Genomic DNA, 143,559 nt, shown 5'->3' on the forward strand with positions numbered 1-143,559 from the left:
GTTCAACAAAGAAAAGGTCTGCAAACCTACATTGTTGAAAATAACATTTATACAACTGTTTGCAGGGTTTTGTTACATTCAAAGGGACCTGATAAAACCCAAAGTTTGGGGCTGTGAACTCCTATTACTGACTTTTCCCTTATGATGTTCAACGCTGGTAATGGTGTTAAGTGCACAAACAAAAAGGTGTTGGGGGAGAAAAAAAAGAAGAACCTTTGATAGTCATGGAACAGATTAGTCAGAAGTGCTGCCTGAGTATGATTTATAAGCAAAGTATCTCAATCATGAGGGGTTCATTATCTGATAATGAACGATAAATCGATACCGTGAGCTGCAGCCTGATAAGGTTTGTTTCACACACACCTACAGAGCAGCCATACCAGCAGGCCTCACATGCAACAGAACTTTGTCCTCTGAATCAGTTTTCCCCTGAACTTCTCAGCATCCTTTATAGTAGGATAGTTAGGCGCTGAAATGGAAAAAAATTTTAACCAAAACCCAACCCTGAACTAAACACCATTTCCTTATTTGGGGTTTTTCTGAAACTTTAGCCCATAAAGGAGAGTTAGAAGGTGGGTTGTTTGAATTCTCAATCTCTTTCCATCACTGCTTACACAATTCATCAGTCTCTTCTCACATTATTTCCTCCTAAACCAGTCACAGCCATCCAGAGGTAATCATGTACAGTCTTGAGGCTGTTCCCTCTTGTCCTGTCCCTTGTTCCCTGGGAGCAGAGCCTGACATCCCCTGGCTGCCCCCTCCTGTCAGGGAGTTGCGCACACCCACAAGGTCCCTCCTGAGCCCCTTTTCGTCCAGGCTGAGCCCCCCAGCTCCCTCAGCTGCCTCTTCACAAGCTGTAATCTGGGTTGAGTTTAATTTATTGCATGATCCACCTTCACCTTGTGCCTTTTGGGTTCTCCAGGTGGAGCCTTGCCTTCTTTTCTCCCAGGAAATGAATCTGGATTAATATGCAGACCTTACAGAAGGCCTAAATACCAGGGGCTGTGTATCAAACATCCATATGTCTCGGAAGGGGGGAGTGGCGTTTTAGCCTTGAATTTTCAGGGATTTTGGCAGAACATGGAGATATCTGAGGGTCTAGACTCTCTTGCAGCACCTGCAGGGAAGGATAGTGGGATTTTTGTGGGGGATTTCTCTGCGCATCACATCGAGCTTGACAGCCTGGAGCTTCAGGGACTCTGTGGGGGAGGCAAAGGGACGTGAGCTCATGTCATTCCCCATCCTGACGTGCTCCTGGGTGCACACAGACTCCCCCCTGCCAACTGCCAAGCCTGGGTGATGTCACTGAGGGATGTTCTGGTGGCAGCACAGTTACCAGCTCCAGCTACGCACAGAGCAAACGTGGTGACAACTGCAGATGCCACCTCTTCTTGTGGGTGTGACAGCATCACTGTCACTGCGTGTGGAGGCAAAGGCAGACTGAAAACAGCAAAGTGGGCTGCAAAGCAGAATCCAGCAAAGCAGAATCCAGCCCCTCCTGCCACAGAACAGGCAGCTCAGCCCAGGACTCCAGCTGCCTCATAATGCACATTTGAAAGAATTTGAGCTGACAATAAAATGCACTTCCCAAAGGCTGAGCTGCAGCACAGAGGCTTCAGGCTAAACTGAGGGAGTCCCATGAGTAAATGTCCAGTTTAGGTTTCAATTCTTAGCCTCTGCTGTGTCACAGTGTCACTGTCATATTTTCTGAAAAATCCCTTTGCCAGGATTTCTTCTCCTGGGAAGCTGAGAAGCCTCAGAGAAGAATGAAAACAATAATTATCTGATTGCTTCTCCTGTGTTTGGCTGCTTTGGAATGTGGTCTGGAGATTGTTTATCCAACAGGTGGTTGTTTCATTGGTTTCATGTGAATTGTTTTGACTTAATGACCAATCAGGGTCAGGCTGTGTCGGGACTCTGGAAGCAGTCACAAGTTTTCAGTATCATTCTTTTGTAACCTTCTGTCTGTATCCTTTCTTTATTCTTTAATATAGTTTTAGTATATTTTTTAGTATATATTTTTTAATATTATACCATAAACTAATAAATTAGCCTTCTAAGAACATGGAGTCAGATTCTCAATTCCTCTTTCATCCCGGGGACCCCGAAAATGCCACATCACAGCAGAGCTTGTTTTTGTGGCAAGGTGCAAAAGCAGCACCCAGCAGGCATGATCAGAGCTAGGGCTGAAACACAGACACCTGCTGCCATAAAGGAATGTCTGTGCCATGGTTGTCCCACACCGCACAGGAAAAAAAAAAAAGTCATTTAAACTTTTAAACTCACAGGCTGAAATTTATTTATCTGTTTGGTTAGTCCTTCCCTGCTGTGCTCTCTTCTGCCATACAGACACGGCCTGTCTTGGTTCAGGTCTAGTAGAGCTCCTGATTCTTACCCTGGCTGAGAAAGTCTGGGGTTTGGTATCACTATAACCTATAAACTATAAGGGTTTGAGAGCCCTTAGCAAAGAAGGGCATCAATTCCAGGAGGCAGCTGGAAGAACAAAAATAGAAGGACTTGCCTGAGCCCATCAGCAGGCCAGGGGCAGGGGCCAGAAGGTGCTCAGCACTTCTGTCCCTCAGCACAGCCCCCTTTTCTGGGGATGGGCTGGGACAGAGCCCATTTCATTCACCATGGATTTGTGCTGGGAGCAGTGTGGGTGACAGCTCTCAGCAACACAGGGGTGGTTTAGCTGTGGCTGAGCACTGATTGCACAGCATCCTCTCTGCTTCTCACCCCCCAGCAGCCAGGAGGCTGCACAGGAGCTGCGAGGGGACACAGCTGGGACTGCTGAGCCCAGCTGACCAAAGGGATTTCCCACATGGCATCATGATCAGCATTTAAAGCTGGGGGAAGAGGGCACAGGGGGGATGTTTTGAGTGTTTCCCAAGTCACGGGTGTGTGTGATGGAGCCCTGCTCTCCTGGAGATGGCTGAGCACCTGCTGCCCATGGGGAGCTGAGAGTTAAATCCTTCTTGTGGCTTTGCCTTGTGTGTGCAGCTTTTGCTTTATCTATTAGAGTGTTATCTCAGCCCAAAAGCTTTCTCACTTTTACTCTTATTGTTTTTGTCCCCATCCCCCAGGTGTGAGGGATAGAGTGTTTCTGAGCTGCTGATGGGTTAACCATGGCAGCAGGCCAGGCTGATTGCTGATACCTCATGCATTTGTGGGTTGTTGCTTCAAAAACTGTAAAACCTGAGTCCAGATGCATCAGTTCCCTTCTTTCCATGTATTCCAGAGCTCTTTCTGGAAATACATACCCATGTAGAGTTAGAAATTCTTTAGCCATTAATGCATTTATTTCATGTCAAAGTGCTTTTGGGTAAAAAAATAATTCTGTCTGCTTGTGAAATTGGAGGCAAAGCAGGACCATCTATAAATTCTGTAGATTGAATGGACAAATGGTGCTTATAAATACACACAGCTTACAATTCTTCCAGAAGGTATTGGAATTAATACCCAGTGGAAGGAATGAAGAACATAGAGCACTCCCTTCCACAAAACTTCCAGTGCTCTCTAGCCTAATTTCTTTACAAGTATGTGACACCTTTAATTTTTTGCCCAGGAGGCAGAAATACAACAATGAATGAATTTTTCTTGATAGTTTCAAGATTCAAAAACTCTTATTACACTGGCCTCAGGACAGATTAGTATAACAGTGCAGATGATACAGCCCCTAAATTATGATGTTTGCATTGGAGGAGGGGGTTCAACTTAAGAGAATTTTGATGTATAAGAATCCAGCTTGAGCAACAAAGAGTGAGCAGTAAGATCATTTATTGCTTGGATGGAATTATGGAATTAGTCCAGCCTGTAATATTTGCTACCAGTGAACTGCAGCAGTGGAACTGGAGTAGGAGGCCAAGTGTGAAGCAGGGTGCCAACAGGAGTGCCCAGTGTTGTGTGGATCTTGAATGTGGAAAAATAAGGAAGTAGAAAGAAGAACAAGAAATCCTTTTCAGTTCTAAGTTTCTCACCACTGAGAGGTTTCAGTAAAGAATCCCAGGATGGGTCAGCTGCTCCCACCTCCCTGCTCCAGCAGGGCCATCCTAGGGCACAGGATTGTGTCCAGACTGGAATATCCCCAGTGAGGAGACTCCACACCTTCTCTGGACAATTTGTTCAGTCCTCAGTCACTGCCCAGGACAGAAGTTCTGCCTCCTGCCCAGGTGGAACCTCCTGGCCTCAGTCCCTGCCCGTTCCTCTGGTGCCATTGCTGGGCCCTGGAGCAGAGCCTGGGCCCTGCTCGGAGCCCTCCCTGCACACAGGGACACCCAGGGCTGAGGGCCCCTCTCAGCTGGGGCTCCTCTCCGGGCTGGACAGCCCCAGCTCCCTCAGCCTTTCCCTGCCACAGATGCTCCAGGCCCTGAATCATCTCTGCAGCCTCCACTGGCCCCAATCCAGGAGCTCTCAGTGCAGTTACAATAATGGACAAACTGGAACAATTGACATCACTAACACTGTACACAATTTATCCTGCTGTGCTGAGAAATTGATGCTGGCTCTTGATTTCTCTTCTGTTAAAAATTGTTCTTATATAAACATCCAGCTAGTATTGCTCATAAACTGAACATCAGAGCTAATTAACTGTTTGGAAACTGGATGTCTAAGTTCTCTGAGGGTTGGGATTTTATCATCTGAGCGGATCTTCCCTAGGACACTTCAAAGAAATACAGATTAGCAAGAGAAGTTTAAAAGCCTTTCACGACAAATCTTTGTACTTTTTTCCTTGCTGTTCCTGATGCTTTTGACAAAATCCCCAAAAGCTGTTGAAAACAGCTTAGGGAACAGTAAGTTACTGTCTTACAGTGTTGATTTCAGTTATTCCTGAATATTCCTTAGATGTTCCTGCAAACAAACCAAGGTGATACAAACAAAAAGCAAAATCAAACAACACACACAGATGCACAGAGAGAAAATTCCCCAAAACCTATAAAAGCCACCAAAATCTAAATATTCCTTAGATGTTGTTCCTGCAAATGAACCGAGGTGAAACTAACCAACCAAACAAAAAGCAAAACCAAACAATGCACAGACGCACACAGAGAAAATTCCCCAAAACCTATAAAAACCATCAAAACCTATAAAACCCCCAAAACCAATAAAAACCACCAAAACCGAAATATTCCTTAGATGTTGTTCCTGCAAATGAACCAAAGTGAAACAAACCAACCAAACAAAAAGCAAAACTAAACAACAACACACGGACACACAGAGAGAAAATCCCCCAAAACCTATAAAGCCACCACCACACCCAAGATGGTCTCTAGGTGTGATTCTGAGTGTGCTGAAGAAGGGAGCTGCAGGTGGCCACTGTGCTTTGAACTGAAGCCAGGCAGTAGCAGGCCTAGGAAAGAAACTGCGCAGTGTAAATTACACAGACAAGTGAACTCTTTCTCTGTCCCTTTTCTCTTCCTCTGCCCTCCTCTGACAAACTCCAGACCCTTCTACCAGGTAGTTCCAACACTGCACTTCAATCTCACAGAGCTCAAAACCAATGCACACACACTCCTTCCTGCAGGGAGAATAGATTTGAGTCCCTCAGGCCCCTTTTACTGGATTGATGGATTTAATTTCATTTATCTTACATTAAAATCAGCTGTCTTAACTTCTGGTTTTTTTTCCAATGCTGGGAATTGCTTCTTACTTTACCAAAAGAAGATGGTGTGCATAGGTCTCATTAAATAGCTGGAAAGGACATTTAAATACATATATTGATCCTTAGTTCCGCTTTGTCCCTGCCCACTTGAGGAACTTTGGGTACATCTGAGGAGCTCAATGCCATTATTAATGGAGACTTGTGAGGCTTGGAGCTACAGAAGCAGCTCTGTAGAAACCTTACAGTTTGCAGCATTTCTGTTGCACTTCAAAAGTACAAGCCTGGGCTTTTTGTAACAGCAAGGATTTGTTAACTTTGAAACTCACAGGCAGGGTCTCTTCCACAAAAGTGAAGTGGGCATTCTAGCAAGCCCTTGGTGATCTTTTAAGTGCTTTGTCTGGAATATTTCTTTCTGGAAACTGAGAGTTCAGTGGAAAGTTTGGGGTTTTTTCCCTTCTGAAATGGTTACAGCGATTTCTGTCTGCTGTCAGATTCAGCAAGGTTCAACCAGATTTTTTGGGGGGTCAGGATTACATCCTGGCTTTACCTTTAATGTGTCAACAGAGTGTCTAATGGTGATAAATCAAGGGAGTGCAGTCCAGGAAGGGTCAGCCCTGGAGTGGGGGAGCAGTGTGGGCTGAAGGAGAAGCAGAGAGGAGCTGTTGTGGACGGAGCCCTTTGCCCCATCCCCCTGTGCCTCTGGGTGCTGGGTGAGGAGGGAACTGAAGCCAGGAATAAAGCAGTGAGATTGAGGGAAGAAGGAGCAGGAACAAGGTGCTGCTTAAATCTTTTTGTCTGCATTTCTCACTTTCCAAATCTATTTTAATTCGTAAAAGTAACTCACTTTCTCTAAGTCAAGTCTGTTTTGTGCATTATGGTAATTGATAAGTCATTTATCTGCTTTTATCATGACCCATGACCTTTTTCCTCTTATTTTCTCCCATCTTGTTGAAGAGCAGGAATGAGAGGGAGGTTGGATGGATGTCTGACTGCCAACTAAGGTCAATCCAACACAACCATCTTACCAGACTATATTACTTTACAATTTCCTTTTTTTTTTTTCTTAAATATATTTGCTAAGCTATGTAAAGTTCTAGTAAAACAAAGGCAATGGATCCTGTGGTTATCTCAAGAAGCTCTTAAAAATATTAGCAAGAGACCACCCATCGGAATATTGACCGAAATCAACTCCCAAGTGAATTATCCTCCTGAACAGTAACAAACCAGTTTTAAAAGTCAGGCACCTGCTAAATGAGCTGCTCAATTATTTTAGTCTTTTGTTTCACTTGCACTAAATCCCCTTTACATTCTCAAATTAGTTTTTGAAAGTTTGGAGTAGAATTGAAAATATTTTCATGCAACGATACATGAAGATGGCAGAAAGCCCACTCAGGGAAAGGAAAACCAGTCTCTTAGCCTGACAAGAGTAATACCCCTCTCATCTCCACGAAAGTTAAACTCAAAGCTATTCACAGGTGGGCAGCAGAAATTGATACCAACATTGCAAGGATGAAGGTCAGAGACAGTGCCAAGCCCTGAAAATCCAGAGCACTGCCTCAACAGAAGGATGAGGGTCCCCAAGGGGAGCAATCCAGGAAAACACAGACATGTTTGCATTTAAACACGATGTTCCTCTGGAATTTTCTGAGTAGATGTGTACCTGCAGATGATGTGCAGTGTTTTTAGAGACCACAAACCTTGTTCCCCTTCTGCACATTCAGAGAACTGGCTTCGTTTTTCATCCTCTTCTTGTTACTCAAACACGCTTCACGCTTCAGATTTTATTTCACCAGAAAGAAAACTTCAAAGCCACTCACACACACATATAAAATGTTTTATCACTTCCTTTTCTTTTGTGAAGTCCAGCACATGCTATAACTGAATAAACAAAGAGCAATTCTGAGAAATGTAAATCCTGTCTTGGCAACGTGGTGTTGTGAATGCAAGGCAAAAACATTGGGATTTTTCCTTTATTTCAGAAGGATACTCATATTCCTTTTACTGAGATGATAGATCCAGGAATATCATCCAGGAATGTCATGGCAGAGATAAGCAGCCAGGCAAGGACAGCAAGAAGCCAGCCTACAAAAAGGCAGATGCTGAAAGGAAGCAAAATGAGAGAACTCTAATTTTTATCAGGCTGGCAACCTGGTGGGGTTCCACAGGGCTCCATCCTTGGCCCTGCTCTCTTCCACATCTTTGTAAATTACCTGAACACAGGACTGGAAGGGGTACTAAGTAAGTTTGCAGATGATCCTAAACTGGCAACAGTTAGCACAATATGTAAATGCATTGTTCCTTTTAACATCCTATTTTGTTCTTCTAGCTAGGAAGCATCCAGTTCCTAAATGCTACAATATTCTGTTGGGTCAGTGATGTTGCCTATAAAATATAAAAATGCTATGAAAATCCTGAGCCGAGAAAATCCTGAACCACAAGAACTCAGAGTTTCTGGTCACACAACTGGTGAAGACTTTTTGCAATGTTTGGGCTTTATGTCTGAGAAATCTCTTTATTTGCCTGAAAGCAATCATGGTTTTGGCAGGTCTCAGTGGTTCATTATCACTCAGATATGTTGATAAAATCAACCTGTTTAAGTCTGATGTAGTAACATTCATTTTCGTGAACGTCCTTACAGTGCAACATGTAATAAAACCCCACTTCTCAAAATTCCCCTTCAAAACATGTTTCATGTAAATGAAGACCAAAATTCCTGTAAGTGGCTTTGGCACCATCTAAATAAGCAGGAAGCTGCCTAGAGGTTTTATGACACAGATCAAAGGACACTAAAGGAGCTTTAATAGAAGGTAGATGCTCTCACACAGTCAGAACAAAAATAAGAAGTAAATTTTGCAAGGCTTTCACTTTACTAGTGCCCATGGGAGCTCTTATCAGGCAACTGATGTTCACAAGTTCAAAACCATTCTTTTCTGGCAGCAATGTGGTCACAAAGCTGGCACCCTCTTTTTCCATCCTGTATTCTGGCTTTGGATTTCTTCTGCAACTTCCATCTTAACTTTGCCTTCTGCAGAGCAGCCTGGAGCAGTGTGTTGTGTTGAAGAACCATGGAATGGTTTGTGTTGGGAGGGACCTTCAAGATCACCTTGTTCCACCCCTCTGCCATGGGCAGGGACACCTTTCACTATCCCAGGTTGCTCAGAGCCCCATCCAGCCTGGCCTTGGACACTGCCAGGGATGGGGCAGCCACAGCTGCTCTGGGCACCCTGTGCCAGGGCCTCAGCACCCTCACAGGGAACAATTTCTTCCTCATATCCAATCTAAACCAATTGCCTTTCAGTTTAAAGCCATTCTCCCTTGTCCTGTCACTAACTTTCCCTCTCCAGCTTTCTTACAGCTTTCTTACAGACTTTCTTCAGGCACTGGAAGGTGTCCAGCTCTGAGGTCTCCACACTTTCTCTTCTCCAGGCTGACAGCCCCAGTTGTCTCAGCCTGTCCTTGAAGGAGAGATGCTCCAGTCTTCAGAGCATCTCTGTGACCTCCTCCAGACCCATCCCAGCAGGTCTCTGTCCTCTGCAGATCCCCAGAGCTGCACACAGGCTCATTCCTAACCCCCTCCTTCTAAAGCTTTCTTACTGGTAAATAGGTTCCCATTCTGCCACCTCTTATTTGTGGATGATTTTTAGAAAAAAAATGCAAATAGAGTGTGAGGAAGCCCTTGGATAACCTGATTTGAGCTACCAGGACATAGTAATGTAGTTTCAGCAACCTTTAATCCTCTGAGCAATATGAAAATGGTTGCTGCAGGAAGTGGTGGTAATTTCTACACATGGGCAGCTTCTCTTCTCTCCTTGCCAGGGCTGAGGTGAGCCCTGCCTGTCTCATCCATGGCCTTCCAGACGTACCAAGGCTGGATGGATCCACTGGTACCAAGTCAGAGGTGAAGCCTTGAGCTGAAAGTGTCTCTAGTCTTGACAGATACCCACCTCTTCTCTGTACTCACACTTTCCATTTGCAGCACCTTCTGTGCCAGTCAGCACAAGTTCTTTAACTTGCCATTTATGTCCAGCTGGTGCTCTGCTCTTTGCAGGAGGAATCCTTCCAAATGGGATAGGAAGTTGGAATGTGAGACCTCAGGCACAGTTCTCACAGGTATTTGTTCCTGCACTAAATGTTACATGTCCCCCCCACCCCAGAGGATTGTCAGGGCATCCTCCAGGATCACCCTCAGGGGTGTTGGGGTTAACAAGGGAAGGAAGGAAGGTGTCTGTGGGTGCAAATAGCCCTGACACAGGGGAAAAAGATGCTGCTGCTTTTGTCAGAGCCCTGCGCCACCAGCCACATCAGTGAGTCCTGCCATGGGGCAGCCCAGCAGCCTGGCTGCTGTGGTGTACCCATGAGACAGCTTCTGCTTCACCAGCTCCCCTTCCTTCCCCTCTGAGAATGAGAGCGGCTGGGAGTCCTGGAGAGGGTCAGGAGGGCTCTGAGGGTCGCCCTTTGGGATTTGAGAACATCAAAACCTCAGAGGCTGTGGGCAGCATTGATGGACACTGCAGTTTCTGCACCCTAAAGCCTCTGGACAAAATAGATCCCTCTAACCAAGCTTTTAGAGAGGTTTAGTGCCAGCAGGAACAGAATTATGTCAACTAACCTCTGAATAGAAATAATTGGCAACTAAAGACTTAATTTGAATGGCCGTGGGCTTTGAGATTGCTATCTTTGAAAAGCGTGCTCTATTCTTTAGGTTTACCTTGCATGGCTGGAAAATAGCTGAAATGGGGTGTTTGCAAGAAAAGGATCTGTTTGATGAGTTCTTATGTAACTTATAAGAAAAATGACAATTCTGCTAGACTTGAAGGAATCATGCATGGCCAGGCACTTAGACCTTCCCATCTCCCTTTAGAAACGTTTCAATCAGTTGTTGAAATGTTTGATATTTAACATGGGAATATTAATACTGATATTTAACACTGCTGCTGTATTATCAGTCCCTCTTGCATAATTCCCTCCCTTGCAGCTTTCTGTGCACAGTATTCTGTGTCCTCAGCACCTGAACAGGAATTTCAAGCAGAAGAACAGTGTTTGCAAACATCACTGATGGCCAAACAGCAGCTTGTGCTGCCTGAAAGCTGCTGAGCTCAAGTGAAACCTTTCTGGTAACAATAACAATGAAAAATGCCAGCATGGGGGGTGTCTTTGGTAACAGAAAATAGCTCAGTTTGGCCCAGACAAACACAACCCAAAATCTGTAGTTGTACTTAAGTGCAGTTTACTCAAGACAGTTTTTGACTGTCTTTTTTCTCTCAGAATCCTAGAGGGAACATCCAAGGTGCACCAGCTAAAAGCCCCAGACTGCCTTACAACTTCTCCTCTCTCAAAGAGCCTCTTCCCAGGAAACAGGGAGGGAGCTTTCCACACTGTAAGTTTGAGACTGCATTTCCTCTGTTTGCATCAAAATTAATTATTTACATAAGTCATAAACCACCTGCACAGCTCCTGAAATGCAAAGCATGAGCTCTGATTTCAGCTGCACCAGAGGAAAGCAGGGATAACTTCAGGGCAGTTGACTGTGGAAATTCCTGGGTGTGAAGTTGGCATCAGTGGGACCTTCAGGACTTTTTGAGCACGTCCACCTCCAGTGTATCTTATCACTAGTGGAACACCCAGCACCCTCATCTGAGTGCTTTCCTGTGAGTTATAGGAGCCAGTCAGGCTTTAATCAATTGAAACAGAAAAACTCTGGAAAAAATATGTGACTTCATTCACTGTAGAATTACAATTTATACATCTTTTCATTCCTTACTATGCAAATAATGCTAGCTCAAAATCATGCAATTATGCAATCAAAAATTGACTTATAAATGGCAGTTTATATCAGCTGTGCAAAGAATAGACCAGAATTCAGTAGTTTAGCTTTTTAAGCCCATATTCAAACTAGCACAGATTGAATAACAATAAAAACAAACTGCTGTCATGTTTCCTGCAAGCATATCATGTTTCCTGCAGTATTAGAACTTCCAAAATTTCATTAACCTATTTTTACAGGAAGTATGCCTGAAGTATCAATGCTTCCAGTGGGATTTCACAACCATTCAGAGTTTATCTTATTGCATCATAAAATCTTTAAGATCAAGGGTTTTTGGACATTGTGCATAAAATACTGCATTACTTTTTGGCAGAAGGCAGATGATTATTAATTTCAACCAGTATCACATCCTTGTTGTCAGTGTCCTTTATGATATACATTGTAGATTGATCTGCTCACACTCAGGAAGATCTTCAAATATTTGAAATAAGGTTATCAGAGGAAATTTTGAAGGTACAGCACCCAGTACTCTTGAATTTGAAGGTTTTTTTTCTATACCCCTTCTAGGAAAATATATAAAGGAAAAGGTTGTTAATTATCAGATGGGAAACCTCCCCCTCCTGAAAATACAGGATTTATTATCCAAGTATACTAAGTTTGCATCCGCAACTCCTAAAAGTTGCTTACAAGCGGAAAAAATTAAAAAGGGGTGAGGAAAGAAAATACTTTTTCAATACTATTCTCAGTGGCTTTTATTCTGCTTGTTCAGCTTTAGTCAGCTCCTCAGTTTATACTCAAAAGCTGTAAACTTAAACAGTTGCCTATATCCATGGAGATTTCTATCCATAAATGTGCTTGTTTTGGATATGAATGATATGAATTTATCCTCCATAGTGAAGAGTTCAAAACCATGAAGTAAAGAAAGGTTTTCCCTTTCCTACTCTGCCCAGTGCAGGAATAACAACATGCTATTATCTATTTCAGGAGGGAAAATGCTGGGTTTTTCAGGCTAAGCCAGAGGATTTCCTTTAACTACAGCAGAGCTTTAGGTGCTGGGACAGAGCAGATTTATCTGCAGAACTCCAGGAATCAAACAGGTCAGCGTTGTGTAACTCACATTTCTGAAAAAAGGCTAGATAAGCACTTCAAATTTCCATCAGTTTAAACGGAATAGAAATTCTGATACATTTTATGGGGAAGTAGAGACATCTAGTGACTATTTGGGGTGATTCAAATGCAAAGGATTAATGTAGGAGGGGAAAAAAAACCTTCTAAATTCTTGAGTATCCTTCTAACAATAGGTACATCTTTATATATAAAAAAAATTAGTCATAAGGCATTAGTCTGGCATCATTACTGGCACTGAGGACAGTTTAGTGCCAAAGTACAAACACAGTTACTAACTCATGTGTTACTTTGTTAAAGAATCTTCCTCAGAACAACTTGGCCACAATCTCAAGCAAAAAATGTCTTTTCCGACTGAACCATCACCTGCATGCCAAGGGAAGGGGAAGATGCTGGAATTAGAAGGGGAAGGATGTTGGAATTAGAAGAGGAAGGATGTTAGAACTGGAAGTGGGCTGGAATTAGATGGTCTTTAAGGGCTCTTCCAACTCAAATCATCCTGGGATTGATTCCATGATGCCTTGGACAGAAAAGCCTCAACCCTGTAACCTTCTGCTCACCCACCTAGATGCCTAAATCTCAGCTGTTAACAAACTTCTGCTTTCCAGCTGGTACCTCCACAGTCCACCCACTTCCTCCTGAAAGGTCAGTCAGGTACTGCATATTTTCTCATTTTATTTCAGCAGCCAAAGAGCCCATTTTCCCAGAGTATGGGAGAGTATCGCTTTCTCTCTCTGCTGTACTCCTCTCCATGACAGAAAGGGACATTGTGGTTCTGCCCCTCTCTGCTGAGCCCCCCTGCAGGGCTGCATCCAGCCCTGGGCCCAGCACAGCAAGGACAGGGAGCTGCTGGAGCCAGGCCAGAGCAGGGACACCAAGGGGAGCAGAGAATGGAGCAGCTCTGCTGGGAGGAAAGGCTGAGGGAATTGGGATTGTTCAGCCTGGAGAAGAGAAGGCTTTGGGGTGACCTCACTGTGGCCTTGCAGTGCCTGAAGGGAGCCCACAGGAAAGATGGAGAGAGACTCTGGACAAGGGCCTGGAGTGACAGGACAAGGGGCAATGGCTCCAAAGTGACAAGAATGGGTTAGATTGGATATGAGGAAGAAATTCTCCCTGTGTGGGTGCTGAGGCCCTGGCACAGGGTGCCAGAGAAGCTGTGGCTGTCCCACTCCTCAAGGCCAGGCTGGATGGGATTTGGAGCAGCTTGGTCTGGTGGAAGGTGTCCCTGCCCAAGAGGGGTTGGGACTACAGCATTTTTAAAGTCTATTCTAATCCAAACCATTCCATAATTAATGCAAAACCTTTTACTTCCCAGGATTGTGAAGGCGCATTCCCAAAACATCTCAGTGATACAAGGTGAAAATGCCAAAGTGTTCATCCTTCTTCTATGGCTGGTCCCCAGAGGGAAAAATATTCCACTCCTTGACTTACCACCATGATAACTCCAAAGAACCCCATTTTCTGCCTTTATTGAGAAAATTTGAAAATCAACATGCAAAGGAAGCACAGGTCAGACTCAGCCCTGGTTTAATTCTGAGCTCAGTAGTGCCCCAGGGATATGAGGATTAGCAGATGGTATAGAGCTGGCTGAAGAGCAGAAGTTCCTCTCTGAGAAGAATTCAAAGTTTGGCTATCATTCTAAGTTACCAAAACCCCCAAAAAATTTAGAAAAAAACCCCAAAATTTAGAAATTTCTATGGGGAGGAAAATCCAACTAAAAAAGGAAGTGGGCCTTATAGAAATATTTTTACACCCAACTTTTAGAAATAATTTTATTCTGCATGAAATATATTTTTTTAAAAATCAGAAAAACATAATTTTAAAAATATTTAGGGTTTTTTTCAGCAATATCAGATATTCTTTCTGTTCCTCCCCATATCATTGCTTTCTCATTTCAACGCTGAACTATGGAAGTTTAGGAGGAAGTGATCTGATAATCACAAAGCAAAGCAATCTAATAATCACAAAATGAACAATCTAATGATCATTAACTGAGTTTTCTGTTGAAACAAATTTTAATGTCCAGTTGGTTTGAGGAGAATATGAACACACTCAGCATGTTGCCAGCTCAGGTTCTAAATTAAAATTATGTGTGGACTGAAAGTCAGAGTTTATGAGAAAATTGGTCAAAATCTGTTTTTAATAGAACATACAAGAGAAGGGAGTAAGAATTAAGAATTGTTTATCGAAAGCTACAAGGTGAGAATTTATATTTGGAAAAAACAGATTGTGATTTCCTTCCGTTTGCAGACCTCTAAGCAGTTATTTTGACCCAATGTGGTATGATGGGAGGAGATCAGAAATGGGGCTGTGTTTTCCTCAGCGAGTCCATTTTGATGGCAGACCTGAGAGCTGAAAGCAACTTTTCAAAATGGCAAGTGAGGTGCTCTACGCCGTGGTGTCACCCAAGGAAAGAGTGAATTTTGTTTCAGAAGCTTCAGACACAGGTAAAAAATATTCATCTTAACATTACTTATTTTTCTTTGCTCACTGATGCATTCTTAAAACTTTCAGTCCTTCTTAAATCATTCACAAGCAGCTGAAGTCATGTGGAAATCCTTTAAAACCTATTAATACCCAATTCTGTTTATTACATACATCTATTGGCATGGCAAATTCATGTCTATTGATAGAATGAATGCTGAATTCTAGCAAAAGTGAAGATTGACCTTCAAAATCCCATTCTGGCTTTCAGTAAGATGGCTGAAACAGGATCTTAAACACATTAATGTTCAGACATTGAAGAGCTTTAGACAGATTATTGAAATTCATTGACAACTGAAGTTCACTGGATGGACTCCTCTTTCCTCCTCTTTCCTGGATAATGCAATCCACTTACATTTTGTATTTTAATTTTATTCAGTTTCTTAGTCACCAGAAATATTTTTAAATTCTAAAGTGATAGGTCTGTTTCTATTTTCTTGTTTCCTTCTCTTTCTTTTTTCTTTCTTTCTCTCTTTCTCTGTCTCTGTCCCCCTTTCTTTCTCTTCTAAAAGTTCTGTGTTGAGAAAAATACAAGTGAAGATTTAATAGAACTTTGTAGAATTTTGAAAACTGTTAGTACTTCAATTTGGGCATAACCTACTGACGCCTTCAACTATAAAACTGCATTGCTTAAAAAATTATTTTCAAAAAATAATGTGTAAAATATTGCCATTAATTGGTTTAGGTAGGAAATAATTCACAGTTTTAAAACAAAAGTATCAAGTCTTACTTTTTCAATTCTGATAAAAAAAATAGCTCTTTTCTTGTTGTAAGAAAATTGAGCATGGAAAATTTATTTTAAATTATAATATTCAGAGGTTCCAATAGGAAAGAAAAATATGTCCTGAGTATACCAGTAAAGCATTATTTATTCTTAAAAATTAAATATGTGTACTCACTCATTGGAACAGAGTACAAAAATAACCTGTACAGGTATGAAATCCTTGTCTTTCATTGTTAACTCAGCTTGTCCCTTAAATTACATGACCAGTTCTCTGCAGAAGAGCTCCACTGCCGGTGCAATCCTTGGGACTCCAGTGTAAAACTGTCCCCATAGGATTTATTGGAGATGCCCCCTCATGCCGAGCACAACTCACTGTGAAAGTGTCTCACACTTGGAGAGTGTAAAAGTCTGTTCCATGACTTTTTATTTTTTCCTCACCTGTCCCCTAAATTTCCAGTTATATGTTATAGTTTTAAGTGCTTTCACACAGCTTTTAATTCACTTTAGTGAATCATGCTTAAAAATTGCTGTATAAATTCTGAGGGCCCCCTCAGCCAAGGTCATACTTCTGAAATTTGCCAGAATAAGGTGCTTGGAAATTCAGAACCTAAAAAATTCTAATGGCCAATTAAGAGGCTAATTAAGTAACCAAAATTTCACATAAAATGCTTTTCCTATGTTTTAGAGAAGGCCAGCATGGTGTTTAGCCTGTCACAACATTTTTTAAAAAATATTTTTAATTGGAATATCTATATTCTTGTCACTTCTGGGCAGCTTGCATCCCTATTGGAGTCCCAATAAATGCTTTACTTAAATAGCATCCTAAAGTAAGCACTTCCACAGGCTGATTGTAATATCTTGCACGAAGAAATACTTGAAATCAATTTTGAACTTGGCACCTATTAACAGCACCAGTGTGTCCTAGTGAGATATAGCAGAAAAAAAACACCTATCTGTACAATTAATATTTTTTAAGTTCTTATAGACATAAAATCATATCTATACATTCTTGCAGTCTTCAATTTCTTTGTGTGTTCCATTGTTTTCGAACTTGAGAGCACAAGTGCAGGAAACCAAGCCCTCATCTTCTGCCAGATGCTGGTAAATTGTTCTGACCACTCTGCTGTTGCCTGTGAAAGATGCTTAGTTCTGAAAATGGATTGGGTTCAATATTTTTTGTAAATCTAAGGTTGATCTCAGCAGCTCTGGCACCTTTAGGAGGTTGCTTTTCTTCAGGCAAGAAAAAAAAAATCTTATTTCATACACTATCAGTGAGCAAATTTTTTGAAAGTAGCTCTTGGGGAATGAGGCAAAACATGCAAAGCAGGCAACCCTGGAGGTTGTGGTGCACTGCAGCTGGTATAAAAATACAGCTCCTTCCTTCCTTCCTTCCTCCCTTCCTTCTGCTGCCACACCTACCAAAAACTGCTGGGGTCAGTGACACCTCCCACACCTTTGGGGAAGCCCACCCTGACAACACTTCTTATGCTCTCTGTTGGTTGCAAAAGTCTTGTAACACAGGATGAAGTACTTTTCATAATGCTTGTGACCATGAGTGTCATAGCCCACTTGTGGTTTATTAAGAAGTAAATAGGAAAAAAAAAATTTAGCCAAAGAAAGTTGCCAGTGATTAACTTCTGCTTAAAGACTGACAGAATATATAAATGTGTGTGTAAGATATGGAATGACAAGGAAAAAACAGAATTCATAATAGAGTAGCTCAGTGTATGGTAACTGAGGGTCACCTAGAAAGATTTGTAAAATTGTCTAAAATTTAATAAATTAATATTATTTATGTATTTATTTATTTACTTGGAATACTGCACTGAAGAACCATTGTTGCAGGAACTCTTCTTGTACCTTTGGCCCTTTTTGTCCCTCCAGGTGATGCAGTCACATATGCTGAGGTGAATATGAAATGGACATCTGACAGCCCTGACAGCACACCCAAAATTACACGTTCAGGTATGGCAACACCTCAGGACACTTCATGTTTTCTCATTATATTTCAGCAGCCAAGCATCATATTTTTCCAGAGTGTGGGAGGGAGTTGCTTTTTCTCTTTTCTACAGGTGATTTCCATCCATCTTCCCTGCTTCGCACTCCTGAAGGATGCTCAGAACACACTTAAAATTCATTTTGCAGTAGAGGCACTTGAAAACTCTTCTGTTCATTTTAGCAACAATTTCCATGTACTGCTTTTCCCTTCTGAATGAATTCTGGGTGAATGAACAGGCCAGCAACAGTATTTAAAGAAAAACTGAACTACTTTTAAAAAGTAATAGCTAAAAAGCAAAAATTCTGGACAGCTTTTTGACAATTCCAGAAAAAATCTGTCTGTCTTAAGTTAAAATTTTAAGGTAGTTAAACTATTTCAAACTGTGTAAGCAGCCCTGAAAGAAAATTTTGTTCTGCAAAGTGAAACAATATATTGGATATGAGTTTTGACTCTTGTGTATGAGGTGAAAATGAAGAAGAGAATATTGCATTCATGTGATGCATACGAGCAATTAATATATGGATTAAAAAACGTTAGCTGTGGGAAATAATAGTGCAAACAAACATTTCCACTGGGGTTTAATCTGGTCTCACAACAAGGAAAATGAAACTGAAAGCTTCAGATGTGTTTTCTGAATAAAAGTCGAAGTCAGGCAGACAAGGGAGTGGGCCAGGTGGAGACCCTGTTACAAAGACAAAACTAATTTACTGGCTTCACTGAAATGCTCAGTGGATCCAGGCTTGGAATACAGTATGGAAAGTGCTGTCAGAAATGCAATTTTGATAGAGGGCCATTGACCTGTCTGCTTTTTGCTCCTTTTTATATCCCAGTCCTCAATCCCTCCCTTCCTTTCTCTGATTCTGGCTACACTGTCCAGGTTTTTAGAATTTTCTTCAAGGAGTATCAAAATCCATATATGCTCTACATATGGATAAATGCTACTAGGAGAGCTCTGTCCCTTCACATTTTTACCTAGAACCTCTTTAAAACCACAGAAGCTGAATGTTCCGATTCTTGTTTGGATTGGGGAGCAGTTTAAATGGGGATCAAATGAACACTGTGATCCTAGCCAGGATTAAAGTTGGAGGAGAAAATGATGGAGGCAGGAATTTAGAGACCAATTAAACAAGTGTGTCTTTGTTGTGTTTTAAAATTATGGTAATCTGGGAAGAATCTCTAGAATTTCAAATTATCTATAATTTTTTTTTTTTTTAATGGGACCTTCAAGCCTTCCTTGTGGGTCTTTAATTGTGCAACCTCAGACAATTACCACAGGACAGCACAACGACTACAAGCCATTTTCCAAGGAAAAGGCAGGGCATGTTCCAGACTGGGAAGGACTGGCAGTGCTGTGTGTGCACGTGGCAAACCTCTGGCACAGCAGTGCTGGCAAAGCTGTGCTCTGCCACTAAAGGCAAGAGGTTGTATTTTTAGGTTTCTTCTCAGCAGCTGTGATGATAAAATCTAGGACTGGTCAAGAAAAGGTTTCTTGTGATCCTAGGAGTGTGATTTTAATACTTACACACAGGTTTGTATGCATATAAACATATATATAGTATATATATATAGTATAGATATATAGTATATATATACATATAGTACATATATAAGTATAGATATACATAGTGTATATACATAGTATATATATACATACATATATTTATATAGTATATATAGTGTATATATAACATATATATAATAAAAATATATAATATATAATATATCATATACAATATATCATATATCATATATAAGATGACATAAGATATAAGTTATAAGACATTGTATATATATTGCATATTGCATATTGCATATTGCATATAATATATAATATATAATATATAATATATAATATATAATATATAATATATAATATATAATATATAATATATAATATATTATGTATTATATATGTATTATATATGTATTCTATATATATATATATGTACACACACACACACAAGTTCTGGATCTATAGCAGGAGGGACAATGATTTTTCATGCTCCATAACTCAGAACAAAAGTTTCCTTGCTTCTGCCCGCGGTGACACCCCTGTCCCTTGTCCCTTTGGCAGTGCCCTGCTCGGAGAACTCCCTCTGGTTCTACCTTGTCTTCGCCCTGCTCTTCTGCTCGGTGGTTCTGCTCATCACGGTCATCCTGCTGGTGGTGAAATGCTACAGCCGCTGACCCTGCTGCCACAGAGGGTAAGTCCTTCCCAGCCCTGCTGGATTTCCTCGGCATTGAGCACAGGAGGCGCAAGGAAGCTCCCAAACCACAGACTGGTGTTTTTAGGCAGCCACGGTAACACAGCAGGCTGAGGTGCAGTGAGGTTCTCTAATTCTAGCAGCTTTTGTCTCTTTCATTTCCAGATAAGTCAGCACGGGAAGGTTCTGATTCTTCTATGGAACAGGACACAGTGGCTGTTTTATTTGACATTATTTTGGCTGAAGAGACAAAATGAAGACGTGTCATCAGTCTGATCACTCTCCAGTTATGTCATCCCAGATCTCTGTAAAACTTCTAATCTCTCCATATGTGGACAAGCATATATTAATTTTATTTGGAATTTTCTTAATCCTGTAATACCAACAACCATCCAGCTATATCAGTGCATGTATCAAGACATGGGCTCAAGCTCCTGCATCAAAAGGTGGATTTGGGCCTTATTTAGACAACAAAAATGACCAGGTGGACACATACTTTTAATTCACATCTGACTTGATTCTGCACTGATGTGCAACACAGAAAAGCTTTTGGATTGCATGCAACTGCAAAAACTCACAGACAAAACAGGGAATGTGAAACGTTGCAATGAGCTTTTTTTATAAAGCCTGGGCTTGGACTTGATTTTTCTTCTTCTGACAGCCTTTAGTTGGATTTGTATGAAAAGGATATTGAATGTTCAAGAAACTGAATGTTGTTAGTAGAGAAGTCTCAGTTTCACCTTCTCATTGGCTTGAATTAAATTGTTCTGTTCCAGTTGTCCAGAAGAGCATCTCACAATATATTGTTTCTGTCTTGGGGCAGTAATTGATTTTTGTATTTGTTTGGGTCTGGTTTTTCCCCACATGCCATAGCTTCAGTTAAAACTGAGTCCTCCACTGGAACTGAGGTACTGAAGTTCAAATAAAGGGGGATTAGATATTAGTTTGTAATTAAGATCTTATTGTCTGTTTTTATATTATTTCTGGATCTTATCCATTTTAACTTCTTTGTGGCAGGCTGCAGAGGATTTGCAGACTCTGACTAGGAGGAGTCTATATAGCAAATATTTCTGGAATATTTCTTGTATCTAATCTTACCTGTACTTTAGCTGTTGCTGCAGTTGGAAATGTACCCTATCTTATCTTAATAATACATAAATGCACAGAAGTCAATAAAGGGATTCAGTAAAGAACTTTTTCTGGTGTTTGTTTGTTTGGTTGGTTTGGTTTTCTCCAGTCTTCTGTTAGTCAGACTGGAGGAAAAACAACATTTGGTATTTGTATGAGTGTCAGTTTTTGTGGGGTAGCCCATTTATAGCACAGCTATTTTATGGATCTCGCTACTTACCTTTTTTTTTTTTCAGACTTACCCTTGCCCTCCCCTCTTCAAGATAAAAATGTAGCACATAAAACCCAAAAAGCCAGAAATTAGACCCAAGACACAGGCAAAATCAGGAGAGTGGACGTTTGGTAATATTAGAATATTAGAAATACTAGATGGGTGGTAGAAGATAGTGCAAGGTGAGGGTAACACAAGGAAATCAGTGAGGTGCCAAAACCAAATATACCAATATTACTTTTAATAATCTTTTATTTTTTAATAGTTGAATACAACTCTGTCTTAGAGGAAGGTTACATGACTGGTATTTCCAGGGAGGTCCATTTCTTTTCCTTTTCTGCTTGCAAATGTTGTCAGCCAACAGCCTCACAAGTACCCTGGGTCACACACCCCTCAGATTTCAGTGTGTGATGACCTGTAGAGAGAAGGAGGATCATTTAATTGATTTTATTATAATTTCTTGGATATTGGCTTTGTAGCCTTTGTGAAGTATAAGAAGAGACAGGAAAAACAGTTTTTATTGTTTCTGGCCTTTTCACCATCCTAAAAATATTAAAAGTTTCATGTCAGGCCTCCTAGTTTAGTCAAAAGAATTTCTTGGAGGCCTGAGAGGGGCTGATTCCCAATCCCACATTCCGTGATGTGGGATCTGGACATGCTGGGTAAATGGGCTGAGACCAAAGGGATGAGGTTCAACAAGGCCAAGTGCTGGTCCTGCCCCTGGGTCCCAGCAACCCCCAGCAGCTCCAGGCTGGGGAAGAGGGGCTGGGAAGAGCCCAGCAGGAAAGGGCCTGGGCCTGCTGGCCCACAGTGCGTGCCCAGGTGGGCGAGAAGGCCAATGGCTGCTGGGCTGGGCCAGCAATGGTGTGGCCAGCAGGAGCAGGGCAGTGACTGTGCCCCTGCCACATGTGGGCACTGGGGAGGCCTCACCCCAAGGGCTGTGTCCAGTTCTGGGCCTGGCACTGCAGGATGGACACTGAGGGGCCGGAGTGTGTCCAGAGGGGGGAACGGAGCTGGGCAAGGGGCTGGAGCACAAGTCTGATGAGGAGCGGCTGAGGGAGCTGGGGGTGTTTAACCTGGAGGAAAAGGAGGCTCAGGGGAGCTCTATTGCTCTCCACACCTCCGTGACAGGAGGGTGCAGCCAGCTGGGGGCCAGGCTCTGCTCCCAGGGAACAAGGGACAGGATGAGGGCACACAGTGTTAGGCTGTGCCAGGGAAGGTTTAGTTTAGACATAAGGTGGATTTATTTCATGGAAAGGGTGATTAGATATCGGAACACGCTGCCCAGGGAGGCGGCGGGGTCCCCGTCCCCGGAGCTGTAGGAAAGCTGCACGTGGCGCTCAGTGCCGCGGTGCGGCTGACGCGGCGGCCAGCGTTCAAAGGCTGGGCTCGCTCATCTCCGAATCTCTTCCAGGCCAAAAGCTGCCGTGTCCCTGCGCAGGGTGCAGCCGCTGCGTACGGGTTTCACACCGCGGCCAGCACCGCCTCGCACCGCGCACCCCCGGACCGCCTCGCTCCGCTCCCGTCTCCGCGGCAACCGGGCGGGCCGGGCGGGGCCGCACCGCCCTCGGCGCCAGGCGTGGGGCCGGCCGGGCCGCGGCGGGCGGAGCGTCCCGGGAGCGGCGGCGCGGGCAGCCCCGGCAGCCCCGGCCCTTCTCCCTCGCAGCTCCCCCGGCGGCCCTGCCGGCTTTCCCGGCGCCATGTGCGAGCCCAGCAAGCAGGACATCGCCGCCATCTTCAAGCGGCTCCGCTCCGTGCCCACCAACAAGGTAAGGGCCGGGCCGGGCCGGCGGGCAGCGCTCCGCCGCGGTGACACGTCGCACAGCCGGCGGGGCGGGGGAGGCGCGGGGCCCGCAGCCGGGCACGTCCGGCCCGGGACAGCAGGGAAAGGCCCGGTGGGTCCTCGGGATGGCTGTCCCGGGAGCGGGGGAGCTCTGCCCTGCCTGCCCCTCGTCCCTCCGGCCGGCATCCCGCATCCCGAGGGGATGAGCCCTTGGGGAGGGAGGCGCGGCGCCCACCGGGTGCCTCAGGTCCGCTGCGAGGGTCAGCTCCGCTGAGCATAAAAGCGAGCTCCCGACCACCTGCAACGTAGTGTTGAGTGTGTGTTTATTTTATTTTATTTCCCTGTTTTTATTATCCAGCGAAGTGGCACAGCCACCTGTACAGTGATAAAAGTTTGTTGTTTTTGGATCCCGTTGGGCTTGTCCCGTGCCCGGGTGGGTTTCCGTGGTGTGAAGGTGTTCCTGCAGTGGCCCTTGGGCTGGGAAAGGTGACGCGGCACAAGTGCCTTCGGCTGCTCTGTGCCGCTTGTTTGTGTTGGCTTTGCGATGTAGGCTGAGAACATATGTGAAATATACACCCACCAGGAAACTTGGGATTAGCGTGATGAAGGAGCACGTTGGGTTTGTTTTCTGGGAATAGGAATCCGGATGTCAGTCTCTGGTCCGAAACTGACTTCCACTCTTTGAACACAATTCATTAAGACTGTGCAGGTCTGGTTTCTCAAAGCAGAGCTCAGAGGTGAGCACTCAGTTTCTAACAAAAGTATTCTCAAAACTTGCCTTTGCAAGGGAGTAAAAAGTTTATCAAGGAAAGGTCCTAGTCCCAACAACGATGGTCAGAGATCTCTTACAAGCTCCTGAAATTCACTGGCACTCTGCCTGAAAATTGAGTAGTTTAGAGCTATTGTGGTGCTTTTTTTTGTATTGGGATCACAGGAGAACTAGAGAGTACTGCCTGGAGCAGCTCCCCTGTGCTGGACTCCTTGTTTCTGTGTAAGCAGGTGGATGTGGCACCTGTGGTTGCTCAGGTGTATCTGTCTCCCCATGTCAGATGTCACACAGACATTCAGTGTTGACATAGCAATAGTGGCACATAGCAATAATGCACAATGCGTGCTGCCACTCACCGTGGGCCAGTGGCACAGAAGTGGCCCAGGCACAGAGAACTCGACAACAATGCAGTGGTGCCCGGTCTGGGTGACCTAAGAAGGCAGAGAGGGAGAGTGAAAAACAGCAGCTTAGATCTCACAACTCTACCACTCTTGCCTGACTGTTTTTCTGAAGTAAAAGTTGTTTCTTCCATCAGTTTCTCATCTCATGTTTGTTTCCTTTCTGTTTCCTTTAGTTTCCTCTTCTTAAGCAGTCTATCTGCCCCTTTTATTTGCAAATCGTTTTTGGGGGGGAGGAAAGACATGGGAAAGTGGAAATATTGAAAAGGGTTCTGGATTAAAAGCTTAGTAATTTGCCTTAGCTGTGCAGTTTATGGATAGAGTTTGAGAAGAACTGGCTGGTCTAGGCAGGCATGTGCATTTACACTGTTCTGGGTGCTCTGCAGTAGTTCTTAGTGCATGTGAGCTTAGGAAAATAATTCTCATTTAAATAAATGTACAGTTTAATATGTGGGTTAGAGTGTGTTGAAAGTGATGTTTTAATAATTGTCTTAAAATTAACATCTGTAATTTGATGTTAGTTCCCTTTATGATGAGCTTTTGAGTTCTTGGTGTCTTTGGGTGTTGCATAATGTAGAGCTGCCTGATGACAGCAGGCTGTTGATCAGCTGCCTGATGACTTAACAAACATGTTACAGTTACTAACTAGGATGTATTTTGTACCCATAAATATGTTCATAGTCCTTAAGCTACTTGATATTGTTGAGTGTTTGAGTTGTACAGCTCAACCCCTTTGAAGACTTGCACACTCAGGCTGTGCTGAAATTCTCTTTGATTCTGTCAGACCTTTTAGATCTGTTCCTCTGAAAATGTTTTTTCGATTCTTTCTTTCATCCTGCCTCTGCTTGGACTCCCAGTGTGTGTGCATTGCTGGTGGTTTATCAGTAGCTGAGTTTTGTTATTACAGTGTTATTTGGGTGTGGTTTGTGTTTGTGTTGGGTTTTGCTCCAGCATGGACGCTACTATCTTGTGTCCCTTAAGTAATTTTGAGGTGATGGTGCTTCCAAGACAGGCAGTCCCCTTGCCTTCCCGTGGCCAGCCCTGCAGCTCCCTCCCTTAGGGTGGCATTCCCGGCCGGGTGGCGGTGCTGTGAGTTGGCGCTACCTTTGCTCTGGGTCCAGGTGCCCGTGCAGAGCTGCTTCCCAGCGGGATCAGTAGTGCTGATGCAAGAGAAGGAGGAACGCATATCTGGGGACAGTGGCTGGTGACTAAGGGGAGCTGCCTGGGTGCAGATGCCCTTGGCTGAGGCACTGCCTGCTGAGTTCCAGCTGGGTTGGTGCTCCGGCAGCTGCATCCACAGCCCGGGAATGGCAAGGTGTGGATCTGCCCCGGGAATGGAGGTTCAAAATGTAGAGGCTGAAAGTCTCTGTGTACCACTGACCTCAGGGATAAGTGCTCTTCCTGAACCTATTCACCTCTTCTGCTTGTGCCAAAAATAGCATTTCTGTCAGCTATTTATTACTGCATTTCCATAGCCAAGGTCAATATTTTATTTATTTCTTTGGTAATGCGGGTGCTTTGCGCAAGGTGGATGATTTGTGATTTATTGACTGCTTGCTGTGGATTCTACCCAAATCTCTGTTTGCTCTTGTGCAAACATCTCAGTTAAGTCTTTGGCTGGTTTTTCTCCTAAGTGACTCTTACTGAATCTACACTGTGAAGTGTTTCAACATAAAGCAAACAAAAAGCATGCAAGTGTATTTTGAAAGCACTAGATTATTTAAGCATATCCTTCACATTTATTTTCAATCAATATTTTAATATTTTAATTGCACCTAAATCTGTACAGAAAATACAATTTGTCTTTAAAATGGAAACAATTTCTTACAGTGGCTCTGAAATTGATTTTAATTTCTTCTCCCTGATTCTTCTTGAAATTTATCTGTGAGAAGCGCTTTAAAAATTGAGAAAACTAAGCAAATTAGTCTAAATGTTAGTGGTACATGCATCTATTTCTGCTGCATAGCATTGATGGAAATAGCAGTTCCTCCTTTGCTTTCAGAAGAAAATGGGATGTTCCTGTTTGTATCTCAGTCCTGAAAGGTGCATTTTTATGCCTGGGAATAATCTCCACAGGTGTCTGCTAGGGACTCCTGTGAGAGTGAAGATACTGAGCTGTGGCAGCCAACTCCAAGGTGATGCAATTGACTTTGAGATGTTGAAATTACAAAGTGCTCATAATTGGAAGGAAGGAAAGGGAAAGGAGAAGGATCTTCAGGTATGTTTATAACTGAACTTTTAAAAAACATGGGTGTTTTTTTAACCACCCACTCCAGATTCTTGTTTCCCATTTGTACTCCAGGGAATTTCCACAAGACTTCCAGCTGTAAGTCAGCTTTGCTCTCCTGTATCAGAAGTGAGACCAGGGTTGCTCTCTTGGATTTGGTTTCAAGCAGAATCTTCTCCTTTTTTGTTGACCCATCCTCCTTTGGCCTTGCAAGAAAAAGCCTGAAAATAGTCAATTTAAAATGAAAATGAATCTCATGTTTTTTAAGGAGCTGCTTCACCGAATTTGAGAAAAAAATAACAAGTTCTGGCTACTTAGGCTGTGTGTTTTCTTAGAATGTGGCCTACATGAAGTGTTACTCATTCTTTTTCCCCCACCCCTTCTGTGCCGTTCTTCCACCTGAGCTTGTTTCAGGAACTCCCTCTAACCCCTCCTGTTGTCCCCCATTCTGTGTTGCTCTCATTTCTGCTGTATGCCAGTGAATGCCCCATTTCCACATGCAGGAGTGGGATATGCAAATAACACCAATAAGTGTTAGTGCCTGTTGAGAGGGAGAGGCAGGACTGGCACCTGCAGGAGCTGTGGTCTCCATGATCTCTGTGTGTTACCGGTCATTACCTGACTGCAGCTCACCCGTAGAGTGTGCAGGTATTGGAAGGGTTAATGCTGGGTCTGCTGGTGAGCTGTGCTTGTGCCTGATAAATTTGGACTGCCCAAGCTAAATAGACCCACATTAAACAGAGGAGTTTAGCCTCAAACTGCTTTGGGCATGTAGTTGAAATTGATTTGGATGGATGATGGGTGACATGACTTGAGCCCAGACTCAGGGTTTGTTTGACTATGTGTGTACAAGAAAATAGAGACAAAAATCTCTGTCCAGGTTTACAGAGGGAGTTTCTGGCAAGAAGACTTCTTTATTTTATTTTTATTTTGTTGTTCAGCTTGGCAAGGAGGTGCTGGAAGCTCTGTGGCCTGTTTATGATGTTCCATATGGTCCCACCTGTCTTGAAATAAACTTTATTTTTTATATCTGCATATAGCTAGAACTTCCATTGCTATCCGAGGATGCATTCAGTTTATAGGAGGACGTTAAAGGATAAAGTTGCAAATTGGAATGCTGTCAATTTGCGTGTAAAAGCTTGTCTCTGTGGAGTTGTTTCTTATTAGGTGCCCCTGGGTGGATGCTTTTATTGTAAAAATACTTCTCTGCAATCTTTGCAGATACCTCTGAAAAAGCATTGATCAGATAAAGTCCTGTCATACAGGAATAGATGTGTGCACATGGAATTAACTCAGAGTAGCTGTTTCTGTGTAAAGTTATTGTATTCCTTGCATTTGATAATTGATTTGTATCAGATATTTTTTTCTGGTTCTTGCTTTCCTTGGTCAAAGAAGCACAAAACTCAGACTAGCTGAAAAAGGCCTTGAAAGTCATGGTCTGCTGACCTGCAAAGTGTATGAGACACACACAGACACAGCTCTTGCTGTTTTGGCTGAGTGTTAGAGGTCCATCATGGTGGAAATTCCTGGGTGCCCATGCAGTAATTGTGGACCTGGTTGCTTTTTAACCAGCGTGGCACAGACAGTGGAAGGGCTGATGTGGCAATTGGTGTGTGATGAATCATGCGAATATCTGCAGAGGCTGTCTGGGTAAGCTGTGCTCAGAGGCCTTCTTCACACAGCTGGATTGCCATGGCTTGCCCTGAAGGTCAAGGTTTCAATATAGGAAAGTAGATAATGAGGGCATTAGTCCTGCTGATTACCTTCTGAGGACTCAAAAGTGCCACATGAGGAGAGGCTGCCTTCGGGGAAATATTTCTTAACCACTTTCCTGTTCCAGCAGTGCTGGAAGTGCTGTGTTAAACGTCTGTTTGAACTAGGCTGATGTGGGTTCTCTGACCTGGTTTCTCAACCTGTGTACAGTGGTTATTTTTGGAAATGGGGAGGCTGTAGTTGTGTGGGCAGATTGTGTAACTCCTCTTTAGATGTCTAAAATTAGGATACATGGAGTTGTCATGTCAACAAATGCTGTAAGAATGAGTTAACAAAGTTGGATCGCTGCAGGGGTGTTACATTGACCTGTAATACAACTCTAAGGCCTGGTTATGCTCAAGTCCTGTTACTGATGTTTGTTTCCTTGCTTTCAGGTGTGTTTTGACTGTGGAGCAAAGAACCCCAGCTGGGCAAGCATCACCTATGGAGTGTTCCTCTGCATCGATTGCTCAGGCACCCACCGGTCCCTTGGCGTTCACTTGAGTTTCATTCGGTAAGTATTGCTGAGTTTGGACAGCAAAATTCATCTTTTAATGGTCTTGTTTGTTCACACACCTGCTCAGAGAGGAAAACCCATTCTTCCTTCAGCTTCTGATTGTGTTGGCTTTGCTGTATCTGATAGCTTTTTGGTAATAGTGTTCACTTTGCCAGCTTTGCTTCCTGAAGCAGCTCATTGTGGTGGCACCTGAGTTCTACCCTTCCAAGCCAAACTATTCTGTGGTATTGTACATACACACACAACTATTCTGGTACTTGGGTAGTGCTCAGGCAGGCAGCTGGTGCAGTAAATCTGCACCCTGAGCTGGTTCTGTTCCAGTGAGTGTCCCAGCCGCTGACTCAGGGCCTTTTGGGGTCTGATAAATAACTACAGATTACAAAAAAAAGGTAGGAAGAGAAACACTTGGCAAAAAGCCAGAAACAAAGTGATTTTAAATGGCTTTGGTGGTGACACTAAGACAATTTCTTTATATGTAGGTCAACAGAACTGGATTCCAATTGGTCCTGGTTCCAGCTGAGATGCATGCAGGTTGGAGGAAATGCAAATGCTGTACGTACTTCCAACTGTTTGCTTTGCACATCGAAGCTTGGTAGACTTGGAAAATGTTGTCTGTCCTTACTGTCTCTCTTCCTAGGATTACTTTTATTTTTCCAGTCCTTTTTCTTTAATACAGCATTCCCCCTGCCCCACCTCCCCATCTCTAAAGAATTCGTCTTGATGGTTATTTCCTCCTTCATGCTTGCACCTTCACCATTTTGGTATGGTCTGAAAGTGTTTTTTGGTTTTTTTCTTGTAAGTCAGTGTTGAAAATTACTGGAAAGGCCAGATCAGGTTCCTTGTCAGTACACATCTAATTTAGACAGCTGCTCAAAGATGGCTTGTAAAGCAAGCTTATGGCCCCTTCCTGTGACCATCATTCCTTCCATGGCTCATGAAAAACCATGCCAAAACCCATAGAACTGCCAAAAGTCACCCTGGAGTAAAGATCTGACTTACCTGAGTTAGCACTGCAGATAAGATGTGCTGCATTGTTGGAGGGGGACTAGCAGTGTCATGGTTTGGGCCAATTCACATTGGCTGTTACTTTCAACCTGATTTTTTATGTACTTACACAGCATGTTTGTAAATTGAAGTTCTGTTGACAGATGTCTTGTTCTCAGTCTCCCTTTTTGTTTTTTGTAAGCTCATTGGCAATCTTTTCCCACCTTTTCCACAATTAACTGAGAGTTCTTCCTTAAGTTGGCCCACTCAGTGGGGGAACATGCAACTTCCAAAAGCAATTTCTGCTGAATGCTTATACCTTATATTTTTTCATTTGTGCTTGGTCCTTAATGTTGTTTTTTTAAGAAGCTTCACCCAATCTTGTTTTTCATAGTGTTTTCATTGACAGATTTAACCATTTTAAGTCTTTAGGGTTTTTCCAAATTTTTTTCCTATTTACATACAAAAATGCTGAGTTCAGGGTCATTGTTACTTATCTTCCATTTCTGTATTTTCCAGTCAGATATTTTTCTTTGAATTTTGCATGCAGCAAGTCACTATCTCAGGCTTACAGATCTGAGCGGTTACATGGTGTCTTCTCCCTCTTTTTCTTCTGCCTGTCCTTGCTGAGTTATTCCTTTCCATGTTAGTACTGCTGTTATATAAATGTCCTCATCCAGTTTCTGTTATGTCATTAGTACAAAAAAATCACAGCTTTGACTAATGAGAAGAGGGGGATTTCATGTTAAGAATAATCATCATATTCTTAATCATGTTAAGAATAGTTCCTTTTTGAGCCAAATGCTTAAAAGCCTTGATTAAATGATATCAATTCTTCTGTGTAAAGGGTTTGAGGCAGTTGGAAAGAAGAGATGGCAAAGTCTGAAAAAGTCTTCTGTTAGCCTGTTAGGAGAAGAATAACAATAAACCATAATTGTTTAATTTTGTGAGGTTTTGTCTTTCTTCTTGGATGTCACTGTTTCCTATCATACATTGTACCAAGAGGTGCAGTATACCTTCAGTAACTCCCCAGATACCCTAAATTCTCAATGGTCAATTCTTTGGATTGCTTCAGCAGATTAATACTTGAAACTTGAAAAAACAGATTGGTAAATTGTCTGGACATTTGAAGTAAAATTATCACTTTTCTTTTAATGGCACTAAAAAACCATTCCCTTTTGGTTCCAGTTAAATACCAAATTCTAGTTTTACTAACTATTGGCTAGAAGCCTTGCTAGATTAATATCAATCATTTTTGTTCTGTAATTGCCTGATGATGCTGAATCCTGGATAACAGCAGTCCTGAGCTTCCTGCTGTGCTTCAGATACCTGGAAAATCCAGGGTACTTAGTTTCTTGTGCTTTCAGATCAAATCTCTATGGTAAATGGAATTAGGGTTTCTAGGAAGTTCCTCTGAGTACCAAGTTAATAGGGGTATATATTTGCATGCAGAAATGCACAGTCTTCATTTATTAACTTTATACAAATACACAAGCCTATAAACGTATCTGGGCACATAGATATGTGCATAGACCTCTTTCATTTGAATGAAGACCATTTTTGTATGCTCATTTTGATACTATTGAGCATGCACTGATCTCCCCTGACAGAGATGAATCCAAGCAGTGCCTTTTAGAGCATTAGGAATGTCCTCTGGAGCACAGCTACTGGCAATTAATTTTACCTCTTCCTTCCTCTTAATTGCCTAATTTCAGAACAAGGACTTTTTATGTGTAATGGAAGCTTGCATTTTTATATGCTCTTAAAGCATCACACTGATGTACTGGGTTTTTGGTTTGTTTGGTTTTTTTTTTGGTTTTGTTTTGTTTTGTTTTATTTATATGAAAGAAGTCACCAGAGTGGAGTTTCCTTTGTACTTTGCAGAATACTTAGACTCCATAATTTAAAAGATTAGATTTAGGCAGAGGAGCAGAGTAGTTTGCTGCATTGCAATATATTTTTGTGTGAAATGTCATTAGCTTTTAAGCCTGTTCCTCACAGCATTTTCTGTGCTCTGCTTCCCAGTCTGCTTTTTTCCACCAACATGGGTGCACAACCAATGACACCAATGCCAAGTACAACAGTCGTGCTGCTCAGCTGTACAAGGAGAAGATCAAATCTCTTGCAACACAGGCCACCAGAAAGCATGGCACTGATGTGAGTAGTGTGTGTCCTGAGGCTTGGAGATTCCTGAAAAACTTCACCTCCTTTCCCTCTAAAAGTCACTTTAGATTTCTAATCAGTAATACAAAAGATTATCAGTCTTCAGATAATGTGGCCATTTTTCCATGAACCATGTAGTGGTTTTATTTTTGCTTATCTGAAATTGAATGTTTAGAGGAATGCAGCATGAAAAATTGTAATGGAATTAACTACAGACTGTGTGTGATTTAAGTGGGGTATGTTTTGATCAGGTAAATAATGTATTTTTTTGTTTTTTCCCTACAAAAATAATATTTGGGAAATTAGCAAGTTGTGTAGAACTTGCTGTTCTCCATCAGAAACCCTGAGGCAGTTCATGCAAGCTGTCAAAACATTGTTAGGTTGCTGACAGGAGTTAAGCAAAGCGTCCAGAATTGATTTCTGAAGTGTTAGATAAGTTTGACAACAGTTCTCTTCTTCATACACAAAAAACATGTTTTGATTTTTTAATTCAGGTTGTTGAAGTTTGTGACTGGTTCATTTAAAGTTGATCAGATGAGTGGAAATCAAATGCAAGAAGGCTTGATTTTTTTTCTCTTATCTGTGCATCAAACAGCATGAAATTTAATAGATAACTATGATTTTAATTATTCATAGTATGGACAATAGACTTCACATCGCAAAGTTCAGAGAATATTTCTTTTGACTTAGTAAGCAGCTTAAGATGTAAAATGTGTTCAAGAAGTGCAATATACTGTGTGTATCTAAGTTTATGGCAAGTTCCCCAAATGACTCTTTGAGGAACTGTTTATCTTGCTTCAATTACAGGTTCCATCCAATAGTTTGATATTAAATATTTGAAAAAATCACTAAATATTTAGTAAATATTTTTAGCTGTGCACTGCAAACTAAAGTGATTATGTGCTATTTAAATTACTGAAGTAAATGATTCAGATTATTGCATTTAGTACCAACTATTGCCTCCCCTGTCACATGTTAAAAAATTCCTTTTCTGACTTAGTGATGGACCTGATTGCTGAATGGTGAGGTGAGCTTGTTGTACCTTCACTGTCCTTTCTGACAGAGCTCATTATTCCTGCATGGAGTAGGAAGAGCTGTGAGAAAAGATTTGCCTGTGGGTGATCTTGAGGTGCAGGTCACAGGTTGGAGTCCTGTCCTGCAGTCCTGTGGCACTCTGGGGACCCCAGCCCTGAGATCTGCCTTTGGCTGATCCACCAGGAGCACATGAAATATGTATGAATTCAATTAAAAAAGGAATGTCATCTATTGAACACCAGATAAATTTGTAAGGAAAAAATATGGACAAGAAAAAAAATCAATAATTTTTAACCTGAAAACAAAACAGAGTTGTTTTAAGATTAATGCATTAAAAAAAAATACATTAGTGCAATTAACCTGTAAAATTCTGGCCCTTAATTTCAGCTGTGGACAGATGGGTGTGGAGCACCACCAGCATCACCTCTGAACAAAGAGGAGGAGGATTTTTTTGCATCCCATGTTTCTACCAAGGTACAAATTACCTCTCAAATTCTTGTTTGCTTTCTAAACACTTTGATTGTCTGTGAGCTCTATGGTGAAGATTAAACCCTGAAAGAAAACTTTGGAGAGAAAAGATAGGTCAGGGAGTTAATATTTAACTGCTTTTCCTTCTGTGAGTCTCAGAATTCTTCCTGGATGTGAACCACTTCCTAAGATGATCATTTTAAATGACCCAAATAGTAGCTAAATGTGGAATGAAAGTCTATTTTATTGTAGACACAACAATTCCACTTGGAGCCAGGATTTCTTGCTCGGAAGTGCTCTGATATAAATGTACTGTGTGGTACCTTGGGTTTTAAATCAGTAAAGTGTAACAGTTCTTACAGCATTTGTTGGGAGCTGGTCACAAACCTGCCTTTTGAGGGGGATGTGTGTGAAGGGAGTGGGAGGATGCACCAGGAATGTTGCTCACAATCAAAAATGTGTAAAAAACAGGAAGTGCAAGAGCTTCTAGTGGGGAGAAGGTGTGGTGATTATATGTAAATAAATCATCCAACAGAATTTAAATAAATCTAAAGCACGGTTAAAATGCATTTTACTGGTTTTGATGGTGAATCAAAACCAGTAAACAGAATTCCTGAGAGGAAAAATAAAAGTGCTCAGGAGTAGGTTGAAACCATCTTGTTTTTAGTAAAAGGTAGGCATTTCTTGTAATTTTAATAGCTGCCCTTATGAGTACAGGTTTTAATCCTAAAAGCTGTAATCATAAGAATTCAATAATTATAAACCAGTGATGCTTAGGCAGTCTTTAGCTAAGTGCTCATTTATTTGGTGCATTCTGTTTTCTGTGCACTTTTGATTCTGTCTGTTTTTTACCAAGGCAAAGGATACAGAGTGGATGTTACCAGAACCAGTTTCTCTCCAGCAGAAAACTTCAGAAAACATTCCAGAATCCTCTGAAGGTACGACTGATTCTTTATTAACAATAACTTGCATTTTTCTGATATTCTCTTAGTTTAGTCTCTTTTTACCTTGCTTTGATAGTTAAATAACCTAACCATGCTTAATAACACAAGAATTTGGGGTGCCTGCTGCCCTTTTAGTGACTGGGAAAGCTGTGATGGAAATACCACATTATGGTGTCTCTACCAGGCACTACCCTGAGTACAGGAAGATGTGTTTTGGTACTTCATGCATTTTAAAGAGCCTTCTGATATTCTTACCCTTGTTATTCCTTATCTTTTAGGATCAGAACATGGACCAAGTGTTGATGGCCTTAGCACATCCCCACAGCCTGCATTAGGTAATGAGTGCAAGCAGCAGAGGAGAGCAGCAAGTGTAGGGAGCCCAAATATCCCTTTGGAAAGAGAATGTCTGCCTAGGAAGAGCTGTGGAAATAGATTTTGCTCCCTTTTCAGAAATCTGAACATAAAAACTTGGACTGTTAAAATCCTGTGTCGATAATGCAATACCTTCAGTGACCAGGCTTTTATACTTAACACTGAGCAGTTTGTCATGCTGTGAGTAAGGAAAAAAAGCTGATGGAGATAGAATAGAATAAAATACCTCTGTGATTTGTCACTGTGAGGCTTGTCCTGCAGGACCAGGCTTCTGAACAAAGTGTTCATTCTCAGCAGCACAGAGTAAGGGCTGTCTGGACCTGTTTCAGTTCTTTAGGCAGGTATGATCTTCATCACTGTTTTTATTTGGGTTTGATTATTTTAGAGCTGGAGACTACAAAAAACTTTACTGGATGCACTTCATGCTTTTCTCATTTGTATCTTTAACATGTTCTCCTAAGACAAGTGCTTTTCTTGGTTGGTTTGGACATCACAGGTTCTGTCTAAAGGGAGCAATCTCTGTTCTGTGTATGCCCCTTTCCATGCAAATTTCAGCTCAGAGTGTTTTTTCTGTGTCTACAGGCATCCAGTAGGATGCTGTAGGAGCAGTTGATAATATAGGAGCTGTTTATCATGCTTGTGATGTTTTAGTGATGCAGGTATGTTCTATGTGTGTCACCGGTGGGTTTGAACACAGCCAATGCCTTTCTAGACAGGAAAAAACTCATCTTGGGAGTGATATGAGGTCAGGTGGACCTCAGGTCTAATTCAGAAGAGCAAGTCCTGCTTTCCTGTTCTGTTAACTAGCAGGAGCTTGCAACAGACAACTGAGCTGTAATTTCATTCCTTTTGCATATTTCCAAGAGATTCCAATCAAAGGTAGCTCCTCACATTTTCTTGGAGATATCCACAGCTCTGTTACATAGCTCAGTTTAGTATCTCAGCCCCTCAGTGTAGAAAGACATGAAAATAAATGGCAAAAACTATTTTGAGGTTGATGTTACAGAAATTTTCTTCTGCAGTTCTGGAATTAATAAAAGTTGTATGTTAACTAATGTAATCCTTGCAGAGAACACCACCTTCATAAAAAAGAAGCCAAATCAAGCTAAGAAGGGGGTAAGTGTATGTAAACAATGAATATTTTTAACTGTGTTATAGGTCATTTATTTTAAGATAGTTTAAAGATATTTACAGACTTGCTTCTGCATGGAGTCTTAGCACTTTATTAGCATCTGGTCTCTGTAGAAAGGCAGGAAGAGAGTTTAGTGTCTCTGAATGATGGGTCAAGGCACAGGAAAACTGAGGAAGGCAGCTCAAGTTTTGAATGTGTGGCTGTTGCAGCTGAAGAAGCATCCCTAAAAGTCACCCTAATGCCACCCCAGTCATGGGCTGTCAGGGTAACAGCTTCTTACAGGGACTCACTCACTCCTTTTAAGTCTGGGCCACTGTAGGACAGCAGATTTTGAAGGTTTATTGGAGCAGATAATTTAGATTAAATCCCATGATTTTGTACTCCCACCAGAAGACCCTAATAGCCAAGAGGAACTTTTTATTCTGAGTGGTTTGTGCAGATCTGTTCCCTTCCAGTGAGAACAACAGAACTGAGTTGAACAGTGCAGGTACAGTTTGGGATCTGTGTGTGCATGGCCTGGAGCTTTTACATGAAGGCGTTAAAGCAATAAAAGCTGAAGCATTGTGAATTTTACTGTTGCTGCTGTATTGCAGGTGAGGAATTAAACACAGAGGAGACTGAGAGCAGCAGTTTGAGGGCTGTGCCACTATTTGAGTCAGCACCCTTGTATCCATATCTGCAGTATTGTTTTATAAATAATGGTTCCATTGCAACTAAATTTATTATATTATTCCTCTACAACAAAAGAAACCAAAGTTGTTCTATGTGTTATGTTTGTTTGAGCCTGCCAATATCTGAACAATTAAAACATGAATACTTCAATTTTTCTGTGAGACTTCACTGCAAAGCTAACTAAATCTGTAACAACAATTAGCAGAAACAGAATTTTGAAGTCCAGAATATGGAAAGAAGTATTTTCTATGCTCCAAATTGTCCTTGCTGTCTTCAAGGACTGCTCCCACACAGAATGTAGTGTTTGCTGTTGCTTTCACATCTGGCTGTTGAGTCAGCTTAGGTGGTTCTCTCAGTTATAATTTTGGGGGTTTTGGTTTTTTCTTTTTCTGTAATTCCAGCTTGGTGCCAAAAAAGGTGGTTTGGGAGCCCAGAAAGTGAGCAGCCAAAGCTTCAATGAGATCGAAAAACAAGCACAAGCTGTAGATAAAATGAAGGAACAAGATCTTCACAGTAGTAAGAAGACTGAGAAGGAAGAGCCACTGTAAGTATGAATTAATTATAAAATGGTAAACCATAAAGCCTAATTTAATGAGCTAATTGACAGCATTTTAAATACTACCATAAATTAGCATATGCAAATAACACTTCAGTTCTTCAAAGAAATTCCCAAACAGACATGGTTAAGATGAGCCAAGCAGTAATTCCCCCAATGCTTTTTTTTTGGCTATTAAATATATGTTTATACACTTGATTACTGTAGAAAATTAATTATTAAGAAGACTCTTGGCTCTTGAATTTTTTTCATCTCATGATGGTTACCTGGTTTATTTTGGTTTGGTGTAGTGAGCTCAATGCTATTGAAAGCAGTCTTTCTAAGAGCATAGGGAATATTCAGCTTGTACTTGCTGTACTAAGAGCAGAGGAAGTTTAAGTATGTCTCAAATTGCTTGATGAAGTTGTCAACTGATTTCTACTGGAACTGCCTTCACTTTCACCAAAACCCTTTGAATAATTCTGTCTGAAGTCTTGAATCTGTTGGTGCACCTTAATTAATAAATACTCAGCCCTAAAGCTCAGAGGGTGCTGTTCCTGATTCCTCTGCTAAGTGCTTTTGGTTTTTAATATTTCATTGGTTGTCATCAAAAATATAATACTAAATCATTGGTCAGTTTGCACTTTTACTGTTACAGAGCTTAACAGCCTGTCAGGTGCTAGAGAATCCATCCTATAACCTTATAAGAAGTTTTCTGAATTATTACATAATTACAGGATCACTTTTTGCTCATGATACCAAGGTCTTTGGTCTGTAATCTCCTCCCCATTCCTTTTGCTTATTTTTCTGTTGTCCTTGCAGAAATGAATGTTTTGGTTGCATTAAAAATGCCAATCCCAAGGGGATCATTTGAAGTGTTTTAACCACAACATCATGGTTCTTGGTGTTTGCCAAAAACTACCAGGGGAGAGACTCTGAAGTAACAACTAAATAATAAAAAAAATGATTGTTCATGTATTATTGTTCTTTATCAATATTGTCTTTGACTGTATAATTTAGTTTGGAAGAAAGTCTCAAGCAGTGTCTTGAGTTTTGTGTCAGAAATGTATAAATCTAAAGATCCAGCCAACTTTTATTAAAAGTTCTGCAACCTTTCTGCTGCAGCTGAAACCCTCTAAAAATGCTTGTAAACATGAGGGATGCACATGCACTGAGTTTATGGATCCAGCCCCAGTGCAGGCAAGAGAATTGTGTTTCCTTGAGATTATCAATTAGGTGGCAGCAGATACCAAAATGAAAGGAAGGTGAACTCTGCTAAAGTTGCATTTGCTTCCAACTAATTTGTGTAACGTTTTTAATTTTAAAAGCTTGAGTACTAAGCTTTACTAAATTAATTTAATTTGACTTTATGTGGCAAGGAGTGGAAGTGATTCTTTTGTAGTTTAGTATTTGGAAGGAGGAACAGTTCTGAGACTTAAATGTGATTTTAAATTCTTGCAGAATTTCCTTATCTTCTGCTGTGCGCTGACAAGAATAGATAGCTGAAATTACATCTAAAAACTTGATCAGTATTCCCATTTGTTTTAATCAACAGCAAATAAGATTTTGATGTTCATAAAATAGATTTCTTGAGAAGGGCTGCTAATCTTCCTGCATGAAGTGCTGGGTAGATGTTATCAGTTACTCCTCTCTGCTTTGCAGCATTTCTACCAGCAGCATCCAAAATCTCATTTGCCTTTCTTCTGAAAGTTCATTTGTACTTTATGCCAGTTGAGACTTATGAATTAAAATATGCTCATTAAAATCAATAAAAATTGTGTCCCTTTTGACCTGACAAAATAAATTTAAGCAGTATTTCTGCAATTCTGTAATCAAGATGAAAAACCTTAGTCTCTGCTGCACTGCTGTGACTGGAAAATATTAAGATGGTTTGGAGGTAGGGATGGGAGACTTAGCTGACCCCAGATGTGCCTTAAGGGAAGACATCAGAAAATACAGCACTGAAATAAATATTGTTATGTCTACTATAAATATTGTTAATGTCTACTAATATTCCTGGGCTGATTCAGTGTAGCATTGAACATTTCTCTGATAACTGTGTTTTTTTCCAGTGTATCATCTTTAAGGTTGGCCTACAGAGATCTTGATATTAAAGCCAAAGAAGAAACCTTAAACCTCTCTGGTAAGAAGAAAACAGAACTGGAGAGGCTTGGCATGGGATTGGGCAGCAGTAGGAGGTATGTGAAGTTCTGGAAACTGTATTTGAAGTACTCTGTGGTTTTATGCACTTATTCCTCATTTTACTCAGGAAATTAAGAAATGGACTAGAGCATGTTATGGAAACTTGAGCAATATCAGCAAAAAAATCTTCTCTTTGTCAAGGGGAAACTTCTGATAGATTTAAGTTCTAACCTGCCAGACAGAGGTCAACCTAGATTGTGTTTTCCAGCTGCCAGAATGGGCTTTGTGTTCAGAGAAGTCCTGTCCCTGCTTGAGAGAACTACGATTTTCCAAGGCTTTCCTTTATTTTAATTCCTCTTTCTTTAAACGTCTGTTTAGCTTGGGCTTCTTAGCAAGCTTCAGAAACTAGATTTGGGCTTTGATTTCCTTTTTTTCTTTAAGGGTATGAGTTTTGTCATCTCTTGACATGCTTGTTTTCTTCCTGTCCCCAGTGGCATTTCTCACTCAGTGGCCTCAGAGATGCAAACAATCGAGCAGGAAACACCTACAATTGCAAAGCCAAAGAAGAAGTACATGGATGATGTGGAAGACTCTTACTTCTCTTCTAGCTCGAGGTATTCTGTAAGCTTTTGATTCTGGATGGGCCCAGAAGTGTGTGCAGGTTCCATAAAAATATGCACAGTGGTTTTGAAAGCTGGGATGGAGACAGATTGAAGGGGACATCTGAATCAGAAGAGTGGTGGGAAGGTTGGCTTTGCCTCAGTGACAGGTGGATTTGTGAAGGAGGGGAGGTAGCTTTGTTGGAAAAGTGTCTGAACTATTTGTTTGTAGATTTATCTTGTCCAGAGTCTGGTCTCTGCTTGCATGGACAGTTGCCATTTGCTGTATTCCAAATCCAGCGAATTTTTTGTCAGGATGACTTGTGTTCATTCCTTTTTTCTTTCTTTCTTGTGCTGTTGTCTTGAAATTAAATAAGCTCTGAAGTCTGGTATTAGATGTTGCATCATTCTCTGCATGCCAGATGCACAAACCTCAGTCTTCTTGAGGTATTGTGCTGGGTGTGTTGTGTGGATGTCTGCAGTCCTATTTCAGAGACTTTTATGTATCTGAACATAAAATGTGAGCAAAAAACAATTGAAACATTTGTTATCAGAGGATGAATGCAATGCACACTATAAAATACTTCTCTTGGGAGAAGGAAAATAATTAAATCTTACAGGCACTAATTGCAATGAACCAGCTGTTTCTGGACTGAGAGATGTAAACAGGTGTTGCTTTCATAAACTGCCTTTATTGGATCCATGCCACAGCAACGTGAGAAATTGTACCTAATTGCTTGTAGACAGGCAACAAAAGCACAAAGGCTTTTGTGTCACTGTTTTGTAGTGCAATCACTGCAACAGAAATACAAATGTGGGTCCAAGGAAAGTGGCAGCAGTCTTGTAAAATAAAGCATAGCATTTCAGTGCTTGCCTGAAAAGAACTGTTACTGCTCTGAAATTATTCATCAGCTACCAGCAGGCAAAGGATGAATTATGGAGGAGCTTTTAATGTGTTGTGGTTCAGTGATTAGAGCATAGATTGTAACCTGGCTGTTCCCTGCTCTTGTTGTTCTGGTTTGAGCTGGGAGGATCTAATTGGAGTTGGTACACAAGTTCATTCTTTTAAAGAAAGAACAGTCAGATTTGGACTTCTTAAGGGTATTATTATCCTTTATTTCAAGCTGTGACTTTGAAATAGAGGCAAAGTAGCTTTGGCATCATCTTAGTATATGCCCAAAAGCAAAATAATCATACTGGATATTAAGGTGTTGATAAATCAATTAAGCAAGCTAAAGGTCTCAAGGTTTAGACATAAAATTGAAGCCTCTGAAAATCCTGTATTTTGATGTTTTCTTTTGCTGTGGTTAATAAAATCTTTACTAACATCACAATGTAATATTTTAAAATTTTGTGTTAAATGCAGTTTTTCTTTCTCTCCCCCACCTGAAATACTGAAGAAGTATTTTGCAAAGCTGCAAAAATCTAAGAGGAAAGGCTAGAGAAAATAAACACTTTTACCCAAATCAGCTCATGCAGCCCCTGCCCAGTGCCATGGTTTTGTTGGCCATTGTGAGATTGGAAAGCTTCAAATCCATAAAAACACTTTGATTGTTTGTTACTATGGAATTTATAAAATTGCTGTGGTTTCTTTTTGTCTGTCAGGAGAGAGGCTCCTGCTTTTTGTAGAAGTTCATTCCAAATCTGTCCCTCGTATTTTCCATGCTCAGTGCTGAGACTTTGCTGCTGCAGGTGTCACATTTCTCATGAACTGCAAAAACAAGTGGCCTGACCATTCATAGTGCAAACATGGAGAATTTTTTTAAGAGTATTTTTCACAAGATGCAGGTGCAGACTTTAATATCTTATCTCGTTCTACTGAATGGTTCCATTCTCCTATCCCCCTGTGGTTTTGATCATTTTTCTTCCCATCCTGGTCATAGCCAAAATTCAGGTAAATTTCTTCAAGCACAAAATCTTAATCTTTGGCATTTTAATAGGTTTTGGTGGTTTCTTTTTTTTTTTTTTTCCAAATATTTTCTACATATGCTGAGGTATGTGTTGGTAATCAAAAGGGGAAAAGATCAACTCATGTACCAGAATTTACAAACAGGCTTCATTTTTTTTCCTTTTCTTTATTTTGTGTTTTCCCCATAGTTTTGATGTGCAAGAGAAGATTGCCGTATTAAATTCAGACTCCCTTTCAAGAAATATCTTTTTAGCATTTAATTTTAATCAAATGTGTGGTAGAACTCAGAAGTTCTTAATATTAGAACTAAAAAAAAAAAAAAAACAGAACCAGAAATAAAGGCTTTCCTGCCTGTTCTGAGCCATTGGATTCAACTGTCCAAAGCTTCTAAAGCAGTATTGTGAAATCCAAATTACTCACTGACAACTGTAATTTTGGTAAAAACTTACTTGCTAGTGAACACTTACAGCAGTCATTATCTAACAACAAATAAATATATTCCCACTTTTCAATAATTAGAAAGTTCTGACTTTTCAAAAGGTTTTTCTTTCTTTTGTTCTAGGTACTCTGATTCTTCAGATCTGAGGAGCAGCACTTTCTCTAAATGGGATGACAATTCAGATGCTTTTTGGAAGAAAGAAAATAATAGTAAAGACATTGATATATTGTTAACTTCAAAAAGCACAGGATTTTCAGACAGGTACACCAAGAAAACCAAACTGATTTTTGTCCAGAAAGCCCAAGTTTTAATGTGATTTGAGTCCTGGTCATAGTAGTGGGATTTTCTTCAGTCTGTAGAAGGAGAATTAGGCCAGAACTTCCATCAGCAGTCAAGGGATCTCCTGACTGAATTTCTTTTGTAAGCTGAATTTCTTCCTTACATTTTAAGCACTGTCTGTTGTGCTCAGAGTCCAATGCATGTAGTGGAGGTAATTCCCAAACACTTTCAGGAAAAGAGGAAATAGACAAAAGATGTGGGGAGAAACTCAAATATTTGCACTGTTCTGAGCACATACCTGCTTTGTTTATTGTGTGATAAATCAAAGGAAGCCTTGTTAACAAATGAATGAAAATTTGGAGTGCTCAGTTCTGAGGATGAAGGTACTAGAGACACAAGCAACAGGTCTGGTTGTGATGATAAAAAATATATTTTCTCTATGACTGCTGAATTTCTATCTTTGTAACCAAGTAGAAGATGTAAGAATGGGGGGAGCATGTGCTTGTTTGGTGTTTTCTGCCTCTCTTCTTTTTAGTTTAAATCATATTTTTCATTTTCTTGTACAATTTGAGCACTTGAGTGCTTCTTGTTTGATTCCTTTCATTCTCATGTGGATGAGGTGTCTGTCCCTGATGCAGTTTGTTTCCTTCCAGGCCTGCATCCCGGCGTAAGCCTGAACATGAACCTTCTGCAAACACAGATGAGGCACAGAAAAAATTTGGCAATGTCAAAGCCATTTCATCAGACATGTACTTTGGAAGGCAAGATCAGGCTGATGTAAGTAGGAAACAGTGATAAGTGTTTTTAAATGTAAAAATATTCTTTGACTATAAAAATGGAATTCTTGTGAGTAAGAGAGAAGGCAATAAATAGTTAAAATTTGTAGAATTTGTGAGCTTACAGAATTATGTCCCCTTGATTATTTATTTTAGAAATGTAGAAATTTCAGATTGTTTATAATTTAATTTTAAGGAATTGCAGTTGCATGCAGGACTGTACCTCCATCATTCTTCTTTCATGCTAGAAGTGGTAGACTATGATTTAGCACTCCTGATTTTTGATAGAATCAGTCTTAATTTGTTCTGGATACCCAAACTGATGCCAACAAACCACTGCTGAAACATCTTCCTGTGTGGATTTGTTACATGAAAACATTAATGTTGTAAAAGTAACCAGGTAAAGAAATTGTTCAGTGAATTGCATGGAGTAGAATCAGCCTAGGAAAAAGAAATTAGTATTGTGCTGCATTTTGGAGGCGAGATACAGATTTTGAATGAAAAACTAACAGTGTAAGTACTAATGAAAAATATAATTACTGTTTGCAGGGAACTTGGAAAAAGTTGAGTTAAAAGTGTCATGTGGTTGGAAGGGTCAGCAGGATGTTAACTGCAGTGCTTTCCCCTTGGTTTCACATTTTTTAGTTGTTTTTAATGGCTGCAGAGATTTCCAGCTGTTGTAGGGTAACTAACAGCTGGTGGGAGCTTTGGGGTTGCAATGATAAATGTCACTCTTGGGTAACTCAGAAATGAGATGGTGGCAAACTCGGTGTAAGTGATGTGAAAACTGAAAGGGGCACAACTTCAGTTCTAAATGTCTGGAGTCTCTCAGATTGCCTGATGTGACCTCAAAAGGTGACATCAAGGTGGTAAAATCCTTTTTGTTCTCAATTCTTTTCCAGTATGAAGCAAGGGCTCGGCTAGAAAGGCTTTCTGGAAGCACATCCATAAGTTCAGCTGATTTGTTTGAAGACCAGAGGAAACAATCAGCAGGTACAAATCAAACAGAGTGAGAATGTGGGGAATGCAGGCCCTGACTCTGCTCCTCATCACACTCATCTCTGTGTTCTGCAAGCAGAATGCTAACAGCTCAAACAGGCATGGCAGGTGTAGTCAGTGTTTGAAAATTAACCCCTTAAACTCCAAATTTTTTATTTTTGATTCTGTAAGTTCAGTATTTTATACTGGGGACTGTGTTGCAAATAACAGACTGTTTTGTAGGTAACATCTATCAAAGGAAAACTGTAATATTTTCCAGTGAGCTAACACCTAAATGGACTCTCAGGTAGTTTTTTTGATCAGTTACCATAAGTAGCTCATTAGCTGTCATAATACTGGATCTAGGAAAAATCATTAAATAAATGTTAGTGGACTTGAAATTCCCATGTAATCTGTTGCATGGCATATCCATTCAGTGGGATATTTGCTTCTACCTCTGGCCTTGCAAAATTATTAAAGAAGATCTTCACTTGTTTGTTTCAAAGATTTGTTGGAGCATCTCACATGGGGGAGTGTAGTTCATCAAATCAGAAAGGGAGAAAGATTAGATTGAGTGAAAAGAAGCCCCTTAGGATATTGAAAATGTCTCATGTTTTCTTTCCAACACTTCTTGGATTGTGCAATAATGTGCAATGGAAAAGGTGGCACATAATGCTGGAACATTTTATAGGCTTAATCAGTTGAGTTTCATTCCTTAACTTTTGAAGAAATTGGAAAAAGAAGAGTTACTGAAGAACTTGGGATCTGTGAGTAATTATTCAAACAGCCTGGAAAAACAAACAGTGTGCAGCATCTGATTTTACTTTGGAAAAGTAAGAGGGAAAAACCCAAAAACATGTGACTGTTAAGTTTTGATCCCCTGAAAGCAAATTTGAATACACTGACTAGCAGAGAACACACACACACTGAGGAAACAGAATTTTATATTAACGATATAGTTAATATATTTCTATAATCTATTATTTAAATATGCTATATAATATATTTATTTTAGGTATTACATAACTGTATGGTTATTTATAATTCCTGATACTGGTTGCTTAAGTAAAACTGGGTTTTAGGAATTTGTAATGTAAAAAAAAAAGTTAATGAGGGAAGAAGATATCAAGCAGAACTCACAGTAAGTTGCTTTAGCCACTTGAAAGAGCATTTGCAACACGGTGTTGTAAATTCACACCATGTCAAGTACTGAAACTTCCTTTCCTGCATGTCTCTGCTACACCCCTCACCCCAAAAACTGAGGGGTGGCCCTTCTTGGAGACATGCTACTGCACTGACAGTTTGTCCGGTGTGGAATGAATGCCCAGACTATCATTAGTTCCATAAAATAAACAGGACACTGTTTATTTTATGGAACTATAAAGTAATCAGGCCACTGTCAATAAAAACACCACTGTAGTTCTGGAGACCTTGCCAGTCCTTTGCTCTGAGGTTGTTTTGATGAGCACTGATGAGGTGTCAATGGGGGCTCCTTGCTTTTGTACAGAATGCTGTAGGGAAGTTTTTAACCAAGGAGGGGGCTGCAAGAAAAAGCCTTTTTGCATTGTTTCAGAGCTGATGCTGATGTCAGCCAAGTGGCTGACTTGGAAGTGCTGATTTGGAAGGAAACCACAAGAAAAGGAGATGCTTTCCTGCCTTGTTTACATGAACTTTACTGAGCCAGCAAATGATGAGGGAATTCTTGTGGCTGGGAGATGTTTAGAGCTTCTCAGGTTATTTATATCTGCAGATTTTATTTCTATGACTGATTTAAGGCAACAAAAATGCCTTAACCATTTGATGAGTGGAAGAGATCATAAGGAAGTCCAGATTACAGCTCAGAAATAGGGCTGTCTGAAGGAACTCTTGAAGATAATCTGTAAAGAGCATCTATAATACCTATAAACCCATGCTGGGTGGAAGGATTGGAGTGCAAAGTTCTCTTAATGTGACAAGACATCTGTGCTACAAACCATCCTCTTATCTTAGGTAAAACAGGTTATCTCCAGGATTGTCTGTCTCAGCCTGCTGAGGAGGCAGGTGCCTTTAACTTGCCAGGATAGAGGAGCTACAGGTTCCCTCTTCCTTCTCTCTCTTCCTCTTCCACCCCTGTTTGGAAGATTAAAAGGAGTCTCCATTTGGAGAATGGTCTGGTTTGGGATGGTTACTCCCTGGAGCCCCATTTATTCCCAAGATTTTTGGGGTGACCTCACTGTGCCGTTCAAGTACCTGAAGGGAGCCCACAGGAAAGATGGAGAGAGACTCTTGACAAGGGCCTGGAGTGACAGGACAAGGGGCAATGGATTTAAACACACAGAGGGGAGGCTTAGATTGGATATTGGGATAAAATTGTTCCCTGTGAAGGTAGGGAGGCCCTGGCACTGAGAAGCTGTAGCCGTCCCTGGATCCCTGGCAGTGTCCAAGGCCAGGTTGGATGGGGCTTGGAACAAGCTGGGATAGTGGCAGGTGTCCCTGCCCATGGGAGGGGGTTGGAATGAGATGATCTTTGAGGTTCTTCCCAGCCCTGGCCTTTCTGGGCTGACTCTGTGATCACAGTTCTGTGATTCTGGTTTACTTGGATTTGTGCCTGTGACAGTATCCCATATTTGACATTAAACCATGCCAGTAATTATTTTCGCCAGTGAGTGGGTGACAGTAACTGTTAGCATGTTAATGCTTAGCATGCAGTTAGAGTAGTTAATTATCTTTGATTTCTGTTACCTTTAGACCTGCACTTCCCGTAATAACAGCTGAGCTAATTCTGTCCAAATTTTAAGGAAGGCTGGATTGCCAGCATTGCTCTGGAGTTATGAAACCTAATTTATTTACATTTACTGTAATTTCTATGGATTTTTCCAAGCCTCAAATGTAGTAAGGCAAAATGTTTGTGTTTAAACAGCATGGAAATCACCCCTCTGCATGCACACAAATAGGGCTCATCACTTCAGCCACCTCTGAAGTGCATTCCTCTTTAAATTGCAAGGGGATAACAGCTGCTGAGGATACAAAACAACATTGTCACAGACTGGAAGTACACAATAAGTCATCTACTATCCAAACATGAATTGCTTTCCTGGGAATGCAGAGTGCAGAGGATGGCACTCTTGAGTGGAATTATGAAAACCTGAAAACAATCCAAGGGAAGTGCATTTAAGACATTGAGATCTCTGCCTAGTGCTCCTGGTCATACATTGTACTTCAGGGAGAAAAAAAAAAGGTTGATTTTAATATTTTAAAATCCTGTTTTCTGTGTGTGTCTCCTTTTAGGAAGCTACAATATTAGCAATGTCTTGTCTTCAGCTCCTGATATAACTCAGTTTAAACAAGGAGTGAAATCTGTGGCTGGAAAACTTTCTGTCCTTGCTAATGGAGTCATGACATCTATACAGGTGAGTAAAAATACCACAATCTGTTAACCATCAGTTGAAGCCTTTCTGTAGGGATTTAGTACCATGGATCCTGCCTCTGAATTACCTTTAGGGAGAGCAGAATGCATTTGGTTTTGAGCTCTGTAGAGCTCTCAAAGTAGACAATAAATCTTTATCATTTAGAAAATAGATCTCTATCTGCTAGCTCACCTTCATTAGGATATCTTTTTCCTTACAATTAAAAAATCCCATCATGAAAGTTATTTGTTGTCACTCTATTTTAAACTCCTCACAGTTCCTAACTCAGAATGGAATAGTTTGGGTGGAAGGGATCTGCAGTGGTCATACAGCCCATCTTGTGTTGGCTCTTTAGCTGACCTCTGATCCATGTTTTTGGATGAAATAAGCCATCCTGGCCTCAGTGTCCAGCATGTTTTGTGTGCTCCAGTCACTTGGTAATTCCTGTATGGGGTCATTGGGAGCTCTCAGATGTTTGAAAATCAGGCTGATTATCCTGGAATTCAACCCTAAACTCCAGTTCTTGGAAGCACTGGTCAATTTTCTGAAAGTCTTGAAGAATTCAGCTGGTATTTATTGCACAAATGGAAGTAAAACTGATTTCTCTGCATGGAAAACCCACTCATAGCTGGTTTGTGTTTGTTTTTGCTTTTCTAGGACCGATACGGTTCCTAACTGAAGCTAAAGAGATTCCTCTTCAGGCACACAAGTAATCACTCTGCTGATTCAAATGAAGGTTGCCTTAAGACTGATGATGTTTTTACCTGTTTGTTAGTGCAGATTTCTGACTCAGCCTCTTAGTGCTGTCTCACCTTAACAGAGCAGAAATCTTGCAGCAACTTGTTACATTGCATATACATTTTCTTTTTTCTTCCTTTCCAGTCTTTATTTCTTAATGGCCTTATTGTTAGATAAGCTGGGAGCTTTATTTCATTACTGGCTCTGTCTGTGAGGCAGGAAGGAGAAAGGAGGTGGTGGTGTTCAGTAGACTGTAGCAAAATATTCATTTAATTTAAACCTGTGTTTCCAGGAAGCAAAAGCTCTTGAAGTCATAAATTGATGTGCATTAAAATGGTGGGGAATTAGTGGTTTAATACAGTATTCCAGCTAGAAGGTTCTGTGTTTAGATGTGAAATGTGGAGAAGTCAAAATGTGTAATGCTGAATAGTGGATTTCACCTTGTTGTGGGAACAGTCTATTTATTCCTAGTTTTGAAAGTTACAAAAAAATCGCAATATAGAATCCTTAAGTGCTTTTAAAAATTCTGTATTGTGTAAAAATTGAAAAAAAAAACTTGAAATATACTAAGGGCCTAATAGAGTAGTTAATTAAATACTTGTTAAAAATGTTTAGCACAATCTTAGATTTTTGATAAATTATCAATTATTGAATAAGGAAATAGGGGGCTGTGTTTTAGACAGTCTAGAATTTATTGCTGATGACATCCTGCATAAAAATGATTATGACCTTAAAGAAGAAACTTTTCAACCAAGAATGAATTCACGTTAATTCTGTTCTGTAATTTTCTTAATTCAAATTTGTAAACTGCTGATATCTAATAAAAACAATTGATATAAACTCAGTTTTGCATTCAGTTTCTATGTGTGGCCATCAGTATCCAGCTTTCTAAACATTCTCATCTGTATTTTGTCTATAACAGTGGTCTGGTAAAATCAGCCTTTAGTTTCAGGTAGTCAAACTTGCTTTCTTATTAAATTGCTGTAGTGATTTAGAAATCTAAACACTTAAGATAGGGCGAAAAATAAACTATGGAACTGATCACAGTTAACAGTGTAGCTGGTTTTAGGATTTAATTTCTACCTGCTTCTTATCTAATTCCCACTTCTGATAACCTGTTTCTGTGGTTGTTGAGTTTAGATTTATTGATTAAATTTATTCATCAAAAAATTGCTTTTATTTTCTAGGAGAGTTCAAAGATGAGCATTTGTTCTGCCTAATGGTACAGCATTGCAATAAAATATTTGCTTCCCTATGTCCTTTCCCACCCTACAGGGATGATTTTGGTAATGTAAAAAATAAAGTGTAGTGCTCAGGGCATGCTCTGCTTTTCCCTAATTACAGGCAGCAGTTTCCTAATTAGAGGTAGCAGTTTTTGGCTTTCAAAGCATTCTTCATTTGACTGTACACATAAATTTATTACAAATAATCGGTGATTAAGATCAACTTTTTGGGGTTGTGATACACAAACACCATCCAAACCTGCAGAAGAGATGCTTCTCCAGTGTCTGGGCTGCATATTCAGACATCTGAGGATGGATGCAGATACTCCAATTAGGGCAGGGAAGGGTTAAGAGGTGTAGTTCTGTCCCCTCCCCTGGTTCCTCATTTGTAACAATTTGTGACATGAGCTACACTGCAGTAAGTGTGTCCTGGTTTGATGCATTGTTGCAAACCAGTCCTAGATGGAAAAATACTATATAAATATATATATATATATATATGTGTGTGTGTGTGTATGTATGTATATGTGTATATATATATGTATATGTAAATGCTTTTGTGACAAGCTTCTAAGGGAGACTGGGCATTGGTCACCAATTGTGTTTTGTTGCAGTTCTTTCCTTAATTCCCTCTTTCAACCAATCAATTTTTTTCTATAAAACATGTCTAGGTGGTTTAGCCACAATGAAAAAAGAATTTATTTTGCTTGAACAAAGATAAAATGTTTGCATTTTAGAACTTGTTTCAATGTTTTGACTAGAAAAGGATTTAAGACTTGAAATGTAACTTTATTGAAAGCTTTTGATAATAAAGTTTTGAAGGAAAGCATGCAGTAGTATCTAAGAGTATGCTAAGACTCTGGTAGCAAGAAGCAGCTGATACACAGAATCAATGAACATGCAGCCAGCTCTTTCCACTTTTTCCATGGCTTCATTGCTGGCAAACTCCTTGACCATATGGTAGAGTGTGGAGTGAAATTCAGACTCCTCTTGCACCTCTTCTGAAAAAGCTTCACTGGTTTCAGTGAGCTTGAGGTGTTGCACTTTCTCACCATCGAACATCAAAAGAGACCAGTGGCTGCCTTTGGCAGAACCTGCTGTCAGATGTTCACTCACCTGTTGCAGGAAGAAATGCACTGAGGTGAAGCCTGTGCCACTGTCAGAGCACAAATTCCAATATTTTTGTGTCCCATGCATTTAACCTGAGTGAGACAGCCACTGCAGCTCTCACAGTGGGTGTGCTGCCTTTCCCCAGCCACACCTGGGGGTGTTTGTCTGACTGGCAGAAGTTTTAACCATGTGTTTTAGTTACAGGTGGAGACAAACCAGCAGGGAGGTTGCTCACTGCCTCCCCTGCAGCAGGGAGCAAAAGAAACCCTACAGGCAGGAACCAAGTCCCAGCTGTTCTTTACAAAGCTGGCAGAGCAGACAGCTGATTCTCAAGGGGCCTCTGGAGAGCAGGAAGCTCTGTCACCCCAGCTCTGGCCAAAGCCTCCCTTGGTGACTCCTCAGTTCCATGTTCCTTAGCAAGCATCTTTGCTGCTGAGGTTTGTGTCCCTGAGAGCTCTCAGGGCAGGCTGTGACACTGAACTGGGGCAGGGGCTGAAGCCACCAGGGTGAGGTGATTGTTTCTAACTGGGGATGGGCTCAGTGCTGGCCTGCCCTGGAACTTTGGGACTCCACAAACCTTGAACACAACTTGCTCTGGCCCTGCTTCTCCATTCCACTTGCTGTGAGCAAAAGCAAAAGCAGCTGCCAGCAGAGCCATCTGTTCATAGGCCCTCACTTCTGCCAGGGGACCCTGCAGGGACAACACAAACCAGACAAACACAGCTCTGTCCTCTCCCTGTGCTCCAGCAGGGCCAGAGCCTGCTTCACTCAGCCCTGCCTCAGCTGGCAGCACAGCAGCTCCCAGGGCAGCAAAGGCTGACCTGAGTGAAAACCAGGGAAAAGCCACCAGGAGCCTCTGGCACTCACCTTCCTGGGCACAGGGACATACTTGGGAGAGTGCTCTGCTGGGAAAATGTTCACTCCAGCTCTTTTCAAAGCTGCTCTGAGGGCAACAGGACTCATCCATTTCCCTGTGATGTGGGAAAGCACCTCCTTCTCTTCCACCACTACTGAAGACAACATACACTGATTATCCTGTTGTACAAACCAGTGAAAGCAACTTACTGGTCATGGAAGCTCCTTTCTGGGTTAGGCTTTAAATATTGATATTTTTGCTATGCTGGGTATTGCCCACATCATCTGCTACTCTGGGCTGTGACCTTTCATTTACAGATCCTGAAGAAAGCCAGCCTTGTGCAGGAATCAGAAGTGACCCTGGTGTACTGATTTATACACCAATGAACAGATGGATAATCATGAGTACCTTGAACTTTGGGAAGAAACAAGGAGCATGAGGTTGCTAGAACTCCCTGTGTTTCTCTTGGTAGAGCAGGAGGACAGAGGAACTTTTCAGCTCTCTAACAGGGGGAACAGGCTTGAATGCAGCAAGGCAAAACCAGCAGCAAAGCACTGACTGAAACTTTCCAGAGCAAATGCACATTTCTGCTATGTGAAATGTGCTATTTCTCATAGTAAATAACTGAAATTAAATAACCAGTGCAGTGCTTGGAAAGGAAGAGAGTTTCAAATTGCTCTTGTAGAAGCATCCCAAATTCTTAATCAGGGACACTGTAATAATTATGGGGGGATTTATCTGCAAATGTTTGATTAAAAAATTATTGACAGTACCTTAATTTGTATCTGAATGGTTGCAAAGGCTGCAGTGACTGTGAAGAGTCCTTCATCCACACCAGTAGGGTGCAATTCCCAGGCCTGATAGGGCAGGTTCAGGTGAGCATCCTGGAGAAGGGCTACTGTAGAAAAGCCACCCATGCTGAAGGTGATCCTCTTTTCTTCTGCTTCATAGGTTATCTTGCTGATGCCATCAGTTCTCCACCATTGGCCTGGACAAAGAGGATGGAAAGATGTACATGGAAGGCTTCTGGCAGTAATGCTGAAGTAAACAAAACCAAAAAAGTAATTGATTTGGGGATTTTTTGTGGTTTTTGGGGTTTTTTTGGTTAAAATTGCCATCCCCGAACTATTTCTGGGCTCCAAACTGGCCCTTATCTTTACAGCTGAATTGAAACAGCAGTCCAACTCAGGTATAAATTCCACTACTCAAATTTGAAATAAATTTATGTCTTCAGTTCAGACCTGCAGGATCCCATCGGGCTAGCACAGGCACTTCAAAATAAATCACGTTATCAGGGAGCCTCAGGGTGATCTGTACTGCTTCCTGTGTGCCATCTTCAGCCTTTCCTGGGGAATATGGATACTCCTCCAGTCCAACATCCAGCAGCTTTGGCAAGAGAGGAAAAGGACAGATAAGGGGTTTATCAGAAAACTTCTTTGAGTTCATCTAACACTGCAAAGCTTTCTAACACCCATTTCAAGTGGTTTGCTAACCCTTGCAGGTGTCCAAGCCCAGCTTTGGAGGCAGTGGAAGAGCAGCCTTAGGAGGCCCCGGCCCCTCCTGAGCTGCTGCAGGCGCCCTCAGGGCAGGGCCAGCGGGCGCGGCCATTCCTGACAGAGCCCCAGGCACCGGGAGCAGGGCAGGCAAAGGCAGCTGCGATTCCACTGTCCCACAGGGCCAGAGGGAAGGGGAGGCCACAGGGGCTGGGAATGAACATCTGGGCCTCTTCCCCTGCCCTCTGGGTTTGGCCTTTTGGGAATTGTGCTTGTTAAAGGTTTCCAGCTCCACAGTTCCCTCTGTGGGGTAGGGCGGTGCTAGAGGAAACTATTGGAATATGAATCCCAATATTACCAATTAGATTGTGCCTGGGCCAGTCTGACCCTCGCTGCTGAGCCAAAGGCGGCATCTGTGGTGCATCACCCCAGAGACACCTTTAGCTTGCTGGTGGTTTCAGCTGGGCACTAAACAAGTCCAGGCTTGTTAGGGACTCCGTTTACCTCAGGAAGAAGGCTTCAGGCGAAGGTAAAGAGAAAAAAAGGAGGGATTCTGCCGGAGGGTTATATGCAGTGGTTTATTCCATGGTTACAGATGTCTGAATCTTGGAAAGACCTCCAACAGAATGCTGACCGCATGGCCGGACTCACCTTTTAAGCTCAGGGGCAGGGGGAGGGGAGGGGACACGTGAGCCACCAACCAGGTGGGGGGGGCAGGGTCTCAAGGGACGAGGGACACCTAGACAGGCCAATGACCTCTGGGCCTGAGGGGCATCCTTTGAACTCGACCAACCACACGATGCCTTGTTGGAATGTTAAGCCTGATTGACAGGACTCACTCAGCAAGGGGCGAGGGGGGGGGGAGGGGAAGAGGGTATTGGTACACCTGGGGAAGGGACCTGAAAGTGAGAAACACACCGCAACAGAAACCAGAACCCAGTGCCCACAGTGCTCAGGCAGCCTGCAGGGCCTGGAGCTGAACCAGCAGTGGGGTTGGGTACCACTGTGCTCCCACCTTTCACGTGTGAAAAACTGATGATTTGCAAACCTTGCCTGGTCAGTTTGCTGTCAGGAACTCGTGTGCAGTGCATGTGACAGCAGCGACAAACCCCAGGGGCTGCTCCCTGCCCTCCCTCACCTCCACCATGATCCAGTCCCCGACGTCCTGGGCCTGGGGCGGCAGCCGCAGGACAGAGATGTGGAACACGCCCCCCACGGGCACCAGCTGCTCCAAATCCACGACTCGCGGCGCCTCTTCTCCGCCTCCCGGCTCCTCCTGCAGCGGGGCCTCCTCCTCTGGAAGTGCAGCAGACAGCGGGAGCTCAGCGGGGCTCAGGCCCGCCGGCATCGCCCTGTGCCGGGAGCGCTTCCCTGGGCAGCGTTCCGGCCCCATCTGCTGGCGCTCCTCGGCATCCCTGGAACCGGGACAGCAGCAGCGGGGCGAGGAAAAGCACTCGGGACTGGGGCTGAGCTTTGGGATTTGCAGTTCCAAGTGCTTTCTGTGGGAATAAGGTTTTACTGACAGAATGAGTCCATCGTTACCCACAGAAGAATTTCACAAGCACAGTAATACAGTAGATTCTAGGCAGGTTTAGTAAGATTGTATTGATATGAAAAGAAATGAAGCAAATAAAGAGATATATAAAAATACAAGAAGTCATGTGCTGAAGGTGAAAGACATGGTAATTAGGAAGAGCAAGAGGATTTAACATGAAACACAATTTTCAGATAACAAAAATAATTCCTTTTTTTTTCCAAAGCATAATTACATATACAGAACAAATGTATGAACTTACGGTTTAATTAGTTGGAAAATGTTAGTAAAAGGCAGAAACACTGTGGAAAAAATGGCCATAAATATTTTCTTTAAAAAAGCAAACCAGCTCATATAAAACATCACTTGGAGGAGAGGAGTTATTTTTGACAGGAATCAAGAAAAAGGTGTTCAATACTGTAAAAACAGCTACTCTAATTGTTATGAAATTTGCTCTGAGAGAATAAGACCATATCAAAAAATGAGAATGCTCTCTATAAATTGTCTTCAAGCTTAAAAAAAAAAAGTGAAGATGGTGTTAATTTAATGTCAGATTTAGTTACATTCTGCAGAGGTTCTACTCTACTGTATCACACACCACCATAATGTGCTTTTAGAGTTATTCTGAACAACAAACTTACTAAGTAGCAAAAAACATTTTAGTGCATTTTACAGTGGTAGCTTACACTTTAGCTTGCTTTTTAAAATAATATTACAAAGATACATAAGTATCTTCTAAAGAAACTATTTATTGTCCCAAGGTAATTTATCTCCTTAACAGAGGCACAATAAGGGTAAATCCAGAGAAACTGTCACTTCTGTCTTCTCTGTTGTTGCATTTCTGGTGTTTAACCCTCATTTACCTGACTCCTTGTTTCCAACTTGAGGTAACTGAGCACCCTCTCACTGCTCTTCTCAAACGTGATTGAAAGAGTTTGCAAACCATGAGCATGCCAGAAAAAGCAGTTTTTTCCTTCTTTCTTTATTAAAACATATAAAAAAGCTGGAAAACACTCAGGTATAATTGTGCACATCTGTGCACATCCACGTCATCTAATACTGTGGTAGGGGTTTTCAAAGCCTGACAGAAATAAAATACAAATTTCTCCACATGAGGCCCAAGTCCTTTATATTCTTTTGAAAACCTTGCTTTTAGGGTCTAGTCTGACAACTGGTTCTCTGGACTGTGCTCAGTCCAAAGTGTTGTGGGGTGGGGTTTGTTTTTTTACCAGAAGAAAAAGGCTGTAAAGTGGAGCTAAATTATGTTAATGGCTGTTTGCAGTTGTTTTATTTAAGTCAGTACCACAAGAAAACACATTCTTATTAAACCAAAGGACAACACCACAACACTGAAGAAATTTGTAACTTTTGTGACAGACAGTTTTAGTTCCTAGAATTAGGCCCTCTCACTTTAAGCACCATTCAGGTAATACTCAGTACCATCCCACACTACACCAATGCCTACCATGATATGCATTGGAATCATTATTTTCTGAGGAAGTAAATCTCCCCAGAGCCTGGCAGATTCATAAAGATTGTGTGTCTCACCCATAAACATATGCATAATAATACACATATCTATCTAAACATGATAAACATGTACATAAGCTTAAATAATAAAGGAATAAAAATATGTATGGGGACAAACTCCATTTTCCTATCTGTCCTGTTATCTCCAGACATGATTTAACAATCATTAATAGAAATGTCAACAAACCCCAAGTGTTATCAAAACATCCCTATATTTATAAACTTTGCTCCATTCACATGGAGATATTTCAGAGTTTCCATGGATCATGGAATGGCCTGGGTTGGAAGGGACCTTTTCAGTCCAGTTCCAGCCCCCTGGGCACCTTCACCTACCCCAGGTTGTTCCAAGCCCCATCCATCCTCTCTTGGACACTTCCAGGGATGGGGCAGCCCCAGCTTCTCTGGGCACCCTGTGCCAGGGCCTCCCCACACTCACAAGGAACAATTTTTAACGCATAAAATACTGAGCCTAAGTACTTTTGTAGTGCTACACATAAAAAGTAACCAAATACCTTGTGATGGCTCCTCCAAATTTTCTGAATTCTTCTCAGTTTCCTCCTGTGTCTCCTTTATATCATCTTTGTTATTGCTGGTCTCCTTCAGTGAGGCAGAACTCTTCTAGACAAAAAGCAAGAGACATTTTTCCATTAGTCAGAGACAAACACAATGAAGAAGAAGGTATCACCTCCTCCAAGGAGGCCCAAGGAGAAGGGACACACAAACATTTGTACCAATCTTGCTACAGGGTCAAGGTTTTAAGAGAAATAATTTCTATTTAGCTATCAAAATATTTTGATTAAAGGTACTCTCTGATTTGGAACTGGATTTAGAGATAGAGACAAAGTGATTACTTCATTTCCACAGCAAATTCCATCTTGAGCTCCCTGAGTACCAAACAAGCACCCAACACTTTTTCAGCAGAGCGTGCACTCAAAACTTGTGCTTTTTGCTGATTTTACAGTCAGCAGAGTGGCACACAGTAAAATGCATGTGGAGGCTGAATCCAAACCAACACTGAAACTGTGCCAGAGCCCCATCTGCAGCTCTGGCCTGTGCCTGAGCCATGGTATCTATTCCCTTTCACACTGTATTTCACTGTGTTTACACACAGCAATGTGGGGGAGCTCAAGGTACATCCCCTGGGTTTCCAGACAAATGTCCAGAGCAGACAGGGATTCATCCATGCCACAGCAAGCTCCTCTGGAGGCACAGCACCTTCTGTGCCTGCCACACATCTCCTCAAACAGGACAGGAGGAGAGAGGACAGAAGCTGAGAGAAGTGGAGCCTTCAGAGGGAAGAGGAAAATCCACAAAATGGATTGAGAGAAAGAGCACCAAGACCTGGGAAAGAAAAAGAGAGGGAATAAAATGAAGCAGCTTAAAGAAAATATGAGAAATGCAGGTGAAAAGTGCCAAAAGATAAGATTTGTCATATAAAAAAAGAAAAAAGGAACCAAGAGAAGCAGGGTTTCAAGCACTGATTCATTACAAAGGTGTTGGGGACTGAAAAGGAGAAAAGCCATGATCATGGACAGAGGTTCAATCCCTGTTTGATCCCTGTATGGATCCCAGAATTTATTCACTTAAGAGTTGGACTCAAGGATCCTTGTGTGTCCCCTTCCACTCATATTATCCCATGAAATTGCTCCAAACATAGTAAGAAGGACTAAAACTTGATGTTTTGTCAGCTATTTCTGCATCATTTTAGGTAGAGAACACAGGGCATTTATCTGAAAGTCACAGATAAATACACAGGGTAAAAACCCCAAATGCAGTACAGACAGCACAAAACCAAGCAACCTCCATCACACCTAGAGCCAACATATTCCATGGAAGAGAGCTGAGGAAGAGGACAGCCAGAAATCATATTTGAAAAGGCTCTAACAGCAAAGGGTGAACACACAGACATGGAACAGCCAGGCCCCTACACAACCAATACCTGCTGAACCCTGAATCTTAGTCTGCATGCTGCAAATTTCCCTAAAATTGGATTCCTGATGAGATTTTGTGGGACTGTCAGTTTTGCAGAAGCAGAATCCATTAATCTGTATATATGCCAGAGATTTACAGAAATATCTTGCAATGGCACTTCACGCTCAATCCTTCTCTTTAACCAAATGCCAACTGCACACCCAAACTTCCCATCTTTGCATTCCCTTGAGAAGATCTCAGACACTGATGACACAAGCTGCCTTTTCCTATGAAACATTTAAGGATTTGGCTGTCCTGCACAGGACACTGTGACTGAGCCTGAAGTTTACAAGAGCAGTGCAGGGTATCCTTTGAGGAGGTTTTTACCCACCTTTCTGCCCTTAGAACCCGTTTTCTCTGCAGCAGGCACGCTGGGTTCTTCCGTGCCTTCCTCCTCCTCCTCCTCTCCTGATCCTTGCCCAGTGTCCTGCGGCTGCTCAGCTGTCTCCAGGGTGGCGGGGCCCTCCTGCCTCGGCAGCCCCTGGCACTGCACCCACAGGGGGGACACGTGGTCGTAGCGGGTGTAGAGCACGCGAACGGCCACGCTGCTCAGAGCCAGGGACATGGGCAGCTCAAAGGCGTGCCCCGCCTCTGAACACGTGTCCTGTCCTGCACGCAGGACACAGCCTGGGCCGGTGTACATGGCACACTGCATGGGCTCACACATGTCACACCTGCTGGGACTCCTCACAATGTCACACCTCTGCATCGGGACTCCTCACAGTGTCACACCTCTGCTGGGACTCCTCACAATGTCACACCTCTGCTGGGACTCCTCACAGTGTCACACCTCTGCTGGGATTCCCTACAATGTCACATCCCTGCTGGGACTCCTCACAGTGTCACATCTCTGCTGGGACTCCTCACAGTGTCACATCTCTGCTGGGACTCCCTACAATGTCACACCTCTGCTGGACCCTCACATGTCCCATCTCTGCTGGGACTCCTGACAATGTCACATCTCTGCTGGGATTCCCTACAATGTCACATCTCTGCTGGGACTCCTCACAATGTCCCATCTCTGCTGGGATTTGCTGCAGTGCCACCCCACAGCATTTCCCTGTGAGACCCTGCAGCAAAGCCACAGCTGCACCAAGGGGATCAGAAGTTTCAAAACTAAGTCTTGACAGGATGACAATGAGGCAGGATCAGATGGCAGCTCTTCTAGAAACTACATTCCTGCTAAAACTGACTAATTTATTGGGAAAATTCCTGCACAGTTGTCTGTGTTACATCACTCTCTCTTTCAAAATAATTCAAACAATACTTACTTTTGAATAAGATAAGCTAGTCACAAGTTCTAAAATCTTCCAGTAAAGCAACACCTAGCTTTTAATTGTTGGTTGAATATTTTAAATGAATCTTCTGCTGCCCACAAGGCTTTAACACTTAACCCATACAGGTTCTTCCTGCAGGTCAGTCTGACACTGCTCAGCACCCACCTTTCTACTCATCTTAACAAAACTCACAACAACACATCCTTAGCCAAGCTTTTAATAACTTATTCCTTATGTTTATGAGTGGGAGTAGGAAGTCTGCTCAAAAATCTCATTTTGAAAATGTACCATTTATATGGCAGTCCAATAAAAACACAAACCTTAGATTCAGCAATGATAGTGCATCCCAGGCTCTAAAATATTTTCTCTAACTGAGCACAAAGTATCATTCACTGCTTTGCAAGCAACTGGAACAACTTAGAAAATATTAAATGCATCAGCAAGAAACACTGCTTCCAGAGGAATTTCAATTCTCTGCATGAGCTTTACTGTTTTTCTTCCAGATTTGTTGTCAGTGACAGGGTTCTGCTGCTGCATTTTAAGAAATAAATTTATATATCTCTAAACCCTTCCTTAGCAGCAGCCAGCACTGAGACTCTGCAGAATGGATGCTATTCAACAACAAAAAAAAAGATTATGAGAAATTGATTCTTAGTGTTTACTCAACAAAGCCAGGCCACATTCCAAATTAACAATTTCAGTGTGCTGTACCTTACTTTCATCTTCAGATTGGCCCAAAGACAGAAGGTAACATTTATATCCTTTAGGACTGTGTGCATATTCCCACTTTCAGAATCTTCATACATACTAGCTACCTGTGAAGAAAAAGCCAATGAAATCATTTGTTATTTATTTCACTTTGATTTACCTACATTTACTTGAATAAATAAATAAATAAATGTAAGAATAAAAAGACACCAGACCAAGCCCAGCTGTGTTGTATTTATATATTAAAGCACAACAGTTACAAACTCAAATCTGTTGCTTAAAATTTGAACTACATTGCTTTTTTTTCTCTGACTTCATAAATTTTGTGAGCCAAGTACTGCCAAATATGGGCTCTTCCATTATTTCCCTAATTCTCAGGATAAATTATAAAAAACAAACAAAAAGAGGATTTACTGACCAATAATGGACTCCTACCCCAGATGCACTGTACAGATTATTTTATCATTCAGGCAGCACCAAACTTGTGAAATACTAATTCTATTGGGAGCTTAATCCTAAATTCAGTAAACAAGAATTTAACATTTCTTAATTTGCAGCAGGTTTTGACTGTGCCCATACAACTGGTTCACTATTTCACTGACATTCCTTTGCTAAATATACTTTATATATATGATTATTATTCTTGAAATAGCAAGGTTACTACCTACACATGCAGCTCAGAAAACTGACTCTTCACCACAATTTCATTTTCTTGTTTGAGTACTCTTCACCTTTCCCAAGATCTTAGTTTCAAAAATATTTTAATTACGTGATCTTGTATAAAAAAATGTGTACAAGGCAACCTTATGAGTTGCTTTTCACATCTACAATTTTTTGGTACAGTCAACAAATTTCATACAGCAACTCTTCTTATCATCATCCCCAAGTCTCACAAAATTTCCCAGTAGTTTATTCTTGTCTGACTTAATGATGAGATTTTCCACTGTAAAGTTCAGATTTTCAGGAGTTTTGAGTGATGACAAAGTCTGCTGAGTGCTATAAACGTGATTTGGAAACTCACAGACTCATCTGTGTGCCAGTTCAGGACCAAACAGAACCAACCATCATTAAAGGTGGTAACTTATGTGCACAAATCACAGCTTTGAAGCAGAAAACCTCACTCACTTTGAGCAGGCTCTGGGTAGCATCATTGTATTTCTGGTGAAGGAGATCCTGCAGTTGCAGAATAACTTGCAGGTACTGCTCTTGTTTTTCGTCTGTGATGTCCTCTGGTGCTGTCTCCAGCAGAAGAAACTGCAACTTCTCAATCAACTAGAAAACATTTACATGGGGAAAGTATTTGTTTTGACACAATCTGTAACATATTGTGTGTTCTGCCATGAAAAATGAGGCAAACCTACTTCCTTTGCATCTAAACAGATTTTGGTCATAAAAATAACCTTTTTTTTTTTAATAGACAGATAAGAAATCTAGCTCAGAATCAAACCAACCCAATGAAACCTGTATTACACATGCAACTTTCTCCCCCAGTTTGCAGAAGACCCCATTTAACTTTCTGAAAAACAACATAAAGTCAGAATAAATGAAAATAAAATCCTGAATTTACAGAGCAGGCACAGATTGCTAAAAATTGCTTCCCATGCTATCAATGGCTGGTGACTTCTGTTGGTAAAAATAAATTCTGGGAACTTTTGCTCTTACATGACATTTTACTGCTTCAAGTGTTACAAAATGAGGCTGTTGCCCACCAAAGCATTCATATCTGACATGACCTTTATGCTCTGGTTTAAAATGGAAGGGAGTATGGGTGTTGGAATGCTAGACCTCAGTGTATGAAACACAGCAAAAATCCCTTAAATGCATATTGAAAGTCAATACACATCTTCTTCAGGGTTAACAATAGATCTCTAATTTAGGAAAAACAGAAAAATTGAAGAAAAACTTCTAGGTGTTGAAGGTCTTTCACTCATTTGGCCATGAAAAATGGGAAAATAGAGTTAGAGAGGGCTGTTAAGGATATGTTAAACTGAAATACACATTTAAACACTTACATGCAGCACCACTTCCCCCTTCTCCATCACAAGCTGAACATCCTGATCTTGCTCATCACGCCACAAGCTCATGAAAGTGTTGATTTCCTGAGGCACAGTGGGGTCAGGAGCCCCATCACAGCTCAGGTAGTGCTCCCACTGCAGGAGAGTGCACAGAAAAGTGGATACAGGTGTGCTGCACACTGCTATTACAAGAAAAAGGAGGATTCTGAACAACAAATATATTATAGTGACAAATCCACACCTGCATCTAAAAAGGATTCTAACACCACCTGGTTTATTATCCCTATGCCAGGAAAAAAAGGTTTATTTTGGTATTAATGTGTTAAGATGCTTCTGCCCACCTCATACTTGTTTATAGCTATTTATCAGTGGGTTCTGCTCTGCTCCACAAAAGCAATGAATTCAGTACCTGCCACAAGGGAGGGGCTGGAAGAATAAAATGACAGAGAACAGAAGTGAGGAAGATGCAGGTGGAAGAGACAGGTGGGTCTCAGATCAGATTCTGCCAAGAAAACTGAAAATTCCTACATTGGCAATAAAGTTGATTAAGAGCCTCTACTGCAACACATTTACTCCTCCTTTCTCTGCCTCTGAAGGAGATTTCCTCTCCCTTACCAGCAGCAATTATCCTGTTGCAGAAACCTCTGGTAGGAATGTGAAATCCTAGATTAGGGCTTTTTAAAAATAATTTTATTTTCAAATCAATTCTTGGTCATTCCTATAAGAGGTGGAAGGAAAAAATCAGTGGCAGACTAAACCCACTTAATGGCAAACATAAGCCTAACACTGGCTCATGGCATCAATTTATCACCCATAATGGAATTTTTTTCATCCCTAGAATAGGATATTAAGAAAACATTGCCCCCCTGTTTGCTGTGAAGATGAATAACCCCATGCTGCTGAAAATTGCATTGCAAAGGAAAATGTATCTTTTTAAGCAAAGCACTTATAGGATTGCATTCCCAACCACTTCCAGCAGCATTCCCACTGACTTCAAACAAAGCAACAATAGGGCAGTGCTGAGTGCACTGGACACTCCTGTATAGAAGACTGGTCAATTTTCAGTAGTAAGACATCTGATTTCTTTTTTTTACATCTTTGCACTTAAGAGAGCTTCACTTTTATCATCACATTCTTAGAAGTAACAGCACTTTTTTTTGAGAAAAAGGGTAAATTTCATGGTAAGTTGTAAATGCATGTCTTCATCTAAACTGAAATTAATCAGAAATAGATGTGGAAACTCAGTATTTGGTATTATATATTTATTTTATCCTAAATAATCTTAACAACAGACTAAAAGAAACTCTGGTATTTCCCATAATCTACCAGTGTTGTATCAGACTTATTTTAAAATCAATAGTTCTAGTTTGTCAAAAACATCCACAAACAACAGCTGGCAATGGTCACAAGCTGTAACAGGGAAATGCCAAGTGCATTCAGAGAAAAATGGTTATAGTGAGAGTGGTAAAGCTGGCAAAGATGCTCTGGTACCTCCAACTTTTAAAAACTTAACACCAAAACCCAACTGAGCATCTTGATTTAACTTCAGACTTTGCCCTGCTTGGTGCAGGAGGCTGAATTGCAGGAATTTCAGAAGTCCTCTCTAACATGATTTATCCAACATGATTGTGGAGTTGCTCTGCAGAAACTTGAACAGGATTAAGCAATAACAAGACAAAGACAAAATCCTTGTGTCCACAGGCCTGTAGGATATTAAACCTTTGGCTCTTTACCTGACCAAAGGTCATGATCAGACTGTTACTGAGTGATGTGGCTGCAGGATTCTCAAGAGTGAAATCTGCTGTATTTCCACACCTTACCACTTCAAATTGAACTTGACAGGTACATAATGCCATTGGCTGCTGATACAGCCACCATGGATGTCACCCTAAACTACAGAAATCAACTTTTAGCTGCATTTTCAGACATTTCCAGCCCTGACCTGGGTTTGTGCCACATCCTTCAAAAATCTGGCAAACCTCTCTCTCTGAATGATGACCTGTGATATCCAGGAGCCACTGAAACAAATGCTCTACAGATTTTTTTAAGCCCTGGCAGAACTTTTTTGGTGAAATGGTTAAAAGCAGAATAAATTAAAGAAATGAAAGAGGAAGAACAGGTACCAGAACATCTGAAATTACAGTTTCTTGTGACTGTTGGGCTGAGGTGTGGGGCAGTGATACTCTGATCACCAAACAGGCTCCTCTTTGCCCACATTTCCTTTCTGTGTGCTCCAAAGCACAGAAGATAAGAGAGTGAGCATGGCCTGTCACTGCTTTGAGATGGAATTCAAAATGCTGCCATAGCACACACACACATTCAGGAACTGGAAGCTCCTGAAGTCTCTTCCTTGCCAAACCTCTGGGCAGATTTTGGCAAGAAAACTTACCTTGGCTTGTTCTCTGTAATCCATTTTCCACTGCTTTGCAGAAAGAAACTTCTGTGCAAGTGAATTATATTGGGCTAGTTCAGACTCCTTCTCTACTTCATACTGTTAAAAAAATACACATACCAAACACAGCAGTTAAATATTTGGCTTATTTCTTACCATTATTTCACATAGAAGAAACAAATTGGGGATATTTGAATGAGTTACTATTTAAACAAATCCAAACACTGAAAACTTGGTTTTTTTAATGAAACATCCAATTGAGAAGACTGCAGTAGTTTGAAATATGTTATTGTCATCACAGTAGCTGCTGAGCCACATGATAAACATAATGTGACATATGATTGCAACCTCTCACTTCAACAGTTTCCATATCAGCCTCCTGGAGCCAGCTCTAATGGGAGCTGCTACAATATGTAAGGATAATTTGGAAAAAACATGCAAGATTGTTTTATTTTTTGCCTTTTAGTTTCTATTATTTTAAGGTTATCTTCTCCCTAGGAGGAAAAGAATATTCTGTGAAGTATAAGAGGAGCAGACAAGAGTGACTCTTTCAAAAAAATTTAGTTTGTTGTAAATCTCGGGGTTTTTTTTTCTTTTTAAACATAAAAATATTTATCTATTACCAATCAGTTTTTGTTCTGAATGCCAGACTGGTCAGAAAAATAAATATACATAGACTAATACACACACATATATATAAATACAAATCACTGTATCTGCCTGAACAGGGAACCAATTAGGAATTTGTAGCAAATATTCTCATGGGGAATATGAAAAATATATTCAGTTAAAAGCACAGTGGAAATGGGAAATAATAAAAAAGGCATTTAACAAACTTAAGAAACACATATGACATAAGGTAATGTATTTAAATTTATCAAAACTGGAAAATCTCCTCAATATTGTTCCCAACAATAAGTGCATAAGGAGATGAATTCCTATAAATCACTGGTGTTTTACAGGCCTTGTCTCAAGTTCAGAAAAAGGATTCAATTTTTTCATTGAGTAAAAGACCAACCTTTGCCTCAAGCCTTTCCACGAGCTCTCGATACAGTCTCTCCCTTTCAAGTCTTGCTTCTTCTTCTTGTTGAGCTCGTAACAGGGCTTCAGCTGAGGATTGGAAAGAGATCAAGGGCATAACCATGCTTTCCTAAATACAATCTAAGAGATTATTTGGTTACCAGCTGTAATGAGAAAACCACTATAAAATGAGCAAATGTTTATCTTTCACTGCACAGAAATCTCCCATATGAAGATTGATCCAAATTTATTTGAATATTACAAAAACATACTGCCTCTGCCCCATCAGTGTGCAAGTGCTCTCTCCATCTACAGCTTCAATGGACACAGGTTCTCAATCCAAAGTCTTGAGTGAAACTCAGTGCTTTAATCCCAAATTCCTCTTCTTCTTTCCTACAATTTCAATTTTACAGCTCTTTGTTCATTGAAATCCACTTCATGATCTGCTACTCCACAGCCCTGGCTTCTCTTTGCTGCCATATGGACTAGAAAATTAGAGAGGATGTGAAAACTAGAACTGATTGAACCTCTAAGCCTTCAGCCTAAGATGGCACAGCCTGTGTGCCATCCAGATGTCCCCAAACAGTGACTTGATGTCATCACCTCCAAGTAAATCGTGTCAAGCGTGTGCTGCACTGAGGCAAGAGCAGCAGCAGCTCCCAAATCTGCCTGTGCCCACCTGAGCTTCCACTCCCACCACAAAAGCTCACCAGGAATTGGCAGTCACAGCATGCCCAAGCCCCCAGCAGGATGGATTAATGGCAAGTTAATTCTTCCCAACTTGCTAATTGCAGTAGGAATCACTAGAGAAGAGAGTATTGCTCTGATAGGGAAGGGAGGTGCAGCAGCAAGGAACAGGGAGTTTGGCCCACCCCAGGAAAGAGGGAAGAACGTTTCCATTTGTGAAACAGAGACAGCAATTCACATCTAGTTCAGGGCCTCCTGTCCATTTATTTAAAATTAACAGTTTGTCCATCACATTCCCTCGAAATGAAGTGCACAGTACCTCTCAGCCTCGCTGCCTTTCCTTTCTTTGACTTTCCATTTTTGCCAATGAATTTCGTGTTTGCAGTAAGGGAGAAAAAAACAAATGTCAGCATTATTGAAGACACTTTGGCAGTTTTATAACTCTATAACTTTGCCCTTCCAATGTGATCCCTCAATTAAGATTTTACCCTCTCTAGACAGCCAAGGCCCCAGAATAGTAATGCACATTCTGGACAAAATTTTTTTTCCTCTCATTTTTATGATAAGGTCCTAAAATTAATGCATTTTTTGATGCTAGACATTCCCAAACACAGCCACAACACGAGAGTATTAAAATCTTTTGGTGTAGAAACTGAATAGCAGGAAGATCTGCTAAGAAAGTAGATGCTACAACTTCAAACATTCTAGGAAATACTGGAAAATGTATTTTGGGACAAGCCTGGCATTTAGACAAAATAGCAAAGAGTTCTCTTTTCTGTTATGAAATCTCATTCCAGACAGTTCACTGTTCACCTCCAGCATATCCTAGAGTAACTATATTTTAAATTTGAGGTTCTCAGAAAGTATCTGACCACTGTTCCATCTTCACACACACTTATTTCACACTTTGATTTTGACTATCACACATTCAGATATAAATAACTACTTGTTCACATCACACTACTTGGCATGGCAATAAATACATTGGCATAAATATATATACAATGCAACTTTGAGTACAGAGATTGCCATGAAGCTGGGACAAATACAATGGTGACAGTTAAGCGTCACCAGAGTCTGAGTGCATCCTACTGCATTTGGTACCAAAGCATTCATTTTCAAAATTATCCCAAAATGGAGTCAGTACAACTCACACTGCTACCCATTAGGATTTCAGGGAAGAATTTATTTTCATTTTGAAAAATAAATAAATAAATAAATAAACTGAAAATGGAAAACCTGCTTGTTTCAATTACTTGAAATCAAGTTTTAGTCAATTTCTTTTCACATTCCTATGACTTAACAGAGCACTGAGAAGAGTGAGATGCACAGCTGGGGAGGGGTAGATAAATTCATTATCACTGAATTAAGGATAACCTACAGGACCAATTCATGCAACTCAGTTTCCCATGGACTTCTGCCTGTTGTACCTTCACCCCCCTTATTCTGTGTCTAGCCTATGGCTCAAATAACAGAATCCCAGAAGCATTCAGGTTGGAAAAGGCCTCCAAGATCATCAAGTCCAAGCTGTGCCCAATGCCCACCTTGTCCCCCAGCCCAGAGCATTGAGTGCCATGTCCAGGCCTTCCTTGGACACCTCCAGGCATGGCAACTCCAAACTTCCCTGGGCAGCCCCTTCCAATGCTTGACAAACCTTTCATGATGAAATTGCTGCTGATGTCCAACCTGACCTGCCCTGGCACAGCTTGGCTCACATCCTGCCCCCTGTTCCTTGGGAGCAGAGCCCGAATTCTCCTGGCTGTCCCCTCCTGTCAGGGAGTTGTGCAGAGCCAGAAGGTCCCTCCAGAGCCTCCTTTTCTCCAGGCTCACCCCCACAGCTGTACCTGCTGCTCCAGCCCCCTGCCCAGCTCCCTTCCCTTCTCCAGACACGCTCCAGCCCCTCCATGTCCATCTTGCAGTGAGGGGCCCAGAATTGGAAGTGTGGCCCCGCCAGAGCCCAGCACAGGGGACAGTCACTGCCCTGCTCCTGCTGCCACCTCATGGCGGGGACAGAGCCAGGACAGCGCCTCTCTGCCTGGACACCCGTTGCCAAGCCAAACAAGCAGTGGCTGCGCTGGCCATGCTCCCTCCAGCAGCGCTGCAGGAACATTTGGCTTCCCTGCTCTAGGCACAAAAGCTCGGTGTCCTGGAGACGCCTCTTCCCCCTTCAGATTCATTAACCCTGGCCAGCTGCCTCAGGAAAAAAACAAAAAAAAATCGGATAAAAAAATAAACACAACAGTGAACTACAGCGTGTTTCTGCCCACCTACCTTTTTTTTCGGAGCCTAAAAGATCAGAAGGGGGGAAAAAAAGGAAAGAGAACATCAGAAAACAGTGTATGGAAGGAATAATTTAAAAGATAGTATTATTCTGTTAAAATTGGATGGGATCATCTATTGAAAAACTATAATGACAAGAATTCCAATTCTGCAGAAAATTAGCCACTAATACATGACTCTTGGAATGAAGTTTTTTACCACGGAGCCATTCTAGCAACAAAGTGTGAGCCGCCTCCCGGCTGGCTCCACACGGAGCACCCACAGCAGCAACTCACGGCACAAGGGCTCACACCGGGGCTCATACAACAGATAACCCGCCCTTCGGCTGCTTCTTTCATCCTCAAAGCCTTTCTCCCACCTCCCGGGACTTGGGCAGCTCACAACAACACCCCGCTTTAGTCCACACCTCATCCTTCCCCGCACCCAGGCCCCTTCCCTGCCCCACCATGGCCTGCCGCGGGTGGCAGTGCCCGTGTCCCTCAGGACGCCGGTGCCCGTGGCCGTGGCCCTCAGGCTCCCGATGCCCGTGGTCGTGCCCGCCTCCCACAGGACGCCGGTGCCTATCCCTCAGGCTCCCGGTGCCCGTGGCCGGGCCCGCCTCCCTCAGGCTCCCGCCCCCGTCGGGCCCCGCCCGCAGCCCCGGCGGCGGCGCATGCGCAGCTGGGGCCGGGCGCTCCCGGCGCTGCCGTAAAGCGGCACGGCGGCGGTTCCGGGAGCAGCGGGTGAGGTCCCGGTCCGGCCTCGCCGGGATCCGCGGGGAACCGGGCGTGGCTCCGGGGGGAACGGGGCGGCGGGCAGAGCCAGGGCGAGGCGGCGGCCCCAGGAGGCCCCGCAGCGGGAGCTGGACTGCATTCCAGTCTCTTGTCATTTGGATTTGGCTGCCCCGTCCCTGGCAGCGTCCGAGGCCGGGCTGGGCGGGGCTCTGAGCAAGCCGGGACAGTGGAAGGTGTCTCTGCCCACGGCCGCGGGTGGGGACGAGATGATCTTTAAGGTTCTTTCCTGTGATTTTGAAAATCACAGAATACAGAAATGTCACTTATCCTTACGTTTTGCCGGTGCACACTGGACTCAATTTGTAACGCACTTGAAGAGTCCTTAAAAAAGCAAAATTTATGAATGTGACAGTTGCAGGAATATAAACGCATATGTATAAAATGGTTATATCTATATATACAATATAGGAATATGTAATACATAAATATATGTGGAGATAAAAATAAACTTATCAAAATATGTTATTATAAACATTGCTATATGAATATATAAAATACATAAATATGGATTATATATATATGTATATAAAAAAAATGTTAGATAAGATACAGTTTTTTAGTAGACCACAGAAGCGGCCAGGCTAGCAGGTGCAGAATTGTAAGGGTGTGAGAAAGCAGCCAATGAACAGCACAAAGTGTCCCAGTTGTTGAAAGTTATTAGAAGTTTCTTGTTTTCTGTTTGAGGGGGGAGAGGAGAAGACAATGAGAAGCTAAATAGAATAAAAAGTAGGAAAGAAAAAGAAAGAAGAGATGGAGTAGAACCAGAATCAGAGCAAGCGGGGCTTGGTGGGATACAGAAGTTTTAGGAGGGCTGAGGCAGTTCACTGACTCCCAGAGAAGGCTAATTTCAAACTGATTATCCTTCAGGTAACAAAACCCAAACAAACCAAAAAAATCACACAAGGACACAGTTCACTGAAATGTGAGAATGGCCAATTCTTTAAGAAGTGAAGTGATAAAACTGTACAAAAATGTAAGTGTCTCAAATGCCACCAGCAATTTCCTTAACCAAAAAACAAACCCCCTTTCACTGTGCACTCAGTTAATTAAAACCACATTATTATTCTTTTCTCTCCAAGCTGCTGTACCTTGGAAGGGAGTATCCCAAAGGAGCAGACTACTTCAGAAGCCGGTTGAAAGCAGCTTTTCTAAAAAACAAAGATGAGACAGATCCAGAAAAAATTAAGCAGCTGATTGCCCGGGGAGAGTTTGTTATAAAGGAGCTGGAGGCTTTGTACTTCCTGAGGAAATACCGAGCCATGAAGCAGCGCTACTACAGCGACGACAAGCCCTGACTGTGCCTGTAACCACACACACCCAGCAAAGGTAAAAATAAAAGAGCTCTAACTGCAAAGAAGTGACATGTAAATCCTTCCAACCCCTCTACAGCACAAATGAGGGAGCTGCTTCCCTGCCAGGGGTCACTTGAAGGGTTTGGGGTGTGCAGGTTATGGTTAATAGGTTTTCCTGTGCTGCTTTTGACCTCCTCAAACTAAAACTTAAGGTATGAAAGGATTTTGCAGGAAGGAGTGGTTGCACTGCCCTGTTTTGTTTCACTTCAATGCTTGTGTTGAACAGAAACTCTTCTTACCCCATAGCTGTGTGTTTGGGTGTCAGTTCAAGGTGCTATGCTTGTTACCTGAAAGATGAACCTGATTTAAAATCCTCCACATTGAACAATCTGATTCTGCTGGAAATGAGCACCCTCTCAGAAGTGAGACACCCAGCCCTGGAGAGGGAGTGCTGTGTTCAGTTCTGGTCTCCACAGCGCAGGAAAGACAAGGAGCTCCTGGAGAGGATCAAGCAGAGGCCATAAACGTGAGGGGTCTGGAGCATCTCTTATGAGGGACTGCAGGAGCTGGGCCTGTTTAGTCCAGGGAAGAGAAGATTCAGAGGGGATCTCATCAATGCATACAAATATCTCAAGGGTGGGTGCCAAGAGGACGGTGCCAGGCTCCCCTCAGTGGTGTCCAGCAACAGGACAAGGAGCAATGGCCGTAAACATAAAGCAAGGAGTTCCACCTCATGAGGAAGAATTTCTGTACACTGAGGGTGGCAGAGCCCTGAACAGTTGTCCAGGGAGGGCGTGGAGTCTCCTTCTCTGTGGACATCCCAAACTCACCTGGACTTGTTCCTGTGTCACCTGCTCCAGGTGACCCTGCCTGGGCAGGGGGCTCGGATTAAATGGTCTGCAGAGGTCCCTTCCAACCCTGACTATTCTGTGAAAGTAAGTTCTTACAGTTTGTAACCTCACCTGCTCAGCCTGCAGAGGCACCACCTTGCTGTGTCAGAGAGACAACTGTGGGGTCAGGAAAGGGGTGAGTTTGAACAGCAGTGCTTTAAGCACTTGGGCCCTGAAGACAACTCCTGCAACTCCTCCCACGCTCTGTTGTCAGTGCTGGTTCTCCACATACAGCAGCTGATTTCTGCTGTTGTGTAACTGCTGCAGCAGGAATAGAAAACTTGATCTTTGCCCCTGGAAGAGGAGTTTGGCCATGGCTGTTTGCTCCAGGGTGTCTCTGTAGGCCTTGGCTCAACTCACACTTGTGTCAGAGCTGACACTCTGTTGGGTTGGTTGGTGTTTCCACCAACTAAATGACACTGGAGGGAGAAATAATCTTTAAAAACAGGTAAGGAATCACTGCAGTAGAGCTGTTGGCAAGTTTTCATACTGGCACTAAGGAGTGTTTTAAGGTCACTCAAAGAATTGCCAGCAAAGGCATCAGCAAAACCAGGTTTAATATAAAAATGAAACCGTGGCAAAGTCCATTCAACAAAGTTCACTCCAGTATTTACTAGGTGGTTAAAGCACACAGAGAAAAAGCAAACTAAAATCTACAATCAATCAATTAAAACCAAAATCAACCAACACTTATTTCTGAGCATGCTGGAGATACAAAAAGGGTAAGGGTGGAAAAGGGTAAGGGTAAAATGATTAAAGGAGATGTTCCCATTGAGTCACTAAGTTCAGAGTGGATCCCCCCTTGCTGAACTGAGCCCCAGATCTGACCAGTAGTTTATGCCTGAAGGTTTAACAGCACTTAAACTTAACAGCACCTGGTCCATAGTTTAATTGAGAACAATTTAACTAAAGATTCATACAGAATTTCCTATAAGCACAACAGCAATTCACTCATAGGCCTGAGTTACTTAGAATCTCTGAGAATGCTACCCATGGTACATTTTCTATAGCATATCTACACTCACAAACAGTCCTGAAGGAGTATGTAGAAGGTATAAAATTCCCCTGGAATTCACTGAAGCACTTACCTTGGATACCTTTGCCTCTTGTCAGTGGCAGAAGGGTTGAGCCTCAAGGAAGGGGGATATCATTCCATGCTCTGCTGTCAGTGCTGGTTCTCCAAATACAGCAAACAGGAGTTCACTGGCTCTGAGGGAGACTTGGTCCCTGCCCACTGCAGTCCAGCAGAGCTCCAAGGGCCTCACTCAGGCCCACTCTTTATGGGGGTCACAAGTGAGGTGGGTTTAGTCAGCACAGTCCAGCTCAGTGACTTCCTTTGAAATTTCAAAAGCAAAAATGCTGTTCCACTGGGGGTGTTTTTCAGCCAGGCAAATAAGTTTCCAGGGCTGTTGGTTACAAAGCAGGAGCTCTTCAGACAGCACCAATTCCTGGGAACTGTTCCTGAAGTGGTCCAGGGGAGCTCAGCCCAGGAATGCTGAGTGAGCATTTCTGACATCTCAGCTGGCCTGAGGAGGAGGAGGAGGGAGGGGAGGGATGCAGCACCATCCTCACAGAATTCTAGGACAGCATTTACAAAGTGATGGCAGAGTACAGTACCTTGTGATGAAATGCACAGGCTCCAGTTTCTGCCACCACACTGATGTGAACAACTTCTTCCACATCAACTGAGCTCCTCTGCACTTCCACCTGCTCTGAGCAGCCACCCCTCAGAGACAGGGCCACCAAGGGGGCAAGGACAGCAGCTCTGGGACAGCAGAAGTGCAAGAAGGACCAGAGAACAACTGCCAAACACATGGAACTCGTGGGATGCTCTGTTACCCCAAATTCTTGCAGAGGAAAAGGAAACTGGGACAGACACTCACAATAACTATTTTTTATTACATTACAATAAATAGGAGCAGTACAGTTTGACAAAAAAATGACAAATTCCAGATCACCTCACAGCACATACTCCTAAAAACATTAAAAATTTTAAAACAAACAGTGGTCTTTTTTTTTTCCTTTTTTTAACTTAATGTCTGGCATGACCAACATTCCTAGGTCACACAACCAAATTATGGAAAAACTGGATCACACTGCATATGTTCCACATCAAATAAAGCACAATGTACAAAATGTGCATGTTTCAGTTTACACTATACAAAAATAGTTAAAATACATTCCAGGTAAACATATTACATTAAGAAGTCATTCTAGTAAGAAGTTGGCACTCAAGAGGAAAAAGCAGAAGTATTTTCAACATGAAAACACAAGACAGTGGAATAAAGAAATGTTAGGAAAGATTTACCATCTATGTAGCTTTATGTAAACTTGAGACACAATGATTTGTTTTACAGTTTGATGGTCTTTGAAGGTAATAATTGTATTGCTTTATAGTCTAGACAAGAGCAGAAGATTGTGTGTGTCAGTATTTACCCATTATCCTGTTACTGCAACAAAGCCCACACAGCAAAAGAGTAGCAAAAAATTTCAGGGCACTGAAACTGGTCAGAAGAATTCCTTTTGGAGCCAACCAAGGACCCAGGTATTTAGCAGAGTTACATAAAGCTACTGTAAGAAGGTGTTACTCCCTGACACAAGGCAGTTTGACATGGTGACATGGGCAGTGACTCCCAGGCTTGCTCAGGACACAGCACCCAGGGATGTTCTGTGGAAGCATCAAACAGGGCAGGACAGGGCAGTGAGGATGGAGCAGCCTGTGCAAGCTGCAATCCAACGTACTTCACCAAATCTCAACAAACAGGAAGACAAAACTGCACAACAATGGCAAGGATGGGGTTGGGGTTTTTTTCAAGTAAACAAGGGCTAATCTAACTGGATTTTGTACTAATTTAATTAGACTGGCAGCTACAGCTCACTTTTGCTGAAAAACCCCAGCACTGGTTCATATAGAGCTTTAGAGTAGAGCTATAGAAACCCACTTTTCATGAATAAGACATTACAGCTACAAATTCTCCTAACAGCTTTAAGTTAAATTAACATCAGAATTTTAGACCAGCCCTAATTTGACATGCAGTGTGACTCAGTTACCAAAATTAAAATAACCTGAAGATTACTTCCATTTGCTCAAGGCTTACAAACCACTTTTGCTACGTTCTTCATCTATTATCAAGAGTGTATAAAATGTGCAAGTAACTGTCTCCAACACATTTTAACCTTGGAAGCTCTGAAATATTTTGTGACATTAAGAATCTGTTCTTGCTCCTTATTGGTCCTTACAGTATAAAGTTAAGTTCTCCTGTAACTGTTTTTCAGAATATTTCATAACTTAGATTTCACATGGGAGCTGAGAGGAGCGGAGGGGTCTGGATTTAGGTGAAGGGTGGGAACAGGGGGCACAGGCAGGAAAAGGCCTGATTTCTCCCAGACACAATGGAATTAAAGAGTATGGAACAATCCAGACACTCTCTGTTCCCTGCCAGCTTTGCAGGTCCCCACCTACAACAGTCACTCTGAGATTTTTCTGTAGAAGCAAAATAATACTTTTCACAGAAATGGTCCAAGTTACACAGTCCAATTTTTACATACATGTGTAAAATTTCCATGGAATACCTCAGCTTATGGCAATGCTGCTATTCCCTGTTCCAAAATGTCCAGTGTCCTGAACTATCCTACCTCAATGTCTTGTGGTTCATTTTGTGGGCACACCAGAGTCACACCTTCCAGTGTCACACTGCAGCTGAGTCAGCTCCTGTGGAGAAGTGCACCTTCAGGGACCAAAGCTCTCCTGAAACAACTCCACATTTACAGGGAGACACCAGGAACTGCAAACACTGCAACTACTGGCTTGCACTTCAGTGGATAACTAGGCTACTGCACTACCAAAAAGTGAAAGCTCCTGCAAAAATCCTGCATTAATTCCAATTAAAAAAAAAAAAAAAAGTGGGGAGAGAGAAGAACAAAAATCACAAGAGAACTTAATCACAGAGAAAGACAACATTAAACTCTTGGTGTAGCTTCATGACAGTCTAGACACTGGAATGCCACTCACCAACCATTGAATCAATACTTCACAGACATCACACAAACAACACTGACTCTGGAAATCATGTTCTATGCTGACAGATTGTGCAAATTCCACACCATTTCCATGGTATAGTGGATTTCCCAATTATTTGCATGAAGCAGCTAAATTCATCTCTTTCATTCACTCATCTGATGTTACTGGAATTTAGAATTTCTCCCCTATTTTGCACAAAATGGGCATCTGGAAATATTTAATGCCACTCTTGGGGAAGGGGGGGGAAGAATGGTTTTACTCCACTACGTAATTTAGGACTGATTTTGATTTAATTATTATGCAAATTCTGGGCCCATGTATGAATTAACCTAAGAATTTGAATCAACTTCTCTGTTAAGGCATTCTAGTATTTCCTAGGGACACTCAAGGTGAAATCCTGACCCTACTGAACAAAGCTACTCAAAGCTGTGACACAGGGGGATTTCACCTTGTTCTTCAGACACAAAAAGTCAGTGAAGCTCTTAAAGCAATGCATTAACAATAGCAAATCAACCTAATTAGAACTTTTACTTTTTCCATTGCCAGGTGTGCACTGTTGTATTTTTAGATTTTTTTTCTTTTTTTTTTTTAATTTTTATAGAAAAAATAGAGTATTTAAGGAGTGACCGTGACAAATTGCAGTGAAATTTTTTTTGAAAGTTTTCTCTTTACATTCATTAAAGTTGATCTGAAATGCTACAAGACTAGATGCCTAGAAGCAAAATCTACAGGAAGACTATAAAGGCTTCTGGTCTCTCTCTATTGCAATCAGTCTAAAATAAAGGAAAGGCTGAAATGAAAGTTTCTTTTGCTAACTAGTCCTTTTTCCCAACCAAATTTATAAACCCAAAAATTCAGAGGGGATGTTAAAATGTGTAGAGCATCATTTGTTTGCTTTGCACACAGAACAGAAGTTCACAATCAGTAAGAAAAATAGGAAGTTAGCAACTGTGCATGCACCAAAGAGTCCTAAGACAGTTCTCAGGTTTTTTGTGGGTATTTTTTTTGTTTGTTTTGGGTTTTTGTTGTTTTTTTTTTTTCTATTTTCACAGGCATTGCTAGTTCAAGAACCAACAGTCAAAGAATACTGGCACTTTAAGAGGAATGAAGTTTCCACTGTCATTTAAAACAAGCATTCAGGTAAAGCTAACAGGATCATGAAGCAGAAAGTAAAGTAATGCTAAAACAAATGCTAATAATTTAGTGTAATGTACAAAATTACTTCAGTACTTTTTAAGAATAAGGATAAATTGTATTTACATAATTATACACTTTGTCTTTGTCTTCTTTTTCTTCTTTTTGCCATCTTTGCTCATCTTCTCTTTGTGTTTTCTGATTTCTCGAACTAATGTGTAGAAGGCATCATCAACACCCTGAAAAGACACACAAGATACAAATCAGGATGAGGTTCAGCCTCACTGCTGAGGTGCAGCCTGTGTCCCTCCCTGGCCATGAGAGGGGGGTTCCATCAGCACATTTTGCTGCCCACCTGCCATGAACCATGAATCCTGGCTGCAGGACTGATCCTGCTCCTCTCAGGGATTCTGAGCAGCACTGACACACCCACCTGAGGGACGTGCTCTGGTGCCAGCAGGAGCTGACACCTGCTGCCCCTCAACTGGGCTCAGGGCATCCTGCAGGTCACTCACAGGTGAAATTCCATTGTTGGTGTGGAAGGAAGGCAATGAAGTGTGTGCTGCCCTCACCTCCATCTCCAAGAGCACACCTTGCCCCACCTCAGGCTAGGAAAGTACCATATACAGAGTGTGTATTTATATAGAGTAGCACCTCACAATTAGGTTGTAAGTATGTATTATCACAGATTCATAGAATGGCCTGCATTGGAAGGGCCCTCAAAGATCCTCCAGTTCCACCTCCCACTGTCCCAGGTTGCTCCAAATCCCATCCAACCTGGCCTAGGACACTTCCAGGGATGGGGCAGCCACAGCTTCTCTGGGCAACCTGTGTCAGGACTTCAGCATCCTCACAGAGAAGTTGTGAAGCATCTTTACTTATGCTTCAATAATCTATATACAGCTCTGGAATATGAATTCTAATATCTGTACCAATAATTCAATACCAAGGACATAGTTATGGTTAATCCACACATTCTGATCATTTCTCAGGCACATTGGTATAGTAATCACACCACAGTTTTATAAATCTTTACACATGCAAATCAATCAAATCAATCCCATGTTCCAATGATCAGTTATTTGATAAATCATCCTATTCACTTAGAAAGTTAAGGACCCTTGAAACACATTCTCTCTGGTGCTGGATAGTCACTTAAACTCTCCATGGCTCCACGATCTGAGCTACAGACACAAAAGCTGAAGTTTGTTCACACTGAGTAGTTTCTCATTACTTTCAGAGGTAATTACAGCTGACTAAAATTAACTCTGATCTAGAGAGACCAGCATATCCAAAAGGCTGACATGGACCAATATCAATTACAATGTTGTACAATGTACTTTGTAACAACTTAATTATGGGAAACAATTTATGGCCTTGCTCTGAGGTTGCTTTGAGTCCCACTAAAGTACTCATGTTGTCAGTCTTGTCTTACATTTAATAATCCTTAAGAGAAACATTTTCTTGATTCTTTGCTGCCTTACTCCTTATATCTTTGAGAAATGTTACTCTATCACAGCAGCCAAATGCATCACTATAGAATTGGGTCTACAAATTCAGCCTCACAAGTTTGCCTTCAAGCTGCCAAAAAAAAAACAAAACCCAACACTATTTGTTTCCTCCTCTATGCCTACTTCAGTAAGGAACTGAAAATGAACTCTGAAAAAACAAAAAGCCAAAAATCACTTAATTCATTGCTGTTTCAGCCAAACTCCAAGTGGTGATGAAACCTACCATCAAAAGTCCAAACAACAGGGAGGTGTGAAATAGCTTCACTTAAAAAGCAGCACTCAGCACAATCTAAATTTATTTAAAATCTTCATGCTCATAAAACATTTATGCACAACTGATGTTCAAAGTCCTTGGCAGTGTATCTCCCAGTATTAATAGCACACTTTTGCATATTACAAGACCTTGCAAACAACTTGTTCTACATTTTGAGGCATTATTGACCAATACAAAATTGATGCAGCATGCCTAGTGGGAGAACAGCTTTCTCTCTGTAAAAGGTCATGTCACTCATTAGTTTTTGGAAAATTAAAGATACTTGGTATTACTTTAGAGAGAAGCAGTGTATTTTGCTTACAGCTTCAGCATTAATGCACAAAGAGAATATTTAGCAATGTTCAAGTATGAAAATGTAATAGAAGTAGCAACAGTTCATGATTGCACTGCAGGTCTCAGCATTAAGGATGAGCACAGCACTAAGAATGAATCACAACAAAACAAAGTTTCATTCTTAAAACGCAAGAACCATATAAGAACAACCTCTACTCATGACAGTTCACATGGTCTTACAGAACCGAACCACCTTTCAGAATTGGCTTTCAGTTGGTGCCTTCAAATGAGACACCCTTAAAATTGCAATTTAAGTATTCAAACAAGCCATCTTCCTTCATTAAACTTGTCTTAAAATAAATGCAGAGAAAATGACTTGTACAAGGTAATACCCAGATGCTATCATGAACCTTTAAACACACAACTTCCCAATCAAGGCTGACATTTTTTCCTACCTCGTAAGATGATGATCTGTTAAATACAGCACATGTTGCAACATAGAATCATAGAATGGTTTGTGTTAGAAGGGGTCTTAAAGATCCTCTCATTCCAATTCCCTGCTGTGGGCAGGGACACTTTTCACTAGAGCAGGTTGCAGAACTGACTTGGCTTTCATCCTTGCATTTACACCTCTGCAGACCAAGCCTCACTAATTATTGATTATGTCTGGTCCTGCTACAATTCATCTTCAATTCAGGTCATTAATAGAACATGAAAAACAAAACTATGCCTAGATCACTTCTGAGTTAGAAGTGGAGAACACAAGGTAAAGGGAGGTCTTTCACTTTTCAGCCTGCCCATTAAATTTTAAATGTAAGTAGTGGATACTGTGTCTGCAGAAGGTCCCTAAGGCATCAATGCTGTGAGATCAAAAGCTGCCAACCTTTCCAGTCAGCTCTTTCAGTAGGGAGGGACTGCAGGCAGCTGACCTTCCTCCCCCTGACAATGCACTTATTGTGTGTGCAAGCCTTTGGGGAAGCTAAGTTGTACTGAATGAGAGCACAAAATCCAGGCTCAGATTAGAAACTCACAATTCCCTGTGCAGGCTCAGAACTGAACCCCAGAGCCTCCCTAAAGGTGCACTGACAGGCCTTGCTCCTGGCCCTTGTTCTTCCAAAGGGCAGGGGGAACAGAAACAGCAGGACTGATCCCACAGGAACAGCCTGCTCCTGGCCACAAGTTTGCTTTTGGAGCCCCACATGGTGCCATGGCTGCAGAGAAGGCTGCAGATGTGGCAGCACCACCACAACCATGCATCAGACCAGGCAATGAACCTGGCTGGCAATAACAAAAAATCGTAAGAAATTTGGAATTCCTTAAAATCCCAGTGCCAAAAATGACCCTTAAACAAGTTCTAAATTTTAGGAGCTCTTTCTTGTATTTTTTAAATATATATACACACATATGCATCAGTCACGAGCAACAGAAGTTATTTGTACACTTCTGTAGTACTATGGAGAGAAACCATTAAATTGCAGCTTGAATCAAGAATTTAAGCATTTTTAAATTCACATCTAGAACTTTTGTAATTCAAACTTTCCACGACTAACCTAGCTCAACCTGAATTACATTATTTAGATGTCTGCTTGTAGCATGCTTTTTATTTTAAAAATCTGACACCTTCACAGAATTAGTTCTTTTGAGGATTTCACATGGAGTTTTGGAAATTTCTCCCTGCTAGCTGGAAATTACAAATAGAGTAAAAGATGTTTTGTCCTTTCTGCTTTACTGTGTAACAGCCAAAGGAATGAAACTCTTGGAAAGCATCAGCAGCTCATGGCAGTCTGGGCAGTCAAAGTTTTCAGTTTCCTTGTGCAAGACTAACAGAACTTAGGAAGGCATCCCACAGGCAGCAAGAAGATAAACAATATTCCAAGAAGGAGAAAAACACTCTGAACCACCCAGCTTGATTATTCACAGAATACTGTGAATACTGTGTCATTGCAGTCTGTTTCTGAAGTCTAAAATTTCACACCATCAGGTGCTGCTCTCCTTAGCCACCTACTACACATCAGACTGAAATAATTAAATTTTTTACTGACTGGAAAGTAATACAAGCCAGGCTGGTTTAAATATCAGACTTGTCATTCCACTCAAATCACTACTGAACTACAGCTATGCCACAATAATTTTGGAATATGCTTCCTCCAGCTCAACTCCCTAAATACAAAGTTGCTGCAAATGCCCATCAGTACCATGCAGAATTCACTTGGGAATAAAGGCAAACAATTCCTTCCCTAAGCAGACTCCTGAAGTTCCAGAGCTTTAGATCCAAGACTATTTTCTAAACAGGGTTCAGGTTAAAAAACACACAGCAACAAATATCCAAAACTCAATGATATCCACTGCTGACAGATTTCCTTCATAGGGGAAAAAAAAGGTGTGAAACCCCCCCAAAAATACTTCTCTTGGACATCACTAGAAAGCAGGAAGCTGGCAGAAGGAAAGCCATTTATGTTCTGAGACATAAATAAGAACCCTACATTTTGCAAAAATTTTTCCACTGAAAACCACAATTCCCACCATCTTATTCCCATTCTCCCAACAGGAAGGGAAAGCAGACAGGACTCAGCATCTTCCAAGTCCCAGAATAAAAAAAATAAACTCTACTTTGTGGTATGGTTCCATCAGTAACACACCAAGTAACTTCCAGAAGGTTACAGGGCTTGAGCAACTTAATTTCTATTGTTCTCATCAAAAGTCATCTTGCCCAGCTTCTCTTTGTTGTTTTTTGATAGCAGGGAAGGATAAAACAAGGTGTTTTGATGGCATCAATTTTAGTAGTATTTGGATGCAATACTAGGGAGCTTCATGACTGAGGTTTCCAATGTCCTGCAATGGAAACCTGTGATGCAAAGAGTGTCACAAAGTGGCTGAATTGTATCATTAAGGTTGGAAAGGACCTACAAGCTCATCAAGTCCAACCTCTGACTGCTCAGCACCTTGTCAACTATGTCATGGCATTAAGTGCCACATCCAGTCATTTCCTGAACATCTCCAGGAAAATGGACTCCATTAAAATAAAAAAAAATCTAAATAATTACCTCTGAGCAGTCACTCATCACTTAACAAGCCTGAGCAGATCTAGTAAAAACTGATATGAATCAAAACTTCTTCCCCAGAAAGAGAAACAAAACTCCCTCACTGAGGAGAATATTCCCACTCTGTGACAGTCTCTGGAGGATACAACCCAAACCACACATTCTGAAGTACAAACACACACCTTGAAAAATGAACAGCTTTTCTTTTACAGAATGGGAAAATTCCAGGTCATCCCCCATCCAGACAAGTATATAAGGAGTAACAACTCACTCTCTGCACTGGTGCAGAAGGAGGTAAAGAATTAATGGGATAGGAATATCTGCAAGGAGCTGCTCTGATGGTTTACTCAAAAAGCACTGGAAGTGACTTAGACAAGCACTTCTTCCATACCAGTTTCTTCTGTCCTCACCTCCTCCCTTTTTTCTTACAGCAGAATACATAGATTAAAAAAAAGATTTTGTGAGAATTTGGGTATTGGATTTTTTTGGTGTTTTCTTGTTGATTTTGGTTTAGTCTCCTCTCCTCCTCCAGTGTTCCTTCACCCCCACCTCTTGTAAAGGCTCTCAAAAAAAGGTGAAACCTTATTTTGTCTAAATCTGGATCACTCATGGCATTACAGTTCACAAAAAAACCCAGAAGTGGTAAAGGTAAATTTTTTAAGCTGGGGAAGAACAAGATAAAAATAGCAGGGCATAAAGAAGGGCCTGAGAATTAAAAAATCCTGTAGACCAGTCAAATACTGTTTTGCTGGATTAGGAATCTCCTATTTCTGTATCTGAGGAGGACTTGTGTTATAATCTTCTCCCCTCAGTTTATCAGCCTGAAGCTTCAACCAACATTCACCTCAACAGCATCTCCAATATATTCCTAATAAAACTCCTTCCTCCTAACTTCTTCTCACTCAGAACAGTGCCTCCGTTTCCCAGCTGGAAAATTCAATATTCAGTAAAGACTTCTTGTTAATCCATTTATCAAAACCCCACGAAACAAAGCAAATCCATATTGAGGACACTGAAATGTGATTGGTTTTATATCTGAAATTATGTCATTGATCAGGCACAAAAAGTCTGATTGGCAAGACACCCTCAATCAGTTTTATTTGGCAAGTGATTTGCAACACTTACCCTGGTACATTACAAACTTACCCTGTTACATTACAAGGCATTTTTTAATTTTCACACACCCTGGAGTCTTTTCTTCTTTGCTGATTTTTTTCACTCTGTACTGTCGGATCTCTCGCACCAATGTATAAAAAGCATCCTCCACTCTCTGCATTGTGAAACACAACTCCTTAAAAATGGCTTTGTTAATGATTGAGACAAACTGGGACACCCATGGAAGGGGAAAAACCACAACAAAACGACTGAAATTATGAGCTTTACTTGAGAGAAGTACATGGAGCTCCATTTATGCATTTAAAATGCTGGGCTTGCTCATCTGCTGCTTGATAAAAACTTAATTTCTTGATTACCGATTATTGTGAATATCTGTGCTTCCAGCCCTGCTTTTCTTCTGTGCATGGTAACACTGGGCCTAAAAAAGAGCAAGACTTCTTTTCTTCCACTGCTGAAAATGATACTGCTTGTGCTGCTGAATATTCCCACATTTCTGTGGGCATGGGTGTATGCAGGAGGCACAAAACCTTATTAGATTGTGAGCTAGGGAGTACTTATGAACTCACATAGTTAAACCACCCACTTGCAGTTTTGAGCCAAAGTGAGAACATGTTACTGTTTGGGCAAAGAAAAGCAAGCTCCTTCATGTTCTCTTCTTTAGGTCAGAGGGAGAACTTTGCAAAAATCCATGGATCAAGCTAACAAAGTAATAAAAAAGTCCCTCCAGGTGATTTCCTAAGTGGTCATAAAGAAATACAATTTTCTAAGAATACTAAATTTGGGGCAGTGCTGTTTTTAAAGCTACTAACTTCATAAAGCAAGCACTGTGCTATTAAATTTAGAAGTGATATCTGAGCCATGGCAGCAAATGTTCATTATTGTAATCTTTAAGAGCTTTGTTACATCAGCAAGACACACCTGACCTGTTCCTCTGGGCCAGACCCAGCAACCACGAGGGTGCCTTAACAACAACTAAATGTAAACAATCTGAAATTCTGCTGCTCAGGTTTTAATCTGCTGCAGAAATGCTCCTCAGGTGTTCCAAGGATGACACATAGATACATTTTTTACTTCTCTGGTCTCACACCTTACTTTTCTGCAGCTCTGCATTAAGGCCACTAGGACATGACACTACAAGCATTAAAAAAAATAAATGTACAGACACTAAAGACATCTTTAACCAAATACAATATAAAGAGATACAGCACCAGCTTTAAGTTAAAATATTTCAAAATTAGTGTATCTGTGCATAAATTTAAGAATTTAGATCAATCTGTGAGGATGTTCTTATTAGAACAAGATGAAAAATGTTCCACTGCAGCTTTTTAAGGGGAGAGCAAATCTCTCCTCTGCCTCACTATCAATCTCAGTGCTTGTGTCCTCAATCAGATTAACAGGGTTATTAATTTAATACAAACTCATTTGAAAATAAAACCACAACACACTGATTGATCATGGCAAGCAGCACAACCACTTAAGCCCCAAAGCTTTATTACTACCAATGGGCAGTCTGGGCTTTTATTTGGCAGATTTTCCATAAATTCTCTCTCCATTTCATCTTCATATTCTGCACTGAACAACAACAGCCAGGCAGCATTTACTGCCACAATTACTGGGCCATTCTGCATGACCTGTGCCCCAGGTTATCACACTGAACACTCATTTTTAACACACTGCTGCTTAATCCTTACACTTTAAGGGTTCTTTGAGTGTTCTTCTGAACTACAGCCTCTTCAATTTGAAGATAAAATGAATCAGATTTATTTCCTGGATTGTATTTCCCTGTATTTGCATATTGTGCCCTGTCAGGATGTAGTCAAGTATGGACAAGTCTTACATTCCAGGTCTGTCAGGTTGCAAAATGTAATCAAAACCACTAAAACAGGGAAAATCCAAGTAAAGCTCATACTTCCATGTTTTGCTGAAAGGAATGGAAGTTTCCTTCTGAAGTGGAAACAGCAAACATTGATCAGCTGCTATGTGCCAAAGCACAGGCTGTACAAAAATCAACATTTTTGCAAATCTGTTTTGAAGTAGAAAGATGTAATTTGATTATGGAGCTTTCACATGAAAAATTAGGTAACAATTGTTGAGTCAACACTTATTGCCAACTTTCCCATCACCAGCAGGAGCTGTAATTTGGTTTAGCAATGCAGAGAGATGGAGAGACACAGAGTGAGAAAAGAAATTGCTATTACTGCCACCACCAAGAATAGACTAATGAACCCTGCTGAAAGAGATTATTCTGAAAGAAAATCTGAACAAACACATATTTGCCTATAGCACTAGCACAGACATTTTAAAGAGCCAGATGCCAATCCTACAAACTTAAGTCACTTTAATACCAATTTAAGACTCTCTAGTATTTTTTTCCTTCAATAAGCAATGACTATATAAATAAAATGGGAGTAACCAGTTCTTTTAGCTGTCAGAGCAGGAAGCAAAGATACCCCTGGGCAGTTATTGAAACTTCAAAATCTAAACAGCCCAAGGAACCCCGGACCTTGAGGCAATGTTTTTGAGGTGCTTTTGCCTCCTGAATGACAGCCAAACACTGCATTTAAAACATGGCTATGTACAAAGAAAGACTGTTTCAAACCCAGACCAAAGTATCCCAAACAGCAATTTTCCCAAGTTCCACTTCTGTAGTGCTTAAAGGAAGCTAATGAAAGTTAGCCCTGACAACTCTAAACTGTTCTGTGCCCATCCTTAAACACTTGATCACAGCTGATCTCCTAAAAGCAACCAAAACTTTCTACCCTTGGAGCTTTGTCCTTGGGGGAGGACTAAGCCCTTCCAGAAAAGTTCTGCCTTACAACAGGCAAGTGACAAGAAAAAACTCAACCCCCAGTGTAGAAAGTCTGACCAAGCTAAAGCTCATTGAAAACAAAGCTTTAAGATGAAATCTGTACACGAGAACTGGATTAAAAATGGCTTGGAGTGATACAGTATCATTCAACAGATATGGCAAACCCCTAAAAAATGGTTCAAGCAAACTGAGTTACCAGTTACCCATGAATTTTAACTGATGTGTAGGAATGAATTTCTGTAAATACTGCCCCAGTTACTTCACCAGAGCAGGCACAGGTTCTCAACTTAGTTTGATCACAAGGCTGGGGTTTAACCCACTGTACATCAGACACCTGAAATAACCAAAATGCTTTTTTAACAGCATTCTGGTGATTTAGGTCAACTTCTTCATTACACACTTCAAAAGTGAGTTTAAGCATGTATTCTAAATAATGAGACCTCAAACTTTGGGAAACCCTTTACTATGCTTGCAATAATGCTCATTCATCTGCTTTCCCTGTGAATCCAATAGCAGCAGGAAAGCTGAAGTGTTCCAAGGGAAACAAAGCCCTACAGTCAAACCACACAGGGGCGGTCTGGCCTTACAGCTTTGCCCTGTGTAACTGCCAGGCAAGGAGAAGCCCAATAAAGAATGGCAGGTGCAGCTTTGGTGGAGATAAATCAAGTTTGTCCCTCATCTCTCATGGATATTATTGACAATATTGGGAGCTACATGCTCATGTAGACAGGGAAGAACCTCTATATAAAGCTTATGTCAAACAGAGAAAAGCAAAATCAGCAATCAAAATAAACCTAAGCCGTTCATCCCCTTCTCCATAAGGATTGTGAAAGGATGAGTAAATGCTCATTGCCTTGCAAAACCACCAGTACTGCCACTTGCTTACATTCAGAAACAGGACTATGACTAATTTTCATAAATTACATTATACTGATTTCAGTCAGTGGTCCAATAGAAAATATTAATAATCTGTAGCCTTACACCCAAGTTGTAGGGCCCACTAAGGCAAGGCTTCACTGATGAATTCAATGATTTGTTTGAAAATTCACAGAGGGATTTGGCTTAAAACACAATCTTCTTGCTGTGAGCTGAAGTTCACATCTTTATTCTCAGTCAGAACCCAAACACACTAATTTCTAGAACAGCTTATTTCTGTACTTCATTTCAATATTCTTTTCTGTCCTCGCCTGAATTTGTGAAAATCTTTAAAACTTAGCTGAGACATCATTCTGTGTGAGCATGCAATGCCATCCTTTTAAAAAAGTGTCTTGGCAATCAAAAAAGTCTATTCTGACAACTCCCTCCTATTCCCACCTTCCCAGTTTCCTTCTGCAGAAACATTTCTGATCCCCTCTGATCTCTGAGCTCCAGCAGAACTGGGCACAGGAAAGGGCAGAGGCAGGAAAATGGTGCCTTTCAGCAGGGCATTAGTGATGATGTTTCCATGTGGTGGAAGGTGAGGACAGGAATGGAAAAGAAGGTTCCTCCTCTGAAAGATTCAGGGCAGAGTTTCCACAGACTCCAGAAGACCACCAGCTGCATCTGTTCATACTTGGAAGGTCTCCATGAGGACAGAGAGGACCAGAGTTTTATTTATAGATTGACTTTAGACAAAGAGTGAATAAAACTACAGTCCATGGGCCATTTGCAGCTGCCAAAATAGTTTGACTCCCCTAATTTGAAATTACTTTTGAAGAAGGTGTGTGTATGTATGGATATATACACATACATATATTTATATATATGACAGTGTGACTGAAAAATCATTCTATGCACATACACACACACATGCATATACAAGCACATACACTAATATTTAGATCCTCTTGCTATAACTAAATTCCAGTTCTTTCTCTTCTCAAACATATTTTATTTACATGGAATCCTATGAAGGAATTTCATAGCACAACAAGCTCCGAACAGCACTGAGAAAGAATCAGCAGCCATCCCTAGTGGTGCCAACTTTTTGAATCCAACAGGTTCTGAACAGTCTACTGGGCATCTTAGTTTCCAAATATCCTTTTTAACAGAAGTGGCTATGCAAAAGGAGTATTTCCCCAACAAAGCCTGATGCTGTATAAGACAGACTGAACAAAGTAAAACCTAGATGTTGGTGCAGCACTGTTGTTTCAAACCTAATTTCAGAGTTATTTTTTCACCCTCCTATCTCCATGACAGCCACCTTCCAAACAAAGCCAGTGTCATTATTCAGTCCACTTGTATGCCCCCCTTCTTCAGGACAATTGTGTGGCCTAATTTATTCTCAGTCATTCAAGTTTGGTAATTCTGCTTTGGTTTTTTTAATCCTACCTAACAGACTTTCTTTGTTGCCAGAAGTCAACATTGCTTAGTGAAGTTTTACTAATTAGCCCAGGTTTCAACTTGTCAAAAACTTGGGTAGCTGGAGTAAATTTGCACTAATAAAATATTAATTTCTCAGCTCAAAAAATGCCTTACAAGCTATGAGGAAATTCTGCCTAAGTGATATAGCTGGACCTCTACAGAAATTCTGAGCAGTTACTCCAACTGCAGCATTCTGCCCTTATTTATCTCCTGAATTTCTGATTCACAACCTGCACATAACACTCCTGATTATGCAGAGTAGGAGCCACTCACGCCTGTTCTAATTTGTACTGACAGTAAAATCTTTGCTCTTTAAAGAGAAGCCACCAACCAGCATTCTTCAAGATTGCTTTCTTCCAGAAGGACTGAACCAGTTCCACCTCTATCCATAAAGTTTCTCTACTCCTGAAAGCTCAGATGTGCCACTCTGTCACCTGTGTCCTCACACAGCCCAAGAGAAGCACTGAAAGGACCACTGAGCTTCAACAGATCAAGAGTGAGCTCTAAAGTTTAGGAAAAGTATCATTTTACACAAACAACTAATTCAGGAACTTCAGAAATAGCCTTAAGGTCGATTGCTTAGGTGTATCAAGCATGTCTCCCTAATTAGAGAATCAATGCCTCAAGGAAAAATTCCTTTGTTATTAACGAAAACACATAAATCAGAATAAAATAATTAGCTGCTTGTCTGTTTAATCCTCTTGCTAAGGGAAAAAAAGCATTTCACCTCTAAGCAGAAGTGCTTTTATTCTATTGAAACCTCTCACAAGGTCAAGAATGCTGCAACCACCTGACAGAAGAGAGCAACAGCAGGCCAGGTCTCACTCTGAGTCTGCCCACTTGAAGCCAATCAATCACTCATCAATGAACAATTACCAATTATAAGCAAGTTGACAGAAAGAAGAAACACCCCAAGGATTTCCAATCTGCAGAGATGCATCCATTGATATGACTAAGCAAATGTCAATGCCTGGAATAATTAACATGATGGTAATTCAGGTGAGAGCTCTGCATCTGGGAAGTTTTGAGCTTTACCTGTCTTGTCTTTGCTGATGTTTCAATGAAAGGAATTCCATAACTTCTTGCTAAATCCTGAGCTTGTTTTGTGTCTACTGTTCTGGAAGGCAAATCACATTTGTTTCCTACTAGCACCATTGGGACATCTTCTGAGTCTTTAACTCTCTTTATTTGTTCCCTAAAAACAAAGAAAAAGAGAAGACTGCATTTAGCAAGTATTATATAGTAGATTTTAAAACAGTTAAAATATTAAATTAACAGAGTTGAACACCATTTTTTATGTTAATCTACTGCACTGTTGCAACATGCACTGTTGGAAGCCACTTTACAATATATTGACCAATCCTGTCACCATCAAGTTTAGGATCTTACTAAACAAAAACAAACCAATCAACCAACCAAAAGCTTGACATTTTACAAACTACTGTAGAGGTTAATGTCCTTACACTGTTTTTTAAAAATATCTTTTTCGCTTTTTAGCAGCTAATATCAGAATAAGCTTAACAAACTCTGGTATTAATCTTACTACTTACCTCTCATATTGAACCCTGAACACTCAATTCATTTGCCAAAACACTGCCAAAAGCTCTGTGCCTGCTGTCTTGATTTTGGTTTGGATTTGAGAGGAGGTTGTGATTTTATTTTTTTCTTTAAGTTAGGACAGCATTAAAAATTCTGCACTTAGGGGTTATAAAACTCTGAAGACCACTGGTCTGGCTCTCTACAGAGAGCTATTTGGTAAGAGTTTTTCCAAGCACTAGTTAGAAAGGATCTTGAAAGATGTCAGATGTACTTGTGAGGAATCTTGAATAAAAATCATTAATTTCATTACTTCTGCCTTCCAAATAATCTAGCAGTGTGTTCCTTAATTAAAACAGACACTGTTTCCAGCTCCTTATGATTGTTCAGCTTCAAGCCTGGAAGGTCACCCACAGGTCTGTCAATGCACAGAAGAAATTCCAGACTCAACTCCCAACACTCTTTGAAATAAACTGTGGAGGTCTTATGCTAATCTGCAACTCTCTTTAAAAACAACAATTCCTCATGAAAACCTGTATGTTCCTTCTTCCCCTTACACCAACACCTTTCTTGCCTTTTTTCCTTCCTCCTCTAAACCCACAGGAAACCCATCTGTGATATTACTATTATTATTATTACTACCTAACTGTGGATAGAGTAACACGTGTTTGGGACTAACCTCAGGCTGATGCTGATGAACTCAGTGATCTTTGGTGGGAATTGCATTGGCTGCTAACAGAATACCCAGGGAGAATTCAGGATAACAGTAAGGTACTAAGTTATAAATTATCTGCTGTGGTAATCACCAGAGACTGCTTCTATTTCTAAATTAGTGTAGCTGACAGAGAAAGCATGAATTGGAATTCTTAACTAATTATTTCATACAAGATAATATGAAGAAATTAGTAAAAGTTGGTTTTTAGTGTCATTTTGGAGCTCTGGTTTTGTGTGTCTGTCCTTCTCAGGCATCAGGGCTCACACAGATTATTCTTCTCACAACACCCCCAGGTATTTCCCCCTCCAGCCCCAAACAAAACCACCAATTGACATTACTGTCTGTACAATTACAACAGCTTCAGTTTTTCCACCTTAGCAAACAATTTTATCAATGGAATGGACAGAATTTATCTTTGGGTAAGTCTTGATCAGAATACTAAGTCACAATAATTTACACCTCATTTATGAGCAAGGCAGATTTTCAGATTACCCAAAATTCCAGATAACAGATGCACAAATAAGCTGCAATATTGTTAATTTTCAGATTTTCCCTATTTCATGAGAGACTGCTGTATTATCCAGAGGAAGAACAAGCCCCCTTCCCACCTAATAACAAGAGCTGGTGGATTATCTCTTCATATACACACCTATAATGGTGAATATCTTCAAAAGACTTTGTATTGTTTATGGCAAACACACAGAGGAAGCCTTCCCCTGTTCTCATATATTGGTCCCTCATTGCACTGTACTCTTCTTGACCTGCTGTGTCAAGAATATCCAAGAGACAGGTTTCTCCATCAATTACTACTTGCTTCCTGTAGGAATCCTAGGGAAAAAATACACTTTGGTTAATCACAAACAGGTAAGATTTTGAACATCAATAATTCTGGAGATAATCAAATTATTTAGCAGCAGTAAGAGTGACTGAAAAGGTCTGACTGTGCTTAAACTTGCTAATTAAAATAAAATTTTATTTTTAGTTAAATACAATAAAATCTACTAATTTTGTTATTTCAACCACAATTTGTCCCTCATTCTATGCTACAAGAATGCACAAAATAATAAACTAGAAATAATACACAAGTAAGACAACTCCAAAAATCTTTGTCACTGAAAAGGAAGTGAAGAATAAAAAGCCTGCAGTGTTTGGAACAGGAAATGTGTTTTGTATGCCTGAGCAGGTGTGCATAATGCTATCTGCTGTTATCAAAGTTGAGCTGATATATTTGAAATTGAAGCTTTTCAGGCAGGACAGACCAACAGAGCCATATTAAAACCCTGATGGGCTGGTTCACAGAGATGTCAGAACAAATTATTTCAATGCTATCAAATCAAAGCTTTCAGGTCACTGACTCAAGTGGCTAAAATCTGTACAAAGTCCCACCAGCCAGATTTTGTTACATCCCTGTTAGGTGCTAGGCCTCTGTGAGCACACAGCTTCAGCAGCAAGAAGGTGAGCATTACATGCCCAGTAATTTCTATAAACACCCTGTGTTTGAAATAAAGCAATGAGCTTGGAAAAGGTGTCATCAAGCAGCAGTGTGAATTATTCCCAGTAAGCAGCTCTTGTAACAAATAACAGGTATGAACACAAGCTCCTGCTGTCACCTTTCAGCTGCCTTAGCTCGAGATTAACACAACATTGCTGCTGTTCTGACACCATACAGGAGTGAACCTAAGCTAAGGGAAGGGAATTAAAGAATTTAAATTGCAGTTCTAGCCAGCTGCAAGGTGAATTCAGAACAACCTTCCTTCCTTTGTACCCATTTTAGGGCACAATACACCTACTCTTAGGCAATTTCTAGCCATTTGTAATTTTATAAGACTCTTTTTCTCCCCTGCTGCTCATGCTAAGAAACAAGCAGGAGATAACTGTAAAAAGCCAGTATTTTAAACCAAATCAATTCTGTAACCTCACATTTCCTGTTAAATGGCATCCAGGCTCACAATATCAGATAAAAGAATTCCTACTGTTTACCTTAAAGACAGAAGTTTGCTTCCAACATGATTTTTAGACTATTTATTTCACAGAAGTGCAAATTCAGTGATCAGGTAATAAGTGGGGAAGTTACTTCAGAAACTTTTAAGCCATGTTTAAATATTGATACAACTGAGAAACACACAAGCTCCAATGTGTTTTAAAATATAATTAATATTCTACCTTGCTGCTTAAAGGGAAAAAAATTACAAAATCCCCCAAACCTAAGGATGCATCTTCATTGCAACACTTCCATTCATGAGCAGATCCCCCATGTCCTAGGACACCTTTACCACAGTTCTAGCAGAACTTCTTTCATTATACCAGACATATTTACAAAGCTTGCACTTTCTCTTCTTGCAATTTGACTGCTAGTTCAAAAATATGAAAAGCAGTTCTTGAAAAGCCTGTACTATTCCTTTCCATCTTAAGGACTTCAAAGGGAAAGAAATTCCCCTCAACTGAGTGCTAAACAAAAGCTTTATGTAATTTTCATTTTAAGAGAAAAGAAAATCACTTTTAAGAACTGCCTACCATGTTAGCAGTATCAGCAAAGATGCACCAGCATAAAGCAGAGCACAGATACAAAAATTACTATTTTGGGGTGCTTAGCTGCTTTGTCACCTCTGGGGAGAAAATCTTAGTGACTACCTAGTGAAGGGATTTGAAGCAGAAGGAAAAGAAAGATGTGGAAGAGAAAACTGAAGCTTATGATTTACAGACAAATGAAATAATTAATTTTTTTTGCCTTTTTCCCCTTCTCCCTGCAAAACACCAAACCTGAAATTCACATACACCAAACCTGAAATTCACATTTGACTCTATTAAGTAAAAACAAAATGCAAACTAGAAGACTAATTCCTGATTCCTACCCAGCTTCAAATGTGAAATTCCAGTTTTTCCCCAGTATACTATGTGTAACTTTTAAAAAATTTCATTGATCACATAACCTGCTTTTATTGGTTTTCCACATGCCATAAAAAACAGCAAGAATTATGTTAAAAGGGTAATAATTCCATTTGCTCACAAGCACTGATAAGAATATATGATATGAAATCTCAGCTTTACACTATATACGGAATTTAGCTAAAAAATCGCCAATGCTTAATAAATCCCATCTAGGCAAGTAATTATTACTCCACAAAACTCCATTATACCAGAGATTTAATGCTAAAATATCACAGCTCCTGAGACTCAGCCATTACTAAATATTGGTGCTTGTTTCACAAGGGCACAGGTCATTTAAGAACACGGATTTAAATATCAGTATTCCTAAATCAGCCGAGGGATTTGGCTAATCCAATTTCCAAACCTCTGACAAGCAGCTAGGAAAGCTGCTCTTACTCTGGGACATTTAAAAGACGACACATATTTAGGGCTGAAACGTCCTGAAAACGTAAAAAAGCTAAAAATGAAAGAAATGGAAGGGAGCACAAGTAAGATTTGCTCAGCCTCGGCCGGTAGAGGGCACTGCCCCAGCTGCTCAAGCCAGATTTACAACGGTTGCTGCCCATTTAATTTAAAATAAAACACTTAAAATTACTTGGCTATAAATCCTTGCTCGGACATCTCCTTCAAATAAAGCATTGGACTGTGAAACACACATAAAGCATCGATGTCTGAACAACTGCAGCCACCCAAACACTCATTCTCAGTCCTCCCCCTGCCCTGCCATCTGCTCTGCTCAGATTTAAGTCATAAAGCACTCAAGCAGGCCCTGAAATTTGACGTTTTCCAATCAGGTTATTTGTTGAATCATTAGGTTTATTCCACCAAAAAGCAGCAGCAAAATTAACACTGTAAAGGCGCCTGTGATTAAGTAATTAGTGTGTTTTTTTCCTGTGCTGCACCACACTATGTCTTCACAACAGGAGAATTTTACAAGTGTGGAGTTTCATTCTGTTAATCACAGGAAATACCTAGAATTATTCAGTAACTGTGTAGTTATGAAATATACCACGGACAACAAACACTAAACTATCTTCTCTATCTTACCCCAAATTATTCAGCATGATTATCTGCAGGGAAAAGAAATATTCTGCTGCATTGCAATGAAACAAACAGTACTAAGTGGCAAACAACAATAGTGACACCACTAAACTATCCTAATTATTCACCAATCAAGGCAATTTTAGCCTTATCTCCTCATACTGCCTAAAGCCCACTCTACACTGTTCTTTGATCAGCATCACAACTGCACCCACACAGGAAGCACCATCACCAACCCTGCTCAACCAAGTGGATTCTGCCCCAGCATGAACCTCAGCATTTAAACCAAATTTTCATTTGTTTGCCACTCCAAATCACAGCCTGCACTTGCTGGCACTGAAATATTGCTTACCCACACGTGAGCACACACAGAGCCAGGTACCAGGAGGAGGAAAATACAGTTTCCATCCCTGAGGCCTCAGAATTTACAAGATAAGAACAGGATCTAGTAGACAAGAACTTGTAAAAGGAGTAGAAATGAATGCTGCTGCATGTGACAAGATGTGAACACTGGCAAAACCTATTGGGCTGCTTAATTACCAGTTAATTTGGTGTCATTCTTAAAGAACACATGGATTCTGGACACAGCACTGAATTTGTGGCTGCCTCATCCCTGGAAATGGCCAAGGCCAGGTTGGACAGGGCTTGGAGCACCCTGGTCTTGTGGAAAGTGTCCCTGCCTATGGGAACAAGATGATTTTTATGGTTCCCTCCAACCCAAACCAGCCTATGACTCTATGAATAAAAGACACAGTTCTGGGACTTTCAGGTTCATTCTATAAGGAACTGTATTTCCATTTTATTATTTTACATTAATGTCCTTCAAATCACTCAGCTGCTGGAATAGCAAAATCCCTCAAGTGCTCCAGGAATACTGGCATTTAAGTTTGTGTTCCTAGACTGAACACACAGTGACAACTTAGAAGATGGAGCCTGCACAGCACTTTCTTAAACACACCTCTAACCTAAGAGAAACCCAGGTAATCATGAAAAAGCATCCAAGGCCAACAGCCTCCAAAGGTAATTTTGCAGAAAAAAAGAAAATACCATTTGGCTTCCTCGTCTCAGCAAGTTTGCTGTGATTTTAGACAGTGTTTGGGGTTGTTGTTTTAAAACTTCAGATCTCAGTAACTGAAAGAGCTGCTCTGCTTGGTGTAAGTCAGACAGACTTCTCTGCACAAGTCTAGTCAAAAACCCTCTGCAAGCAAAATGTCATTTGGCCATGCAAGAGACAGACAAGGAGACAAATGGAAAGAACCTCAAGTCAACACATCTCTGTTTGTACCACCACTGAATTTGTGCCACCTCGGGGCACTGGCTCCTCCTGCTTGTGTCTGCCTGAAAATCACTACCTACACACTTCCCAAGTCTCCATTTTAAGCCCAGATTTAAACCCTTGTGATTCCTTCAAGTAAGCCTGGAAGTGCCTTGCTGGATAAACATATAAATGAAGTCACGAGATGCAGAGCTTCAGTGCTGGGAACATAAAAACCTGGGCTAAGTTATGGTGTCATTTCTCCTTTTATAGAGTCTGAGGCTGTTAAATGCAACGATCCACAGGAGATTTCAGACAACACCAGTATTTTTCTTGTATTTAAAAGGCAGAGTTTGCCTGCTCATTATGAACCTTTAAAACAGCACAACTTTTAAAGCTTATATACAATTTCAAACTTTAAGGTACTGAGCCATGTATTTCAAAGAGCCTATTCCAGAAGCTGTCTTATAACATCTCCTCTAGGTGGGGAAACACGTACTGGTGTGTTCAAAGAGAGAAAAAACAAAACAGAACAGGCTCCAATTTTTGCTTCATTCACTACAACATCCTAGGACAGATTTCTCCCTGTGTGAAACAGATCCCAGTGATAGGAGCTCAGAAAGACTGGCACACACATTTCACAACCACTTATTTTCCTTCTTATCTAAGGAAAAATGTCCCATTTAAGAGGTTGCACAAAGCTATGAAGGGTTAAACCAAGCTTTTTCAAGTGAGTTCGCAAATACTTCGTCATGGAGATCCTAAACACAAGCATCCACACTGCCCAAGGATACATGGCAATTAACACCATGCTTTTAATTGATCAAAACTGGTAATTTGTTACTGCAGCTGTTGTTCCACAGCCAGATCAAGAAGCACAGCAATTCTGTCTCCAGTGCAGAACAGTATCTCTGAGCTCTTTTTACTATAAAGCTCTGTCCTTGTGGTAAGTATCAAAAGGAAACAAGCACCATTATTCACTGATAATCTCCCCTCACAAAAAGTATGAGATGGAAGTGTTTACCTCTATTGTGGGGTCATATTCATCCACAAAGTGATTCTGGATTAGCTGTATTGTCAAGGCGCTCTTGCCTACACCACCAGCTCCAACCACCACAAGTTTATACTCTGTCATTTTTTAGCAGACCTGATGACAAAGAAACCAACATTAAGCAGAGCTGGGCTCCCACTAACGAGGATGCTGCCGGTGCCTTCTCATTCAGCGTCAGGATCCTCTACTATTACCGGGAAGCAGCTCCCTCCCTGCAAGACAAGACAAAAAGGGATGAGGGAATGCTGTTCCTCAAACATTACACACACAGGGAATGTAGAGCGGGCACTCGGCCGACAGGCAGCGGTCACACCGAGATTAAGAGAACACGAAATAAGTATAAAAAAAAAAAAATTAATCCCACACTAAATTAATTTAAAAGGCACTGAATTCCGGGAAAAGCGAAATGAGTATTTCGTGCAGGGAATTAATCCGTGCAGGGATTTAGTTCCCCGCTGCTTCCTCCCGGTGCCTGGCGGAGCCCGCCCGGGTTTCCCGGAGCGTCCCAGCTCCCCTCGGGATGAAGCTCACAGCCTCCTGTGCCCCGACAGGGACAGCCGAAGCGAGCACGGCTTCTCCGGCGGCTTTCCCGACACAGTTTAGGGTGGGTTTTATTAATTTTAAATCGCCGGGCGAGCCGTGCCTGCGGGACCCCCGCGGCTCCGGGGCATCGCCCGCCCCGCCCCGGCTCCCTCTGCCCCCGCCAGCGCCGCGCCCGCGCCGCCCCAACTTTCCGGGTTTAAGGATTTACGAGAGGGGGTGAGGGAAAAAAAAACAATCCATGAGGGCTCAGGGAGGGGTGGGGGATGTCTCGGGCGAGAGCCGGGTCCCGCAGGGCGTTGGCCACCTGTCCCCTCCCGCCGGGAAGGACCGGGAATGCGGCTCCGGGGGATGCCGGCGGGAGCGCCGGGGGAGCGGGATAGGAGGGGGAAAAGGGGACGGGAGAGGCGACGGCGACGGCGGAGGAAGGGGGCGCCGGCTGCGCTTCCCACCTCGAAGGGAAAGCGGGGAAGGAAGGAAGGGAGAGGGTTGCCCCGGCTCGGCGGGGTGGGGATAGGCGGTACCTGGCTGGCCGTGCCGCGGGAGCTCCCGGCACCCGCCGTGCCCGCGTCGCGTCCCTTCCTCTGCTCTCCTTTCCCTTCCCGCTCCGGGTCCCTTCCCTTCCCTTCCCGTCCCGGTGCGAAATGGCGGGGGACGGGCAGGGCTGGGCGGGCGCTGCCCAGGGAGCCGAGCACCGATGCACGGATGGACAGCCGCGATCGATGCGCTCGGCGCTCCGGCGCCCCTTGCGGCAGCGCCGGCACCGCCCTCCCGCTGCAGAGCGGCAGCCGCGGGTTCGAGACCGCATCCGGCCACTCCCGTGTCCAGTCCTGGGATCCTCAGCGTGAGGGAGACACGGAGCTCCTGGAGCGGAGACTGCGGAGGTGATTTAGGGACTGGAAAGGCTGAGGGAGCTGGGGCTGTCCAGCCTCGAGAGGGGCCTCCTGGGTGTCCCTGCCTGCAGGGAGGGCTCCGAGCAGGGCCCAGGCTCTGCTCCAGGGCCCAGCAATGGCACCAGAGGAACGGGCAGGGACTGAGGCCAGGAGGTTCCACCTGGGCAGGAGGAAAAACCACTTCCACAGATTGCCCAGAGAGGCTGGGAATTTCCTTCATTGGAAGGATTTTCTATTCCAGAGCCATCTGGGCGCAATCCTGTGCCCTGTGCTTTGGGATGGCCCTGCTGGAGCAGGGAGGTGGCACCAGGTGCCCCACTGAGGTCCCGTCCATGGTGGGATTCCATGGGGCCAGAGGATGCGGCTTTGGGGCCGGGGAGAGGCTTTGGGAAGGAGACATTTGGGAAGAGTCTGTACGGGAAGGGCGTGCTGGAGGGCGGTGAAGGGAAACGTGCACAATTCCAGCATTTCCTCACCGTTTCCCCCTTCCCGCACTGCCCATGGGGAGCTGGAGGGGAAGAGGCACAAGGGCCACCATAAGGCTCAGGACAGGCTCATGCTGAGGGGACATGGGGACTGCCTGGACAGGCAGTGCCTGGTTCCAGATAAAGAGGGTTTTTATCCATCATGGAAATGTCAGCAGAGGCTTTGTGAAACTGCTGCTACACTTACCAGCCAAATAAAGTTGGTCAGCTTTCAAAATAAAATGCAAGGTTTGATTTTTTAGCTCTGAATAAAAGTTAATAAACTCAGTGTTTGTGGTTTTTAAATAAGTTAACAGATGCATAGTAAAGCATAATTTCTTATTAAAAGGCTAAAACCATAACTCCCTGTAACTGAAATATAGAATCAAAGAATGGCCTGAGTTGGAAGGGACCTTAAAGATTATCCAGTCCCACCCCCTGCCATGGGCAGGGACACCTTTCACTATCCCAGGTTGCTCCAAGCCCCATCCAACCTGGCCTTGGGCACTTCAAGGGATAGGAAACTTTTTATGATTCCCATGCCCCCTCTCCCACAAATTGGGTGTCAGTAACCTGGCAATTTTTGCGTTAAAGGTTATTAGGTAGTTTCCCAACAGCCACAATAAAAAAAAAAAAAAAACTCACAAAAATCCATGTGACAGAGTAACATGAGATCATCTCGCAAATCAGGGTTATTAATTAGGCTGCCTCACATGAGCAGATGTAAAACCCAAATTCAGACTTGCTTTCAAAGAGCAAGTAGTCTGGTGGTACAACCACAAGCTTGGGATGTGGGAAACCCTGAACCCACACAGCCACAGCTGGGATCAGAAGAGTATCCGGAGAGCAACTGCTGTTGGCAGAACCTTCTCCATGAAAACTTCAGGTCCTGATGACAGCTTGTGCTGTCCTATCTCCATAGGATCTCAGTAAAATGTGCAAACAATCCTTTTGTGTGTCATGTGGAGGGAAAATGAATTGTTAGAATTCTGGAAAAAGCAGAATGCAAAGCTGCTTTTCTTGTGCACAGATTTTGTTTATAAATGTCTATTATGAAATTGCTTTTTGCTGTATTTGCATTTAATTTAGAAATATCTTCTCATGCTCATGTGTGGAATGGTTTGAAAACAAGATCAAATAAATGAGCTGATCAAGAACATTAAGTGCCAGCCCATTCACTGCATTAATATGAAAGCACAAGTGATGGAAAACCTCTTAGATTCTGTGCCAGTGTTTTTCTCTGACTTACCATGTTCATTTTAGTGATTGTTTCTTTGGTGTAATTTGCACCAAGAATTCTGAACACGTGCAAAGAGGATGCACACCCTCAGATCCCAGAACCCTTCAGTGTGCTGCAGCTACATACTTCTGCTAAGTTAAAGCAAATTTTCAATTCAAGTGTTTCTTCACAATGGCAATAAAATATTCCAGTCCCTGTCTTCTGGATCCTCCATGGACATGGAACATTGAGGGCAACACCAGTCACAGCTCCTTACTCCAGCAAGATGCCTCCCTTATGATAGCCAGCACTAGGCCAAGTACAATCCCACATTTACAGTGCTCAGATTTGCCTGTTCCTGAACATGATACAATGAATTCAGTGACATTTTCACTCTGAGAATACAGGAGCATTCCTCACCTGTCAGCAGCTGTGGGCTGTGGGGGCAGGACATGTAAAATTCAGCTCCAGCCTGGGGATGAATAGTCAGCTTTCCCTGTTAGCAGAGAGCTTCAGACAAGCTGGGACAAGAGTTAATTTTCCTGTGGTTTTCCTGGCATTGAACTCTATGCAAAGCAGATGCAAAGCTAGTGAAGTGTTAGCACAGAAAGGTAATGGGTTGTGTGCAAATTCAGGTTTGCCTGCTGTGAATTAGGAATATTAGTAAAGGGAATTTACTTTTAGATAGGCCAAGGGTGGTAGTGATACCTCCATTTGGGATCTACTAGCCTTCAGGTTTTACCTTTGCCTCTTCTCCCCCCAGGAAAATTAAGACTTTTAAGGAATTCCTGCCAACTTCCTTCTGCTGCTGTCTTGTTGAGATCACCTACAGAAGATTTTTCATTTTAGGTTCTATTTAGAACAGTACAAATGTGCTTGCAGTTTTTTGTCTGCTGACACAGCAGGATACAATTATATTCCCCAAGACTTTTAACTCACTAACTCTACTCAAGACAGAATCTACAAGACATTTATACAGTGAACTTAAATATATAAATATTTGCATGTATAGATAAATGTCTCTACATGTGCAATGTTTGGAATATATGAGTTTATATTAAAATAAAGGCTATAGTTCTTACAAGATGGTGACTTTAGTGCCCTGTCAGATTTCCTGGAGTGGTCTGAGGAGCTCCAGTAATTTTACATTTATAGATTGAAATCTAAAGAAGCTGAACTCATTCAGAATATTAGTACAGCAGGTGTGGGCTCACACTGAAGGTGAACGTGTATTGCTCCATCATTGCAAATCTCTTTCAAATTATTGGATGGACTCCAAGAAATTCACGAACACTAAACCAAAAATTACATTTCAGGTGCTCAGCTATGTAAAGCACAAGTCTGGGTCCTGCTCCATTGCTTCAGTGGCAACTTCATTGACGACTACCCACTTCAAGAATAGCACAAGGTCCTGCAAACCTTCCTTCTTTTTGAAAACATGCAGGCCCTAAAGGAAACATGGATAATGTATTTTTCTCCAATAACATTAGATTTGACTTGAAAATAACATGCTGAGATACATGGTATTTGTGCATGGTTTGACTTTTGGTTTAATTCAGCTGTCTCTGACTTTTTGAATATAGTTCTCTACTAAAAATGCGGTGGGGAGAAATGAACAGTTCAACTGTGAACTATTCTTTGCAAAACTGGATGCTTCTGCCATCCCACTAATGTCATCTGGCATTAATTAACATAGCATCTCTCTAATTATATTGTCAGCATACAGCCACCAAATTAAAATACAAAGAGAATCATTAAAATTTCCCAATTTGACTTCAGCATTTCTTTTAAAGCACGATTTTTCAACTTTTGTGTATGTAGGAAATCATCCAAAGCCCACTGAAATGAATGGGTTTCATCCCAGTGGGGCCCAGAAATGTTTGGAAAATATCAGTGGGGTGTCCAAATTGCCTCTCTAAACCAAGTGATTTGATGCCTCTTTTCTGCTGTTGGCACCAGCAGCTCAGCACCCAAAACTGAGCATGCAGGGCTGGTGGGTCCCTCAGAGGAGTGAGGGCCATCCTGTGGGGAGGAAAAGAGGACATTAGGCACAGTGGAAGTCCCCATCCCTCTGCTCCCTAAAAGGAACACAAGGAAGAAGGACTTAAGTAGATCTGTGGTGCCTGAGGCAGCGTGGAAGAGCAGGGGGGCTGCAGCATAACCTGCCTGCATCCCAGGTTTATGTGTTACACCAGGATCAGCTGCCCCCTGATGCTCTCCTCGTGAGTTTTGTGGCTTTTTCTTCCAGTGGGGAGGGCTGTGGAGAAGAACTGGTGCCTTGGCAGAGTGTGTGCTCTCAGGCAGGGAGGGCTCAGAGCCTTGAACAAACCCTTGGGCTCCAGCTAAGTCTGTCCTGCCTCAGAGCACCCTGTCTGTGGGTGAGAGGAATCCGTATGTGGGGCTGATCCAGCCTGAGGGCAAGCTCGAAGTAAAACTGGTTTGGTTTTGCCTTTTGGCATGGCCTAGAGCTCAGGCCTGCTCCCAGTGAATGGCATTGCTGCCACTTGTTTGTGCCTTCCACATTGGCACTGTCAGCCCTTCGGCATCACTGGCCTCTGCAGGCATCCCTTGGGGATATTAAATCTTTGGGATCGAGCTGATTTCTTCCTCACCAAGAGCTTCACCTCTCTGGAGTTTGGAAAAACTGTACATCGCCCTGAGATGATCAGAAACACATGGAAAAATATTTAAATGGTTCATAAAGAGGGAAAAAAAAAAAAAGAAATATTTTCTTTCCAAGACTTTTACTGTTGAATTTTTACGTTGGGGGAAAGAAAGAAGATGCTTGTCAGCACTTTAGAAACTACGTTCCTTTTTCCACCTCAACAGCCCTTTGCCTATTTTGCCTAGACCTGTTAAGCTGAGTATGTTGCTACAGCTCAGGACAAGGCATGGAGAGCTAATATTTTTCAAAGAAATAAAAAATGTTCCAGCAGCAGTAGCTGCTCACATTTTTTCTTGGACAGGATGTATTTCCCCAGCTCCCCTGGGAAACTCAAAGCAGAATCCCAGGGTAGCCCTTCTCACTGACTGCTGTGCTTGGGTGTCAGCTGCTTGGGGAGTATGAGCCAGACTGGGAAAATCATTCTCTGGAGATGCTGGGCAATTTGAGGACTTAGGGAAGGATGGAAGCTTCTGACCTCAGTGATACACAGACCTCTCAAAGCCTGGAGCCTGAAAAGCCAAGGCCTGCAGTCTTGCAGTTCAGGGAAGTGCCTGGTGGCTTTGGAGCAAGCAAGTAGTTTAAATTGAAATTACCAGTTCCACACAGAAAATTCCAGGTGGCAAATGCATGTTTCTCCATCAGGGCCATCATCTGGATGCCCTTATTTGCCATCAGAAGGCTGGTTAGCACAGGGATGTGTTAGTTCCTGCTGGGAGCCCTGAAAGCAGAGGACAAAGCGCACGCTGGGCTCATCCTACATGGCCTTTCCCATGGAAAATGGGGTGCTGCCTCTTCCATGAAAATGTACACATCTCTTGCTGTGGTGCCTTCATGGCCTGTCAATGATTCTCATTCACTGCTGTCCCAAAAGCTAAAACATGGAGTGGCATTTTCAGGCTGTCACAATATGGCAAAACTGGATTCCCTGTGCCCTGTGAGTTCTGTGTTCATGCACAGCAGTGGCAGAATCTGTGTGGGCAGGGCACTTATGCTAGGCCACTAAATGGAAGTGGTGGGATTTTACACAGGGAGAGGGGCAAGCACATGGTCTCTGAGCAGATCATTCTGTGAACTGAAACTAAGCTTGAATACACAAATTTTGTACTCATTCCTCTTGGTCACGTAACACTTTCTGGTAGATGGTAAATTGTCAGGGAGAAACCCCATAGCCAGACCCTCCACCAGTATAAAGGAGTGAAGTATGAGTAGAATGATATGAAGGAATCCTCTTGCAGCCAGCTTTGAGCTTTACAATGTTACATTTGGAACTCAGTTTTGGAACTCAAATGTGTGGCCAGAGGCAGAGAGGACCCTTGCATCCCTGCAATGGGAGCAGAGATGTGTAATGAGGACAGAACCTCTGGTGAGCTGAACTGTTCATTCCTGTTGCTGTCCAGGCACAAGGAGGCATTGGACAGTGATTGCCTCTGGGTATGGCCAGTGCCAACCAGATTAATCATCTGTATCCCAAATAACCAAGCTCTTCTTGGCACAGCAGCTTCTGCACGCTGCCAGAGCTGTGGGGGAAAAAAAAGGGCTCACACTACTCCTGCCTCTCCCCATCCTGGTCTGCTATCCTCACTCTACACCTGGGGCCAGCCTAAATAAATTATATGTGTTAATATGTATTTTATATCAAACTAAATCTGTTTTGTCCTTAGTTTATGCCTTTGATTGTTACTACCATAATAACTAAACAAACACAGGAAGAAACAATGTCTGCAGCAGCAGCAGTTTGGTTACCTGCTTCCTCACACACACACACACACACACACACTCTCTAGAATTTCATGTCAAGAAAAGCTCACCATACTCGAGGTTGCAGGTCCTGCTTTGCTGTGCAGTAATTCAGTTTTCACTCAGCTTCATTTCAGGAGACTCCACTGTCCATTCAGCAGCTTACACATGCAGAATTTTCTGGGTGTGGCTGCCTTTACTCCAGACTTGAATTAGAATAAATGACAGCAAAATGTGTCTAATGGGGGTTAATAAGCCCACAACAGCATGCTGCTCTAGGCAAGAAATCTGGAAGCACTGCAAGAATCATCCTAGAATCTTAAAATCACAGAATGATTTGGGTTGGAAGGGACTTTAAGGCTCATCCAGTTCCACCCCCTGCCATGGGCAGAGACACCTTCCACCAAACCAGGTTGCTCAGGGCCTCATCCAACCTGGCCTGGAACACTGCCAGGGATGGGGCATGTGAACACAGCAGGAAGTACTGTTGAGATGTAACACCTTTAGATGGTTCTAAAAATAAAAGAAACTTCTGTTTAATACCAGGATTGCTTGCTCCTGCAGAGGCAGCTAAATAGATCCTGACATAGAGTACCAGGGAAGGAAATGTACGTGTTTATTTTGGAGTGTTTGGATCATTGGATAGAAAACCTATAGGAAAATGGAAAACATGCAGCAGTAATTTGTTTCTAAAGGGAAAGGGGAGAAAAGTCAAGGAAATTCCCTCACAGCCTGCATGGAGCCAGGTTTTCAGCTGGTGTAAAGCTGAGGCTAGGTTAAAATTATTGGAAGCAGGTCACAGCCCATACCAATAGAAAGCAATAGGGCAGTGGTGACTTGAGGCCCTGAGCAGGTGGCACTACCAGAATCCTGCACCAGGGTCTGCCCAGGGTTCTGTGCTAGGATCAGCTCCAGCTCTGACCCAGAGTGGAGCTGTGCAGACAGGCAGGGGTCCCTGTCCCTTGTTACGTGCCAATAAACGTGAGCTGTGTTACATGCCAGCATCTTCCTCCTCCCACCAATCTGTCAAGGCCCTCCCTGACCACATTAAACCCCCACATGAGCTTTGCAGCAATGATTCTTATTCTCTTGTCTTTAGGTCCCAGCTCTCACCAGCTCTGCAGACTGAGAGCATGTTCTTTGTGACCTCCTCAATACGTTTGCGTTACCAGCTATTACATCTTTTATCACACATCATTGAATTTGATGCATCAGGGCTTCTACACAGCTTGCCCCTGCTCTCTAGGAATTCCACAAATAAATCACTGCCACGCACTGCAAACTGTCAAAGAGTTGCTGACATGCTCTGCAGCAGAAAACTGGATAACCTTTGGCACCAGAACGCTATTTTTAAGTGCTTTAATAAAGAGCTCCTTTGTATTTGAAAATGCACAGCTATGGTGAGAGGAGTTAATGGTTTGCACATGATGCATCACACCCATGATAAAATTCTTCATCGAAAAGTTAAAAATCCCAAGCAGTAACCACACACACAAAATCATTAAGGACACACTGTGGCTTGAAGCTCTTGCCTCTGTATGAGCTTTCTGAGCAGCCATTGTGAAACTGAGCCCAGATTTATAAAAGCCAAGCTTAATGATCCAGATGCTTTTCCACACCATGGGGTCAGAGCCTTGGGCAAAGGTTCCCCCATTCACAGTCAGGGATGGGGGAGGGAAAGGGGTGCTGGATGTGTCCAAACAGCTGCCTCTCGGTTTTGTGAGTGGCCCAAAGAAAAAGGACACCAAAGCATCTGTTCCCTGGGACAAGGCCGTGGTGTTTCTGCAAAGGGGAATTGGCTGTGTGCTGTTTCTAACCACCCTTGTGGTGATCAGCAAGTGTCTGTATGTTCTTTAAATAGACACATTACCCTAAGGAAACACCCAAGTCAGCACCTCTGTATCCTGCTGTGAGAGAGGAAACCTGACCTACAAGGCACCAAAATTTGCTGTCTCTTGGCTGAGGGGCAGAAATATTCGAGCTAAGGCCTGACTGCTGCTTGCTTTTCTTGGAGAGTTTGCTTCCTTCAGCTCTCACGGAAGTTAGCTTTACTCTGGGGTGACTGCAGTTGGAATTGCTCAATAATTACACAATTGGCAGTGAGAAAAGAACCGAGCCTCAAGGAACTGCTTCCTAAGTAAAGCAAGGATATGATCGAGTAATTGATCAGTTTATAGATTCCTCATTTATTCTCACTAATTGCTGTTTAATATGGAAATATTTCCAAAATTTTGTCCCAGGAAATTGCTGCTCTTTTATCTGATGCTGAAATCTGACTATATGAATAATTCAAAACCAGACAAGACAAGCCACCAGAGAGTGTGTTAAGCAAAGTGAGGATAGAGTTGCAGCTGATCAGAAGAACAGAGGAGATGGTCTTCCTTCTTCCTCAGTGCCTGCAGAGGAAAGTTCTGTACCACAGTTTGCTAAACTGATGTGCTTCAAAGAGAGAAGACTGAGAGGGGATCTCATCAGTGCATATAAATATCTCAAAGGGTGCCAAGGGGACAGTACCAGGCTCTTTTCAGTGGTGCCCAGGGACAGGATGAGGAGCAATGGACATAAACTAAACACAAGAAGTTCCACCTCAAAATGAGGATAAACTTCCGTACACTGAGGGTGGCAGAGCCCTGGAGCAGCTGCCCAGGGAGGGGCTGGAGTCTCCCTCTCTGGAGACATTCCAAACCCACCTGGACACGCTCCTGTGTCACCTGCTGCAGGTGCCTGGGCAGGAGGTTGGACTGGGTGATCTCCAGAGGTCCCTTCCAGCCCCAACTATTCTGTGACAAGAAATGTCACCTACACACTTTTGAGGAATGTCTCTGAAATTCCCATCAAACAGCACTGCTGGTAAAACTCAGAAATCTCTTTGGGAAGATGACAGAGGACTGCAAGCTGTCATTGTACAAATGGTGTAGTTCACCAAAAATAAGACCCTGAAGACTTACCCCTGTCCTCACCCTACAATTATGGGGAGGGAGTGACCATGGAACACAGCTTTTAGGACACCATGGAATATATTTGACCTCTGAGCAGTTCTTAGAGCACCTTGTCATACGTAATTAGTGAGGATGCTGGTGTTTATTTAGGGCTTGTGGTTGTGAAAAATAGAACAAAGCCATTTGGGGGCTGGGGGGTGGGGATGGGCAATAATCAAGGCACTAAAGTAATTTCTCTGCTTTCTATGCTTTTTTCTCTCAGATTTTCTATCACAAAATCAAATCAAACCTCACCTTATCCAGTTAGCTCACTTAACTCACTCTTTTTTGACAGCACATGCTGTGCAAGACTTTTTCCCTACATTCCCTTCTGCCTACCATCCTTGCATTTGATTCTTGCTGTATCATAAAGCTGGAAGATCTTACCATTGCAAACTGGTTTTGAGAGCCCGTTGTCAGACTGACAGAAGGCAGCAGGGAATGAGCTTACCTTGCTATTTTCCTCAGTAGTTCACTTTGAGATGAAAATTCCTCCTTGGCATATACAGTCCTAAATGAAAGAGCAATTTCTGGCTTGCTTGCCTTTTGATTTTCTTCTTTAGTCTGCACGTGTCTCACAGATATTTCTACAGCCTGTGCACCTTACAGGCCAGTTTCATCTTACCTCACTCTTCCATTTTTATCAAAGCTTTCCTTTTAACAAAGAGATGCTCTGTAGAAAAAGTTCAAATCAAAGTTCCCTTGAGCTTTGTGAGAGGAATCACCCTGAAATTTCTTTTTTTTTCATGATGTTCAAGTCAACTCTATGAGATTTTTTTTTTTTAATTTAAAAGGAAAATTCGTTGGGGCTAAAATTAACACTTCTTTTTGAAATCATAAACTCATATTAGCGCCTGAACTTTGCAGCTTGTGCTCAACCATTCCTTTAAGTGTTCATTAATAAAATACTTAGTGAAGGCAGAGAAATTAAATTAGTCTTGTCTGACATCACAGGCAGAAGTGGGGGTTGTGTGTGGCCAAACACACAATTAGAGAGCATTACAGAAATCAACTCAACTGCCTCTCTTTAAGCCTGCTCTGCAGTTCCTTTGTTTCAAGGCAAAACAAGATAAAGGCTGGCTAGGTGAGTAATAAACCCATATCACAGACATTAATATACAGCAATCAGATAGTAAATCTTTTTCAAAAGGCCTATTGTGCAAGACACTGCAAAGACAGAGCTCCTGCCTGGCTGCTCCATCAAGACAAAAGGGAGAATGAATCAATTAAACAGAAGATTAACATGAAGCATAATAAAGTCAGTGCTGGTCTTTCCATGGACTTCCCTTGATTGCAGATGCCATATGCACATGTGTGTACATGTCTGTCCTGCCTGTGTTTCTAGATGCACACATTTAACTGGCATGCAGGTCTTGCAGTGGCACTTCATAGGTGCAGCAGTGCACGAGGTCATGGCCCCAGAGAATGGTTTGTGGGGAGGGACCTTAGAGATCATCCTGTCCCAACCTCCTGCCGTGGGCAGGGACACCTTCCACTAACCCAGGGTGCCCCAAATTTTGTCTATCCTGGCCTTGGACACTTCCAGGGATAGTCACAGCTTCTCTGGACAACTTGTGTCAGGGCCTCACCATCCTCACAGGGAACAATTTATTCCATATACCCAGTCTAAACCTTCTCTCTCTCAATGTGAACCCATTCCCCCTTGTCCTGTCACTCCAGGCCCCTGTCAAGAGTCTCTCTCCATCTTTCCTGTGGGCTCCCTTCAGGCACTGCAAGGCCACAGTGAGGTCACCCCAAAGCCTTCTCTTCTCCAGGCTGCACAATCCCAATTCCCTCAGCCTTTCCTCCCAGCAGAGCTGCTCCATCCCTCTGCTCCCCTTGGTGTCCCTGCTCTGGCCTGGCTCCAGCAGCTCCCTGTCCTTGCTGTGCTGGGCCCAGGGCTGGATGCCGCCCTGCAGGGGGGCTCAGCAGAGAGGGACAGAGGGGCAGAATCCCCCCTGCCCTGCTGCCCTGGGGCTCTGGGTGCAGCCCAGCACTGGGGGGCTCTGCCTTGGGGCAGGGCCAGCTCTCACCCACAGCCCCCAGGTCCTTCTGCCAGGGCTGCTCCCTCTGCTCATCCCCAGCCTGGATTGATCCTGAGCATCACTTGGTCTTGTTGAACTTCATGAAATGTCCATGGGCCACTGCTTGAGCTTGTCCAGGTCCCTGTGGATGCCATCCCATCCTTCAGGTGTGGTAACAAACCACTCAGCTTGGTGTCATCTGCAATTTGCTGAGGGTGCACTTCATCCCTGACTGTACTGAAAAAGGAACCCACATTTCTCCTGGCAATGAAATCAGTGCCTGCTGTGTTTAATTGCTGCCACTCTCCTGGAATGGGTTGGTGTCCTAACAGTTGTACTGTGACACAAACAGGGAGTAAGAGAGGATCTATCTTGAGCAGAAAAAGAGGATTACATTTTAGAAAAAAGGTATTTTTATGGAGAAGAACAATGTGTATTTTCATCCAAACAAGCTGTTGTCTGAGGAGGAGAAGGACTTTCACTATTTGAATTTTTTGGGGTTTAGTGTAAGCTGAGGTACTCAAATCCTACACTGAAGGCATGAGCTACAAAGGTTAAACCTAGCAAGGCACAGTTTTAGCAGTGTGGGGGCAGGGTAAGAATGCATCTTTTCTCTTGCAGTATTTCAAGTTCTCACAAATTTTTGAAATATTTTGTGCGGCATTTAGTGAAGCCACATCAAGACTCCCTCCTCAGCCCTTAAGAGATGCTATTGTCTTTTTCAAACACTCTTTTTCAAAGCCTACTCCTTCACTGCTAAACTCATGATAAAAACCAGTGTGAAAGGCACAGAGAATTTTCAATACGTGAAACATTCCATTTGTGTGGCAAGCAAATAGCTCAGGAACTCGAGGAAAGAAGCCAGAGTCACAAAGTCTCATGAACAAGGGACAAGTTTAAAATGATGTTTGAGGAAGGTGGGTGCTCTCCCTCAAAAAGATTGACTGAACCCAGTGTGAAGAGCTCCTGTCCATGAGAACTTCCAGACACAGGGTTTTTAGCTTGGATTTAGCTTTTATTTGTGAATCCTTACTCCCTAATTGCCCTTTGGTCCCTTATGGAGGAGGCTGGCTCCTACAGAAAGATCGCTGCACCTTTTACCCAAATCCTGCTTCCCAGCCTGTTCCTAGCTTTCCCTAGCCTAGCAGGAGTAATCTCAGCCTCAAAACCCTACACAAACTTCATCAAATAAATGCACTCTGCCTACCTAGCTCTCCTACTTAGTTTCAGTAGGAAAAAATCATGCTGCAGATTCCATATTACTGTGTTTTATGAAGTTTTTACAATGTAAATGTACCAAGGTTTTGCCAAAATGTGCCCTACTTCTGACACAGCCACACAAGTGAGGGGGGAAAATTGCTCGGTTCGTGGCACACACTGATGGCTCTGAAATGTCTTTGTGTGAAGGAATTTCTATAAATTATGTATAAACCTATTTTTGTTCATTTAAAGGCATTTCTTCTGGTGGCTTATTGTCTCAGGCTAATGTAAGCAGTTATGCCACCATCGTGCATTTACAAATCGGGCTATGAATAAATAACAATTAAACTATTTATACTTTCATTTTCAAATTTCACATCCTACTGGCACCAAGAATGTATAACCTGAACTGTACAGGAATACTGTAAAGGAAGGATGCACATGGCTCAGCCTTGGCTTTGTAACATCTTGCTTGCAGATATTTCCTTTTGCATCTAATGGGAAGCGAGGGAAGATCCATGTTTCAGTTTATCTGAACCGCCAAAGTTTACAGAGAAGGAAAAGAGTGGGTGGGGAAAGAGGAAAAGGGAGGGGAGGCTGGGGGAAAAAAAAAAATCAGCTGTTGTCTATCTATATTCTAAGCACAGAATCCTCTGATCTACTGATATGTCATTCATACCAGCAATTTGATACCTTGAAATTATTTTGCACGGGGCTGATGATGTTGCAGAGAGTTTTCCTCCACCTCCTTTAACAAACAGGGCCATGGGATGATTTTCCTCTCTTAGCCTGAGTCATTTCCTCTTCCGTTGCCTGGAGCTCTTTCAGCTCCAAGTGACAGCAGCCATCTCTCCATCAGGGGAGCCCTCCAAGTGTCCCTGCCTGGCTGCAGCTCGCAGGAATTCCGCATTGCTCTTTGGGGAAGCTGTTGTGACACTTGCCAGGGTGTCAGTGGAGTTATTGTGCTTGAGCTGCCCATCTGGACACTTTTATTCTGCCTTTTTTTTTTTTTTTTGTGGTTTGAATTGATCCAGTTCCAAAGGAGCCTATGCTAAAGCCACATGGACATATCTACATGGAAAAGTAGCTTGCAATAGCTTGTAAGAGCTTGTATTCTTCCAATGTAGGGATGGTTATTCCCACCCTAATTACCCTCTGGAATTGCCCACTGAAACCTTGGATGGTTTTACATGAAAAATTGTTTCTATTACCTCTTTTATGCTACCAGCTGCAAGCAACTCTACCCAGTTATGTAAAACGAGAACTTCCCTGATTTCCCTTTTTCACAAGCATTCTGAAATGCCTTCAGTGAGTGATATTTTATAGATTTTACTGGAATACCACAGATAAAACACAGCTCTTTTTAAAAAAAGATCATGTTGATGAGATGTTGCTATAGAAATACTTAAAATATGAACAGCTTTAAACTTCAGCCGTTATGATGGAGAAAATGAAAAGACAAAAACTTACAGGTTTTTTGGCACTTCAGGCTAAGCCTGGAAGCTGTGGGGTGGCAGGAGCAGGTAGCAGGCAAGGAGATCCAAGGTGTGAGGCAGCAGCATTTCATCAGGCAGAGCTGGAGGAGCCGGGACAGGGGCAGTGCATGGTCCCTGAGAGCCTGGAGCTGCTGGGGCACCACCAGAGGAAGGGCTCTGGGCTCAGGAAGGAGTGGAGTGTGCTGCAGGGAAAAGGGCTTTGGAGAAAAGACAATCCCTGCAGAAGGGAGCAGAAGGGAACTGGGGAGCTGGAGGGCTGAAAGGCTCTGGAGGGGCAGAGCAGGGACAAACCGTGTGTCAGGCAACCAGAACAGAAGTACTGGTGGCTGGGAGGGCTCTGAGATGAGGTGGGGGGAGCTGGGATGTCTGGGGCTCTCAGAGAGTTGGATTCACCATGGATGCACTCCTTCCCAGGCATTCCCAGTTACACTGGGGGTCCAACAGGGGGGACCCTATCAATTAGCTTCACCTTCCTCATCCTCACGCTTGCTGTGAGGAAGGCAGGAGCTCAAAGCTCTGTGCCTGCTGCTGGTGGAGCCTCTTTGCACTCAGAGGGTTTTGGCAGCAGAGCTGACAACCCTGGCCACTGCAGCCCCTGGGGAGCCTTGAGGGGTTCAGGGTCTTCCCCAGAGCTGTGTGAACCACAAACGTGATTGTGAACGACGTTTGAATTCAGAACTTAACATGAGTTAGGCTGGGACACTCTGAGGAGAGCTTTTTGTGCTGGAAAACCACTGCAATCCAAGGGGATTTAGGCTGTGAGACCCCCAGGACACCCCCTCCAAGAAGAATGTCAAAAGATGCTGATGTTCCCATCCACAGACCAAAAGAGTGAAATCTCTGTCCAACAGGACTGGAATTGTATTTTCAGAAACTGTAGGGACTCCTGAGCAACAAGTTAAATGCTGCTGCTGCTGTGACTGCTCAGGAGTCCACTTACTCATCACTGTATTTGGCAACATCTTAAATTACTTCTCATAATTTCATTTAGAGCATGGAAAACCTTTAGAGAAAGAACTGAGTGATAAGGTCCTTCGAGTTGTTTTTATGTTGAGAGCTTTATCTTCTAAGAACCTAAGTTATGACATATTTTAAAAAGCATTTGTCCATATATCAGGTCTTTACAAGAGTTGGGAGGGAAAAGGAAGAACAACAGACATTTCATCCTGAAACATAAAGGAATCATGTGGATCTTGGCTTACTCAAGTTAATTTCTACTTAGATGATAAATCTATTTTTCATAGGTTTGTAACTTCTCTATAAAAGCATATTTGAATCCTTGAGTATTGGCAGTCAGAACTTTCAGCTCAGGAGAATATTTTTAGCAATATTTTATTTTTAAAAAAGAAAACCATAAAAAGTTGTTTTAAAGTCTAGAAAGTTAAAGGGAGAGTTTTAAAAAGCATGGGTTGGGTCACATTTTGACACCCATGTTTGTTTTATTTTCCCGTAAAGAAAAGAAACAAAAACCCCATCCAACATGCTTCCAGCCTGACAGATAATAAAAGGCATTTCAGATTGATCCTTTTAAAAGCTGCCCACAGGCTTTTTTCATATCCAAGAGTAAACAGTTCATCTCAACTAATAACTCATAAAAAAAGCTGAAATCAAGGGACTACTGTGAATTTTAATGGCTGGGTTTAATGAGCAGATCCTCAGCTTGTGCAGGTCATTGTAACTCCAGGAATGGCAGCAGCACTACATCACCCAGCACCCACTGAAGATGAGGATGGTAAATATGCACTGCACTCCCTCCCTCAAAACACGTGACTAATTCAGCAATACTGAGGCAGTAATTAAGGTAATTAATGCACTGGAAGGAAGGAAGGAAGGAAGGCCCAATAAGAGCAGACCAGTCAGCTCAGCTTGCCACGTACAAAAAGCATCAGGACAATTTTGGCCATGTGTTCCGGGGCAAACACCTCGCCACAAAATCTTTAGTTTCACAGTTTCCTTCAGCCTCAAAATTACAGAGGGGCTGAGTCAATCCTGCCAGGATTTGAGTTAGTGGTTCCAGGCTGAGCCACTGGCACAGCTGAGCTGGGGGGCAGAGAAGGTGTGGAGCACACAGAGCAAACAGGAGGGTTCATTTCTGGCCTTCCACTCACACCCTCTGGGGTGTTTTTTGCTGCACAGTCTCCCTTCTGTGATTTAGGCTCCCTTTAACACTGTGGGCCAAATGCAGCTCTGGCTGCCAGGGTTCACCTCTTTGTGCTGGCCCTGTATGGCAAAGGGGTGTCCTGAAAGAGCAGCTGCTGTGTTGTTGACACTGAGAGAAATCCAGATTTGGTACAAAGATGATTCATCCACCTGCTCCCAGCTCAGACCAGGAAACTCTTTAGGACACTGTCTGGGCCAAACCTAAGGCACCTCCTGCAATGGAACAACCCCTGTGAGACCATTTCAGAGAAGTTACGGCTTTAAATACTCTGGAGCCAAATTGATCCCAGACCTGCAAAGTTTAGAGGGATCAGAAAGATCACTTTGAGAGATTTTACTCTCACCAGAGATTCTGTATTCAGTTCAGCCCATTTGGGCCTGAAGATCTAGTTCTTCTAAGGTGACCAAATCAACATTTAAAAGCAATTCTCAGCCCAAAGGAGGTCTTTGAGTTTATCTCCAGATGTTTTCCATCCAGCAGTGACTCCTGTAGTCCCAATTACTACCTCAGTGTCTGTCGCTCCAGCCCTGCTCCTTCCACCCTCATCCTCCCTTGCTCTCCCTTCCCTGCCTCCTTCCTGCAGGGGCTGGGTCCCCCCCTCTGGGCTGCACACACCCTCCTGATGGTTTCTGCACATCTTCCAAGCACACATCCTTCCTGCAGCCCTGTGTCACCGGCGCACCTCCCCTGCCGAACAACCGGCCTTTTCTTCCACCGCCCGGGCCCCAGCACCTCGCCACAGCCCAAAATAGAACAGAGCCAGGAGGGGGTGGCTGGGCAGGGCTGGGCTGTGCTGGGCTCCCTTTCACACCCCACAAAGCCGTGGGGCAGCAGCTGGGATGTTTGCAGCCTGTTTGCAATTAGCAAGGTAGCTGTGCTGGAGGAGGTGGATGTGTGCTTTCACTTAAAGGTAGGGCTCTGCTAACATCATTTAGGGGGAGAATCTCAGCACTCAGCTATTTCGGCCAGGCTTTGAGCTGCTGCTGGAGCTCTTTCAGCTCTAGCCCTAGGTATTATATAGTCCCCCTCGCTGCAGAATTGGAGCACCTCCCAAGTATTTGGAAACAGAAGTCGCAGTAACAATCTCCCTTTCTTACTTGGCAGCGAGAGGGAGAAATACTTGGCGTAACTTATGCATTTGTTTGCATATTCGTGGGTGGGATCAAGTTATTTGTTGATGTGTACATGGGAAGAATTAAATTTCTCTCAGTAAGTTGAAAATATTTTAGCATAAGGAAAGATGACTTCAGAGGCAGTTTTCCACGTCCACACAGTGCAGCTCAATGAGCTGCCTTGTGTCCCCTTGTGTCCCCTATGTTTTGCCCAGAGGACAAAGGTGTGGTCAAGGCAAAGATCTGGAGCTCATCGTTCCTGTTAATTAGCTAATGGGGTCTCCCCAACATGAAGAACTTTCTGTCCCTTCCTTTCTGCTTCCAGGCAAAGCCACAGCACTGCTTTGGAAACACTTCTGTGCTCTGGAAAGCCTTTTGAAAGGGCCGAGCAGCCCACCCACGTGGCACAAACACCAATTGTTTGTTTGGAGAAGTCTCTCTCTAACAGAACATTCTTCACCCCATGCCCTCTGTCACCCAGACAGGGCTGACTGCCCTGGGATGCAGCTCCTATCAGGAGCTCTCTGCCTGGATCCCAGATATGAGTGTACACGATGTGTACTCATCAGCTCACACATCTGTACTCTGAGGGAGGACACACCTCAGAATGAGGTCAGCACATTGCTGAGAAATACAGCCTAAACCTTCATGGGTTACCAGCCCAGCAGGGATCAAGCCCAGAAGGTGACTGAGCCTGGAGAACCAATGGGAAATGATGAAATTGCTCTCAGATCAATACTGGGAGGGGAGGGAAAGGGTGGAAATGGAAGAATTCAATCCCCTTGGAAGAATTCAATCCCCTTGGCTGCCTTAAATATAAACTGGAGGTAAATATGGTGGGCATAAATAAATGTGAGGAGAAATAGGAAAGCTGGAATATCTTCCCAGACTGAGATTTTTTACTCTCTGAGCACAATCTGAAGATATAGGGCCTACTCTAGCACTGAATGTCTGGAGGCATTTATCAGGAAATTTCTCAGCTGGAAAAGGATAAAGAGCAAGGGTCTTTTTCTGTCTAGATGTGTCCTTGAAGAGAGTAGATAACCTTAGATTTCTTTCCTTTCTGTCCCTTGTTTAGGCAAAAATGAAAGGCATTGTTTCTTATTGTTCTCTTGTTATTAACTAATTTCTCAACAAAGATATGAAATTTAACATACACTCCCTGGCATCATTTTACTTCTTGAAGCTTCAGATTTTCTGGTGAACTGTCTCTGGAATAATGCAAAACTTTGGCAAAAGGAGGTCTATGAGTAATGCCCATTCTGAACTTAGGGACTTGAAAAAGCCAAACCCTCTCCTTTTCACGGTGAGTTAACTCGGGTGGTGTGGAGCCATCTCCCAGCCTTTGGAAAAGTGGGAAGTATTATCCCACAGGAGTGTTCCTTGGAACACAGTGCCCTACAGACAGGTGATGCAACAGCTGAGCTGCTCCTGGGATGTTGGATGTAAATTTGCCTCTGTTGCAACCTGTCCCACTCGGCCTGTCTGGCACCTTGTCCCTGTTGCTGCAGCTCCACTCACCTCCCCAAAACCTGAACCGGCGGCTTCCTGGTGGATGTCTGCTTTTCCCACACCTGACCTAAAATAGCTTAAGCCTCCCATGTTGCCTGCTTTGCCACCAGTCCCTTTTTGCCACACAACCAACCAGGTGAGCTGAGGGTGCTTTTGTCTGTCCCAGGTCCTGGCTGACTGACCAGGGATGAGCCTGACCCAGCAGCCTCTGTATGGTCACGTGCAACCAGCAGCACTTTGATCTCAATTGGGCTTTTCCTCACACCATCAGTGGCTCTCTGAAAAGCTTTCTAGTTTTCAGAGTATGGTTTATTGACCCCACACATATTCCAGCATGGTACACCATGGTTTGGCTACCTGGTCTTACAGGTAATCATTTCTCCAGGCACCTCCAGAGATCACCTAATCCTACCCTCTGCTCAAGGCAGGACCAGGCTGCTCAGGACCATGCCCAGCTAGATTTTGAATATCCCCAAGGTCTTTGGGCACTGTTACAGTAAATGGTAGATTCTCCCATATTTGCCCTTGTTACGTCACTGGGAAAAGCCTGGCTCCATCTTTATATCCTCTTGCCACTTCTCTATACACATGGATAAAGTCCACCAGCCTCTCAGCCTCTCCTTGTGGGACAGGTACACCAATCCCTTAATCACCTTACTGGCCCTTTGCTGGATTCCCTCTGTATTTCCATGGCTCCTTATTGCTGGGGGACCCCAGGACTGGATCCAGCACTCCAGATGTGTGTCAGCACACATTCCTGAACAGAGAGAAAAGATCACTCCTTTGAACCTGCTGGTAAAGCTCTCCTAATGCATGCAGGGAGGCTCTTGCCTTCCTTGCCCTGGCAGAATGCTTCTTTCTGAGACTATTTTCTGCCAACAAAGGTGTACACCTAAAATACACAGGAAAAATGAAACTACTATAATTTTCCCTTCCTGTCACTGAAGCACTAGGGCTGTCACTGGACTTATCAGGAATAGACTGTGATTCATGCTCCCTGGCAAACACGCACGGATCCTACGCAGTCCTGCCGCAATCAGAAAATCCCTGCCGAGGCTCTGGGCTGCTGGCACTGCTCTGACTGTCATGATTAACAGCAGCCACCAGAAAACACTTGTACCAGGGCTCCTGAATGATGAGATGTAAACAGCCCCGTGTGGATCACTGGAGTTATCCTGCATAGCTTCCTGCTATCCTGCAGAAAGGTTGGGAGCTGCTGGGCACAGTGACAGCATTCCATACCCTCATTTTGACACTTCCACTCCTGCAGGTAGTGTGTATCTCAATGGGAGACGCTTACCTTGCCATTGCCTTTAGCATAAGCCAGGGTGAGGTAAAAGCAAATAAGACCAAAATAAGCTCAAAATATAAGCAATCCAAAATCCATAACATTTTGTAAAGATTTATGAAGGCAGAGGTGACAAACAGGACAAAATAAAACCATTTATCATGTGATGAAATCCCTAAATCCTCCTCCTCTCCTCCTTCCCCCTTAAGCTGATAAGATGTAGATCCACTCTTAACCCACATGGTCAGACTGGATCCCCGTGCACACTCCTGCCTTCAGGCAACATTTACGGCTGGTAGAACCACACCAGCTCTGTAGGTTCACCTTTGTGTGGAATTTGTGTGGGAATTGCTCACATTCACATCTCAGCTTCTCCCAACTTGGCCGTCCTTCCTGGTTTCAAACCTCACCTCCTGAAACTGTACCTTTTTTCTGGAAATACCAATCCCTGTGCCAGGCCTGATGTGTCAGAGCTGTGTCTGAGGAAGTGTAAAACACCTTTTCTACCTGACAGGACCAAGTGCAAATACTCGGTGAGCAGCATTTCCCTGAACTCATTTTCCATGGGAATATGCACATGGCAACCACACTGAAGGCAGATACCTGGCTGAAAGGCATCCTGGCTGAGATCTCACGTGACAATCATTAATTACTTCAGACAATGACATACATGGGAAAGCTGAGCAACCAGTTCTTGGTTTGGGGATGTTGTTTGCAGCTGCACGTCGTAAATTTGCAAGGACAAATCAAAACCAGTGTCACACACCTAAATTTAACCCTGGTACCTCCTTGTTAAAGTGGAACCCTGTTTTTCCCCCCTTCATGTGTCTGTAGTGGCATGACTAGGCAAGATGCAGAGCAGTTTCCTCTCTTGAGGATTTTTTTCCCCCTTGATAATAATAATAGTAATAATAGTAATAATAGCAATAATAGGAATGGTAATAATAATGATAATAACAACAACAACAATAATAGTAATAATAGTAATAATAAACACTTGAATAGTGCTTTTCATCCATGAGGTACCTCAGCAGTGTTAATACAATTAGCTAACTTAATTTGCCCTCCACCTTCCCCCTGAACTTGCACAGGGCAGGCAAAACGAGGTGCCAAAGGAAGTGTGAGAGGCCCTGGCATCCATCCCTGAGGCCGCTCCCTCTGCCAGGCAAGTGGCACAAGACCTCCCTACAATGCCCCACTCCTCCAGCTCAGTGTCCTAAGCACCTTTAAGAAGCAGCTTTTGTTCTTTATCACCCAAGGCAAACAGCTTCTGGGAAGCTCCTGTTTACCTTTGCTCCGTGTGCCACCATCGGCTCTCCCCAGACCCAGGCAGGCAGGGAACAGGTGCCAGGGCTGCTGTTTGAGTCACCTCGGTATAAAAGCTGACTCATAATTGCAGGGAAGGTAGAGTCTGCTTTCAGAGCTTTGGGGAGAGATGTGAAAACTGATTGTCACATTAAAGAGAGGCTGTCAGCCCTCTTGGTCTCTAAGGAAACAGGGTTTGACAGTGAAAATGGATAATGATATAATTTCTGAAATATTTTTTAGAGTTTATGACTCCTAGACTTAACACAAATCAATTAAGCTTCTCTATGCAGCCACTACAGAAACACATCTAAAAAAATACACATTTATGGAGGAAGTCTCTCAGTTGTCCTCAGGGAAAAAAAATTTGCATTTAATTGAATGGAAGAGAACAGGCACAAAGATCACCCATTTTAGCTTAGATTGAAGTCAGAGCTGATCCCAAGCTATGTCAGGCACAGGTGAGTCTCCAGTATGTGAAAGTTAGTTCATGTTCAGGCACTTGTGCCCAGGGTGTGCTCTGTTTGCTTTCATTACTGAGAATGGTCTCCCAAATTTGGAAAAGATTCTTCCTTCACTAACGAGCAAGGAGGGAAATGAAGTAGAATGGACTTCTGAGGAGGCAAATGAACATGGCAAAATGAGAGACCTTTAATTTCTGCAACAGGAGGCCTTTCCTACCTTTGAACTAGCAGCACTTCTCTCCACCCCCTTCCCTTCTCTGCAGCTGGCAGCTGGGACCGGCAGCTGGAGTCCAGCTGGAAAAAGGTCATGGCTGCATTAACCCCTGCTGGGCTGATTTCCTGCCCTTCACACCAAGGGGATCCTGGACTGGGAGTATCTGACCGTACTTTGGTGAAGGACTGGGAATTTCTGACTCTAGTTTGGTGGCGGATACTAAATGACCACCTGCAGGGCTGCATCCAGCCCTGGGCCCAGCACAGCAAGGACAGGGAGCTGCTGGAGCCAGGCCAGAGCAGGGACACCAAGGGGAGCAGAGGATGGAGCAGCTCTGCTGGGAGGAAAGGCTGAGGCAGTGGGATTGTTCAGCCTGAAGAAGAGAAGGCTTTGGGGTGACCTCACTGTGGCCTTGCAGTGCCTGAAGGGAGCCCACAGGAAAGATGGAGAGAGACTCTGGACAAGGGCCTGGAGTGACAGGACAAGGGGAAATGACAGGACAAACAGAGAGTGGGTTTAGATTGGAGATGAGGAAGAAATTGTTCCCTGTGGGGGTGCTGAGGCCCTGGCACAGGTTGCCCAGAGCAGCTGTGGCTGTGCCATCCCTGGCAATGTCCAAGGCCAGGTTGGATGGGGCTCTGAGCAACCTGGGATAGTGGGAGGTGTCCCTGCCCATGGTAAGAGGGGTTGGAACTGGATGGGCTTTAAGGTCCCTTTCAAGAGATTTTTCTGTTATTTCAACAGTCTTTCTATGATTTTCTGCTTTTGGCCCATCCAAAATGCAGGGAAGGGTTTATGTCCAGTCCCAAGGGAGCTTTATAAGCTAATGTGCATGCACAGTACTCTGATATAGCATATTGTCCAAATATTATCAATCACTATTTTTAAACAAAGGAAATACAATATCCCCATTGTATAGAAATATCAGGCACAGGAAGTTGTGTGTAAACTTCTTAAATGGACATAAAAATCTCTGTTAGAGGTGCAGTTAGAACCCAGGTCACTGCTCTAACCTCTTGTTTCTCTCTGCTGGGTGTGTTACTTCAGATATTTCACAGACAAATAATTTCAGAGGTTAGATTTTCTAAATGTAGCAGAAGAGCATCATGATTACTCAGAAGACAAGAGCAAAACCACAGACTCACAGTTCCTCTTCATTACCTCATCAGAAATGCACTTGAGAGGGCAATATCTACTCCCCAGCTGGTTACACACCAGGTAACTTCCCAAAAGGGATCCAAGAGTTCTGCCAGGGAGCAGATCTGCAGAACAATGCAGTTCCACTTCCTCTCACTGTGATGATTATTCTGGATCAGTTCCCTGGGAGACCATCTAATCAAGTGATCATTTTGATCAGAGGTTTCTATCAAAGTTTTATATGCTCCTGCCTGGTGAGAACAGCTTATTGCCAGCCAAGTTCTGGCATGTTTGAAAGATTGAGAAATAACAGATTCCAGGAGCAACAATTCAGAAGAATTTCTGCCAGCAAAGGCTCAGATCCTGCAATCAGAAGCAGGCCAGCAACCTCCTACACCTACAAGGCACTGGTGAATGAAGTGAAACTGCACTCAGGACAGTTCATGCCCATGCACTCCCCGTTATTAAGCTGAGCCAAAGGCTGCACCTCCCAGCCAGGGACAGATTCCCAAGGAAATGGGAAGGCTCCAGGGGCAGGATTCACAGCAAGCACCTGTGTTCCAGCCCCACCTGAACTGTGTGTGCCCTTGGCAGAGCAGGAGGCACCTCCCTAGGATCTCCTAATGAGCTCTTCCTCAAGAATGACTGCTCCCTGTTTTCCTTTGCCTTGCTTTCCAAAGCTTTGTGCATTCATCCAGTTGTCTCACAGAACCCCCTCCTTGCTGGTTTTCATCCAGTCCCCTCCTGCATCTACTGCTGTTTCCAGAGTCCTGCTAAATACTTGGAGATTATCTGGATTATCACTCTCACCTTCATTACTACAATCTTTCATGCCAAACAGCAGGATTTCTCCTATCATGGAACATCCCACAGGCAAGGAATCAAGTATTTCACCTCCAGTGCTTAAACACTGTCCCATTTTGTTCTCTACTCTTCCACCATTGTGGTGATGGGCTGAACAATGCACCTGGCTCTCAACTAAAAAAGAAAAACAAACTGGGGAAGTCGAAATCTAGACCTGCAGCTGAGATCACCTCTGCAAAGCAAGAGTAACAGCAGCAAGAACTAAAATACAATTAGACTTATCCAACCTTGTGGGTGTCCAAAGAACTGACATGAGTTTGCCTCAAAGTCAAGGTCACAGAGCTTGCCTAGCTCACCATTAGTGTGACACCAGGACCTCCACAGCTTTGGGAACTCCTCTATGGAACAGGACAGTCACCACAGAGCATCCCTGAGCTCTAAAACCTTCCCCTCCAACTGCATCAAGCTCTCTGGGAAACATTGGTGCTAAACTCTGAGGGCTCAGGCATGTCCTGCTGAAGTCTCACTGAGGAGGTTCAGACTCTCATTCCAAGGAAAATTTACCTTATGGGTTTTAGGAAGGATGAGTTCTTTTAATTTCTCAGCCAGTATATGTAAATTAGGCATAAACCAGAACTTCAAATGAGTAGAAGTCCTTGCATCATGTCTGCTCACAGCTGCCAATTGTGAAAGTGCCAAGTGTTTGTCCTGGACTGCAATTAAAAATGAAGCCAGTAGAGTTACAGGAGAGCAGGAGTTTCTGTGTGGGTATGTGGGAACAAACCACTTATTTCCAGCACAGCTGTCCCTGGGAGAAAACCACCTTCTGCTACATCACCAAAGGAGAAGCGATCCACTGGTGTTTGTTATGCAACTTGGAAGCACTAAGCTGTCTGTCAGAAATAGGGGTGTGACTACAAACCAGCTCTGCAAATTCAGGGAAATTCAGCTCTGTAATGCCCTGTCTGGGCAATTCCCTCTGGACAGGCAGGGTCCCCCCAGGTCCTGTGCAGCACTGGCAACAGGAGCACTTAGCACTCATTCTAATGGCCCTGGGATGATTTCAGCAGAGCACTGCAGTGTGATTTCAGCTCAGCACCCCCTGAATCGATTTTCCATGGTCTATAATCTTTGCTGTAAACAGCCTGCTCTGCAACTAAGGAAGCAGAAAGGGTTTTAATGCCATCAGTTTCACCCTCAATACCCTCACATTAAGCTCAAAGAGCTGAAAGGATTTCATATGATTTGTTCCAGGCCTGTATCAGACCCTACATCGAGGCACCTCCCTTGTTCTAGACCACCACGGTGGCCTCTCATGTTTGGCTCTCTGCAGCACCAGCACTGTGTTCAGCCTAAACTAAAGCAGCTGGAGGATTGTGTCCAAAGGAGTGGGGAAACCCTCTCAGGGAAACCTCTGCCCTCCCCAGACTTGGCATGTGCCCATGTTGGGAGCCAGACAGAAGTTCCAGAGGCTGCTGTACCTTCCCTTCCAGCACAAACCCCAAGGAGAGCCAGCTGTGCTGTGTGGTGTCCCCTTGAACAGCTGCACAGCCTCCAAGGGGTCACAGGGCTGGGGAGGGGTGAACTGCTCTCTTTGTTTCTCATTTCCACCCTGCAGTCAAACATCCATTCTCTTGTTAGCCTTCCAAACTATAACAAAATCTCCAAAGGCATTTTCCCAACCTTCACCCCCAAATAAGCCACACAAGAGGATGCCACAGGGTGCTAGAAAGGCTTTGAAGTCCCCATCAGAGAACTTTTCTGTGAAGTTCCCTCCCTTATCATGCCTAAATTATGCTTCTAAAAAAACAGCAGCATAAAAAAGATAAGCCATAACCTCCTTTTGCTTTGTCTCCATTTAAAACTGAAGCCTGTGAAAAGCTGTAGATAAGGTCTGACATAGATAAAAGGAGTTGCCAGCTGGGGTTGAACCATGACATTGGGCTATCTTTAAAATCACAGGATAATATCATAAGCAAAAGAGCATTTAATAAATGAGAAATCATTCCTGCAATGCTCCAAAACCTCAGAAATACAGCAGGTTCTCCATAATTTAAAATAGTGGGGTGTTTCTGGTATTATATGGAATACTCTGAAAGAATAAGTATGCAAACCCCCTGTGATGCAGCAGATGATGAGGACTGCTGACTGGAGTAGCACTGTCACCATGTGATTGATATCCTGGAGAAATTTCCTACTGACAGAACAGCCCCCCCCATATATATATATATTTTTTTTTTTTTTGTGCTTCTGTAGTATCTCTTTGGAAAGAAAAAAACCGCCCAAGTGGCCACTGTAGCTACTGAAAAAGAGTTAGACTGAAAAGAACAAAAGGTTGAAGAACAGAGAGCCAAATGTGAAAAAACAATCTCAACGTCTGACATTTCCCATAGTTCTGCCTTATTCTTTAAAAGTCTGCAGTACCAATGTTTGGATTTCAGAAGTCCTCAAAACCATTCAGTGTTTGGATCTCAGGTTCTGGTTTGAATTAACTCTTATTTTCAGGCTCTGTTTTCCCTTACCACGGGTGTAAGTACATTTTCTTGTAAAGCCTCATAATGATTAGCACACCTTTTTGATTTTTTCATTTGTCTTCTGTATGGATTTGGAAAAACCCTCAAACCCTAAACTTTCATTTGAGATCAAGGAAATGTCTGATTAAAGAAAAAAAAAAAGGGAAAAAAAAGAAAATAAAAAAGAGGGAGAACAGGTTTTGCTTCCAGAGTCCTAAGTCTACCTAAGTCTAGCAACTATTTTATTTTGGTACATCATGAAACAAAAAGCAGCATTTCTAATTGACTTGAAACACTTAAATTTTTACATATGTTGAAATTTTTTGTAGTGAGTTCAGAAATGGGGCCCTGCCCCCACCAATTCGTTGGAAGGATGGAAGGGAGGGAGGAAGGAAGGAAGAGAGGAAGGAAGGAAAAGTCAGCTGGGCTTTTCCTGTGATACAAAGCCAAGCAAGCAGAAGTACCCGGGTCTGATCCTGCAGCTGTGGGAGCCTCTGTGCTGATGAACGAGCTGTTAATGGACAGAAAGTGGGACATCAGACCTGTTTCCAGCAGCACCTCCTTCTCTCATGCACCCTTCACAGGGAGAACGGCACTGCCCAGGACCTTGGGATGGTGCCCAGACTCAGTGAGGCTGAGTTTTTGTTGCAATCTCTTGGGAAAACACCTGTGGAATAACATTGTGCATCTCCACAGGTGGGCTCTTCCAAAGACAGGTGAGGTGCTGTGGCAAGCTGCTTCCCAGGGGCAGACCATGGAAAGGTCTGGGTTGGAAAGGACCTTAAAGATCATTTCATGCCAACTGCTGAGGGCAGGGACACCTTCCACTGTCCCAGGGTGCTCCAAGCCCTGTTCAGGCTGGCTTGGACACTGCCAGGGATCCAGGGGCAGCCACAGCTGCTCTGGGCACCCTGTGTCATGCCCTCACAATAAAGGATTTCTTCCCCATACCAGTCTAAGTCTCCTCTCTGTCTGTGTAAGCCATTCCCCTGAGCAGTGGGTGTTCCCCACGCTGTGCAGCAGGGGAAACCAAGGCACCACAGGCTCAAATCACTTGCCCAAAACAACACAGTGAAGCTGCACCAGCCCAGCAATAAAGCCCACGGGTTAGGAGATAATGATAGGAACTGTCATTTTCTCATTATTTCACAGTTTGATGAGGGATAACACATTACAGAACAGCAGCTGTCCCTGTCATATTGTTAGCCTTCACTTTTTGGATGTGTGAACACTTTACTGAATCAGTTGGAAGTGCTGAGTTTTGTTTCTGTGTCCCATGCCTGTGTATTCTTCATGCAAATGCCAGCCACAAGGTGTTGTCATAGTGAGAGCTGAGGGCAAAATACATCTATTATAACACATTCAGCTTGTTCAGTTAATCTTTTTGTCACTCTTCACAGCTTTTCTGTGGTAGGTTTCTGCATGCAGTGGAGGTGCCTGGGCAAAAACCATTCAGTGCACTCCATCATACACATAAGCCTCTGCTGAAAATTAACTTCAGATTAGCTTATGCAAGAATGCATGCACCAAATGCAAGCACACAGCCCAGCCAGGCCAAGGGAAGAGCGCTTAAGGGGTTCAATCAATCACAAAAATCAAGCAGTGTTTTGGACAAAACACTTCCCAACCATGTAAAACCTGCTCCTCATCCTTGCTGTGCCAGGGCATGCAGATGGTTAAATCAGCTTTTGTCTGCTCTGTGGATCTGCCTTTCCCCTGACTACTGACAACAGCTCACCAGGCTAAGCTGGGGTTTGCTCTGGTGGGGTTTTGCTGTTGGCTGTGAGTTTTAGTAAGAACCCTTGGCCAAATTCATTCCTGGCAAAATTCTGACTTGCTCTACAATGATGCAATCACCCCCTGCAAATCCTGTTACTGGTAGCAGTTCTGACACCTGCTTAAAAATCCCTGTTTTGATCACTTGCAGCCAAAATCAATCCTGTGGTTCCCTTCTGGGGCTCTGCAGGAACCACTAATGTATTCAGGGCTGTACCAAGGGTGGGGCAGAAATCAAGCCAGGTCTGGATGTTCCTCCAACAGAGGCACAAAATGGGGAAAAGAACAAAACAAAGCAGCTCCTCGTGGGTTTGGACATCAGTGGGAGACAAGCAGGGGAGAACTGAATTCCTTGTCCTGCCCCAGACAGGAACATGCCTTGCTGCAATCCCAAATATCCCAAACCCTGAACTGAGCAGATTGAAAGTTTTTGCTTAGTTGATGGATAGGAAAATGAGGTGAGCCTTATCTGATGCAGCAGGGACCTGACTGCACAACCCCCAAGGAAGCTGTCAGGGTCAGGTTCAGAGCTGCAGCTTTCCATGGAGCAGCAGGGATGCAGCTTCAATGCATCAAATGAAAATGCACCGAGCCCGGTTCGGTGGAAGGCCCACACACCTCATCTCCAGGGGCTTGTTCCTGGAATGGGATAAGGAATGCCAAGCCCAACAGCTGGGCTGATTACCTGTCTGCAAGAGGAACATTAGGAAACTTGGAGTGAAAAAAAATGGAACTCATAGAAAATGAAACTCCAGAAGAGGCACAGAACAGGGCAGTGTGACATGAGCATGGAGAACTCTGGAGTTCAGTGACAGCTGAGCAAAGGACTTTTAGGTGACCCTTCAGTTTCACTTAAATGCTGTTGTGGCCCTTAAACCATCTGGAACACTCAGTCTCACCAGGAGAATGAACTCCTTGGCTCTTCCTTTCTGCCCTTTGCATTGCTCCAAGTTCCCAACACAAGTCCCGGGCAGGGGGACCTGACCCAGATATCTGAAAATGCATTTTTGTACTAAGCAGGGAGGTTCCTCATCCTGGAGAAACTCAAATCTTCTGCCCTCCTACAGATAACATGCATGAAGGCAAAAGGCTGAGGCCACTGGCTAAGGAGTGCAAATGACTGGAGTCTGAAGTGTGGCAACCTACACCCCAACCTACCCAACAGGTTTTGGTTAATTGTAAAATAAATGAGCCCTGGCTTTAAAAATGCTTTAACCCAAAACATTGCTCCTCACTTACTTGAGAGAGTTTTTGTTTACTGGTATTGAAAGCACCATATGGGAAACTTATTACAAGTGCCTATTCTTAGCTGAGCAAACGTCACAGCATTGTCACAGCAAAAAGGGATCTCTAAATGCCATCACTAAGGCCTGCTGCCTGAGACTCTGGTCCTGCTGTGCTGGCACACGCCCAGAGATCCTTTAGGCCTTGAACACACAATTGGTGAGCTTTTCAAAGAGTAAGGCCAACACCATCTGATCCCAAACAAGCTCCCCACTCTCAGAGGAAATGAGAAAGAAGGGCAGTGCAAAGGTGTTTGTGAATAGGACATGTCAGTGGGCCCCAACATATTTCCAAATTCCATACAAAAATGTATTATCCACTTTTTGGTAAAAAAAGTATTACCCACTGAGGGATTTCTTGCTAAGAGTCCATAAATTGGGCTGTATTACTAATACAGGTCACAGGATGAACTACAGATGTGGCCTCTGAACTATACACTGGGGTCTAAAGCAGATTAATCAGGTAACTTTGGGACAGCTTTAAAAAGCAAGCTGCAACTCTGAGGGCTGCAATTTGGGGAAACCCACATGTCAAAACAGCTCCTTTCCTTGGTAAGTATTGAAAAATATGAACCACTAGCTTGAGGCCACTTTCAGCCAACCCTCCCCTCAGTTTTCCCATGTATAAAACAGGCACAGAGTTGCAGAGTTACCTTGCACTGAGTTTTATGCTACAGACCCGTATTTAGGAGGGGAAAAATGAAGCTATGCCAGAAGAACTATTTTGAGTCTCTTTATACAAGAAAACAGTTTGCAGAGCAGGGTTTAGAGATTACTGTATGGCATATTCTATAGCCAGAGATGTAATGCTGCAGGAACTAAATGTGAGCTCTTTAATCCCAAGACATATTTACACAAACGTGTTCTATTTCAAAACCGCCTCTAAATTATTTCAGGCGAGCGGAGAACGCTCCCTCCCCAAAGTGTTAAATTATGCACAGAAATTGCAACTCTGTTCCAGTAAAATGCTCATTCTGATGCTAGATTTATTTTCCCCTCCTGATTAATTGCATGTGCTGAGAAGACCGCAGAGCCCCCGACAACCTGAGGCTGCTTTCCCGAACGCTGCTGAGGTCATGTAAAAAAGCTGCAGAGTGGCCAAAGCAGGCAGCTCTCATAACACACCACAGGGCTGGGATGACACACCTTCTGTACACTCTGACACCTGGGTTCCTTTCCAGAGTACAGACCTTTATGAAGGAGCAATTTTAGTCCACAGACTAATAAGGCAAGACAAGTTGCCCAGGTTGGAAACATGGGAGGAGCCGCTCGGAAGAATGTGGCTCTCAACACACTGAATTAATAATTAACAAGACAGACAGAAGGACATGAAAAAAAAAGAAGAGAGAAGAATGAACTCATTGAGAGCCACATCTCCAGATGAGGTCCACAGCCACTCTTGCAATGTTGTTGTGGAGAACTGTCCACTGAGTGTGACACCTCCCTGTTTGGGTTCCTAGCCTGTGTGAAAAAGGCAACCACCTTCCTCAGCAACTCCCCATGGTTTGTGTTTCCTCTGGGATCCTACTCACCATGCCTCACTGCTGGGCTTCCTTGGCACTGTCAGGCAGATGGCAAGCCAAACTCCACCACACAAAGTCCAGGTTTTGTACTCTGACTCCGGCTCACAGGCTTTAATATTCTTGTACTGATATGCAGGAACTCAAGCTGCTGGAAGGATCCAAAGATTAGTGCAATTTACAGGAGGAAAAAATTCAGCAAAGTGTACATAAAGTAGCCTGAGTGCTACTCCAAAAAAAAAAAAAAAAACAAAACCAAAAAAAAACCCCCCCAAAACAAAAAAAGGCTTGAATACTGCTTTTTGTAAGGGTATGAGGCATTTTGGATCTAGAGGTGATTTTTTTTTCTTTTGGCTGTGAACTTATGTCATCTTCTGAATCTGGCTCTGCTGGTAAAATCTGTTACCACCCCAAGCCCCTCTGCTGGATGTTGGCCTCTTCCAACTCTTGTGGAGCAGTTCCAGTGAGCACTCCTCCTTTCCCTTCAGATGAGCTCAGACTGACTATTGCAGCTATTCAAACCAGCCTGCCTGATTTTTGCCTGAAAAGAATTAGGATGTGCTCCCACAGACCGGCAGCTTGTTGGGAGTGGCAGCTTTCAGCCAGGAGACAATTACAGCTGCATGTGAAAAGTGGCATCTTCCTACAGCCTTGTTGAAATAACCAGCCTGGGAAAGCAAATGTGGCAATTCTGGCCCAAATTCTGGCAATGTCTTACTTGTGCTGCCCAGCCTCTTCCCCATCCCTGGAAATGTCCAAGGACAGGTTGGATGGGGCTTTGAACAACCTGGGATAGTGGAAGGTGTCTGTGCCCATGGCAGGGGGGTGGAATAAATAGTCTTTAAGATCCCTTCCAATGCAGGCCATTCTGTGATTCCGCGATCCTGCACCTTAGCCGGATGCTTGCATCCCCCATACCAGGCAGAGTGTCCCCTTTTCCCTCCCCAGGGTGCCCTGTATGGTCCTGCACTGCCTCTATTGCTCACCAAAACCACGTGGGAATTAATGCAGCTCATTAACCAAGCACAGGAGTGACTTTTTCAGTGATTTGCCTCAGCATTTGAAGTCTTGTGCTGTGTGAGTGACTTCACCCAGCTCTAACTGTGGACTGGCAGCCAGCAGGGACAGTGACTGTGTGCAACACACTGGTAGCACCCACCCTGGAGCCCTCATGGGGATGGATGACTGGGAGCAGATCACCTCCATCCTGCTGCCAGCAAGCCCTCAGACCTGCACAGTCCCCAGCAGATAGCTACAAACTCCAGAGAACTGCATTTGCTTTGTTGTGATCCAAGGGAATCGACATTAATTGGAAACATCAATGTAACAGTATCCCTGCCACAGCCCCGGAGCGCTTAATCCTACCAACACTGCTCAAACCAGACAACTTCTGCTGCCTTCAGACAGTCCCAAATTCCAACCTTTGTGGAACGTGTTTAAAGAAGCAAAACCCAAAGGATTAGTCCCTTTATATATGTTTATTTACACACATACCTCTCTGTATATACACCTGTGTACTGGTATAACTACATTGATTACTAGTCAATATCTTTAGTAAAAGATTTTTACTGGCACAACTCCCAGTGTGGACACAATTATGGGAAGCAAGGTTGTGCTGCTCCCAAAGCCATCAGCAGCCTGAGGCATTCTCTAAGCTATTCAATTTTCATCGGGGTAGTGATTTAAAAACAAACAAACAAACCAACCACAAGTGTATCAGAGGTTATAACTAGAATGAGACTTTAGTAGGACACCAGGCAGGCAAACACACTCAGGTGAGTGCCTGGGAGAGGGACGGGGGGCCTCAGCATCACTGCTGGATTCAGGCAGCTCACCAACAAGCACGAGCCCCTGCCAGGACACACCAGGGGCTGCTGAATTTCAGCGCAAGCCTTGCAGAAAGGCAGTCACCCTCACAGGCTGCTCGGCCACAGATGGAGCTCAATTTCCCTGTGCCAGCCCGGGCCCTGCCTCTCCACCTGATCCTGCCCTGCAGAACAAAAGCCTCCTGCTCAGCAGCCGCGGGGGACAGCTGTGCACGCCCTGCTGCCCAGCTCCATCCCATTGCGGCTGGGATGGGCATGAGCCTCCTTCCGTGCTTTGCTCCCCGCTGATATCTGCTCGTTTTCAATTTGAAAGCAGTCCCCTTCTTTGTACACACTGAGTAGAGGGGCGGGGATTTGGGAGTCCTTTATATTCCTGACCAATGTGAGCATGCAGATGGTGCTTGCTGGTGATGCTTCACACCCAGCCTGACTCCACTCTTTGTGGATCTGGTTGGTTTGTGCTCTCATTTATTCTGGAATACAATCCAGAACATGAAAAAAGTACAGAATTACTGGCATCTATTCCATGCACTGGTCACACACTGCTATGTAAACTTGCCTATATTCAGGGATTCTCTGTTGATTTAACCACAGGTTAAAGATAGCAAAACCTTTAAAATTGCACGTGAACATTGCAGTCAATTCTCAAGCAGATGTCTACAAAAGCACAGTTAGAAAAACAGAGAAAAACCCCAACTAAACAAAACCAGGTCACTTGAAGCACATTCCAGCTATGAAATACATTTCTCCCTCTCTCCCACTGTGGCAGCTTAAGAATTCCAGAAAGCCCTTGTAAAATGCACTTACCCATCACAATACTTTAGCACACAGTTCCTTCAAGGGCCTGACCCACATGATCTTTAAATTACTCTTCTAATAAGTCTGCATTGATTGAATGGGCATTGGTTGTAATTTTAAATGCTCAACAAGAATGAGTCATTTATTGCCTTTTTTAATTATTTACTCCCAAAATCTCACCCTTTCCCAGATCCACTACAGTTTTATCCTGGAAACCACTGTCCTGCTCTAATAGAGCAGGGGTCAAGTCAATCTGTGCCCTTGCAACACCATCAAGGCAGAGTGCTGGCAAGAAAGTGGCAGCAGGGACAGGAGGCTACCCAAAGCCCTGCTGGCAGCCAGCTCTCAGCACACAGGTAGGCTATGGGGTTGCTGTAGAGTTTTCTTCTTTTCTTGGTTTGAAGGAAATCTTAGTAAAATCCGGAGGAAAACTTGTCAGTCTGCCTCTGCTGTGCCAAGCTGTAAGAGCTGGAGCAGTTCCTGGCCCCATCCACATCCACATCCTTCTCCTAATTATGTGCTGTGTGGTGGGCTGTCACACCTGAAGGATGGGAGGGCATCCAGAGAAACCTAGGCAAGGTTGAGCTCTGGGCCATGGAATCTCACAGGGTTAGCAGAACCAAGGGCTGGTGCTGCACTTGGGTCAGGACAGCTCCTGGGATCAATCCAGGCTGTGGGGTTGGAAAGAGATGGCCTTTAAAGTCCCTTCCAACCCAGGTATTCTGTGATACCTTAGCAAAGTATCCAGGCTGCCTGGCCAACAGCTTAGGGAGGTTTAGGTTGGTTATAAGGAAAAGGTTCTTCCCCCAGAGGGTGCTGGGGCACTGAACAGGCTCCCCAGGGAATGGTCATGGCCCCAAGGCTGCCAGAGCTCCAGGAGCCTTTGGACAACACTCACAGGGAGAGATTTGTGGGGTGTCCTGTGCAGGGCCAGGGGTCGGACTGGATGATCCCTGTGTGTCCCTTACAGCTCTGCACATTCTGTGATGTCTTTCTTTAAAACAAGAGTAAAGACATTTGCAACTCTTATTCACAGAACCAGCACTCAGCTGTGCTGTGGGAAGGAGAGACAAGCACAGGTATCAACCAGAAGAAAAGCTGAGTATGAAAACACACAACACACCCAGAAACAGCAGGCTGGGTTTCCAAATGAAGGGGAACGGCTGATTTCAGTAGCACTGCAAGCTGTATGACAAATGACAAGAGTAGCTTATGGAGACACAAAGCGGCTGTTCCTGACAGAAAACCCCTGCGTGCCTGTTCTGTGGAGGGCTGAGAGTAAGCTGGCGAGTCGGGCTTTGATCACCAGAGCTACAAAATCCTGCTGCCCTTGCAGCGCCGGGATTCTGCCATCTGACACAGCTACAGATGCCGGGACACCTCCGCCAGCCCTGGGGCATCACCGACTCTCCTTCCAACCTCACCGCCCAACCTTTATCAGGCGGGGCGGACAAAAAGCCTCGGCACAGCGCTGAGCTGTGCTCCGGAGGGAATGGCCGTGAAACGGCTGAAAGCGAAACCCACGGCGCCCTCAGAGCGGCTGGGGAAGGCTTCACCAGCGCTCTGTGAATGGAGGCCGGTGCCGGGAGGCCGGAGCGGTCCCAGCGCCGGGGATCGGGGCTGGGAATGGGGATCGGGGATGGGAATGCGGATCGGGGCCGGGAATGAGTATCGGGGATGGGAATGCGGATCGGGGATGGGAATCTGGACCGTGACACCACTCCCGCCGGGAGCGGCTCGCGCGGCTCCTTAAATAGCGGCTATAAATACAACGCCGGCGGCGCGCTCCCATTGGCCGAGCCGCTCTCCAGATTTGCATAAGGGGGCGTGACCTGAGTGCGCGGGGCGGGGCGAGCGGCGCCGTTTGCCCGGCAGGGCCTCAGCGCCCCCTAGCGGCCAGAGGGGGAGCGCACCGCGACCCCCGGGCCCCCGATCCCCACATCCCTTGATCTCCCGATCCCCCATCCCTTCATCCCTCTATCCTCCCATCTCTTGATCCCCCAGTCTCTCATCCCTTGAACCCCCACCCCTTGATCCCCCTTTCCCCCCATCCCTTGATCCCTCTATCCCCAAATCCTTTGATCCCCCAATCCCCCATCCTGCGAGCCCCCGATCCCCCATCCTGAACCAGCCCTGGCCTGGCCATGTCTTATCCTGCCGTGCCTTGCACTGCTCTCCACCCCTTGTTCCCGAGGCCACCCTCAGTGCCTCAGAAAATTTATTAGTGAAAACTGAATGAGAAGGCTCTAAAGTTCAAGCCGTGCCCCCCATCTCACAGGATCTAGGTCCATGCAAATTGTGTGAAAATTACTCATTGTAATTGGTATATTGTGTTTTGCTTCTTCACCCCAAAGTGCTGTTGAAATACATTCTGTATATTGGATGATAATCATAATTAATGCACTGAACAATTTAGCAAGGAGAAAAAGGATATGAAGGGTATAAAAAAGGGTATGAAGGGTATAAAAAAGGGTATGAAGGGTTTACTGTAAAAATGTGAGCCTCAGCACGGGAACTGGAGTTGCTACTTTTGACAAGCAAAGCCTCTATCCTCTTGGCTAGAAAATGTGCTCTCCATTTCAGTTGCAGGTCATAAAAGAGTGTCATGGAAATGGACCCTGGTTTTATGTGCTGAAAAAAAAATGTGGGAAAGGAGACTAAATCTGTGGGTATCTGGACCAAAAGGGAGGATAAATTCTAAGATCTCACCTCCCCACTCTGATGGTGACGCTCAGCACGGTGCTGTCCCCCTGCCTCGGAGAGGATTCAGATTTGGCCCACAAGCAGCACGTCCTGGTGATGTGTTTCTGGAATAAGGAGGGGTGGGAAGGACAAGACCCTTGGAACTGGGGGTGTCAAGGGTGTGTCACACCACAGTCAGTGATGACCATGCAAACCATAGCTGGGCACAAGGCACTGGAGCACACAGAGCCAGGCCAGGCTGGATGGGGCTCTGGACAACCTGGGATAGTGGCAGGCGTCCCCACCCATGGCAGGGGGTTGGAATGAGATTATCTTTATCGTTCCTTCTGGCCCAAACCAGTCTATGATTTAAAAAAATAGGAAAGGAGAGTGCCCTGAGCACCTGCTTCTTGCAGAGCTGCACTTTCTAGAATCGAGTGTTGTGTATTCACTGGAATTGCCCAAAAATTTCTGAGAACACAGCTTCCCTTTGAAAAAGAGCTGCCAGGTAAAAGAACAAAAAAGTAAGATTCTTTGTGGGAGCAAGATTTTGCTTTCTCATATCCCAAGGGTCTGTTCAGAGACCTCCTTTAGGTCTGTTATCATTGCTGCAAGCTGAATATCTTATTTCAAATGAGGCCAAATTAAGAATGAGGACTGCTGTCGAGTTTTTGCTGACTCACCCTGAAATAATATTAGAAAATGTTCATATTTCTTGGCATGAAAATCTAGAATTTTGACAGCTCCTGGAATTTACAGAGTTGCCCTGATTCTTCTGCAAGACACAGACCTTCTCTGCTTTGCCTACAGGAGGAGGAATCTCTTGGGCAAACAGGAGAGAGATTTCCCATGCCCTGCAGCAGTCACAGGGCCTTACCTCAAGCCCAGCTGACCCCAAAGCCCATCCACACTAAATACTTGACCTTTCCCAAACCTTTGATCTGAGGGACCTTGAGATTGCTGCTGTGCCTCCAGACTGGTGCTGCACCCACCACAGCAAATCCCAGGCTCACCTAAACAAGGGGATCCACACAAACAGTGACTCAGGGGGAAGCGGCAGAGCCCAGACCTGCAGACTGCTGCTTGAAAGGCAGCAGACAAAATCAAAAGCCTGAGTATTCCTTCAGATATAAAATACCCTTTTTGTTTGGTAACAGCTCAGCAGCACAACTTGGAGGTGGAAATACATGAGGATTGATCTCAAGGCTCCTGTGTGGGGTGTTTTTCTTAGACCTATGGCACTGTGAGTCATATGATTATAACAGACTCCCAGCTTTAATGAGAGAAAAGAAAGAGATTCTGCATCTCATGACTGTGCAGGAAAATGCATTGTGGTAGCTGTAAAGGAGACACACATAAGAAGAGAGAGAAAGAGAAGACAAGCCAAAAGGCAAAAGGAGCCAGAATCTGTTATATGAACAATAGCTCGAGGTTTCTGAGTTCTTGGCATTGGCTGTGCCTCATCCAGCTTCGAAGGCCAGAGCTGTGAGTGGGGGAATTGCAGCTCCTGTAGGAGTTACCCCTTTCCCACTGAACAGGCAGAACAATGTTTGCCCACACGCTGAGCTCCCCAGTAATTCTGCTTGAGCTGAGGTGACCTAGATCTGCCCGAGAGCCTTACATATTCCTGAGTGCAAACATGAATACACTCTGCTCCTGCATTTAATTTCTGAGCAGCTCTAATTAAGCTTAGCTTTGTTTAAACACATCCAGAGCTCCCTTGGTATTTGGCCTTCAGTGACAAGACTCTGCCATTCACAAGAAGAGCTGGGCCATAAATGAGAGTGAATGGCAGCTGCTGATGCTGCTGGTGGAACCTGTGGATTCTGCTCCTGCTGCAGCCCCAGGGATTTATCTGAGCCCGATGGGCGCTCACAGGGCTTGTGTGCTGTGAGGGCAAGGGAAGGGAAAACAGAGTGAAAATGCTGAGACCCACAGGCTGCAGGTCTCAGTTGTCATGTTAACTCACGTTTCACGGCTTTGTTGCATTTGTGTGCCAGAGAAAAGCAGGGAATACATTCACAGCCTATTGTGTAGCTGGGTTCTGTGTAAATAACAGTTAAAATGGGCAGTTTGTGTTTCTCCCTCTCTCCTGATTTTCCCATTTCAGCTGGCAAAGAGTCCAGGCTTTTAATTTTTTTTTTTTTCCTTGCAAGACTGAGCCATTTCTGATCTCCATCCTCAAGAAATGACATCGATTCATAAGGAACTCAGACAGACACCTCTGCAGACCAGACTTGGTAAAGGGCTGAAGGCCAGACCTTCCCCTGCTCTGGCAATGTGCCATAACCTCTGTCAGACTCACCCCCACTGCCCCTCTACCTCTGCTTCCAAACCACCAAACTTTGCTCCTTATGCAGCCAAAGACTGAGCAGCTCCCAACAGGCACAGCCCTGAGGGAGGGTGGATGGCAAAATCTGCTCCAGCACAGGGCCTTCCCACCCTGCTGCCCCGCAAAGTCCCACTGCCAAGGGCCAGCTGGCTGCTTGCACTGACCCTCGAGTCTCCTTGACCTCAGAGATGTCCCACATGCCTAAGGGTGGTGGTGCTGTGGCTGGATTTGAATCCTGTGTCTCCGTGCTCCCTGGGTGTAACAAGGAGGTGCATTTTTGCATCTTGAGCACTGACCCTCCACCCCAGCAGTAAAAGCCAATCTGTCTGAGCAGGGAAGGTTGAGAATGGGGAGCAACTCTTGTGTAGCTGCCCTTTCCCTGCTTTGCTTCCTGCTGATGTCAAAGAGCTCCAGAAGCTGAAGCCTTTTGGAGAAGCACCACCATGGTACCTGTGGAGATGCACTGCCTCACCAGCTGAAACCTACCCAGACCACAGCTCCGTTTGCTCTTGCTACCACAACAGCAGTTGGTTTGTGTAATGAAACACTTCTTGTGTTGTAATCAAAACCTACTTACGTGGTGCCACCAGCAGGGCAGGCACTTTGCCTGTGCCTTCATGCACTTCCAGAGATGCCAGTTTTCCTCCAAAAGGCAAATAGAACCAGGACCTGGTCATGAGAAAATGCAAGCATTACAATAGGAAGGTCTTGTTTCATTAATAGATTTAAAGTACAAAATGATAACACATTTTTCAGTCACCCATTCCACTGCAAAGTTGCTATGACGTACTTCAAAGGCTGACTGCTCACCCATTTTAAGGCATAATAAATGACCACACAAGAGGCAGTGCCACAAAGACTCAGATCTGTGATCTATAAGTATTCACACCATGCAGCCAGCCAAGTCCTATCAAATCCTATATTGCTTTTGGCACTTCTACACTGTTCAATGCTCTTGTGAGTGCCAGGTTATCCTGAACTTTATTATATATGGATTTGAACATTTCATCAAGTCCTTCTCTTGCTGGAACAATAAATAACCAGTCCTAACTAGGCACAACTCTGGAAAATTAAAATTGCACTGACGTGGAAAATTAGCCCCTGATAGCAAGACTTCAGCAGCAGGGCCAGTGGGACTGTGCAGGCCAGCCAGGGAAACACTGAAGCTGGTGGTGGCAAGGATTTAGCTGCTTGAAGCAGAGGTGTCTTGTGCTATTTTAGTCATGTGTGTGTGTGTGTGTCATGCCCAGCCCTTCCCTGCCAGTCCAGAAGGGCATGGGACTCTCAGGGACTGTGTGTCAGACACGCCAGGCCCATACAGGTGTGTGGGGCACTGTGGGATGTACAAACCAGCCAGTCAGAGGCTGGGCAGGGTAAGCAAACCTGCTTAAAATAGCACTGCATGACTCCATTCAGGCAAATGAACGTTGCCTTGGCACGTCTGAAACCCTGCCCTGTGCTGTCACTCCGGTACCTGACACAAGGCAGGGGAGACTTGGCCTCCTGGGCTACACAGATCACACTGATGCAGTGCTCAGAAAAAACCAATGTGGGGAAGGAATGATGAGTTGGGTGGAAACTGGAAGGGTGTGGCCTTTTGGAGGGGCCACAGCTTGGGGCTTGAGGGTTTTGGTTCCCTCTAGGTCATGCCTGAGGTGACACCCACCTGGAACAGGGTCCTGCCCACAGCTGGGGGTGTGTGCCTCACTGCCAGGGCTGCAAATGTCCGAGGGGATCCTGCAAAGGGAAGGACAAGCAAGGCCTCATCAGCACTGGGGAACTCATTGTGAGCTCAGAGCAAAGAGGCTTCTCCCTGCTGCAAGCGTCTGCAGCAGGCAAGGAGGGGAAAATAATCATCTTTGTACACAGAGTTTATAAATAAGCAGGTTACACCGAGCTGTCCCTGAGTCACGCTGCTGTCATCCCAGGGAAGCAGCTCTGCCAGGCTCTGACCTCTGCCTGCCCAGGATTATGGAGAGGCAGCTCACTGGAGGAGCTGCCTTCAGCCACACCACACAGCTCCACTGCCAGCTCCTCTGGAAACAGGGCACAACTGTGAATTTGCCATCTTCTCTGGGCTTGGAGAGATGAGTCTTGCCGTGCCCAACGCCCCTGCCACATTTCCCATCAATTTGTGATCAGGCAGGGAGGAGAGACCACACACCCCTGTAGCACAGAAGGCTCTTCCTGGGCAGCCTGCGTAGTTTCCTGGGGAAAGGGGCAATAATTTAAGCTTTTACCTCATTTATAACTGAGCAGAGCATCACTTCAATCTCTCCTCTTATTTCCAGTGATGATATCTGCACCAGAGTCCAGGCACAGCCTCCAGCAGCAACACAGAGCCCCTATGTGGTTTTTAAGTGTTACACATTCCCTGCCACCGTTTTGGCCCACGGTGCCCTGGGATGTCCCAGCTGGCAGCCCTGGGGCTGGTCCTGACCGCAGAATGGGTGAGCTCACCCTGTGCTGAGGAGAAAATGAGGTCAGCCCTGAGGACGTGAGCTGGGCTCTGGGCACACTTGCCTGACCTCAGGGCAGGGAAAGGCCCTGGCCAATTGCTCACTGCTGCCAACATGAGCGGACTCTTTTGCTCAGGAAACCAGAGCAGTGGTGCCACGTGCCACAAGAGTTAAAAGGATGTCATCCTTTTGAGTGCTGAGCTGATCTCAGGGGCTGCCACTCAATTTGCAGGTTTTCTGCAGGAAATAGAACACCCCTGACCTCTGCTTTGGCAAATGCTCTACACAGATGCTTCCACAGGACATCACTGCATCCTCAGAAAGCCCTCGTTGTGCTGGTGTGTGAAGTGGCTTTTGAAGGCAAGGTACGGAGCTGCAGACAGGCAGATGAGTGAGATGGAGCTGGTGCTGGGCCCAGGGAGCTGCAGCAGGTAATCCTCTCCTGCAGCCTCTCCCCATGAAGTGCTAATGCAGAGCAGAGCTTGCAAGCAGGGCCTGCGGCTGCTCAGCACTGTCAGCTCGCCGGCATCTCTCCCAAAACTGCTGAGGCAGCACAGTGTGCCCCAGAAAAAAGTCCTCAGAAACTTCTGTGAAAGCTCAGCTTAATGTTTTACAGTGCAAATTCCTGCTCATGGATGATGGAGGGACAGCCCTGCCCACGTCCCTGAGGTCCCAGTGCAAACAGAGGATGATTAACACACCCCGTGCTGGCCTGGCCTCCTCCTTCAGCCCGTGCTCGAGGCTGTGTCTCAGGGGATTGAGGTAGCACTCCAGGGAGCAGGTGGCCATCCCTTGGCACCCTACACAGGTCCAGTCCTTTCCTATATCTCACACCAAGTCTAGGCTCCATTCTTGCCCTGTGTAAGCCTAGTTTGGAGCCCAGAGCATTGCTTTGTATGACCAGGCAGGAGTCTGTGTAGGCTGAAAATGTTTCTCCTCCCAGAGAGAGGCAATTTTAGATGTAAGACCTGTGGCTCTGGCTGCATCTGAGTGGTGTTTCCTCCCAGCTGCTCATGGCCAGAGAGCTCCTGGCTGCAGCCTGGGCTGACGGCTCTGCATCCAATTGCAGCCTCAGGGAGATATTTTTTGGCATCCCATTGTGACTGTGCTTTTTCCTCAGCCACGACAGACCTTTGCTCCAGGCCATTTTGATGCTTTTGGAAGGCAGCCTGTGTCTAAAACGCAAATGCAACTTTGAGCTGAAAGATCACAGGATGCCTTTGCAAGGAGTTAAATTTGCAGCTATAAAAAAACAAAAGCAGCAGTCTAAGCAGGTTTACTTAGGGCTCAAAAAGCAACCTGACATTTGAAGTCTGTCAGGTATTTTCAGAAGTCTGCCTCTATCAACATCACCTCTACCCGTGGAGTTGCTTTGTGTCGATGCTTATGTTCTACATTGCCATTTTCCCCAGCACAACCACTGTGTATCAGTGGGGATGTCACAAAATGCCTTCTGAAGGCTGGAAAGAAAGAATGAAGGGTTGGGGATCAGGAAAAAACAAGTACAAAGCTTTCATGGCATTTGAGCAGGAAAGCTTTGGACACCCACCCAAAGCCAGATTGTCCTCATGGTACCTTGCTGGTTCTCAAAGCATCCAGTTAAAGATGAGCCCTGCTGCATCCCTAAGGAACTGGCACTAGGTATGCAGCAAACAGATAAGGATGGCTACAAGTTTCCAGGACACTAAAACAGCACCACCTATTTTCCTTGGAATTCAGATTATTCATAACATGCTAGAGATAATTTTGCATCTCACCTAACAGGTGGTCTATTAAGGTTTCTTGGCTGCAGTTGCAGAAACAGTTCTGGGCTTTACAAGCAGCATTTATCATGGCTGGCAAGGTAATTTATTTGTGTCTTAAGTACTTGTAATTAGACTGCTTCATAGCTAGTACAGTGAGGAACAAAACAGACTTCAGTAACACGCAGATAAATAATTCAAAGAGCATTCCTTAAAAGAAGCATTTGTTTTTCCTCTCTGTTCCCACTGTCACTTTGAGTTCCTTGATCTAAAAGCTGGGATCAGTCTCCCCGGGGTTTGCAGGTCACATAGCTGCCACCCCTCCCGGGAAGTTGGAAAGTTCAGAGAAAACCAAAGCATTTAAGAAGGAAAGAAGTTCTGTAATGTCAGCTTCTCTATTCTGGAGAGCCAGCTCCCAGCTGCTGCCTCTCCAATAGCTACTCCACCCAGCCCTCAGATAATAATCACAAGCTATTTCGCCAGCTCTGTTTCCTTCTACATTTTTGCTGTTAACTCCATCAGCTGAATTGATAGCATTTAGCTCAAGAGCACAGAGACTTACAGAGCAAAATGTTGTTATTTGGGTTCTGGGTGATAAAAAGTGATGCCCTTTGTCCTGCAAACTACACAAGCATTTGCAAAGCTTTGTTTCAAGGAGTAAGAGTAAAGTTAAGCAGGACCGTTGAAGAGAGAGGGCCAAAAATGCATGGGGTGCTTTGCCAGGGTGAGCTGATTTCCTACATGGATGTGGATGTTTGTACTGTTACATTTGCAGGAGAAATCACTGCTGTACCCTGCCCTTCAGGCTGTCCCTGGGGGAGGAACAGCTCTGCTGTCCAAGGGCCCAGCTCTCCTGCTCCCACTCAGGCAAAAATCCCTCTGAGAGCAAGAGTTGAGATGGCAGAGTAGAAATTGCAAAACTGGATTCAGATTGGCATCTGGTCAAAAGCCAGGAATCTTCAGTGATAAAACATTTTTGTTTTTCAAGGCATGCATCAGATTTGGAAGCATATTTTAGCTTTCAAAAGTGTCATTTTCTCCCTCAGTTGCTCACAGTTTCCCTCACACACAGGATTATTTTAGCAGCCCCAAATACGTGTATCTGCATGTGCAAACTTCAGCAGCACGTTAAAGAGACACTGCCCAAAACTCTTTAGTCCTCATGAAGTGAAACTCAGTGTCTGACATGGAAAGTTTGTTTTAGCTTAAGCTCCAATAATTCAATCCATCTGCCACAGAGACCTAATAAAACTCCTTTTGCTGGACTGGTTTTCTCTAAGGCTTCCCTTCATCTGAACGGGTCTCTGGGGTTGCTTTTCCTGGCCACATTTGCTGTACACAAACAGCATCCATACTCAGGACCTGGTGTTTCCCAACAAAATCATCCTTGTGAAACCCAGGAGGGTTTTTTCTCTCACCTGCTCATGTGATATGCCTTCAGAACATCATCTCTGGTGTCCCAGTGCCCAACCCACATCTGCAGGGCTCTGTGAAGCTGGAGAGATGTACACATTTTCCCAAGGGAGCAAAGAGCACTTGAGCCAGCACACCAAGGAAACAGCTGAGAGAGGGTTCCTGTGCACACAGAACAGCACAGGCGTGTCCCCACCTGTCTGAGGGCTTCCCTCAAAGCCCACTAAAGAGCTCAGTGTACTCCTTCACTCACAAGGGTTTTTTGGGGTCTCAGTTGCCCAAGCCTGGCCTGCAGTAGAAACCTCATTTTTTCCCAAAGGCACCTGTACCCTCCACTGACTGATTCCTCACTGGGTGAAAAACACTTTGTCCTTTCCCTGGCATTCAGTCCTGAGAAAACTAATCCAGCCTGGGCAGCAGCCTTCTCCAAATCCAAGGGCTTTCCATCTGCATGGAAAGCAGCTGTGTTCAAGAGCTTTCCATTCCATGCCACCATGTCAAATGAAGGTGTTTCCACCCCCTAGCCCCCACCTCCATTTCAATGTGGCAGGGAAATAGGGATGAGAAGGTGAAGCAGCCTCCAGACAGGGCTGTTCTGCTGGCACAGGGAGCTGAGAGAGGCCCTGCTGCCACAGCATCACAGTGCCATTGAGTAGTCTGGGTTGGAAGGGACCTTAAAGATCATCCAGTTCCACCCCCTGCCATGGGCAGGGACACCTTCCACATCCCAGATTGCTCTTACAGTTCCATCCAGCTCCTTGGATACATCCAGGATGGGGCAGCCACAGCTTCTCTAGGCAGATTTCACACACCTGTGTGGCCAAAATCCTTTCATTAACATTCAGCAAATGAAAGCAGATGCCAAATAGGAGAGGGACACTCAGCTGGGTGGATTTCAGAGTGTGATGTGTTCTCTCAACAATCACTTGACTTGTGGGACAATACAGAATGCCAAAGGTGTGACGAACACCCCAATCCATTAAAATTGGTGATGGCAATTTGGTGATGGTTTTTTCAGCAATACAAACATGGGGAAGATGTCCTAACCTTCTGCTCAGGGTGACAGCACTCCAGGCTGTGTTCTGCCAGCTTTATTTATCCTGATTTTGATGGGAACAATCAGGGACTGGAGCAATAGATGCTGCAGGTCGATGACAGAGTCTGGCACACAGGGGTGACCAGACAGTTACAATTTCTCCTCACTGAGCTGATAGAAGTAGCTCAGATATCTCTGCTAAGCTCCCATTTATGGGATGGTTTGGCTGAACACCCTCTGCTTCATCACATTGCTTTCTAGCAGCTACTGCAAAGATGGGAGTTTCATCTTTGGATGGTGTCACACAGCACTGCTTTCTAGCAGCTACTGCAAAGATGAGAGTTTCCCAGTGGGGAAAAGTTGATTACAATAAAATCAGCTGCATCTTGCCATTAATTTCATGGCTGTAGGATTTGAACAAAGAAAATCTCTAGAAGTCTTTGAGTATTTTGATTCCATGAAGAGCATGCAACCAGAAAAAGACTTTGCTCAAGAAAAGTATCTGTAAACAAAAGGGAGCTCAGCTAAAACTGGAAGATGTGAATCTGAACAAACTCAGCACACCCAGTATCTGCCAGTCTGATTTGTAGGCAGGAAGTTCCAAAATGATTGCTGTTTGGGCAAGAACCAGA

General features: G+C 43.3%; 4 protein-coding genes across 5 annotated transcripts; 2 read left to right on the plus strand and 2 right to left on the minus strand.

Moving 5' to 3' along the window:
- The first annotated feature begins 22,815 nt into the window (after positions 1–22,815).
- ARFGAP3 (ADP ribosylation factor GTPase activating protein 3) lies at positions 22,816–49,079 on the plus strand. Its single transcript, XM_064701073.1, has 16 exons — positions 22,816–23,007; positions 28,563–28,681; positions 29,164–29,236; positions 31,694–31,825; positions 33,254–33,340; positions 34,191–34,272; positions 34,557–34,613; positions 35,720–35,766; positions 36,856–36,998; positions 39,062–39,187; positions 39,623–39,745; positions 42,202–42,339; positions 43,011–43,134; positions 44,036–44,126; positions 47,379–47,500; positions 48,155–49,079. Exons 1-16 carry the CDS (start codon positions 22,939–22,941, stop codon positions 48,170–48,172), a joined length of 1,551 nt encoding a protein of 516 aa, XP_064557143.1. The 5' UTR covers positions 22,816–22,938; the 3' UTR covers positions 48,173–49,079.
- Positions 49,080–50,298: 1,219 nt separating this feature from the next.
- LOC135441549 (dynein axonemal intermediate chain 7-like) lies at positions 50,299–69,002 on the minus strand. The gene is made up of 18 exons (XM_064701109.1): positions 68,777–69,002; positions 68,323–68,337; positions 66,371–66,401; positions 65,363–65,454; positions 64,342–64,443; positions 61,950–62,087; positions 61,063–61,209; positions 59,936–60,044; positions 58,301–58,561; positions 56,788–56,801; positions 56,494–56,599; positions 55,315–55,353; positions 54,056–54,213; positions 52,666–52,810; positions 52,198–52,412; positions 51,436–51,603; positions 51,146–51,259; positions 50,299–50,574 (listed from the first exon to the last, which is right to left on the minus strand). The coding sequence occupies exons 1-18, from the start codon at positions 68,777–68,779 to the stop codon at positions 50,299–50,301; spliced, it is 2,133 nt and encodes a 710-aa protein (XP_064557179.1). The 5' UTR covers positions 68,780–69,002.
- ETFRF1 (electron transfer flavoprotein regulatory factor 1) lies at positions 68,991–73,208 on the plus strand. The gene is made up of 3 exons (XM_064701096.1): positions 68,991–69,053; positions 69,972–70,077; positions 70,184–73,208. The coding sequence occupies exons 2-3, from the start codon at positions 70,033–70,035 to the stop codon at positions 70,397–70,399; spliced, it is 261 nt and encodes an 86-aa protein (XP_064557166.1). The 5' UTR covers positions 68,991–69,053; positions 69,972–70,032; the 3' UTR covers positions 70,400–73,208.
- KRAS (KRAS proto-oncogene, GTPase) lies at positions 73,166–97,567 on the minus strand. 2 transcript variants are annotated; one of them, XM_064701082.1, is made up of 6 exons: positions 97,399–97,567; positions 96,529–96,546; positions 96,308–96,430; positions 90,709–90,887; positions 88,844–89,003; positions 73,166–76,680 (listed from the first exon to the last, which is right to left on the minus strand). In XM_064701082.1, the coding sequence occupies exons 3-6, from the start codon at positions 96,416–96,418 to the stop codon at positions 76,564–76,566; spliced, it is 567 nt and encodes a 188-aa protein (XP_064557152.1). In that variant the 5' UTR covers positions 96,419–96,430; positions 96,529–96,546; positions 97,399–97,567; the 3' UTR covers positions 73,166–76,563. The 2 variants fall into 2 exon arrangements, with proteins under 2 accessions (XP_064557152.1, XP_064557158.1); XM_064701088.1 differs by lacking the exon at positions 96,529–96,546.
- Between the last annotated feature and the right edge of the window lie 45,992 nt (positions 97,568–143,559).

Source organism: Zonotrichia leucophrys, chromosome 1A, assembly GCF_028769735.1.
Source record: "Zonotrichia leucophrys gambelii isolate GWCS_2022_RI chromosome 1A, RI_Zleu_2.0, whole genome shotgun sequence".
NCBI classification, from domain to species: domain Eukaryota; kingdom Metazoa; phylum Chordata; class Aves; order Passeriformes; family Passerellidae; genus Zonotrichia; species Zonotrichia leucophrys.

Bases quoted from the DNA above. Each gene is read 5' to 3' on its own strand.
- KRAS (XM_064701088.1), bottom strand. From the start codon at position 96,418: ATGACAGAGTATAAACTTGTGGTGGTTGGAGCTGGTGGTGTAGGCAAG. The intron at 90,888-96,307 runs GTAAACACTTCC...TTTTTTCCCTAG, and splicing joins AATATGACCCCACAATAGAG to GATTCCTACAGGAAGCAAGT. The intron at 76,681-88,843 runs GTAAAGCTCAAA...GTGTCTTTTCAG, and splicing joins CATCAGCAAAGACAAGACAG to GGTGTTGATGATGCCTTCTA.
- ETFRF1 (XM_064701096.1), top strand. From the start codon at position 70,033: ATGGCCAATTCTTTAAGAAGTGAAGTGATAAAACTGTACAAAAAT. The intron at 70,078-70,183 runs GTAAGTGTCTCA...TTTCTCTCCAAG, and splicing joins TGATAAAACTGTACAAAAAT to CTGCTGTACCTTGGAAGGGA.
- LOC135441549 (XM_064701109.1), bottom strand. The intron at 62,088-64,341 runs GTAAGTTTTCTT...ACTCTCCTGCAG, and splicing joins ATTACAGAGAACAAGCCAAG to TGGGAGCACTACCTGAGCTG. The intron at 51,260-51,435 runs GTGAGTGCCAGA...TTGTCCCTGCAG, and splicing joins ATGTCCCTGTGCCCAGGAAG to GGTCCCCTGGCAGAAGTGAG.
- ARFGAP3 (XM_064701073.1), top strand. From the start codon at position 22,939: ATGTGCGAGCCCAGCAAGCAGGACATCGCCGCCATCTTCAAGCGGCTC. The intron at 33,341-34,190 runs GTACAAATTACC...TTTTTTACCAAG, and splicing joins CATCCCATGTTTCTACCAAG to GCAAAGGATACAGAGTGGAT. The intron at 44,127-47,378 runs GTACAAATCAAA...GTCTCCTTTTAG, and splicing joins CCAGAGGAAACAATCAGCAG to GAAGCTACAATATTAGCAAT.